Source organism: Lissotriton helveticus, chromosome 2_1, assembly GCF_964261635.1.
Source record: "Lissotriton helveticus chromosome 2_1, aLisHel1.1, whole genome shotgun sequence".
In the NCBI taxonomy this organism is placed as follows: domain Eukaryota; kingdom Metazoa; phylum Chordata; class Amphibia; order Caudata; family Salamandridae; genus Lissotriton; species Lissotriton helveticus.
Window position 1 is genome coordinate 1,451,096,138 of NC_136059.1, and position 144,179 is coordinate 1,451,240,316.

Below are 144,179 nucleotides of genomic sequence, written 5' to 3' on the forward strand. Positions count from 1 at the left end.
GGCCCTACTACTGGACGCCCCCTTCCGAGACTCCCTGCAGGCATGCGTGGAAGATTATTCTACTGACAACTCAGGCTCGGAGTCCTCCCCGCAGATCGAGTGGGACGCCTTCAAGGTGGTGGTGCGGGGTCACTGCTTGGGCACACAGGGCGGTATACAGAAACAATTAGAGACCGACCTGCGCCGGGTGGAGGCTGAATTGCTCTGCCGGGAACAGGAGGCGGTAGAAGGGACGGACACCGGGCTGGGTGAGGCCCGTGCGGAACATGTGGCGCTACTGGAACGATTGCATCACGTTAACTATGCGGCACACTCGGCGCGAACACACCACTACAGCGACAAACCTGGGAGACTGCTAGCCTGGCTAGTCAGACAGGAGAGCCGTACTGAGCCGATATCAGCCATCCGGACGACCATGGGAGAAGTAGTGCACACTCAGAGTAAAATACATCAGGCCTTTGAGCAGCATTACCAAGCCCTATACAGGTCACAGCTGAGGGTTTCGCCGGTGACCATAGCTGACTACCTAGAGAACATCCCACTACCGTCCCTTACAGAAGCGCAGCGGGGAGACTTGGGGGCGCCTTTCACACAGGAGGAGATGCGTGAGGCCATCTTCGCACTATCCAATGGCAAATCACCGGGCCCAGATGGCCTGCCTGCCGAATTCTTTAAAACCTGCTCAGATACACTGATCCCGGAACTGCTTAAAATTTATAATGCTGCGATAGAGGACTCGACGCTTCCTGCTACGCTAAATGAGGCAAACCTGGTTTCAATTCTGAAGCCAGGTAGGGACGGAACGAACATGGGCTCCTACAGGCCCTTGGCTATGTTGAACACCGACTATAAAATCTTCACCTCTTTGCTGGCTCGACGCCTAGCTACAGAGGTCCCTGCCCTGGTTCATACTGACCAAAATGGTTTCGTGCCAGCGAGGAGCACCTCGCGCAATATCCGCCGTCTCTTCCGTATACAGGAAGCAGCAGTGTCACACTGGCCGAGATCGGGTTGTCTGGTCCTAGACCTCGAGAAGGCCTTCGACTCGGTGGAGTGGCCCTATTTGGGGGCGGTGCAGGACAGATTTGACCTGGGAGACGCGTTCGAGGAGATGGTAGACCTCATCTATCAGCGGCCAAGTGTCAGAGTGCGAACGGGCAGGCTACTCTCAGAGGCGGTACGGGTGCGCAGAGGCACCCGACAGGGTTGCCCACTGTCGCCCCTACTCTTCTCTCTGGCAATTGAACCCCTGGCAGCGCTACTGCGATCACGAGGGGCGGGATGGGGAATCCCACTGGCTGATGGTACACATATAGTCTCGCTGTACGCGGACGATTTACTTCTATACGTACGAGACCTCACAGCAGTGCCAGATGAATTGTCGAATATTTTCCAGACATTCGAAACAGTATCGGGACTTAAGGTCAATTGGGCAAAGTCCGGAGTGTACTCATTCAGCCATGACACGCAGGAGTGTGATGTGAACCTTGGAGGTGTCAGGCTGACCTGGTATCCCACCTCCTTTAAGTATCTTGGAGTGCACATATATAGAGACTTGGAGAACATACTGGAGGGTAACCTGGGACGCGCCATGTCCTCTTTACGAGCTCAGATGGCTTCCTGGAAGACACTGCCACTAAATGTACCGAGCAGGATTGCTTTAACTAAAATGATAGCATTGCCCACACTGCTCTATCACTTTGCCAACACCCCGTCCTACGTCCCCGCAAAATTTTTCCGAGACCTAGAATCAATGGTCCGCAGCCTGATCTGGAATGGGGGGCGCCCCCGTGTGGCCCTGACGAAACTATACTCCCCAGCAACAGAGGGTGGACTGGCAGTTCCTAATATGGAGCTGTATTATCTGGCAGCGCAGCTGCAATGGGTGACGCACTGGCTGAGTGGTACGCACTTGGATGACACAGCCACCTCTACATATATATGGACACACACACAGATATGCACACTGTTCCATCCCTTGACTAAAGGACCGCGCCCGCTGCCTCTCCATGTAGCTGTGGCCCGCAAGTGTTTCCTCCACAGTTTGAAACTGACCTGGGAAGTCAGGCCATATGCCCCTGCGATTCCTCTGTTGGGCACACCCAGGAGAGGCGGAACAGTGACAGCGCGCATTCTAGAGAGTTGGACGACGGCTGGAGTGGAGACAATGGGCGACCTTTACGCGGACGGAGCTATGCTTCTATTTGAGGAGCTGGCAGAGGGCACGGGTCTGCCGGCGGGGCAGTTCCTGACCCATGCGTCTATACTAAGGGCATACACGGACTCCTGGGGAGATGTTCGGGAGGAGCCGCAGATGCACCATGCAATGCAGTACCTACATGTAATGGGCAACGGTACTCACATCATCCACTGGCTGGCACAGGCCCTCCTCCTACACACACAGCGGTCCACACAGCCAACACGGGATAAGTGGGCGACCCACCGACAGAGGGAATGGACGGATAAGGAGTGGTCCATGATCCTAGCCTGCCCTATGAACATCCCGCGCAACGCCCGCTTCCGAACCATCCAATTTTATATAATACATCAGGCGTACTTGTCACCAGATAGGATCAACAAATACTTCATGATCAACACCGCTGCCTGTCCCAGATGCGACCTGATAGGTCCGGACATTTTACACATGCTCTGGAATTGCCCCTCTCTGGACACATATTGGGGGGAGGTGACATCTCTCCTAACGCGCAGCGCTGGCCCAGGGCTACCGCACACCTGGGAGGCATGCATACTAGGATTATATAGAAGAAAGAAGCTAAACAAGACACACGCCAGGTTCTGGGATCTAGGCCTCATCACAGCCAAGCGGTTAATCACTAAACACTGGAAAAAGAGGGAGACGCCAATCCCTAAATACTGGTGTGCTTCCTTCACTAATTGGGCTAGAGCGGAAAGCGTGGCTTTACATCGGGAGGAGGTTGCGGGCTTGAGGCAGTTCCCCATTGCGCAGCTTTGGGACGGTTTCGTGAGATCCCTCCAGAAAGAAGGCGTGACCAGGGGATTCATATAGGGACCGCAATGAGCGAGATGACACGGACGGAATAGATGAAGGTACGCTAGATGTGCAGATAGTGCTTTCTCCCCCCCCCCCTAGCGACATACGCACACTAGGAGCACTGGTTGTGTGGCATTTCTAGATCAGTGGGGACTGCCACCTTCCCAGTTGCCCAGAAGGCTGACACCTGCACACACCACATGTCCGGTACGCTAACCGATGGACCAGATAGACGCTCACCTACAGGCGCAATGCCGAACAGACCTGTTACAATGTCTTGCTGACCGCCCTTCACGGCGTCACTCCCTTCGATGCACTCTCCCTCCCAACACCCCCCCCCTCCCATACAACCACCCCCGTTTAACTGTTCTGGACTCTTGCCTCCCATACGTAGTTTATCAGCCAGGACCACACAATGAAGAGATGAGATGTAAGGTTCTGCTGTCCCTCAGTAGGTGGAGCACATCGAAGCGAAGGTAGGCCGCACACGTATCTCACTTGCATCCACACTATTGACACGCAGCTAAGGTCTACGAGCGATCTTTCTGGGCTCGGAAACACAGTTGCTGGAATGTTCTTTGATGATACAGCCGACAGAATGGGACACACTGATGAGAAATGGCCAGTTTACAGAGTTGAAATGTTTTTCTTATATTTAATAAAACAAGACGTCCTTTATAGACACATTGTACATAGGAGCACCTATAACGCGAAGGTTACTGTTCAAGGAAGGCAAAGTTTGGTAGCCGATATGTGACTGCATACATGTTACTTGCGCTTCTTTGTACTATACATGCGTCCTCAAGTTGCGGCCGGCCCTAAGGGTTGTAGGCTAAGCTATATGTACTGCATTGTGGAAAATTAATAAACGTCTTTAAAAAAAATAAAAATAAAATAAAAAATAACTGCTGAATTTCACTGGTTTTGAGCAAGTGAAATATGAGCCTAAATATAACATACCTGTAACCTTTGTTTTTTTCTGTGAATTTCCAAGGCTTTTTATTTCTATTTTCTTCCTATAACCCTTGGTTTTTCCAGTACATTTTAAAGGTTTTTTAAATTCTATTCCCTAACTCTAACATCCCTGTAACCTTTGTTTTTTTCAGTGAACTTCTACGCCTTTTTAAATTTGATTTCTGACCTACGGGGCGTGGCCAAGATGGTGGCGGAGTAGCAGGGCTTTCCCAGAGCTCTGCTCCCCAAGGTCGAAAATCTGCATCCAATGGCATTCCCTGGAATCCAAACATGACTGAATTAGTCCCGTGCTCCAGGGGGGCACATAGAAAATGAGCAACGAGGTCTGGACATTGACGTTGACGTGACGGCGGCTCCTGGTATCGGCAAGCTGGGGGATGTGAGGAGGGGGAAGGAGAGTCCTTCCCTCAGACAACTGTCTGCGCTGGGGAGTGAGCCGCGACCACAGGCAAAGTGAAATACCCCTCAACGTGACGGAGGAGCTGTCAGAACGTGAACACCTGAGAGGGCCCAAGCCATCCAAGTGGAGGGAGGAACCTGTGGGACCAAGACCTGCACAGAAGCGGCAAATCGATGAGTGGCCTAAGAGACAGGCTAGGACAAAACCCGACCCCCAGAAGGAGCTGAGGCCCTGAGTAGTGGCTACTGGATCTCCCCCAAGCTGGGGAAGAGTATTGAGACCGGTTACTGGGCACGGGGGAGACACCACTGAGGTGAAAGCTGCAGGGCCAGCAGCACTGCTGGGGGTGACTGAAACGGGCCCAGCTAGGCCTAAAATATATGTGAAGTGAAAGCTGCAACCCAGACACAGGTGTAACCGGGAGCTCCCTGGAGCGCTCACCAGGGGCAGATAGAACACATTTGGCAGCCCTCGCAGAGTGGCAGGATTGGACCCCACCCCCAGGCATTGCTATAGCCTCAGAGAGCAGAGGGCCCAAGGGGGAAGATAAGGAGGTGAAGACCTCTCCCCCTGGGTTACTCTATTGTTTGCTGATAGCACCTACCCACAGGGGGACCGGAGAGCCGGGCGGGAAGGGCTACAACCCGTGGGTGCCTCTAACATTTGCTGATAGCTATTTGTGACAGGGGGAGACAACAGACTTACTCAAGCGTCCTAGAGCACGGCGCAGTGCATGGCCTGACGGCTGAGGCCCTAGCACTGAGCCGGGGAGAAGAAGGGGGCCTCACAGCGACCTTCAGCCCGGGGAAAAGTGACTGGTGGCTGGCTCCGAAGCAGGGGTGCATACCCATATACCAGCTAATGGACCCATTGGCATGGGTAGGGCACCGAGCTAGAGTTACCTGATTTCTGCATCACCTGCCAGACACCCACTGGGCCCCGGCAATAAGCTAATGGTAAGACAAGTAAACAGAGGGATCTGCAGACACACCAGGGGGTTTGAGAGCCTAAAGGAGGCTGGGTGGAACAAAAGCGTTGCCTGAGACTCGACACCCCATAGAGATTGTGACAAGTTGGCCTGATATGTGATGTCCACTATTCTAGTGGGCACCCTGTATCAGTCCAAACAACCCTTATGGTGATGGTTCTAAAGTCAACCTTTATAGACCAGCTATTATAGTATGTTTATCTAGGGACCTGTATCGATACTCCTATTTCTGACCCTTGTCCGGTTATATTTCACTAATATCCATACAACGGCACAGAAACCCGTTCCATAAATTAGTCATAGCGCATGCTGTCACATTAAGCAAGCACTATTCCTCCAGCCCTCTAGAAAGCACACCGAGTTCTCTAAACAAACCAAGCCTCCAGCAAACCTGGGAAATCCCCACGGCTATTGTTTTGATTTCGTCCGAGAACTCCTGTAAAGAATGTAAGAACGACCAGTTCTTAATGACATCTTTATTGACGTCTTATGTCCATCCTTACGTCAAACCCGGCACCTTTCAGGTATAAATATACCGACGCTGCCCTAAGCAAACACACGGTGGTGATGAGCTTGGAGCAGCGACTACTTGCCGGAGAGCCCAGCTGATGCAGAGAGCCCACGGGCGCTGCCCCTCCCTTTTGATGCGCTGAGGAAGACGCTGCCTTTTCTCTTGCCGAGAAATCCAGCTTCCTGCGTTTCCAGCTTGCCCTCGCGGGTGACTGGGATACGAGTCCTGAGAAAGAGATACCAGCCCTCCAGCCTTCTAAATCCCAGGTACTGAACTGACTAACCCCTCACAGAGAATTCTTGAGTCAGATTCTTGGCAAAGCAAACTTAACTTAAACTGCTACTCACTTACTCCCTCCCATGTATTAGGCTTAGGTCAGGTACACCGGGGTAGGCGTAGTTAGAAGCACCAGTTGAGTACGATTAGTCAATGTATATATGTATGTATATCTTTTATCCATTTTAAAGTATCATATGGCTAAGAAACCATATCCATGCTTTTACAGTATTATTTTATAATCTGCTTTTACTATATGCATTCTACTTAACCTTAAGTATTGCAATTGTAGCGATTCATTTCTCTTGTATGAGAAAAGAGACTGATCAATAAATAACACCTTTTATTGAACACGCCCGTCTCTTCTTTTCTCTACAATCTGGTGAAACTAAGTATGCACGTACTGACTGAGTAAAATAGCTGTCTTTTGTTTTCACACGACTCTAGAGATATACTCTTGATCAGGGAGAGCAAAGTTGTCATGTTCTATGGTTGTCAGAAACTAAATCCCTTCTTGTCTATCCAGGGAGATTAAACTCCTCCTCGCCTATTCGATAAAGTTTCTAGTGAACTCTGAGCTAGCTGGCACACAAAACTTAACTCTAATATCGTCAGTAGAAGACCTAGTTAACCTCTGTCCTACGTCTATACTATTGAAGATATTATTCCAATGCGCAGAGCCTATTGGGATAATAGGAACTACACTACATGGCGCCTAACGTTTGGTAAGGCGATAAATCTAACGCAAGGCATTAGAGTAACTCAGTCGTGCTTTTTCACACAGACCCTTTCTCCCGTAAATACTCCAAAGACGTCTGGAGTGGGTCAAAGGTTAAAATCCGCCAAACTTAGTAGGAGGAGACTCCTATGTATGGTTTTTGGTTTATTCAACGTTGAAGGATACAGTGTTCCAAAATATTGTGCATCTAATCTTTGTTTCCTTGGAAACCTGATCTGCAAACAAAAAACCTTCCTGTCAGTAAAATGTCAGACAACGAGGAAGAAAGGGAGGCAGCTAGACTAGCAGCTCAACTCCTAATGGAAGACACAAGTCTCACACAAAATGACCCGGAGGCAATCATCATCCCGGTCAACATAAGAAAAACTATAACTTTAAAACTTATAGAAAATGGACTGACATCGAGAGGTGGTACAGTCATATTCGTAATTGAGGCACATGAATATCGGCAGACAGAGGTATTCTATTCATGGATAAACTTTCCAGCAGCAAACGCTGTAACAAAGGAATTCCACTATTACAAAATAGAGGAACCTCCGAATGAGTACACCCCTTTCGAGGAGGTGGAAATACCACTAAAATACCAAGAGCATCTCCTCTGGTTTAAAGGCACCCTAAAACATAATCATCACATCACCAGGCTCGGTCCACTATGTAGACCAGGAGCAACATGGCCGGTTCTAGCCAGCTACACACCACATCCAGACATTGAAAAAATGTCTGTACCAGAACTTTTAACACAGCTTAAAATACTGATTAAAATACATAGACAACTAGTCCAATATGTAATGCGGACTTCAACAGTCCAACCAGCTATTAACATTCCACAGCTGACTCCTTATCAGGGGAACACAAATAAAATCACACCACAGAACATACAGTCCTGTCTAGGTAAAGTACCCCTAAAACGGGAACAAATTCCATTCTGGTTAGCACAAAAAATAACTCAAATAGAGGCAGTATTTCCGGATACCACCCCTGTTGAGAAACACAGAATTCTGACTAGCTGTCTTCCAATGGGGATCGCACCACATGTGGAGGACTGTGACACTTGGGGTACAGTCTTTGCTTCCATTTACACAAAAACACATGGTGTTCCGTCTATGGCGGTAATACCAGATGTGCTAAAACAGATTCAAAATGAATACGGTCCAGAACCAGCTTTAACTCTGGGTATGAAATTACTGAAAGAATTCAAGCAGGTCTCAGCTTTATTGTTATCTAACATAAAAGGAGAAGCAGCATCTGTGGCGATCCGCCAGAAATTGAAAGAAACAGATATAGCAGAACAGCCATTTGAACTTGCCAGAATCATAGAAAAATCCTATGAAGAACTAGGAAGAGATAGTTTGGGTGGGAAACCAGTGAAACCCCAACTAACTGAAAATCCTGAAAAGGTATTTATTAAAAATAATCTGAACACTCCAAAAAAGAGCTGGGATGGAAACAAACAATCCACTCCCAAAGAAAAAAGATTCCAGTCCAGAGGAAGGTCTCCTTGGCGGAGAGAAAGATCTCCGGACCAAGGACACAAGTATCCCCAGAGGGAGCCCTCTGAGAAAAGATACAACCTTAGAAATAGGGATAATTTGAAGAAACCTGATAGATATCAAGATATTGATACACGTCCATCTCGATCTTTTCAGACTTCCTCGCAGAAATCGGAAAGAAGAGGATGGTCAGAACACAGAGAAGAGCACGTCAAGTCCAAAGACAAAGAACCTGCTCATCAAAATAAAAAGTTACAATTTCCAAAGAAGAAGGTAGCCAGTATTAAAGTAATCAAACATGCCGAGTATACTGAGGACACAGCTGAAAAACGGAGAGTGGGCTCAGACAATGCTAGACAGCGCAGAAGAAGTGAGCATAGCTCGCAAGATCCTGATTAATCATCTGGAGACAGTGGACACGAATGAATACATTCAGGTGGAAACTGCAGATACCAGAGTTAGAAAACCTCATAAAATATATGAAATAACATTACGTATAGAGGGAGATAAGACTAGGAAAATAAGGGGTCTATTTTGGGATAATCTCTCCAAAGGCTATGACATCCTTTTAGCTGAAAAAGATTGGCCACCGGAGTTTGTCAGGGAGTGCCCTCATGGCGAAGAATTGATTATGCCTGCCTTCTCAAATCATATTCCAATTCATAAAAAAGATACACTTGCAAGAAAGTGGGCAGTAGCCCAAGCTCCTGCATTATATAAAAACCATGTGGGATGGGATGAGGACTCTCCTCCTCACAAAATCCAGTTAAAATCACAACCAACTGCACAAAGGCAGTACCCAATTAAGCAAGGAGCTAAAAAACAGGTCAGGGAGATCTTAGATCAACTTGAATACCAGGAGGTGATTGAAACTTGCACCTCACAAATGAACAATCCTTTGTTTCCTGTCTCCAAGCCAGACGATTCGTATCGTCTAGTTTTGGACTACAGACACCTAAACTCATGTTGCAAAACTTTTGCAGTACAAAACTCACACAGTGCAGCACTAATGAATAGCATAGTGCGCAAAAAATACAAAACAACATTAGACATCTCTAATGGATTCTTTTGTCAAAATATAGCACCTGAAAGCAGATATTTGACCGCGTTCTCAATAAATGGCTCGCAGAAACATTTCTGTCGTTTGCCACAGGGGTTCAAGAACAGCCCAGGATTATTCTCAGCGAGAGTAACAGAGTTACTACAAATATATGATGATGAGGCATTATCTTATGTCGATGACATCTATCTAACAGATGATGACTTGGATACTCACTTGAAAAGAGTGAACACCATAATACTTGGGTTCACAGCAGAGGGTTACAAATTCAACTTCAAAAAGTCAAGAATTGCCCATCTAACTGTCCTGTTTTTAGGATATGAATTATCAAGTGAAGGCAAAAGCCTGGCAGACAATTTCCTAGAGAAATGTGCTGTAATCCAAGCACCAAGAATGCTGAAAAACTTACAATCAATTCTAGGTTTCCTGAATTTTGGAAGAACTTACATTATAAATTATGCAGAGAGGGTTAAACCTCTCTATGACTTAATAGGACCAGATTTTAAAAGAATCAATTGGACTCAAAAACACACAGAAATTTTGAGATCATTACAAACAGACATGTTAGTAAAAACAAAACTTCAAACACGCGATAACACACGCAACCTTGTAATCCGAGTCATCCCAGGAAGATGCGGATTCACATACCTAACCTCTAATGAGGGAGAAACGGTACCAATAGCATACAAATCACATTTGTACACAAAAGCTGTAATGAAATTTAGCCCAACGGAAAAAATTCTAACCGCGGTACAGACTGCTGTAGCGAAAGAAAGAGCCCTAGCACAAGGTAAACGAATAATCATCGTGACACCAATACCAGCCCTGGAGGCGGTAACAAAGGCAAGCATTCCAAATGATAAAGCACTACATCCGAGATGGATACAGTGGGCTAATTCTCTTGCTGCAACAGACGTGGTATACGAATTTGATCCTAAATTAAAAACACAAGAATTTCTCCAATATGAATTTGAATGTCCTCTGCCGACCAAAATCCTGCCGCTTGAACATTACGGCTGTATAATATATACGGACGGATCAGCACAACCCGCAGTTGGGGGTAAACAAGCTTACAGTGCTGCGTGCGCGATTGTTAAAGGTCGCTGGCACGGAAAAAAATGTATACCAATGGTCACTAAGACGCAATCTCTAGGAGATTGTACAGCTCAGCGAGCTGAACTACTAGCATTTAAGATGGCGCTTGAAAATACCGATCGCGAATTCCCCACACTCATAGTGTGCGATTCATATTATTGTGTTCAGTCTTACAATGAATACTTTCAGATCTGGGTACAGAACGGTTTTAAAGATGCAAAAGGAGGCACAATCAAGCATAAAACGATTTGGGAACAAGTAGTTCTTTTACAAAAGGAACTACAAAAGACTCACGTGATACATACACTGAGTCAGCAACGTGATGGTGTTCACGTTGCAGGGAATTCATTGGCTGATGAAGCAGCAAAGGCAGCTGTCCAAACGGCTTCCGTAGCCGCCATCACCCGGTCAAAAACAAAAATAGACAGCGAAATATTACAGGCTGTCAGCGCTACAGTAAAAGATGAGATAAAATCACTCCCGAAAGGCTTTCCAGTAAAGTACTCATACATAACTGACGCGAATAACGTTCCATTTGCTCGAATCCCTGGAGTGGGGGATAGGGCAATTCCAAACATGGAATATAGGTTAGGACTCATTATAGCGGCACACGAAGGGCTTGCTTCTGTACATGCTGGCATTTCAGCCACAGTATCGTTATTAAAACAGAGATACTGGTGGCCACAAATGAGAAGACAAACCAGGAACTATGTTCTAGAATGTGAAATATGTCAAAGAATGAAAGTATCAACCGTGAAACGACCAGCACAGACGCCCCTTCTAATCTCAGATAATCCATTAGCATGTGTTTACCTGGACCACTGCGGTCCCTTACAAAGGGATGGCAACTATAAATATATCATGGTCGCAGTGGATTCCTGCACGAGATTCATTTGGATGTGGCCCCAGCGCTCGGCTGACGCCAGAACTGTTATAAAAGATTTGCGAGTCTTTATCGGCACATACGCAATCGGCATGCTACCTTCTGATCAGGGTCCTGCTTTCAGCTCTCGAGCTTATAGGGAGGCCATGACCAGCATGGGCATTGCATTGCGGTACCCTTGTCCCTTTCATCCTGAGGGAAACGAAATTGTGGAAAGAAAAAACCGTGACATAAAGCAATCTATAACGGCAAAGGTATTAGGTTCGGGAGCTGGGTGGGTCAAACATTTAAAAAGTGTCCAACGTAGTCTTAATAATCTGCCAAGAAATTCTCTGAGAGGTCTCAGTCCGTACGAACTATTGTTTGGGACTAGAATGTTAATCAAGGACCTCGATAGCCAAACTTCAGTGGTGAAAGAAAAATGCTTTGATATCAAAGATTGTTTGGCTATTTTACAGGACTTAAACGAAAAAAGAAAAGACCTGAGCAACATAAAGTTGAAACATCAGCCAACAGCCACTGAAGATAAACCACCTGTCCCAGCAAGGCCTGTCTGGATTCCAAAAATCGGGGATCTGGTCAGAGAGAAGATCGCGGTTAAGAAGGAATTTGGGCCTTCTTACAGGAAAGCAGTACTTGTCTTGGCTATCAACGGGACAAGATCAGTTGTATTACCGCCCCTTGCTGGTAAAAAGGAGAACCGAGTTGTATCCATCGACCTGGTTAAACCACAATCATGTGGCCGATAATAAGTAGTAGGCCAAGTGGACTCCCAAGAAGTAGTAGAACACCAAAGTTTGCTACAAACACAGAGGTTCAAACTGAGAGACTAATCACATTTGATAAACCTACAGTGAATCAACAAGGACTATGCAACAAAGCCATGGAACTTAAACCTCTTGAAACCCAAATCACAATAATGCATCAAGAAACACCAATCTACAATGATGTAACCACAGACTATGCTAATGAAACAAAGCAAATTCCAAAAGCAAAAAGGAATCCAGAAGCAATTGAAACAATTGACAGAACAGCATCAGGCTACTTCATCAATTTCGATGATTTTTCTGAGGATCCAAGCGAACCTGAGGAACAGCCAACAACATCACAGACCTTTAAAGACAAAGCAAAAGAACTCCTTCATCAACTACAAGAAACCTATCTGATTTCTCCATGGATTGAATTTTGGGTGGCACAAGGTGTATTTGTCCTGATACCTTGGCTCATCATGGTACTATGCTTGGGACATTTTATTGAGGGAAAATATGTTACAATGGACACAGCAAGTCAGAAAATCAACTTGGTCCTGAAACCACACAAGTCTTCACACATCGAGAAAAGAGAACTTTCTTCAGTAAACTTCACAGCCAATCCTATACCCGGTGGGGTAGCATGGGACAAAACTGATTACGAAATCTATGGCCCGGTTGAGCTCCTGAAGTATCCTCATCAATTCAAGATTTCATTAAGTGACTTTGTAAAACCGAGCACATTCGCTGATGATTGGGACTTTGAAAGTATTAATGATATGATGTCAGATCTAGTGATGTCAGCTAAATTTACAGAACATGATTATTTACAAGGTTCATCTAATTATGACCAGATGTATTGTTACAACCACTATGGTAACCATTATCTGCATAAATCTGCTCAACCTAGAAATGTTTTAAGTTATAACCAATGGGAACATTGTGCAACTCCACCAAAAGGAAGCTCAAAAACATTTTATGAAAAATGTTCATATTTTTCAGGGTTTAACACAAGTGATGCAGAAACATTTTATTTCAAATTGTTAAATAAGACAGGAATGAAACCCATGCTTACAAACACAAAATTGATATATTCAGAATCTTTTTTTGAAAAAATGAATACATTCGGTTTTAATTTCTGGAACAATAACATTGAAACGAAAACAATCTGGGGTACAAAAGATTGGCAAGTGCAAGTTATAGAATCATTATTTAGAGCCTGCATGATCCCAGAACAAATTATGTTTTTGAATGACACAATTCAACAGACTACCTGTCTTGGTCTAGCCAAAATTAAAGACTTAAACAAACCGTCTATTCCAAAGCCAACACATGAGAGTAATATCACTACAGATGTTGAGATAGACGTCTCCCATATTCTAAACCAAAACAGAACTCATCCTGATTGAAAAAAATGGTTGATCTGGCCCACAGACACAAATAACTGTCAAGATAGATTCCTGAACAAAATACAGGGGTTCACATTGACCAGGCCAGACCCTAGATACTCCCAGAGACAACATCCAGGGATTGTAACTACTTACAGTGTAGGGAAACTGTGCCTCGAATGGCTACATACATCCACACTGGCAGAAATTAAGCAACACTTGACTTTACTTAAAGAAGGTGCTGACTTGCGTGATTTCATTATGGGACCACGCAAACAGCATCAAAAACGTTTCATAGCGGCCTCTATATATGCAGCTTACAACGAAGCTTGGAAAGAAACTCAAATTGAGACAGCAGAGAAAATACAGGAAATTGACCGTGTTACTTTGGAAAAATCACTTTCTGTTGTGGACAATGGGTTAATGACTCTGTCTTCCAGAATATATTCACTGGACAGTATTGTATCATCGGCAATCGATATAATAGAGCAAGACTTACTGATGTTACAACATGGTCAGTCACAACTGCGTTCTATTGTACAGCTTGGCTGGACGTTACAAAATCTGCGTTCAGGCTACGTGCCTTGGCGTTTAATCAACACAACGTCATTATTCACTATCTTTAACCTTACTGATACACAAATCAGCTTGGCACAAAAGGGTGCAGAGTATACAATTCTGAGCATTGAAAAACTTGAGAGAGTACCATTAACAATGTCAGAACGACCTGTCATTGAATGGATAATACATGGGATAATAACTTTTCCGATAAGGACTTTCCAATTTCGATACTGCCTAAAGTATATACAGGCAGGCCAGTATGAAAGGTTGGGTAAAGGATACATTAAGTCAACATGGAACTTACCTTATACACATACATGTTATAGTAATAAGGGACAGAGTGTATTCCTTAGTGGTAATAATTGTGAAAAATCACTAAGTGGTATACTTCTGTGTCAGGGTATAAGTTTGCTTGGCGAACCTGCAACGCAAATAGAACCATTCTTTAGATGGCTTTCTAGCGGGAGCTACATTCTAATTGTAAATCACAGATGTTGTGGCTTGCTGCCAGGAAAACCTTATCTAGTAAGCGTGAGCTCCATGGTCACTTGCTGTGAGAGAGTATTGTTTCCGAATGACACTCCAGACAGGGAGGGAAAAATTTGGCCCAGTTTGAATATCTCTTCTATTCGAATTGATACTTTAAGCAGAATGAAGACTGTGCTCCTACAGACGCCAGTTCACTTGACGTCATCAAAAGAAACGTATGATCTCCAAGTTGCAAGGACAACTGCAGAGATACACACATTATTATCAACAAATTGCCCCCTACACTTCGCAGAAATGCTAAACGACATTTTAAACATTTCTGATACGAATGGTATCGCGAGTGTATTAAAGACAGCTTTTTCGGGACTACTAACCCCATTCAAAGCAATCCTGGGAATATTTCCCAATTTTGTCCATTCTGTCTTTGGCGGACTTCCACTCCTGTTGGGACTCGTAGCAGGCATCCTATTTTTGCTACTCCTGCTTCGTTATGGCAAGCCATGTCACAGACAAGACTGCAGCAACAATGGAAGAAACGATCCTAGCACTACGCTATCGGGACCGCATAACTAAAGTCCTTGGATTAGCCCGGCTAAGAGATCTGAATATGACCTGGTTTCTTTCGTTCAGACCCATATGGCAGAATTGTGTCTTACCTGTATTGCGGTGCATGCTATGCAGCGAAGAATGCGTGTTGGACACCTGTCTTACACTACAATCAGAAGTACCATTGGACGCAGATACTTTGTTGGGTCCAGTAAAGACTCATGCATTGTGCTGTCCCCAGCGGGCTACCTATCCTGATGACGGCATTCGTGGAGACTTCACCACTACGATTGAAGGGTAGTGAAGTACAAGATGAGAGCAGCAGCAATCAGGTATGGCCTTCTGTAAGCAATGCTGATCGAAACATCACTGAAAGCGAACATGCGCACGACTGCATGGTAGCGACATTTTCCAACTTGGTCGAACTTTCACCTGAAGCAGTAGACTGTTTTTTTTTTTAAGTCTGTCTGAAATGATGTTTTCACCCGAACAGAGAGAATAACTTTAAGCGCACGAACACAAAGCGTTCCCTGAAATCTGAATTTGGCCTTCAGCTTTGAAAAACAAAGCCACTGAGAACTATTTTTCTTTCTTCCCCTGAAAACGAATACTTTTTTCCAAATCCAAAATATTTACCTAAATGGCACTTATCTTCTGCTTGAAGTAGAGACTATTCTTAGGGAACAGAGCTTCTATTTTTAGGAACTCTAGAGACAATACGTTACCTCTACCTCTTGCGTATTTACAAGTAACTGTATTTATATGTGATGAAGTGGTCTCGAATTTTTTTCTGTATTAAGAGCCATTTCATGTGTTATTTTCGCAAATCATTCATGCTGATATAAAATGTGCATCCTTTTTTAATGATTACACTGCTTGAATGCATACAGTACCTATACTCATTTTCGTGTATTTCACATATGCCATTTTTCAAATGCAAAAAATGTATTTTGGGGTGGTTCGGTATACACATGCACTATTAGTTATGTTTACTATTGCTTAGGTTAGTAAATATGGACATAAATGCGTGGAGTGGGTGTAGTATGTTTATCTAGGGACCTGTATCGATACTCCTATTTCTGACCCTTGTCCGGTTATATTTCACTAATATCCATACAACGGCACAGAAACCCGTTCCATAAATTAGTCATAGCGCATGCTGTCACATTAAGCAAGCACTATTCCTCCAGCCCCTTAGAAAGCACACCGAGTTCTCTAAACAAACCAAGCCTCCAGCAAACCTGGGAAATCCCCACGGCTATTGTTTTGATTTCGTCCGAGAACTCCTGTAAAGAATGTAAGAACGACCAGTTCTTAATGACATCTTTATTGACGTCTTATGTCCATCCTTACGTCAAACCCGGCACCTTTCAGGTATAAATATACCGACGCTGCCCTAAGTAAACACACGGTGGTGATGAGCTTAGAGCAGCGACTACTTGCCGGAGAGCCCAGCTGATGCAGAGAGACCACGGACGCTGCCCCTCCCCTTTGACGCGCTGAGGAAGACGCTGCCTTTTCTCTTGCCGAGAAATCCAGCTTCCTGCGTTTCCAGCTTGCCCTCGCGGGTGACTGGGATACCGAGTCCTGAGAAAGAGATACCAGCCCTCCAGCCTTCTAAATCCCAGGTACTGAACTGACTAACCCCTCACAGAGAATTCTTGAGTCAGATTCTTGGCAAAGCAAACTTAACTTAAACTGCTACTCACTTACTCCCTCCCATGTATTAGGCTTAGGTCAGGTACACCGGGGTAGGCGTAGTTAGAAGCACCAGTTGAGTACGATTAGTCAATGTATATATGTATGTATATCTTTTATCCATTTTAAAGTATCATATGGCTAAGAAACCATATCCATGCTTTTACAGTATTATTTTATAATCCTGCTTTTACTATATGCATTCTACTTAACCTTAAGTATTGCAATTGTAGCGATTGATCAATAAATAACACCTTTTATTGAACACGCCCGTCTCTTCTTTTCTCTACAATCTGGTGAAACTAAGTATGCACGTACTGACTGAGTAAAATAGCTGTCTATTGTTTTCACACGACTCTAGAGATATACTCTTGATCAGGGAGAGCAAAGTTGTCATGTTCTATGGTTGTCAGAAACTAAATCCCTTCTTGTCTATCCAGGGAGGTTAAACTCCTCCTCGCCTATTCGAGAAAGTTTCTAGTGAACTCTGAGCTAGCTGGCACACAAAACTTAAGTCTAATATCGTCAGTAGAAGACCTAGTTAACCTCTGTCCTACGTCTATACTATTGAAGATATTATTCCAATGCGCAGAGCCTATTGGGATAATAGGAACTACACTACACTATCCTAGTGGTAGCATGGACAAAGCAGTCTTAGGCTAAATTCAAGAGGTCATGTAAAGCCAGCTGTTTTACCATATGTAACCCCTTTAATGCCAAGTGAATGGACACCACACAGGTTATATATAAAAATATATATGTATTTATTACTAACACAATCCTCTGAACTCTTTATGAGGTCAGAGGCATAAGCACATAACAAGATACTCAATTATCATACATTAAGTTTCACAAAATATAGTAGAGCCCTAGGGGCACGTAAAACCATATACTAAAATAGTGGTATAAGGACCACGTCACGAACAAAGGAAAGGTCTAGGGCCTAGGGAATCGCTGGGGCTACGCTGTAGTTAGGAATCAGGAGACCCACGGGAGGCGTGTACAGTGTCTTAACACACACGCGAGTTACCATAGAGTTAGACTGGGAACGAAAGAAATGGAAACTAGTTCTTTTAGGACACTTCCGGAAGGACTAGGAGAAAGATACTTGAAACTTAGACACTAGGATAGTCAATACCCACTGGAGTACCAAAATACTCGCGTTACCTCACCCACAGGAAGCGGGTGCATAGGTTTCAAAGTGTGTCGGGTTTCGTAGCTGAATCCTATGGAGCCGTGAAGAAAGATGCTGCAGGCGACCAGGAGAAAAGTGTCCGGGTGGATCAAAGGGCGGATCGAGGATGAATAGTACCTGAAAGCAGAGGGGATAGAGTCTGGGTCACTAGCCAGTGACCAGGATGGAACCAGGAAGGTACCAGGCGATGTCGCGAAGCAATCAGGTGATGTTGTGAAGCTTGACTCTGCAGCCACGTGAACCAGGAGGCGTCAACGACAATCAGTAGCTGGATATGGACTGTCCTACAAAGGATCTCGCTGTTGGCGGCGTCGGCTTCCGGAGTCAACAGGCCTTGGCAAATGCAACCCATGCAGGAATCAAATATTCGCTTCGGGATAGACCAGCAAGGTCTATGGGGCATCTCCTTTGCAGGGAAGCAGGGGCCCACCTGGAGCAACTAGGCAGGTGGTATAGATTCAAAGATTCATCGTCACAGAGGTCACTAGCCAACAGGCAAGCGACCGGACAGACGCATCAAGCAGGAAAATGCAGAAGGGCCCCACGCAGAACTCGTGCAGTGTGGAGGGCTGAGCTTCGGTGCAGTTGATGCTTGGGGCTGGGGCTTCTTTATCCCCAATGCACAACTTCGAGGGTGCCTCAGAAGCTGCAGAAGTAGCAAGGAGCAGGCTTCACAAGATGGCCGGTCCCATGTCTCTCGTTGCCTCCACGGGTCTCAGCTTTGCACAGACTGTGGATCAGGGTCAGAGAAGTCTGGAAGTCTGGCTCTTGTTGGACTCTGTGCTCGGGCTCCGGCGGGAGCGTCGACAAAGTAAACTGCAGATAGCTGGATGGTGCCTGTAGGTACAGGGTGGTCACTCGTTGACCACAAGGGAGATTCTTCAGTCTTCTATCTTCAAGTAGAACGTCGAAGGTCCAGAGTTTCATTTCAAGTTTCAGTTCAGGATAAATCTAAAGTCTCTTGACTCAGCTACTACCTTTATACTAATCTGAGGGGCTGGTTTACCTGCTAGGTCCCTCCTATGGGTGGGACCAGGGAAGGGGGTGGTTACACCCCTTTCCCTTTGTCCAGTTTCGCGCCAGAGCTGGGGCTGGAGTGCCCCAGCACTGGTTTGAACCGGACTATGCATGGGACACCGTGTGTGCCCCAGGCAGTGTCTCATTTCATTCAGCCCTCCCTGCCCCAATACACTATGGCCTGTCTGGGGTGGTGCTAGCACCTCCCAAGACAGGACACCTATTTTCCAAGCCTCCCTCACTGAAAGGACTCTCAGCAGCAGGAGGTCAGACTTGTGCCTGTGGCAGCAGCATCCATTTTGTGATGCTGAGGTTCTGGTTAACTTTAACTGGGATTTCTAGGAACAACATGTCTTCTCCCTCTAGAAGGGTGGAATGCTACCCCCGTCGCCAGAACTGGTGAGGGGGTAGTATTCCAAAGCGTATGACACCTTACACAACATGTTTTGATAAAGTCAAAACAAAGTTAGCATTCAACTGCGAGGATTATAATGCACTTAAGAGTATTTGGTATGGTTATATCATAGAACAGCTATAAGGACATGGTTCCGAAAACTGCAGACAGGCTCAGCTCATGCTAGAGCCTCATCTCACATAAAACCAAGCACTCTGCCTTCAGGATTGCTAAGGCCTGTCATAGGAGTGACTTATAGGTCCATATGTGTCTATATATATAAGGGTAGGTATAGGAATACTATACCTAAGCAAGGGGTGATTACACGACCTTGTCCCAGCTGAGTGATCAGCCAGTTGTGTCAGTTTGGATGGCCAGCCAGGGGTGGCATAAGATATGCTGCAGCCCCTGGATAAGATATGCTGCAGCCCCTGGTAGGCCTTGGGTGCACCTATGCCCTGGGTACCTATGGTACACTGTACAGGGACTCATAAGAGTGACCCATTTCCCAATTGTTGATGTACCTAAAGTACATGGAGTCCATTTTACAGTGAGAGCAGATAGCCTGGGGCCCTAATTAGCAGGATCCCAGGCCAACTAAGTCGAAAAGCAGCTAAACACAAGGCAAAAAAATCTGGGGTAACCATAGTCAGGTATCTACCTTCCTACACAGATGTCCACACACCGAGCGAGAAAGGACCCGACTATCAAAGATCTCCTCCAGAAACCAAGTACCAAAAAGGCAGAGGAACGTGGGCCTGAGCAACAAGGGACTAAGCCCCAGGAGAAAGATATGGCCTCAGCAAGACAACACCCTGAGGAGGCAATCATCGCGGATTCCTTGAGCAACTGTTCGGGATGCTCATAGAAACTTCGCAGGTTTGAGGCAGGATGTTGCCTCCAATATTAAGCAGGTCAGAGCAGAGATCCAAGAAATTGGAGACTGAGTCAACTCCAGCAGGGAGGAGGAGATCACTGAACAGGCCCGTGAGTTGTTGGAGCTCAGGGAATGAAATGAGGAGCTCTACGTACGGCTAGAGGATTGAAAACTGTTCTAGGAGGTCTAAAATCCTTATTAAGGGCATTCGTCTCATGGTGAATAGGGGTAAGCTGGAGGACTGGGTGATTCCCTTCTTTCGGCATGCGGCACCAGTACTCGGAGACAAAGAAATCATCTTGGATCGCACACATCATGCCGGAGAGCCTGCCAAAGATCCAGGTCAACAACAAGATATCCTCACCTGTCTTCACTCCTTCTGGCAGAAGGAGATCATTATGTCTGCAACTAAAGATAAAGCGACCATTGCCTATGAGGGGCTTCAAGTTGGCATTTACCAGGACTTGTCGCTGCTCAAGACGTAAAGCCCTGAAACCGGCGACAGCCTACCTGCTCGACAAAGGATTCTGATATAGTTGGGGTCATCCATTTCAACAAAGAGCTACACTCAGTACTCTCCATAAAAGAGGCGCAAGAGGTTCTGGATCTTGACCTGGAGGGGGGCACATGTCCACGTGTCCAACAGAGGACACTTCCGCGCATGGACCCCTGAAGCTTGGGGGAAGACGAGGGCCAAGACAAGAGAAACCTTCTAAACACTCCATAATAGAAAGCCTGAAAGAAAGAGAGGCGCTTCTCCCACAGATACAGGACCGGGACGGATCTAGAGATACACTGACTGAGTGAGCATGCACGCAGCAGTTGCCCTCTACCCTCTACCCTCGGGCCAAAGACTCTGATAGATGGGTCTTGGAAAGAAGAAAGATGGTCTTGGTGGAGGGGGCTCATTCTCATCGATGAGAAGACCAGCCACCAACACATGGACCTATGCACAATAGCGCGATTTATGCCAAGTTGATGTATTTGTTAATTTACTTGATTTTTGTATTTCTTATCTTTTCTGCCTTAATTTCTTGGATAATGATACCACGGATGGGAAGGACTGGCTATTAAATGGTCTGGGAACACAAGGATCCATGCAAGGGGTTATGGCAGGAGTGGGAAGGGATTGTACCTTTGGGACAGGAAGGTACCCTCAGGCTGTGGGGTTCAATACTTAAATCCAAGAGCCATAATACCAGGTTTTACACACTGGGCAGAGGAGGGGCACAGCCACAAGGGGGGCTTCTTGGGGGGAAGAGCAGTGGGAAAGACGAAGGGCAAGGATTGCTCCTACCCCTTGGCCCATCAGCACATGGAGCTCGGCTCCATGGTGGGCAGAGGGGGGACTTCGATCTTCACACAGCTCGGGGAGCATCACGGCACATCTCCATAATTGCCCATATGTCAACATTTAAGGTCAAGATAATGAGCTTCAACGTCTGAGGGCTCAGCTCACCCATTAAACGGCATGCGGTCATCATGTTGCTTAGAGAGGCCAGCTGTGATATGGGCCTGCTTCAGAAGACTCATCTACTATGTGCTGACTGGAAATGCCTTCTGTCCCAATGGTATGATAGACAATACTTCTCCTGGACCGGTGGGTGCAAAAGTAGGGGTGGCCATCCTCATCTCTTCACAGTTCCTGGGAATGGTACCGGGGGTACATACCGAGGCGCCAGGCAGGATATTGGTGCTGAGAGTTCAATTAGGCCCGCACACATACACTATAGCTTCCATCTACAGCCCTAACGAGCACCAGGAAGTTTTCCTTCGAGATACACTAATAACCATCTTAGACTCGCAGGACAAGGACTTAGTAAATGGAGGGGACTTTAATATAGCACCTGACTCACAACTGGATAGGTCAGTAACATGAACGGGACACTCAGGCTCTCTTTCAGATTCCATGCTCCAGAGGCTTGGGAAGGTGGGGCTGACGGACTCCAGGAGGCATCGTTATCCCTCCGCCAGGGAATACACCTTTTCTCAGCGTCACATCAAACCTATGCAGGGATCAACTTACTCTGGACCTCTCCCCGGGTTACAGGATATAGCAAGATGTTATGAAAGGCACAGTGGCGCTGTCGGACCACTCCCCAATGTCACTGGTGCTATATTTGCACAGAGGGTCCCCCCGAAAGAAGTCGTGGAGACTAAACCACAAACTACTCACATACGACTCCAACATTACCGACATACGAGACGCGATACGAGACGACTTGGGACTTAATGACGGCTCGGTTCTGCTGCCCCAGTTATGGGATGCCCTGAAAGCTGTCATAAGAGACCATTTTTTGTCCATTATGGCAGGCCTGAATAAAGAAAGGAATGAAAAAAAGGAGCTACTTGATATGCAGGTAAGGGAACTTGAGGGGTTCACAGACGCACAGGCGCGGTCCAGACGAGACGACAACTTAATACTGCACAGAAGCAACTAAGGGCTTTGGACTGTGACCGTGCAAAATACACACTTCTGGGGACTAAACAGCGCTACTATGAAGAAGGAAATAAGGCCTGGAAACTCCTAGCACACTTACTGATGTCCCAGATGAACTCATGCCACATTCCAGGTATACGGACCCCCCAGGGATAGACTTTCCAGAGGGACATAGATATTGCAGCAAAGTTTGAAGCCTTCTACACTACACTGTACAAGGTGGAACACCCGGATTCTGCCGGGGCCTTGGACCATGTCCAGCAGGAACTAGTGGTTTCCTTCTGACCCATGAACGTGGAGGCTATGGATGCATATATCCACCCTCAGGAGGTTATGCGGGCCTACCTGAGACTCACAGTAGGGAAGGCGCCAGGATGGGATGGGTTTCCAGTAGATTTCTATAAAGCTTTCTCTCACTCCTGGTTCGCCTTTTTAATACATTGAGTGAAACAGGTGCCTTAACTCCCAATGTCTATAGCGGAGGTAGTGGTGATACCAAAACCCAGAAAGGACTCTCTGGAGTGCGCCTCATATCACTGATATCATTACTAAATGTCGATCTAAAGATCTTTACTAGCGCCTTAGCTACCCCTCTTTCCCCACACATACAGGGCCTTGTGGACTGAGACCAATCCGGCTTTATTCCCAAACACAATTGTAGTGACAGGACGAGGTGTCGTTGTCATTTAATAGATAAAACTCAACGCTACCAACAGCCTACGTTGCGTCTGTCGGTCGATGCCAAGAAGGCGTTCGACCGGGTACATTGGCCATATCTGAGACACGTCCTGGGCAGGTTTGGGATTGAGGAACTCTATCAGAGATGGGTACATTGCATTTACAAGGCCCTGGAAGCCCACATTAGGTTGAACTGTCTCATTTCCCGGAGGTGGTAGAGAGGGGCCTTGCTTTTTGCACTCTATATGGAGCCATGTGCTGATTTAAAATCAACATACAAAAGACACTAGCACTCAGTCTAACTCTTCCCAGAGAGGTACAGGAACAACTGAGACAGAAAATTCACATTCTCATGGGCCCAGGAGGGTGTCTCCTACTTAGGACTGCAGATATTGCCCACAATGGAAAAGACTGCTAAGGTTACCTACGTGTCCTTATTAGATGTGACCTGATGTGAGCTCCTCATGTGGAAGAAACATGCTATGTCTTGGCTAGGTAGACTGTTGGCCATTAGGATGACCCTTCTGATTCACATCTTGTGTGTAATGCAGTCGCTACCATTGCTCCCCCCACCCCGAATATTAGCACATATACAGACCCCTATTGGGAATTGTATATGGGAAGGGAAGAGGGCCCATATGGCACCACATCAAACATTTCTGAAGCAGGCTGATGGGGGAGTCGTGGTGCCATACTTAGAGAAATATTTTCAAGCAGCACTTCTAAGGTTCATGGTAGAATGGTATAAATTAGAGTCCGAGAAACATTGGTGCTTTATCAATTGCAGGTTTGCATATTTGGAAGTTCCTGGCTACCCAGATGGCCTATGCCTATCGGTGCATATGTCTCGCCAGTTTTGAGGGCTACCATTTGAGTGTGGGATAGAGTGCAGGAACCCCTTGGCCTCTCGACCCCCGTATCTCCATTGACCCCCTTCATTGGCAACCCAGACCTCCTCCCAACCATGGAAGGGAACAGGTATCTGAAATGGCAAGAAGCCAACTGTAAAAGAATTGGGGACATACTTGATGAGAAAGGAATTATGGACTTCCCCGGGTTGGTGTCGGGTTTTGGAATTCCCATGGACACATATTGGGCCCGATTCACAGAACTAACTTAAGACAAAATCCTAAACTTACTACCATTTTGTTATTCACAGAAGGCACTTACTCATTTTGGTATTCACAGAAGGCACCTTCTCATTTTGGTGTTCACAGAAGGCACTTACTCTTCAATGAGTAAGTGCCTTCGCAATCGCAAGATGGAAGCCCGGGAGAAGTGATTTGTGTTGGCACAACTATGAACAACTGGGCACACTCACTCATATTCTTTGGCATTGGCCAAAAATACGGGTGTACTGGGACCCAATGTTACAGGATATTGACTCTATACACCACACAGAAATGCCCAGATTTCCCAGTTACACTCTGCTAAGCCTTCCTAAACCCCTTACTTATCCTCTTAAATCATGTAGGGGACAGGCAATTACTCTAGCACTAGGCACCGCCAAACAGGCGTTGCTGGCCCATTGGGGAACTGAAGAGGTTCTGACCAAACTAGACCGGCTGTACAAGGTTTGACAAAACATGGGCCACCACCATTGAGTTCCAATCCTCCGAATTTATGGAAATCATCTGCCCAAGATACATCTGAGTACTGTGGCTGCAAACTGCCACCCTGGGGACCATCCCCAAGCTGAAAGATAACTCCCCCTGCTGGATATCTGTCAGCGCTACGGAACCAGAGTCTTCTTTACGCCTCATATTTCTCAAATCTTTCTTCTATACTTTCACTTCTCTCCTTTTCTCTTTGGGTTTCCGCATCAATTGCTCACCTCTTATTGCTCCCCATGGGATTTAGGTGGCTGCTATTGTCAATCCATGCATCTTAAAAATCTCATAAAAACGATTTAAACCATAAATTTCATTTCCAAACTGTAACCTGTAACCTTTAAAAATGAGTGTGAATGTGAGTGCAAGAGTTCCTCAGTAGGTGAGTGACTAAGTGCATGAATGTCTAAGTGGGTGTGTGTCTGCGTGTGCTTGTATCTGAATGGGCCTGGGACTACCTGCATAAGTGTCTCACCAGATATGTGAGTGGGAGTGTTTCCCAATTACAAGCAATTGACACTCTGCCCAGCACCACATGACGTCAGTCTTCTCTGCTGTTGTTACAAAGTAACACTGCAGACTGCGAGAGGTGCATGTAAAATGGCTGCATTCTAAATGCCCAGCACGCATGCATGGCAGCTCTCCAATCACTTACATGGGAAGTATAATGAAACACGCATGCACAGAGAATCATGTAACATCAGGCCCGGACTGGTCGTTGCAATCCCCCGGTGCGCCACATGGGTGAGGGCCGGTTTTGGGCCCCTAGCTGCAAAAACGGCCCTGTAACAAAATCGGCCCAAAACCGGCCCTGGCAAAGAGCGTGGTTGCACCCCCAACCCCCCCTCCCCCGGGGGAGGGGGCGGCCAAGTACTTTGCCAAGGCTGGTTTTTCGTTCCCAGTCCGGCCCTGTCTAACATGCATGCTTATCAATAGGAATGGAGACAGGGCATCTGACTGTCATAATCATCTTGTGGTCCTGCATCTCCACGGCTACCTGACGAACACCACAATGGAATTTCACAGTCTACAATCAACACATGCAGTGTAAACAATTGCCAAGTAAAGCAGTGATCAACAAATAACACATACCTTTTGGCTGACCGAACCTGCACTTAGAAGAAAATACTCAGGGCCAGATGTATGAAGACACCTTTTTGGGATTTCCTAATTGCGAATCCTTGCAATTCAAGATTTGGAAAGTGCAAAATGGCATCTATGAAAGTGTTTTGAACACTTTCTGTGATTCCCAGTGGGTCTCAAATGACATACCTCATGAATATTAATGAGTTTGGTCGCAATTTGCAACCCATTAGGAATCGCAAAAATCACAGGGATGGTAACTTGCTGAGGTCAGCAGACCACCATATTTGTGACTGCTTTAAAATAAAACTATTTCTTTAGTAAAGCAGCCCATTTTCCTTAAAGGACAAATTGTACGTTTTCTATTTATTTTTCAAGAGCAGGCAGTGGTCCATCGGACCACTGCCTGCACGAAAAAAAATGCTTTTGCAAAAATTCATAAAGGGTAAGGGGTCCCTTGGGGACTCCTTCCCTAATGGGTTACCACCTACTTGAAGTAGGTGGTTGAATGCAAAACATTCATACATACAGATGCGATTTGGTATTAGGAAGGGGCACCCTAAAAGCATCTCTCCCTAATACCCATCACAAACCCAAATTGTGAACACGGTTTAAAATTTTAGAAGCGGCGTACAAGGTTTGGCGAGCAGCTAGAGAAATGTTTGGTTTTGCGAAAATTTCTTATTACACACCGTTGGTAGCGCCAATATTTTTACCAGTCAATCTATGGGATAGAGTGGTGTATAATTGGAGGGGAGAGGAATAAGAGTGATGGGAGATTTGTATTCTGATGGTGCTCTTAAATCTTTCGAAAAGTTACGCATGCAATATCAACTCCCCAGAGAGCATTTTTCTAAATATCTTCAGATTAGGGCGTTTTTAGAGAAGACTGGCATTATCTTTCAACTAAATTCCTTGATCGAGGCTAATACAAGAAGAGCAAAGATAGGTATTTTATATAATCTGATGCTAAACACAAAACCCAATGATATTGAACAGCAGAATCTTAAATGGGGGACTAAATTAGAAAGACAAGATATTCAAATTGAAATCTCTTTGGAGATAGCAACAGATTTATTTTTATCTGCAAAGCTTTTTGCTCAACATTTCAAATCCCTCTTTAATTTATATTATACACCCGATAAGGTCTCGAAATGGTCTGGGGATGCTATAGGGAAATGTTTCAGATGTGGTCACATTTCTGCAAATGATGTACATATTTTTTTTATTTGTCCATCATTGGCTCCCCTTCTGTTACAGATAGAACGATTTTTATCGGGAATTGTAGGTTGTCAAATTCAACTATCTGCAACTAAGATTCTTTTGGGGGTAGAAATGGGATCAAAGGATACTGGAACTGCAAAGCAACATGCTAAATTAATATTTGTGGCGACTGCTGTTTATAGACTGTGTATAGCTTCGTATTGGCTACAACAGGAACCACCCTCATTTGTGGAATGGCGGTCCAGATTATTTGTCACTCATAATATGGAGCACAGCCTGTATGGGTTGAAGGGCGTACGCAAAAAGAAACTTGGCACACAAATATGGGGCAGAGTCACACAGTATGTGGAGTCATAGTATAGGGTTATATCTTTTTATGAGTGTCTGCCCACAGAATTAAACCAATGTCTTGATTTTTTTTTTCCTTCTCTTTTTTCATTTTATTTTCCTAATAGACTGTGTTAAGTGAATATCTAGATATAGTTTTTTCCTCTCTGTTTCCTCTTTGTTTCTCTATTCATCACTATCAATCCTCTTTTTGTGGATTGTTCATGACATGTGCTGTAACTTCTGCTTGATTTAAAAAGCGATGTTATTATTTGTATTATATGCTAATAAGCGATGATTTATGTGGTACTTATTTGTATTGATCGGAATGACTCATACCAACCGCTACATGTATCAAAAATAAGTTTTTAAAAAAAACAAACCCAAATTGTGATTCAGTCACAGGTTACCGAATCGTAATTTGGGTTTGATACATGTGAAGAGCCTTTTTTCCATTCGCAAATTGGCTGATTCTGCGAATCACCCATTTACAACCTTAAAAAAGCTTCATACATGTTATGTTATGTTACGTGGATTTGTACTGCGCACAGCTGCCCCAGCTAAGGGGCGTCCCGGCGCACGGCAAGGTACCACGCAACAACCACAGAGACACAACAGCTAAAGCAATCCAGACAGGTTTTTATTTAAAAAAGGAAAGTTTTAATCGCCCTACGAAAGGACAAAAGATCCTCCGACAGCCGAATCCCCACCGGAAGGGAATTCCACAGTTCGGCCGCTTTAACCCGGAAAGACCGGCCTCCAACCCGGCACAACTTGTATCTAGGGATAATGGTGAGAGCTTGACCCATAGATCTCAGGTGCCGAGTGGGGACGTACCAGGTCAGGAGGTCCAGTAGAGTTTGAGGGGCCGTTCCTTTTAAGATTTTAAAAGCTAAACAGAGTACCTTAAATTGGATTCTGGCTCTAACTGGCAGCCAGTGTAGAGCTTTCAAGGTACTAGAGACAGGGCAGGAACGGGGAAGACCCACAATAGCCCTTGCAGCGGCATTCTGCACCCGCTGAAGTCGGGTAAGTTCGGCCTGGTTAGCACCCACCAGAAGCGAACTGGCATAGTCCAAGCGTGATATAACAGTCGCCTGTATAACTAACTGTCGGGTGCAAGGATCGGAGGATTCCAAAACAGCACGCCGCCGTTTTCTTTCTGTGCCCCTCAAAACTGAGAGTGGGATCCATCCACACTCCCAGGTTCTTTAGTTCCGTCACCGGGAGGGGAGCCGGCCCAAGCTCCGGAGGCCACCACCTATCTCCCCAGAGGTCCGCCCGTCTGCCGACGATCATAACCTCGGTTTTCTTCGCGTTGAGCTGGAGGCAGTTGGTCTCCATCCAGCTTGCCACCGCCCTAAGACCACTCTGAAACTTGGGAGCATCCAGGTCCACATCCCCGCTGATCGTAACCGCTAGCTGAGTGTCATCGGCATATGACACCATGGTCATACCCCATTGCCTGACAACCTCAGCCAGCGGTCTCACGTAAAGGTTGAACAACGTGGGGCTCAGCGAGGATACCTGCGGTACTCCCTGCTTCAGTGGATGGAATTTGGACTGGAACGGTGGCACTGCAATGCTGAAGAAACGATCCTCGAGGAAAGACCGGAACCACTGGAGAGCAGACCCACACACTCCTATCTCCACCAGGCGCTGCAACAGGATTGGATGGGAGACAGTATCAAAGGCGGCGCTCAGATCGAGTAATACGAGCGCCGCCGTCTGTCCTCCATCTATCACTGTGCGAAGATGTTCAGCCATGGTGAGAAGGGCGGTTTCTGTGCTATGTCCAGCACGGAAACCGTTCTGGGTGGGATCTAAGATGTTCAGACGGGAGAGGTGGTCGGAAAGAGTCTTATTCACATGGGCCTCTAACACTTTGGTCGGCCAAGGGAGCAGGGAAATGGGCCGATAACTTTCCGGCTTTTCCGGGTCCAAAGAGGGATTCTTTAAAATGGGCGAAACCACAGCCCGCTTCCAGCTGGCGGGGACCATGCCTGAGGCTAGTGAGATGTTCAACAGAGAAAGGATCGAGGTACGACCCATGAAAAGCTGGTCTCTGAAAAGGGCAGGCTTAAGCGGATCAGCAGGCGACCCGGATTTCCCCCCCTGGGCCAGAGTGTCAAAGCCCTTAGTTGTTAACGGAGGCACCACAGACAGCATGGAGTCACCAGCCATATAATCTGGGGTACCTACCGGTGGCCTGACCTCAGGGAATGTTAGGTAGATGTTCTGAACCTTTTCCAGAAAGAACAGGGCAAGAGCCTCACAGTGTGCCGTAGAACTTGGAGTAATTGCCGAGGCTCGCTTCACAGCCAGGTCTTTTACCACCTTAAAGATGGTTTTAGCTGGATTAGGGCTGTTGCCAAATTCCGCAGCGTAGCGCTCAATGCTTTCTGCAGAGTTAGCCCCAATGAGCAGGGAAAAGTTTAACTAGAAACCGTCACTCCGCGATTATCCCCAAGTCCTTGCTTCACAGTCTATTCTCTCTGTCACATGCACTAAGAGATACCAGTGTGGTTCAGGGAGGCTCAAGACTGGCAAAAACTCCAACTTCTTACTCTAGTCCCAGTCAAAAGGAGATCAGGAAAAAAGGAAGTGCAATTGGTCACACTATTCCTATATGTCTATATGGTGGGTGGAACCTTTTGAAACTTCTAACTCTTTTTTTATGTCAGAGGTGAGATCACCTCGTAAGTAATTACTGTGAATAGAACATAGTACGTAGGTATAATATTGACTTGTACCATCTCACCTGAAGCAGTGTCTGCAAGTGCGTGTCAGCGGTCGCTGTCACACTGTGTGCTTTGAAGAGTCAGATTTGACTGTGCAAGCACCTCTCAGAGTTTGGCAGTGCCACATCAATGTATCTGAATAAAAAACCCAGGGCAGCAAAAGGAGGGTGAAGAAACAGTTTTAAAAAACATAAATGCATTGCTCTGATAAAAATGAAACTCATGCTAACTTAGAGAACATATGCAGTAGCCTCCATCTTGCTTGTGTCACTTGCCAATGTTTGGATCGCATAGGTAAACTCTATTTTCATGTCTCAATAAAAAAATGTTAAATATATCTTTCCGAGACAAGACAATGAGTTTCAGAGAAAAGTACATTTTTTTATGTAGAAATGTAACCTGATTTGTTCTAATACAGATCAAATTCATGGGAAGCTTTTTTTATAGAATTATGGGAGTCTTTTGTAATGTATTATCCTGCAACCATTTCACTATGCTTAATTCTGATTAATTCACACGATGGGAACCATTTATAACTGTGTTGAATGAATGAAATTCTTTGTTCAGAACCCTATAAAAGTGCAGTTATGGAGGTGCGAGGGGACTTTTCTTCCCAACCCTATGACTCGAATCCCTGCAGGTTTGCTCTCTCATTTTATACTTTGTATTTTGCTCTCCTGAACTTTACTAGTTTCTTTGATTTTGTATTCTGACTGATTTAAGCTTACTCTGTCATTTTTATGAGACCAATTGAGTTTCACATGTAAATTTTAACTGTCATTTAGAATACCATAAGAGAACCAGATTAAGTCTAGAGCACCAAAATCCAACAGCGAATAGCACTGCTCCTGGTCCATCTGTTGCTCAAATATAAGCAAGCAGAGAGCAGGACAACAAGGGCACAGGTCACTCACTCACCTAACCCAGAACCCAAAAGACCTCCACAGGGTTCTCAGTCTATAGTAAGTTGCTTCCCTCACCACACAGCTCCGCCTGGTACCTATTGCCTCCTGACCTTTCCAGATTCTCAATTAGAGGCCCTTCTCCTCCAACAGGCACCCGCCTGCACCTCATCCCTCGTGGTCCAGTGGGGAGCATCTCTGCTTTACTTCTGCTCTGGCCGCTGTATTCTGCTTTATGTCTTTTCTCCTCCTCTGCTCTTCATTTCACCTTCCTGTTTTCTATTTCTGCTTTCTAGTCACTTTCTCGCTTTTCTCATTATTTTCTCCTTTTTCCCTTTCTCTTGCCGCTGCTCGGCCTCCGTGGTCTCGACCCATTCCAGTGCCGTTTTCTTGCTTCCTACCTTACAACAGTCCATCCCTCCCCAAACACTATTTATTGGCAGCCGCTGCGGGACCAGCACTGCTAGTGCTTCAAAGGCAAGCCCGTCTGTGCCTGGATCGTACCCAGCACCACAGAAACTGGCCCTTGGTCCATCAACTGCTACAACTTCAGCTCCCTCCATGCCCTCAACACCAGATGTTCCACCGCCTGCCATAGCATGTCACCAAAGAACACCCAAGGCCCGCTCAACTGCTGCACCTGCAACTGCACCTCAGCATACCACTGACCACATGACCCACAGGAACCGGAACCGACCACCACGGATGCATCCTACTCACCAGCCACTCCCTCAAAAGACACGCCATGGAGATCTGGGAACTTCTCGACTCTATCTCCCCCAATGTTGGCTTCTTCACAGAAAATTGGATGAAATCCAACTCAGCTCCCGTCATTGCAATCGCCATCCCCGACAGTTACAATATTATCTACAAGTACCCTGTCAACAGGCCGGAAGGAGGCATCGCTATTGTATACAAAGACACCCTCTGCCTCACAACCAGCTCTCGCCACCACTCAACTGACATGGGGCACCTTCACTTCCAGATCCAGACCAACCAGATTGTCACCCACTGTGGCACCGTTGTATACAGACCTTCCCCCCCCTTCAGCAAAGCCATAACCTATTTCATTATTTACCACACGCTCACCTCAACGGACTACATCTTCCTTGGCTGCCTCTATTTCCACCTGGCCAACCTCAAAAATCACAACACCTCCTCCCTACTGGAGAACCTCGCCACCATCGGACTCAAACAACTGGTTACATTGCCACCCCACTCAGCAGGACACACGCTCAAACCCATCTTCTCCGCAAGCAACAACATTTTGATTAGGCACACCTCAGAGCCACACTGGACCAACCACCACTGCATCCACTTCTCCTTTACCGAACCCACTGTAAGCCACCATGCTCAAAACATTCCTCGCAGAAGCTGGACCAAGGTCACTGAAGACCATCTAGCCACCTCCCTCAGCAAGACCCCACCACCAACATCCACGGATGCCAACAACACAGTATGCAACCACCACCACTGGATCCCCAAATGCACCAACACACTTGCCCCCTCAGGAGACCCTCAGGCAAACAGAACTCCAAGAGAGCCAGCTAGTTCTCCCCCACCATCCAAGAGTCCAGGGGCATCTGCAAACAGCTCGAGGAAAGAAGGAGGAGCAGCAATATCCCTACAGACCGCGCTGCCTTCAAATCCCCCGTCACCGCACACCACCGCCTCATCAGAACAACAAAGAAAGCAGCCATCCAGAAACACATCAACACCAACATAAACAACAGCAAAGAACTATTTGCCGTGGTCAAAGAATTCACTAAACCCAGCACAGAGACAGCAGACATTCCCTTGTCTCAAGACCTCTGCGAAAACCTCGCCACCTTCTTCTATTGCAAGTTTAAAGAGATGTACAACAGCTTCACAACCCTAGACCCACACACCCCACCCTCAACAACCAAATCCATAGGCTCCAAACCCCAGCAGACCATGACGAACTAGGCGACCCTCACCTCTGATGAAACCATCAGAATCATGAACAGCATCCACTCCAGAGCCCCCTCAGATCCCTGCCCTCAACACATCTTCAACAGAGCCTGGACATCCATTGCACAAAAACTCAGCCTCACCATCAACTGCTCTATCAAATTTGCAACCTTCCCAGAAGACTGGAAGCACACAGAGATCAACCTCCTGCTGAAGAAACCCTATGCCGACCCGACGGACCTCAAAAACTACAGATCTAGCTCTTTGCTCCCATTCTCAGCCAAAGTCATTGAGAAAGCCATCAACGCCCAACTCTCCAAGTTCATGGAAATGAACAACAACCTGGACCTCTCCCAATCAGGCTTCAGAAGCAACCACAGCACCGAGCTGGGTCTCCTTGCTGCTTCAGACGACATGCGCATGCTCCTCGACTGAGGCGAGACTGCTGCCCTCATCCTCTTTGACCTCTCAGGTGCCTTCAACACCGTCTCCCACTGCACCCTCAGCGCAAGACTCCACAACACCGGCTTACGCAACAAAGTCCTAGAATGAATCCACTCCTTCCTCACCGGACGAATGCAGAGATTCAGACTTCCACTGTTCAACTCAGAGCCCATGGAGATCAGCTGCAGAGTGTCTAAGGGATCCTCCCTGAACCCTACCCCCTTCAACATCTATATGCCCTTGTTTGAGGCCATAGTTAGAAGCCAAGGACTCAACATCATCTCCTACGCTGATGACACCCAGCTGGTTCTCTCCCCTCACAGGTGAAGCCCCAGCCACCATGAGCAACTTCCATAACAGGATGAATCCAGTCGCCACCTGGATGAAGGACAGTTGCCTCAAGCTTAACTCAGACAAAACCAAACGACTTATCCTGGGCTCCTCTCCCTCCACCAGGGATGACTGTTGGTGGCCCGCAGTGCTTGGTACCTCCACCACACCCACGAACCACGCATGAAACCTCAGAATGATCCTGGACTCCTCCTTCTCAATGAACCACCAAATAAATGCTGTTTCATCCTCCTGCTTCCACACGCTCCACCTGCTTTGTAAGGTCTTTAAGTGAATCCCCACCGAGTCCAGGAAAACCGTCACCCATGCTCTCATCAGCAGCAGACTCAACTACGGCAATGCTCTCTATGCCGGCACCACCCAGAAACTTTTTTAAAACCTGCAGAACATCCAGAATTCCTCCGCTAGACTCATCCTGAACATCCCAAGCCACAACCACATCACCAACGCCATGAGGAGACCTACACTGGCTACCTGCCAACAAAATAATCACTTTCAAGCACCTCACTCACACCTACAAAGCCCTACACAATGCCCTCACCTTCAAGCTCATCACACACACCTACAAAGTCTTCCACAATGCCGCACCTGCATACCTCAACCACGGCCTTTCCTTCTAAACTCCCACCAGATATCTCTGCTCTGCCCAACTGGTACTGGCCACCCTCCCACGGATCCACAAGACCACGGCTGGAGGAAGATCCTTCTCCTACCTCGCTACGAAGACCTGGAACTCCCTGCCTCTGTACTTTAGGCAATCACCAACACTGCCACAATTCAGGAAGGATCTCAGGACCAGGCTCTTTGACTAAACCGCAGACCCACTCCCCTCACCCACTCAGTGCCTTGAGATCCTCACATGTGTACATTTGCGCTTCATAATATTACTGTGAGAAGTTGGCCTGGCATATGCTGTCCACTAGTTATGGTAGGCATCTTGCACCAGTCCAAACAACCCTTATTGATGATAGATTTAAGACAACATTTATTGAAAGCTATCCTAGTGGTAGCTATGGAGAGCAGACTTCAGGCTAAGTCTTTAAGGAGTGTAAAGCAGTTTGGTTTGCCAGATTATAGCCTCTTGAATGTCTAAATGAAAGGAGAACCACACAGAGTATATATATATATATATAATATATGTATTTATTACTAAATACTCTCTAGTAATCTCTTTATGAGATTACAGAGCAAAGTACATACTTTAAGCAAAATAGAACTTCAGTAAATAGCACAATCTACACTGGGCCCCAGGGGGGGAACAAACCATATATAAAGAAAGTGGTATAAGAACCAGGACTTGACTATACACAAGGCCTAGAGCCTGTAGAATTGCTGGGACCACCAGGAACCACCCAAGGTAGTGACACAGGGGTCCCAAGGGGGACGCGTGCAGTGTGAGAACACAGCCGCGAGACGCCATTAGCTTCTATGAGGAAAGTCGCAGTTGGAATTTTAAAGATTAAGGACACTTAGGAGAGGGATTGGAGCAAACCCCTTTAGACTTAAGGAGTTCTAGGACCAACACCCACTGCTGCGGTGGAGGAGAAAATTGTCCGGTGTGATCCAAGCCTGGATCAAAGATGTGAGGAACCTGAAAGCAGAGGGGACAGAGTCTAGGTCACTTGCCAGTGACCAGGGGCACGATAGACTAATGCCCACCGATGTCGGGTGCTTCAGGTGTGAAGAGGCGAAGCTTGACTCTGCAGCCACGAGGACCAGGAGGCGTCGACAATGACCAGGAGCTGGATTTGAGCTGTCCCACAAAGGATGTCGAGTGCTGCGGCATCAATGCCCAGATTGACCCAACAAGCCTTGGCAACAGCCACCCATGGAGAAAGAGAAAAGATGCTTTGGTGTGGACCAGCAAGGTCCAGGGGACTCCCCAAGTGGTGGAGAGTCGAATCAGGTCTGGAGCAACCAGGGAAGCCCAAGGAAAGTTTAAGTTGCTTTCTCAGGGACCCACCAGTCAATGGACCAGGGATCATGAAGGTACCACAAGCGAAAACACAAAGGGCCGGCTCACGGAACACTTGTGGAGTGTAGGCCAGCAATCTTCAATGGAAATGCTGCTTGGGGTCTGGGCTACAAGTGACCCAATGCACAGCCCCAAGGGTTGTCGAGAAGCAGATGCACTTGCAAATGTGCACAGTGTCCAGGGGTTCCGGTTCCACGTTACTCACGAGGGCTGTAGGTCTCAGCTTTGCTGGGGACTCAGGTCGGCCTCACAGAAGTCTGGAAATCTACCTACTGTGTTGCTATATTTTCAGAGTCCGGCAGGAGCTTCGGATATGCAAACCGGTCAGGTGCGTATTTGGTGCCTGCCAATCAGGGGAGTAACTCCTTTACTCCAAGGGAGATTCTTCAGTCATCCAGCATCGTGCAGATCGTTGAAATTCCAGAATTCAGTATCAGAGTTTCGTCCAGGTGTAATCTAAAGTCCTGTAGTCAGAGGTTCCTATCTTATACCCAAGGAAGGGGTTGGACAAAGTCTGGGGACCCTCTATGGGAGGGTTTGGAAAGAGGGGTGGCTACATCCATTTCCTTTGTCCAGTTTCGCACCAGAGTAGGGGCTGGTAGCCCCTGCAACCGGTTTGAATTGGCCTATGCTCAGGGACACCAAATGTGCCCCCAGTGCAGACTTCAAAGCACTCTTGGAGTGCACCCACCCAGCCCCAATACACTCAAGCCTGTCTGGGAGGTGGTGACACCTCCCTGTGACAGGAAACCTATTGTCCAGGCCTCCCCTGCCGAAGTTTCATCCAGCTGCAGGAGGCCATTTTGCCAGGGTTTTTTTTAAACTGGTACCAGGTATACCGGTGTGTGCATGTCTTTCCCACTAGAAGGGTGGAATCATACCCCTGTCGCCAGAACTGGCGGGGGGGGGTTTGATTCCAAGGTGTTTAACACCAAATACGACTTCTTTCCTTGCAGCCATTCCAAAGTTAGCATTTACCGCGAGGTTATAATGCGCTTAAGAGTATATGGTCTGGCTGCAACATAGAACAACCCAGGAGAATAGATTCCGAAGGCTGCAAAGGGGCCATGCTCATGCATGGGCACCCTCTCACACAAAAACCAGCACCCTACCTTCAGGATTGATAAGGCCTGCCATAGGGGTGACTGATAGGTTTATATGTGTAGTGATTTAAGGTAGGTATTAGGAACCTATATCTAAGTAAGGGGTGCACACACCACCTTACACAGGCTGCTGTGGCAGACCTGTGGTATCATTTTGGAAGGCTACCCAGGGGTGGTATAATACATGCTGCAGCCCCTGGTACCTAGGGAACCCTATACTAGGTTCTCATAAGGGTACACCAGTAGCCTAACTGGAGTGTAGCTAAGGTACATGGAATAATTTTAGAGAGGAAGCAGCTAGGCTGGGGTCCTTGATAGCAGGCCCTAGCCAGACTAAAGTAAAAAAACAGTAAAACATCAGCAAAAAGTGGGGGTAACTATAAGAAGCAGATACTACTCTCCTGCATAACTCCCCCCCAAACACAGGGACATTAAACTAACCTTGATCAGTTGAGTCTTCATGTTCTAAGTGGAAATATCTGGAGAGTCCATCTGCATTTGCATGGTTACTCCCAGGTCTATGTTCCACTGTATAGTCCATCCCCTGTAGGGGAATGGACCACCTCAAAAGTTTGGGGTTTTCACCCTTCATCTGTTTTAGCCATAAGAGGGGCTTATGGTCTGTCTGAACAGTGAAGTGAGTGGCAAACAAGTATGGCCTCAGCTTCTTCAGAGCCCAAACCACAGCAAAGGCATCCTTCTCAATTGCTGACCAACGTTTCTCTCTGGGGGGTCAGCCTTCTGCTAATAAAAGCTACTGGCTGGTCCTGACCTTCATCATTCAATTGTGATAACACAGCCCCTACCCCAAACTCAGATGCCTCTGTTTGGACAATGAATTCTTTGGAGTAGGTAGGACTTTGCAGAAAGGGAGCAGTGCACATGGCCGCCTTCAGGTCATCAAATGCCTTTTGACAGCTCAGTGTCCACTGAAATTTCTTTGGCATTCTTTTGGAAATTAAGTCATTTTTGGGGGCCACAATGGATCCATACCCCTAGACAAATCTTCTGTAGTACCTAGTCAGGTCCAGGAAAGCTCGGACCTGAGTCTGGGTGGTTGGAGCAACCCAGTCCATGATCGTCTGGATTTTGTTCTGCAATGGTTGAACCTGGCCTCCACCCACAAGATGGCCTAGGTACCCAACCTGACTCTGCCCTATGTGGCACTTAGTAGCCTTGATAATTAGGCCTGCTTCCTGCAGGGCCTCCAAAACATTTCTCAAGTAGACCAGGTGATCCTCCCAGGTGGAGCTAAAGACAGCAATATCATCTAGATATGCTGCACTATAGTCTTCCAGGTCTGTTTGGACTTTATTCACCAACCTTCAAAAAGTGGCAGCTTAATTTTTCAAACCAAAGGGAATCACCACAAATTGTTAATGCCCACTAGGGGTAGAAAATGCTGTCTTGGGCTTTGCATCACAAGCTAGTCTGATCTGCCAGTAGCCAGCTGTCAGATCAAATGTGTTCAGAAACTTGGCTGAGGCCAAAGTGTCTATAAGCTCATCTGCTCTAGGTATTGGATGTGTTAGAAACAACAAGGGACCCCAATTCAGTCAGCATAGGACCTCGGGGAGCATACTATTAAGAACAACAACGGTCCCATGCATACAAAATAGTGCGAAATAATGAATATAGACAGAATCAATTCTATATTTGGAGCGACATGTCCAGCCGGACAGAGGTCTTCAAGTTTACTCAATACGTAATAAATTTCAACCAGAAGGAATACCTTTAACATTCACCAGTGTGGGGCACAAGCCTGTACCCAGACACTCCTAGATCCCATACAGAAAGGAAAAAGGCTTTTTAAGGCAAAAGTAACGTTTTCTGTTTCAGAAATTCATATGTACAGAAAAATCAAGATGCACCATTTACAAATACATTACATATAAATCAAGTTATGTATAAGGTGCGAGGCAGGTCGACGGCGTTTCGGTCCCACTACTTAGATCATGGGGACCATCATCAGGACATTAATTAATGCCTTAACGTTTTTTAAGCCTCTAAATGCCTAGGAAGGGGAAGAAGAAAAGAAATGGCATATGTACATTTTCAAATTATAATCATAAAATTATCCAGTGACTTGAAGTGACCCTACTTATATACAGGCGCGGTGAAATCGTGTAGTTTCCTAGGTTCTATGCCGAGGGGCATGGATGCAGATAAGTGTCATATCCCGTTTTATCAGTGTCAGATAGAACAGTTCCTTGGGCCAATTCGAGAAAACTGGTTGGATAAAAGTGATCGACTGTGCGCTAAGGAAGGAGGTACCCGTGTGAAATACTTGCAGTGAAAATTTACCGTGGCGGGTAAAGTTAAGCCGTGCGCTCTGACGGAGTGTGGGATGAGGGGGGTGCTAACGGAGAAGTGCAACATGTGCGCTGGTGCGCTAAACTACTAAGGCAGATGGCCAGCTGTCTACATGCTAGGTGCTTCCAGGTTGTTAACGGAGCGTTTGCAAGGGGCCAAGCGGTTGGAATGGCTTACCTCGTTTATATTCAAAACCGATAGAGGCGGCAACGGGATAGTACCCGCTTAAGGACAGTGAGCCCTTTAAAATAAACAAGGGGGTTAAAACGACGTGCAATGCAGGAGCCAGCTGCATGGTGACAAGGTTGCCAGTCGAATCTTACCAGGGAATGGGTTTGATGATGTGGACCGCGTTACGATGATGTAATCAAGCGGTACCAGGAGTTTACCTGTGAATAAAAGGTGGGTCAGAAAGGGGGTTTGGCAAAGGGACAGGGAACAAATAATTACATGTCTCCAGGCGAAGTTGCAGTTTACCGGTTTAGTCGGAGGTTTGGTCTGTTTCCTGACTTCCTCGTGGGGAAGTAGGCGGTGATCTTAAAAAGGCTCTGGTTGGTCAGCGGACCGGGGAGGAGCAGGGCCATAGAAATAAAAGACGGACAAGCGGTAGGCGGCCATCTTAGGAGTGAAGGGAGTGTTCTACCTTATTAAAAGGTGCACAGTGAAAGTGAATACGGTGATTAAAAGCATGATATATCACATATCAACAGACAATTATTGAACACAAAAATTAGTAATTTTGCAAGGAAAGGTATAGCGTGACATCCAATGTCTGAGACAACCAGATCTGAGAGCTACATTTCATATGTGAACGAGTCACTAAATTAGGGAAGTCCAATCCTCTTGGAGGTTAAGCCCAGAGTTTAAGCTGTCCGTTTTAAGTATCCATTTGAGCTCTTCCTTGTTGAGCATTTTAGTCAAGTATCCGCCTCTTGGTGGAATGATGACTTGGCTGATCACAGTCCAGCGAATTTAATTCTCTGTATGCCCTTTGATAGAAAAATGTTCGACTAGGGGGGCATTGGGTGTCCCACAACGGATCCTGCTTTGGTGTTGGGATATCCGAAGTTTAATTTTCTGTTTGGTTTGGCCCACATATATCAAATTACATGGACAAAAAATTGCATATACGATGTTACAGCTGTTACAGTTGGTAAAGGTCCTTAGTTCACTCTTAACATCTTTATATACAAATTCCTTGCAATCTATTGTGAAATCACATACCACACATGACCCACACTTGGAATGGCCTCGCAGAGGTGGTAATTGCCAGAGGTCATTAAATGTGGTCTTCATGGGAGATGTGGAAGGTAAGGCAGCCCTGACCAGTTGATCCCTCAGATTTTGACTCTTGCGGAAAGCAAATAAAGGGATTTCCCATTCCAGTTGACCAGAGTTGAGTATGTGCCAATTCCTTTTTATACTTTGTTTTACACGATTAGAGATGGTGGAAAAGGTAGTGACACATACCAATTTGTCTGTGGTCGGTTTAGGTTTGGGTTCAAGAAGGGTCTCTCGAGGACAATACCATGCCCTTTTCATGGAGTTTTTTACCAGGCATCGTGGATAGCCCCTAGATCTAAGTTTAGCTGAGAGTATGTTGGCTTCACTAAAATAGTCTTCCTTCTTGAAACAATTCTTCCTAAGCCTGAGGAATTGTTGGGTATGGCAGACTGTCTCTCAGAGCCCTGGGATGGCAGCTGCCATAGCTAAGCAAAGTGTTTCTTTCAGTGGGCTTACGGTAAAGGGACGCGTAGAGTATCCCATCTTGGTGTTGGATAGTGAGATCCAGGAATGCAATATGATTTTTACTGTGAGTAAGAGTGAATGACAAGCCATTACAGTTATTGTTAAGCCAGTGCAGAAGACCCGGGAGTTTATCAAGGGACCCTCCCCAGATGAGGAAAATGTCGTTAATATAACGTTTCCATGTTATCAACCCTAGGTGGAATGGGTTGCTCTGGGTGAGAATAGTGTTACATTCTAACCAGTCCATGTACAGGATGGCCAGAGTTGGAGCAAAAATAGCCCCCATACTGGTACCACGTACCTGCTGGAAAAATTGTGAGTCATACATAAAGAAGTTCTGGGTGAGGCAGATCTCAAGAGTCGAACATTTTTCCATCAAAGGGCATACAGAGAATGAAATTCGCTGGACTGGGATCAGCCAAGTCATCATTCCACCAAGAGGCGGAGACTTGACTAAAATGCTCAACAAGGAAGAGCTCAAATGGATACTTAAAACGGACAGCTTAAACTCTGGGCTTAACCTCCAAGAGGATTGGACTTCCCTAATTTAGTGACTCGTTCACATATGAAATGTAGCTCTCAGATCTGGTTGTCCCAGACATTGGATGTCACGCTATACCTTTCCTTGCAAAATTACTAATTTTTGTGTTCAATAATTGTCTGTTGATATGTGATATATCATGCTTTTAATCACCGTATTCACTTTCACTGTGCACCTTTTAATAAGGTAGAACACTCCCTTCACTCCTAAGATGGCCGCCTACCGCTTGTCCGTCTTTTATTTCTATGGCCCTGCTCCTCCCCGGTCCGCTGACCAACCAGAGCCTTTTTAAGATCACCGCCTACTTCCCCACGAGGAAGCCAGGAAACAGACCAAACCTCCGACTAAACCGGTAAGCTGCAACTTCGCCTGGGGACATGTAATTATTTGTTCCCTGTCCCTTTGCCAAACCCCCTTTCTGACCCACCTTTTATTCACAGGTAACCTCCTGGTACCGCTTGATTACATCATCGTAACGCGGTCCACATCATCAAACCCATTCCCTGGTAAGATTCGACCGGCAACCTTGTCACCATGCAGCTGGCTCCTGCATTGCACGTCGTTTTAACCCCCTTGTTTATTTTACAGGGCTCACTGTCCTTAACCGGGTACTATCCCGTTGCCACCTCTATTGGTTTTGAATATAAACGCGGTAAGCCATTCCAACCGCTTGGCCCCTTGCAAACGCTCGGTTAACAACCTGGAAGCACCTAGCATGTAGACAGCTGGCCATCTGCCTTTAGTAGTTTAGCGCACCAGCGCACACGTTGCACTTTTTTTTTTTTTTACTTTTTATTCGTGACTGTATCAGATATCACATGGCACAATCATTCCTTTTACAGTATACCAGTCATTTCCTTTTTCGGTAACGTAACTGTGGCATAATAGTTATCATACACTTATTTTTCGTCTTATCTTACATTTTCCAAGTAGTTTGCTGTTACATCAGTTATCATTAGCATTCAAATTGCAATATCGCCTGTATGTGAACTACCCCTTAACTCCCTCCCTCTCCCACCCCGTCTCCCAGCTACTTCCTCCACACACACTGTAAGTTTGTATATATTGGCTTGTAGCTTTTCCAGAGAATATTACTGTCCACAGGCCTGGTTGACCATTGCAGTAGTCTAAATACCCATGTTTGTAGGCAATCCGTACATCTGGCCTACTATCTACAGGTACATCACTGCGTCATTTCTAGGTCTACATCGTCTAGGTCTAACAGTATCCGATCCCAGTCCTGCGCAACTGGATATTTGCGTAGGCTCTTCTCCTCTTCCCTTCGCAGCGCACCAGTTTCCGCCTTTCCCCATTTCAGCAGATCTGATCGCCATGTTACTGCGTTCGGGGATCTGGGCGATTTCCACCTCATGGTGATTACTCTGATGGCTAACAAGAGGGCTAAATCCTGAAATTTCAGTTGCGCCTTACAATTCTTAGGCCTCTTCCTGTGTCCTATCAGGCAGGGTAGTGCCCCTGCAGGGATCTGCAGGGCTGTTACAGTGTACAATATGTGTCTGATCGTCTCCCAGTAGTTGCGTATTCTCGGGCATGTCCACAGCATGTGGAGAATGTTTGCTTCGTCTCCCTGACATCTAGGGCAAGTGTGGGGGGTGGCAGGGAACATCCTGTGGAGCCTTTGGGGGGTGAGGTACGCCCTATGTAGAACCATGGCTTGTATAAATTTGAATTTAACATTTCTGGACACCCTCCTGTGATGACCCAGGATGATCTTCCAATCCCCGTCTGTGATGGTCTCCCCTGTGTCCGTAGCCCAAGTTTCCCTAAGTGCGGTGAGGGGCAAGGCCGCATGTTCCCTGATGCCCACGTAGAGCCACTTTACTAGATGTCCGTCCGTCCCCATGTAATGAAGGAGATTAACTAATTTGTGCTGTTCAGGCTTGGTGCGTTGTGGGGCCCAGGTGCGTCTGACATATTGGGTCACCGAGGCGTGCAGGAGATATAAGCGTTGTGGGGCGCCTGTGGGGGGGAAAGAGGCATGATCAAGCAGAATGTCGTCCCCAAACAGGTCTCCCACTCTGTCTACCCCGGCCGTCAACCAGGGTTGTAATCTGCGTCGCGTGAGGGTCCCTTGTGGCGTCGGGAGTCCCAGGAGAGGGATGTTGTCTGCGTAAGGAGTGGTTCCCGCCGTATACGACAACGCCTTTTGCCAGCATTTCAAGGCTACATGCAGTAGGGGGTGGCAGTCTCTGGGGATCTTAGCATTGGGCAATAAAAGGGAGTGAATATTTCCACGTGCCAGTTGATCTGCCGTGAGAGCAATCTCGTGTATATTCCTGGCTGCCACCCACCGTGACAGCCATTGAAGTTGGCTTGCGTAGTAGTAGCTTTGTAGGTCTGGTACCCCCAGGCCTCCCTGTCTGGTGTTTAGTTGTAATTTCCTGAGGCTTATCCGCCGCCTACCCGATCCCCATATAAGGTTTATTAATAGTGTGTTCAGTGTGGCAAAAATACTTCGCAGGATTAATACTGGTAAGTTTACGAAGTAATACAGAATCCTAGGAAGTAGAACCATTTTTGATATCGTCACTCGGCCCATTACAGAAAGGGGCAGGGATGTCCAAAAGTTCACGCTGCCTCGAAGGCCATTGATTGCTTTCCGTATATTACCATCTATCTGGTCCTCCGGGCTTCGAAATACGTTAATACCGAGGTATTTAAACGTGGTCGGTGCTACCTGGATCTCGTGCGTTCCAAACTGTATTTGGGTGGGCCGCTGCCCGTTCCGAAAAAAGAAACCCAGTGATTTTCTCGGATTTATGGCCAGGCCAGATATTTTCTCGAATCGGTCAAAGATGGCCGCCAGTTGTGAGTGGTCATCCTGCAAACTACGGAGGAACACCAGGATATCGTCAGCGTATATGGAGAGCAGGTTATTATTGTCCCCAACTACTATTCCAGACCCCGCCGCCCTGTATCGGAGTGCAATCGCCAGGGGTTCCAGTGTAAGCACAAACAACAGTGGCGACAGCGGGCATCCCTGTCGGGTGCCCCTGTGAACATCATAGCTATCCGAGGTGTATCTGCCCGTGCGTGCCCTGGCCGTTGGGTTCGTGTATAGTAGACGAATCCATTTGATCAGGGCATCCGGGAAACCGAAACGTCGCAGAACTTCAAACATAAAATCCCAGGCCAGGGAGTCAAACGCCTGCCTGAGATCTAGGGCTATGCAGCCAGCGTGCGGCAGGTCTTGTGGGGTGGCCGACATGAGAGCGTGGAGTCTCCACGTATTCTGGGAAGTGCTTCTCTCCGGGAGGAACCCACATTGATCAGTATGAATCAGGCCAGGGAGATGGGCCTGTATACACAACGCGATGAGTTTACTGAGGATTTTATACTCCGAGGAGAGCATGGAGAGGGGTCTATAATTGCCCACATCCAAGGTGTCTCTGCCGGGTTTCGGAATGGATATTACCAATGCCTGCATAGTCGTGTCTGGTAGGTGGCCGGTTTCATAAGCGGTTTTATAAATTTTTTCCAACACGGGTGTCAGTGTCTCGGAGTAGACGCGGTAAAACTCCCCAGGCAGTCCGTCCATACCTGGAGTCTTTCCCCGATTAAGTGAGTGGATAGCTATTTTTATTTCCTGTTGTGTTATGGGTCCGGCTAGGGCCTTCTGGGTCTCTGGGGTCAGGGTTGGGATCGGAAAGTCTGTCAAGAAGTCAGTCACTTCATCTCTGTCCGTTTCAGGGGGGGAGCATATAGTTCCTCTAGATGGGACTTGAACACATTATTGATTTCTAGTTGTGTGTGGACTTGTCTGCCTGTCGCATCCCGGACGCATGTAATTACTGGGGTTTCTGGGGCATCTCGGATCAGCCTGGCGAGCAATGCGCCGGATCTATCCGCTTCCGCTTGCTGTCGTCTCAGGTATTCCCCATAATCAATAACCCTTAAGGTCTCTAGTATTTCTGCATGTTCTATGTTACTTAGCTGCAGGTCGCCTTTGCGCTCTGGATCCCGTCCCACCTCATTCTCAAGCTCCTTCAGGCGATTCTCCACGTCGCAGAGTTTCCCATGAATTTCTTGTCTGGCTCCTACCAGTCTACCAATCGCAGCCCCCCGTATCACGGCCTTCATTGCATCCCACACCACTAAGTTCGAGGACGCAGAGTCCCAGTTTTCCCTGAAATAATTGGATAATGTATCGTCAAGGTGTGAGCGGAACGGGCCATCGTCGAGCAGGGAGGGATTGGTGAGGGTACCCTACCCCAATGTAGGTCTAGTGTTTGTGGTCTTTGGTCTGAGAAGGTTTTGGCAAGGTAGTCTGAAGATATGCACTTAGTCAGTATGGGGGTGGTGCAGATGAATCTATCTAGTCTGGTATGCAGGTTATGCAATGGGGAGTAGTATGAGTATTCCTTGTGTGCTGGGTGTAGCGAGCGGCATACATCCGCTATTCCCCATCCCTGTAGCCATGTCCTAAAGGAGTCAGACAGTTTGTGTACCCCCGTCGTTTGGAGGGGAGGGTGTGACCTGTCCAGGTCTACATCTAATACCATGTTTCAGTCACCCCCCAAAATCCAGGGAATGTCTACCCAGTCTGCCAAGGCCCGACCGACGATTGTGAGGAACCTGTCCTGGTCGAAGTTCGGGGCGTAGATACTGCCCAACACCACCATTATACCATCTAGTGTGCCCTTTATCAGTACGTACCGCCCCTGTTCGTCCACCCTCCTTTCCAGTTCCACAAAAGGGGTACCATACCTCACCCATATCGTGGCTCCTCTGGAGAAGGCAGAGTATGTAGTGGAGAAAATGGTGCCTCTCCACTTTTTCCGTAATGTGTGTGTTTCAGCCTGTGTCAGGTGTGACTCCTGTAAGAACACAATGTGTGCTTGCTGTCGAATCAGAAAGGCATGAACTCTATGTCTCTTCTGTATCGCCCCTAACCCTCTCACATTCCAGGTAACCAGCCTGTATTTACCTTTCGCATCAGCCATATCCAGAGTCAGGTATTAGCGGGAATATTAGTTCACATTTCAGTGTGTACATCTTCATTACTAGCCAGGAGACGTTTCCCTCCCCTTCCCAACTACAAACTCTGCAGGCGCAGCCTCGTAATCTTGCTGTGCCGAACATGGAACAGTAAAACATAACTAAACATTCTGTGTTGCATACGCTTTTGGGGGGTCGGCTAAGCTTGGGCCGTGTCCCAAGAGCCATACTCGTCTGTGCCGCCGGCTCAACAGTGCCACCGGGAGAGGAACAGTCAATCTCTTATTACTGGTAGCAATGTTTTTGGAGGGGGGGGGGCTGGTGTCCTGTCTATGCAGTGCTATATTCTTGTGTGATATAGGGGTGCTGGGAGCATGAGGTCCTTGTTTCAGAGATAATAATTAGAGAGCTCGACTCTGTCACCACCGGAGTCAGCATATCACCATGCAATCCCAATCCTGTACCCTGCCCATGAGTCCCCTCACCCACCAAGGTTCGGCAGTACCTTCAGGTTATGCTAAATAAAGGATACCAGTTTGACTCGGGGTTCCGCGTCCCATCCATGTCAGGAGTCATTCTTGGGCATTGTCCAAAAGATCATCCGCCGCTCTGGGTGTAACAGTCGGAAATAGAACCATACTGTTTTCTGAGTCCGAATGAATCGTGCTGTCTTCAGTGTCCGTGGGTATTGTTTCATGTTCCTCCCTGAAGGAACCCAACACTGCTATAGCATCTTCCTGTCCCTGTTTCTGTTGTTGGGCCGTAGGTTTTCGTCGCCTCGGTTCTGCGCTCCGCGCGCCTGGATTGTCCTCCGCGTGATTTAGTCCCTCCTTGGAGCCGCCGGCCGTCGAGTCTTGGGTCGGGCCCTGGGTCTCCTCAATGTCCATCACTTCCAACCACTCTTCCACGTCCGTGGGACTTTCAAAGAAATGCGTTTTGTTGTCGTGGATCACCTTGAGACGTGCAGGGAACAACAGGGCATAGCGAAGTTTGGCTCTCTGGAGTCTCTTTTTCACCTCGTAGTAGCAGGACCTCTGTTTCTGCACCAGGTTGGTATAATCCGGGTATAGTGAGATACGTTTATTTTCGTATTCTATGACGGATTTCATCCAGGCCTGTCTAAGCAACGTGTCCCTGTCTCTGTAGTTGAGGATCTTTACGATCAGTGGCCGTGGTAGCTGTCCTGGTCTCGGTCGGCCTGTGGGTATCCTGTGTGCTCTCTCCACGCAGAAGTACGGCGACAGCCCCTCAGCAGCCACATGATCGCAGAACCACTGCTCCATGAATTCCGTCGCGTGGGGCCCCTCACAGCGTTCCGGAAGTCCAATGACGCGTATGTTATTGCGCCGATTGCGGCCTTCTGCGTCTTCCACACGATCCGTAAGAGTTTTCATCTGTTGTTGGATTTGGTGGATTGACACAGTGTGTTCCGCCACCGTCGGGGTGAGTTCCGTTAACGTCAGCCTCTGGTCTTTAACTTTGTCCGCCAGTTTATCGTGGTCGGCTTTAAGCAAGGAGAGGTTAGTGGTGAGAGTGCCCATTTGCGCCTCCATCGCGGTTCTAGAGTCTCTGATTTCTTTTAGGATTAGGTCTAGTTTGTCCCCCTGTTGGTCTTCTGAGAGGGTAGAGGTCAATGTGAGTGGTGTGGAACCTCCTAGGCCCGCGACCTGAGTAGGCCCCGCAGATGCTCCGTCCTTGCCATCCGTGGTCTTCGACCCTTTTTTCCCCATGATTGCAGGTCACTGTCGCCTTCTTTCAGTTCTAAGGGGCGTCGGGGACCAGCACGTAGAATGGGTGCCAGCTTCCGCCGTGTCCCGGGGGCTAGGCCAGGCAAGTGTGTGTTCTCCCCTTACGTCAGCAATGGCGTCTAACTTCGCGCCTCTCGTCGGTCCTCAGGCCGTTCCCGCGTCGTCGCTGGGTTGTGGCCTCTTGTCCAGGTCCTCACCCTTCCAGCGCGATGCCGACCCAGATCAGTGATCTCACCCTCGGTCACCACCTCCTCCTCACCTCGGGTAGTCCCGGTGGCTCTTCCTGCAGTTCCAGCACAGGTCCGGTCGCCAGCACTCGCCGTGTCCCGCGTTCGCGCTCCCCCGGCGGCAGCAATGGCAGCGAGGGGGAGGGGGGGAGGAGATAGGTAGCAGGGAACGGCAAAGAGGCTCAGTGCATCACTATCCTTGGTGTCCCGTGTGGCCCCCCGCTCAGCGCTAGTCCTACCAGGCTCCGGTTCCAGGCGGCAGCGTGGTGCGATCCCGGGACTCCAGCAGTCAGGAGGTAGGGCCCGTGTCCATGCGGCAGTCTCCCTCGCCAGGCAGACATCCCCAGTCTTCTCGGCACTCACGTCAGTGGTAGTGGGGGGGAAGGGAGGTGGTTCTAGCTTGGACCTCCCGGGCTCCTCCGTACGCCAGGCGCCACACCAGACAACCGCTGCAGGGCAGCCTCCGCCGCCGCGGCAGGTAGCGCACCGCGTCCAGGGCTCAGCCCGCACTCGAGGTCCCGGCTTTCAGAGGGGAGCATGGCCGCAGATTCGTGCCCTCGGTCCGCCGGACACCCGAAGCACCCAGAGCCTCCAAACCACCGTCGATTCCAGCGGGGCACTTTGGGAGCAGATTTCCACCGTCGGATGCGCAGGACGGCCCTCCGTCACGGCGCTCAGGATTTACTTTGCCCCGGTGGCACCGGAGCTCTAGCAGACTCCGACCGCCATGCTGGCTTGCTAGCCACGCCCCCTCCAGCGCACACGTTGCACTTCTCCGTTAGCACCCCCCTCATCCCACACTCCGTCAGAGCGCACGGGTTAACTTTACCCGCCACTGTAAATTTTCACTACAAGTATTTCACACGGATACCTCCTTCCTTAGCGCACAGTCGATCACTTTTATCCAACCAGTTTTCTCGAATTGGCCCAAGGAACTGTTCTATCTGACACTGATAAAACGGGATATGACACTTATCTGCATCCATGCCCCTCGGCATAGAACCTAGGAAACTTCACGATTTCACCACGCCTGTATATAAGTAGGTTCACTTCAAGTCGCTGGATAATTTTATGATTATAATTTGAAAATGTACATATGCCATTTCTTTTCTTCTTCCCCTTCCTAGGCATTTAGAGTCTTAAAAAACGTTAAGGCATTAATTAATGTCCTGATGATGGTCCCCATGATCTAAGTAGTGGGACCGAAACGCCGTCGACCTGCCTCGCACCTTATACATAACTTGATTTATATGTAATGTATTTGTAAATGGTGCATCTTGATTTTTCTGTACATATGAATTTCTGAAACAGAAAACATTACTTTTGCCTTAAAAAGCCTTTTTCCTTTCTATATGGGATCTAGGAGTGTCTAGGTATTGGATGGGCATCAGTCCTAGTGACTGCATTGAGACCCCTGTAGTCTACACAAAAAAAATCTCTTTCTTACCACCCTGGGTGTGAGATCTGGGCACCAAGACTACTGGATTTGACCAAGGGCTATCTGAGGGTTCAATAACTCCCAAATCCAACATCTTCTGGACTTCAGTCCTGATACAGTCCCTGCCATGGTCTTTTTTTTAACAGGCAGACTGTCCCCAGTGTCCACTTCATGAGTGCACCAGGTAGTCTGACTTGGAGTCAAAGAAAACATATGTCTATACTGATTGAGCACCTGTCTGCATTCAGCTTGCTGGTGGGTAGTGATGCTGCCTGCCAAGGCTACACCATTCACTGACCCATCATCAGGGTTCTATGAGTGCAGGTCAGGGAGTGGATCACTCTCTTCCTCCTGTCCCTCATCAGTAGCCATGAGCAAGCCCATGTCTGCCCTGTCAACATATGGTTTCAGTCTGTTGACATGGAGCACCCCGTGGGAGCTTCTGGGAGTTCCAAGGTCTACCAGGTAGGTAACCTCTCCCTTCTCTTCAACAATTGTATGGGGGCACTCCATTTGTACTGGAGGGCTGCTGGGGCCACAGGCTCCAACACCCACACCTTCTGATATGGCTGGTAAACAGTCAGCACATCCTTTTGGTCATGCCAAGCCTTTTGCAATTCCTGGCTAACCTCAAACTTTTTGGTGGCCTTCTTCATACACTTTGCCATCTTGGGCGGAGACCAAGTATATAGTCCACAAAATCCTGTTTGAGAGGTAACTCCCATCCCTCCTTCACTAGACACAATGGACCCATAACAGGATGTCCAAACAGAAGTTCAAAAGGGCTGTAACCAACCCCCTTCTGAGGAACCTCCCTGTAGGAAAATAGAAGGCAGGACAAAAGGATGTCCCATTAAGCTTTTCTGGGAGACCTATGATCATGCCATTAAGTTTTTGTTGAATCTTTCAACTAAACCATTGCATTGTGGGTGATAGGGTGTGGTGAATTTGTAATTCACTTCACACTCCTTCCACATAGCAGTCAAGTAACTAGACATAAAGTTTGCACCCCTGTCTGATACTACCTCCTTAGGGAAACCCACACTGGAAAATACTCACAGGAGGGTTCTTGCCACCACAGGAGCTGTTGTGGTCCTATTTGGATTGGCTTCTGTGTACCTAGTGGCATGGTCCACTACCACCAGGATAAATCTGTACCCAGAGGCGGTCTGAGGATCCATGGAACCAACTATGACAATCCCTACTCTTTCAAAGGTAACTCCCACCACAGGTTGTGGTTTCAGGTGAGCTTTGTTTGGTACCACCTGCCTCGCCACTGGCTTGACAGGTTACACCGAAGTGACAGAACTCCTTGGTGTCTTCAGATATATGGGGCCAATGAAAGTGAGGGACAATCCTGTCCCAAGTCTTGTTTTGGCCGAGGTGACCTGGGCTAATGTTAATAGGAAGCCCCTAAACTTCAGAGGTATAACCAACCTCCTGGCTGCACCAGGCTTGGGGTCTCTACTCTCTGAGTAGAGGAGTCCATCATCCCAATAGATCCTTTGGGTTCCACTAACATTCCCACCAGCCTCAGCAGCAGCCTGCTGTCTGAGGGGTTCAAGAGAGGGGCAGCTCAGCTGCTCCTGGCTCAGATCTGCCCTGGAAGGGTGCCCTGTCCCCAAGAACTCAACCTGATCAGGATCAAGCTCATCTGGGACAGTTGCTTCTTCTGGACTAAGATTATCTCCCTCAAGAGACTGATCTGTTCTCACAGTGAGTAGTGCGCTTTACAAATTATATGACTGATTGATTGATTGATTGATTGATTGATTGAGTCGGTGGGGAGGCACTGCATTAACCCTACTGCTCCTCCTCTTGAAAGGCACCTAGTCCATTCTTCCTGAATCCAGGGCCTGTTCAGTTTTAGACATGTTGGCCTGTGACCTGGTCACAGCAAACACATGTGCAGGGACTCCTAACATTTCTGCATGGGTCCTGAGCTTCACTTCAGCCCAAGCTGTAGTCTCTAAATCGTTGCCAAGCAAGCATTCAACAGGGAGGCCTGCACTTAACACAACCTTCTTGAGGCCTGTTACCCCTCCCCAGAAAAAATTAACAACTGCCAAGGAATGGTCAGTCCTAACATTGCTTGCATTGGTCACTTGGTACATTTCACCAAGTATGATCTGCTCAGGAGCCACAAGGTCTTGTGTCACCATTGTGACACTTGCTCCTGTGTCCCTGAATGCCAACGCCTCTTTTCCATTCATCGAAGGCTGCTGTCTGTATTTTCCCAGATTACTGGGACTGACATCACAGAGTAGTACAGCCTGAGTTGGAACTTTGACTAGGCCAGAGTCCATCTCAGAACCCAGGGTTAACCCTACTACACCCTTATTCTGAGTACCATCACTTGGAGCTGAACGAGGGGGAACAGTTGAATTAGGGGCAATGGTGGCTGGAGTTGAGTATTTGGACTTTGTACAATCACTAGTCCAATGGGTTTTCTGTTTACAGATTTTACACCATGGTTTCTTTTGGCCTTTTCCTTTGTTAGATTGGGACTCCCCACCAGATGCAGATTTTTGGGGACCTTGAGAAGACTTCTGGTCTTTACCCTTTTCCCCACCCTTGACAGAGTTCTTAGAATCTTGCTTCTTAGAGGCACCCTGGTTCTGACCCACTTGTCTGCCTTCTGACCCAATTCTTGGGGAGAGGTCAGATCAGAGTCCACCAGGTACTGATACAACAGCTGATTTTGACAATTACTAAGGATCTGCTCCCTCATAATTAAGTTGTACAAACCTTTAAAATCACACACCTTACTGCCAAGTAAACATCCCTCCAGAGCCTTAGTGGCACAATCTACAAAGTCAACCCAGTCTTGAATCTGTGCCTTTTGGGTATCTCTGAACGTAATCCTATATTGTTCAGTGGTTAAGCCAAACCCTTCAATCAGAGCACTCTTCAAAACTTTGTAATTATCAGCATCAACTTCTCTTACAGTGGGGAGCTTGTCTCTACCTTTGTTTGCCAAGGAGAGCCACAAGATTGAAGCCCACTGCTCCTGAGGGACCCTCTGTACTTTACAGGCTTTCTCAAGTACAGTTATCCATTTGTGGATGTCATCCCCACTCTGGTAGGGAGGGACAATCTTGTTCAGGTTCCTATGGTAATGAGTATGTTCTCTAACTCTACGGACACTGATGCTGCCACCATGGGACTCTAGTCCCGTCTTTTTAGAAGCTCTCTGGAGCTCCAGGGCTTCTCTGTCTAAATTTAACTGTGCTCTTCTGATTCTGAGTTTTTAATTCTCAAACGCAAGCAGTCTTCTATTTCTCTCAGTGGAGGACTCTCTCCTGTAGGAGGCTGTGGTCCTTTGAGAGATAGAGGTCTCTACAGATGCACCAGAGTGATTAGACTTCACTTAGAGAGCTCTAGACCTCCTAGGTACACTGTCAATTCCACCTGAAGGGGTGAAGAGGGGACCACTGGGGCTCCCTTCCTCATCCTCAGGAAGAATTTGGTTATCCAGGTTAGAATCATCCTGATTCCCCTGGTCAGCTTCAGAGTCCAGCTCCTGGAGGTTTTCACCTCCTAGACTTTCCTCTTCAGCTGCCCCACTCAATTTACCTATCTCATCAGACCTAGGGGTCTTTCTGAGATCATCTTTAAGCAATAACCCTATGAGGCGTTGAGTATCTGGGTGTCTCCCTGTCTTCAATTTCCAAGCTGTACTCAATTCTGGAAATGGGACATGGTCATACTTAGCTAATCTGGAGACACTGGCTTCAGCCTTTGAATATATACTAGTGTGGTGGGGTGTCTGCACCTACCTACTCTAGTGGGACTACTAAAATCTCTCTTGAGTTGTAGAAAGGGTGCGCTAGACCCTTGACACACAACTCTAAGTTCAGTAGAACTTACTTTATTCTAAACTTGATTTATATGTACCAATGTAAGTATAGTGGTTTTCAGTTAGTCACTAAAAGAGATTATTTGGTAAAGCAATAGCAAGCTTGAATCCAACCGCTCCACACCAATGTGAGAAGTTAGTCTGGCATATGCTGTCCTCTAGTTATAGTGGGCACCTTGCACCAGTCAAAATAACCCTTATTGATGATAGGTTTAAGACAACCTTTATTGAAATCTACCCTAGAGGTAGCTATGGAGAGCAGCCTTCAGGCTAAGTCTTGAAGGAGTGTAAAGCAGCTTGGTTTACCAGATTATAACCTCTTGAATGTCTAAATGAAAGGAGAACCACACAAGGTATATATATATAAAATATATGTATTTATTACTAAACACTCTCTAGTAATCTCTTTATGAGATTACAGAGCAAAGTACACACTTTAAGCAAAATAGAACTTCAGTAAATAGCACAATATACACTGGGCCCAAGGGGGGGACCAAACCATATATTAGGAAAGTGGTATAAGAACCACGACTTGACTAGATACAAGGCTTAGAGCCTGTAGAATCGCTGGGACCACCAGGAACCACCCAAGGTAGTGACATAGGGGACCCAAGGGGGAAGCGCGCAATGTGAGAACACAGCCACGAGAAGCCGTTAGGTTCTAAGGAGAAAGTCGTGGTTGGAATTTTAAAGATTAAGGACACTTAGGAGAGGACTTTGAGCAAACCCCTTTACACTTAAGGAGTTCTAGGGCCAACACACCCGGGAGCACTAGAGTACTCAAGTTACCTCACCAGGAAAAGTGCATAGGTGTCAAATGGTGTCGGGAATCGTCGTTGATTTCAATGGTGATCTGCTGCAAAGTGCTGCTGTGGTGGAGGAGAAAAGTGCCCGATGTGATCCAAGCCTGGATAGAAGATGTGAGGAACCTGAAAGCAGAGGGGACAAAGTCTGGGTCACTTGCCAGTGACCAGGGGCACGATAGACGAACGACCACCGATGTCGGGGGCTTCGGGTGCAAAAAGGTGAAGCTTGACTCTGTAGCCACGAGGACCAGGAGGCGTCGACAACAACCAGGAGCTGGATTCGAACTGTCCCATAAAGGATGTTGAGTGCTGCGTTGTCAGTGTGTGGATTGGACCCAACAATCCTTGGCAACAGCCACCCTCACAGAGGAGAAAAGATGCTTCAGTGTGGCCGAGCAAGGTCCAGGGGACTCCCCAAGTGGTGGAGAGTCAGGGCATGTCTGGAACAACCAGATAAGCCCAAGGAAAGTCAAAGTTGCCTTCTCACAGACCCACCAGTCAAACAGAATCAAGGATTGCGAAGGTACTTCGAGCGAAAACACAAAGGGCCAGCTCACAGAACACTTGTGGAGTGTATGCCAGCAATCTTCAGGTGGAAATGCTGCTCGGGGTCTGGGCTACAAGTAACCCAATACACAGCCTCAAGGGTTGTTGAGAAGCAGATGCACTTGCAAATGTGCGCGGTGTCCGGGGGTTCCGGTTCCATGGTACTCATGAGGGCTGCAGGTCCCAGCTTTGCTGGGGACTCGGGTCGGCCTCGGAGAAGTCTGGAAATCCATCTCCTGTGTTGCAATTTCTTCGGAGTGCGGCGGGAGCTTCGGAAATGTAAACCGGTGAGATGCGTCTTTGGTGCCTGCCAAGCAGGTGAGTAACTCCTTTTCTCCAAGGGAGATTTTTCAGTCATCCAGCGTTGTGCAGATCATCGAAGTTCCAGGATTCAGTATCAGAGTTTCGTACAGATGTAATCTAAAGTCCTATAGTCAGGGGTTCCTATCTTATACCCAAGGAAAGGGTTGGGCAAGCTCTGGGGACAAACCCATGGGAGGGTTTGGAAAGAGGGGTGGATACACCCATTTCCTTTGTCCAGTTTCACGCCAAAGCAGGTGCTGGTAGCCCCTGCAACCAGTTTGATCTGGGATATGCACAGGGACACCAAATGGGCCCCAGTGCAGACGTAAAAGCACTGTTTTGGGTGCACCCACCCAGCCCCAATACACTAAAGCATGTCTGGGATGTGGTGACACCTCCCTGTGACAGGAAACCTATTGTCCAGGCCTCCCCTGACAGAGTTTCGTCAAACAGCAGGAGGCCAGACTCGTTTCTGTGGCTGTGGCATCCATTTTGTGATCCCATGGTTCTTTTAAACTGGTGCATGTTGTTCCGGTGTGTACATGTCTTTCCCTCTAGAAGGGTGGAATCATACCCCCGCCACCAGAACTGGCGGGGGGTATGATTCCAAAGTGTTTGAGATCAAACACAACATATTTCTTTGCTGCCATTCCAAAGTTAGCATTTACTGTGAGGTTGCAGGGGGGCCCTGCTCATGCATGGGCACCCTCTCACACAAAACCCAGCACCCTGCCTTCAGGATTGATAAGGCCTGCCATAGGGGGGACTGATAGGTTTATATGTGTAGTGATTTAAGGTAGATATAGGAAACCTATATCTAAGCAAGGGGTGCACACACCATCTTACACAGGCTGCTGTAGCAGACCTGTGGTGTCATTTTGGAAGGCTGGCCAGGTGTGGCATAATACATGCTGCAGCCCATGGTAGGCCTCTGGGGTACCTATGCCCTTGGTACCTAGGGTACCATATACTAGGGCACAGTTTTCCCAACTGTGTGGTGTGACACGTTACTGTGTCGCGACCCACACGTCGGTGTGTCGCGTGACGCGATGACGTCTGCCGGCTGGCCGATATTAGGCCGGGGAATGCGACTCGAGCCCCCTCACTCAAGGATTGCGACGTGCACACGACAAGGCGGAAGGCGGAGCAGCTGCGGAGCGGAGCGTCGTGATCAGGAGCTTGATCCCGGACTCAGTGGGTGTGGTGTTGCAGTGAGTTCTGTTTCCCACAGTGGGGGCATTGTCGGAGTCTCAGCGGCGGTGTGCAGGCCTATATAGCAGGTAAGCTCCTTATAGTCCGCCTGAAAGTAGTGCAATAGGAGCTCCCATTGTTTACTAAAATCTTTTGTTTTCCCCTAGCTCCCTTAAAAAGCTTTTCCATCCCAAGAAGCCACCACAGCCTCTCGATCCATTGTGCTTCCGTCTACAGTGAGTGAGAGTGAAAGATACTGTGCCTAGAATAGCATGCGCTGCTCTACACACGGTGGACTGTGGTTATAGGTCACCATCTTTCTTAGGTGGGCTACAGTAACACGTTTCCTGACCCTGAACCAAACTTATATTTCCCAAAATAGACACAGTGCCTTAGGTTTTACTGCACACGCTTAACCTGAAAAACACATGCGTGCATGAAACAGAAACATTTCACAAGCCAGACGCAGTGTAAAGTACATCATCAAAAGCTGAAGTTGTTTTCCAGTTTTGTTAATGTTTTACTCATACAGCATCTCCAAGAACGTGCGCAGGAGCTTTATGTACGTCTGGAAAACAGCAAAGTTGAAGGATGGAATGTAACTTTCATGATATAGAAACACATCTTGTAATGCAGTGTGGTGCTAAAGGATGTATGACGTTACGACGCATACTTTAACAACGCATACCGTTACAACGCAATTTTTACAACGCAGGATCCTTTACAACGAATGCCTTCACAACGCATGACATTACATCGCAGATGCTATTACAACGCATGCCATTACAACGTAAGTATAGGTAAGTATATAATTTTATTTAAAAATGTAATTAATAATAATTTAATTTAATTTAAAAAAATTATTTATTATTATTAATACCCCTGTACCCCAAAACCCAAACCTACCCCTGAACCCTAAAAATACCCCTGTACTCCAAAACCCAAACCTACCCCTGAACCCTAAAAATACCCCTGTACCCCAAAACCCAAACCTACCCCTGAACCCTAAAAATACCCCTGTACCCCAAAACCCAAACCTACCCCTGAACCCTAAAAATACCCCTGTACCCCAAAACCCAAACCTACCCCTGAACCCTAAAAATACCCCTGTACCCCAAAACCCAAACCTACCCTTTAACCCTAAAAATACCCCTGTAGTATATTTTTATATATTACATATTAATATAAAATTATAGTATTAATATTATTAATATTACAATAAAAAAATTAAATTTAAACTAATATTTTTTATTAAAAAAATAAATAAAGAAAAATAATACTTACGATGTAAAGGTACTTGCGTTGTAAAAACATGCGTTGTAAAAACATGCGTTGTAAATACACTAGCATTGTAAAAGTTTCGTTGCAATGGTAGTGCGTTGTAAAAGTTGTGTTGTAACGGTTGTTTCCCGGTGCTAAATATTAGTCCCATAAAAATATATGTTATTTAAAAGATGCATTTATCTATTGTTCTTTCAGAAAATGATATTACTGGGGTGTGTGTGTGTGGGTGTGTGTGTGTGTGTGTGTGTGTGTGTGGGGTGTGTGAGTGGGGTGTGTGTGTGTGGCGGGGTTGTGTGTGTGTGTGGGGTTGTGTGTGTGGGGGGGGGTTGTGTGGGGGGGTTGTGTGTGTGGGGTTGTGTGCGTGTGGGGCTGTGTGTGTGGGTTGTGTGTGGGGGGTTGTGTGTGTGGGGTTGTGTGTGGGGTGTGTGTGTGTGTTGGTTGTGTGTGTGGGGGGTTGTATGTATGGGGGGGTTCTGTGTGTGGGGTTGAGTGTGGGGGGTTGTGTGTGGGGGGTTGTGTGTGGGGGGATTGTGTGTGTTTGGGGGTTGTGTGTGTATTTGTGGGGTTGTGTGTGTGTAAGGGGGTTGTGTGTGTTTGGGGGTTGTGTGTGTGGGAGGCTTGTGTGTGTGAGGGGTTGTATGTGGGTGGGGGTTGTGTGTGTGTGTGGGGTGGGTGTGTGTGGGGTGTGTGTGAGTTGTGAGTGTGGGGAGGTATGGGGTTGTGTGTGTGGGTGTGTGTGGGGTTGTGTGTGTGTGTGGGATTGTGTGTGTGGGGGATTGTGTGTGTGACAGTAATACTAAAGGCATCTCTGGGTCAGGCTAGGCCTAAAAACAGAAGTGAGGGGATTAACCAAGTTAGGCAGTATGCAAGTGACATCATGGTGCATGACATCGCATGAAGTAACATCACAGCTTGTGACATCACAGGTGGCATTACAGGAAGTGGCATCACAACTCATGAGCTTACAGGAAGTCAGATCAGAGATTAAGACCTCACATATGTTAAGCAGGTCTATCATGAGTACATTAATTTTGCATTGGGGTTGTGCCAAATAATTGACGCAACCCAGACACAAAATCTGGACCTCAATTTACACAGTTAGGGGCCTATTTACATGCCCTTGTGCCGCCGGTGCATCAATTTAACCATGCGAAAAAGTAACATACCGATGGTGCAAGGTGCTTGTGCATGAGCACTTTATTTTTTTTAACCCTACCACAAAGAAATTGGCAATAAGGAGAAATCAGGCAGTAATCTGTTCTTCTTAATAATAGAACTGCATACCACAGCACGTGCTAGGGTTGTATTTGGGCTCCAACGTGGTTACACGACTGAGGCAATGCAGTGGACCTAAGTACAATTCACAATGCATGCCCTAGTCCTCAGGGCAGGTCAGGGGGAGAGAGGATGAGAGAGAGAGGGCGAGAGAGAGAGGGCAAGAGAGAGATGGGGAGAGGGAGAGGGGGAGAGAGGGAGAGGCTGTGAAGTAGTGTGGCTCACTGGTTAGAGGCGGCAGACCCGAGAGCAGAGGACGGCCCGGGACCAGGGTTCGATTCCCGGCGAGGCAGGTTTCTGGACCAGGGTCAACGGACTCGATAATTCTCTCGCCTCGGTGCCCACTCTGATCAGCGTTCACACTCGGCAACTCTGGGCATTAGCTTGCCTCATCTTCACTAACGGCCCCACCAGACCGCCGGGGATGCCTGGTCTCACCCTGGAGATACCCATTAAGGGACCATCTCTCAGGGAAGCCAGGAAGGGTTTCGCAGCGGTCGAAGCGCCTTGGGACCCTACGGGTAAGTAGTGCGCTATATAAATGCCTATACATACATACAGAGGGAGAGAGGGAGAGAGAGAGAAGGAGAGAGAGAGGGGGAGAGAAAGAGAAAGAGAATGTGCGTGTGTATGTGTGTGGGGGGGTGAGAGAGAGAACTACACAGAGAGAATGAAAGCTCAGAAGAGTGAGAGCCACTGACAGGCAGAGGTGCACATCTGCAGTCGCCTCTAAAGTCTTGCCCCATTTTAGTTCAGATAGCATGCCTAAGCACTTCTCTTGCCGGTGCAAAGCATGAACTTGTGGATCAGTGGTAGCATGATAGCTATGCACTTCTTGATCCATGAAAGACAAATGTGTGACACAGCACTGGCGCAGGACCAATATATAAATTATGGACCAGGACTGAACTGTCTGTACAGCAAAACTGGAATAACTTGGTAACTTTGTAATGAGATTCCACAAGACAGGTTCATCCCTAGTTAAAAGAGGCATATTATACTAAATGAGACCCCACTCTGATTGGCATTCTAAACTGAGATGCAATTAATTGACACAATGAGCACCTAGTTGTAACTACATCTCCGAGATTGACGCCATACTAGTTAACTAACCTAGCACCATGGGATACAAACAACACCTCTGAGATTGGCGGCAATTTAATTGTATGCCAACAGCGTTAATGTATTGGCCTCTGTATGTGTGTTTGTTTCTTTAGTATCAGCTGCTATTTGCAATTTAAAGGACATGTTTAACTATGAATTAGGGAGGATAAAGATGAGAGGAGAGGTGTCGCCCTTTATATGTCTGTGCATATTGTGCAAGGCGTGCTTTAGTCGCTAAACTGGCAGAAATCAAAAGCCAGTGTGGGTGTACCCCTTCACTCATGCCCTGCTTAGCACACACAGCAGAGCAGTGCCTTGACGCCCATGTTTTTCTTTGCTATGCCCAAGGTCAGTTTTCATGTCCACCCCTGCCAAAGGCCTTTCATGCTTACAGTTGCACTGGCCGCAGCTTGATCCTTTCTTTTGCTTGTTTTTAGTGAGCATATTGAATACCATTTGAGCTCTGATTTCACATGATTATCTACAACTCAAATCCTGAAATGTTACTGGAGGGAATCAAGACAGTAAGCGAGGCGTAAGATTTTTAAACTTGGTATCTCATGTTCTTCCTATCTCTAGATTTCCACATTTCATTTTCCCGGAAGGCAAACAGAAACTCAAAATGGATACGTTTATAATTTGGAAGCGAAAATCTGGTGCCGATGACGTTTGCGAAGAACAAAATGTTGCAGCTATTGAGCAGAGTACCCAATAATCAACTGAAGTCTTTCTCAGTACGTAAAAAGTGTAAAGGGAAAATCGTCAATCCCCATTTATAAAATAAAGCTTATATGGAACTGGGGTTCACATTTTCTGGTAATTAAAACCATCCTTGTCCCCAGTGTTTAGTTTGCGGGGAAATACTGGCAAATGAAAGTATGGAGCCAAATAAATTAAAACGACATTTTACCACAAAATACAGCCATTTGTCAGAAAAACCAGTAGAATACTTTATTGGGCTTGCAAAATCTATAAGGAAGCAGTCTGCATCATTCACAAAGAGAATGAAGACATCAGAGAAAGCTCAAAAGGCAAGTTACTTGGTTGCTCAAATAATTGCCAAAAGCAAGGAACCACACACTGTTGCCGAAACCACCATAAGGCAATCTTGCTGTGCTATTGTTCGAACAATGTTTGGGCCAGAATTTGAGATTGAAGTTAATAAAATCCCTTTTGCAGACAACACAATTGGAAGACGGATTCAAGATATGTCTGCTAACATTAAGCTGCAAATGAAGGATATTTTTCAAGACGACAATATGATCTTTACATTGCAACTAGATGAATCAACAGATGTCAGAGGGTTAGCTCAATTACTGTTTTTTATACGTTTCATTCATACTGACAAAATTATTGAGCAATTCCTGTGTTGCCTAGAACTTCCATTGCGAACTAGAGGTGAGGAAATATTTCAAACTTTAGATAGCTTCATGAAGGAAAATAATTTGCGCTGGTTAAATTGTGTTGGGATAAGCACGGATGGCGCAAAGTCAATGGTTGGCCCAACAAAAGGTTTTATAGCTTTAGCAAAGAAAGAAAATGAAACTATCATATTTACTCATTGCTTTTTACATCGTGAGGCACTAGTCGCGCAAACCATTGGGAATGAATTAAGGGAAGTTATGGACAAAGTGATTCAAATGGTGAATTACATTAAAAGTCGACCTCTTAAATCAAGAATATTTGCTCATATTTGTGAACAAATGGGGGCAAGGTTTAAAAAGCTCCTACTGCACACAGACGTTCATTGGCTCTCAAGAGGTCGAGTGCTTTGTCGTGTATTTGCATTGTGTGACATGATGCTTAAACTTTTTGAGGACAATAAGCAGCACAATTTCTGCGGTCTAATTCAAAACAAACTTTGGTGCACAAAATTGGCATATCTTGCTGACATATTTGAACATTTGAATAAAATTAACACCAGTATGCAAGGAAAAGGAGAAAATATCTTAACAGTAGTAGATAAAATGTGTGGTTTGAGAGACTAAATAAAAATGTGGGATTTGAAAGTGAAAGAAGGCAGTTTTGAAATGTTTTCCAAAACAGATGAGTGCCAGATGAAATGCGATATCAGCCCGCTGATTGTTGACCATTTAACATAGCTCGGAGAGAACGTTTCTCATTACTTTCCAAATATTGCAATCCAAGACTATGATTGGATCAGAAATCCCATTTTTTCAGCTGCACCTGGAAACTTCTCTCTTACTGAAGAAGAAGAATTAGCTAAAATAAAAAATTATCGAAGTATGCTCATGATGCATTCAGAGGGTGATTTAGACAGCTTTTAGGTTCGAGTTACACAAATGCATCCAAACCTAGGTAAAAAAGCGTTAAAAATTCTCTTGCAGTTTTCTACTACATACATTTGGGAAGTATCCTTTTCAACAATGACAAACTTAAAGGCACTGAAACGTGGATGCTTGAAAATGCTTGATGATGAAATGCGAGTGTCTTTATCAAATATTCAACCAAATATTGACCAATTGTGTTCGTCCTATCAGCCTCTTATATATCTCATTGAAAAAGTAAGACCAGTGCTGTTGTTTTTATTCACATTTTGTAATTCTTGTACTATGAGACACTTTCCAAATGCTGAAATCCAAGACTATGATTGCATCAGTGTCTTTATCTAATATTCCACCAAATATTGACCAGCTGTTTTAATCTTATCCACCTCATTCATCTCAATAAAATAGTAAGTGCTGTTGTTTTTATTCAAAGTTTTTCATTCTTGCACATATTTACATATTGTTATTCATAAAGGACATCATGTTTTGGAAATGTATGTGTGTTATATTACAAATCATACATTTTTTTAATCAATGTACGGTTTTCGTGCGATATGTTGGGTCCCCATACATTTTGATATTTACAATTTCTATGACATATATGTATGTGTCCTTCTCTCTTATATGCAATTAATTTTAGCTCCAAGTGCTGAATGGAAAACATATGACTCGTCTTATTTTCTGTTGCCTTTTGGCGCGCTGTGCGAAGGAAAGCGGTCCCACCTGAGTTCAATGCGCAGAGACCGGTTGATAAGTTGCATGATTGTTTTATCACTCACAATTCCCCCTTCCTGAACGGATTTTTGTATAACTCATATTCAGCAAGGCAGCAGGTGGACTTTGTGCGTGGTTGAAAGGGTTGGCAGGGCGTGCACCTGCCCTTTTTTTGCCGTAAATCGCTGGGGCATGTGTCAATGTGTGCATGATTATATTCTTGTTTCATGCACAAACCTAACCTTGCTTACACTCAGTTTTGCCAGTCACTGGCTTTGTTAGACCATATTAACAATTGCTTTATTAACCTTCCTGCTTTCTCAAATTTGCTTGGAAATGCACCATTTGCCCACTACTTTTTCAAAAATTTCACGGGGGGAGAATCCCCCCGAACCCCCTTTAAGTGATTCGTGTTCGCTCACTGCGCTTGCTCGCGTTACCGTGTCCCTGAAAGTTTTTTCACAAAAAGGTGTGTCACCAACATGGAAAGTATGGAAAGCTGTGTACTAGGGACTCATAAGGGTACCCCAGTAACCAAACTGGAGTGTACCTAAAGTACATGGAATCATTTTAGAGAGGAAGCAGCTAGGCTGGGGTCCTGGATAGAAGGGCCCCATCCAGACTAAAGTAAAAAGAACTGTGAAACATCAGCAAAAAGTGGGGGTAACTATAAGAAGCAGATCATACTCTCCCACAATTACTGATTGATTATGTTCACTCCTCACTCCTGAGACCACCAGTGTGTAATGTCTGACTGCTCTAAAATGTAGAAAAGATGAGCAGGTGCGAGCGCAAACAACAATGGGAGTAGGGCTTAAGTCAGGGGTACGTGCAGGTAGAAGGGTGAAAGCTGCTCAACCTGCCAAAAAGTTGGGCCCCGCTAAACTATGCTGTATTAATCCCAGTGTAGGTTTCAGACACCGGTACACTTTCAGCAGTGCCTGCACTGTGTCTGCTTTCATTCAGCGCAGCAATGTGAGTTCGAGAGGAGGCTTTCAGATTTTAAATCCAACTGGGCCCAAAACAAAGGTTGTAGTTAATGGGTTTCAGGCCTCCTTTTGTTTGAGTATCTTGGATTGGAGCTGTCTAGTGCCTCACACCTAAATGCAATGGAGGGGAAACAACGGCACACAGCTTATCACTTCACATGTACTTAAGAGAGGCATACTTTTGACTTTGTTCAGTTCCTGTACATAGGTGATGTACATGCAGTGTAAGACATTTCAGATGTTTTGGTCTGTGCCAGTATTTATACAAATAGCAATTTAAATATCACTGATTTGTGTAATTTCTTTTATAGCACTACTCAAAACAATGCAGAGTGTCAGAGTGCTTTACATCACACATAAACAATATACATTGACAATAAATAATGTGTGGAAATCAATGCACAAGATGTGTTACTTAATTGAGTGAGGGTTACAAGATGCAGGAGCCACAAGCACTGCATAGCTCACTGTGATATATTAGAGGGATTACATTTTATGAACAAAAGTAACAAAAGTATCTTTGTGTAAAAAGCAGGAACCCACTTACCTAGCTACATAAAATAAAAATATGTCATCTATGTGTTGCTTGATGTGCTTTGCAGGAGACACGTTAAGCCTCTATGGTACTTTCATTCAAAACTGGGGCTAGACATAACATTGATCTCTCCAGAAAATTTGTTAAACTCCATTTATCTTACCATTATTAATATGTCCTGAAATTAACCAGACACACAAAGATCTCTGCCGCAAGTGCCTTAACCCTATAAGATATGTTAAAATGTAGACTTTTCAACTCATTATTTAGAACAGAGTTACTGCCAGGTTTCTCCTTGTTGCCGATGTGTTTTTACAATTAAATGTATAAGTTGAGGCCCAGATTTTGTGTCAGGTTGCGTCACTTTTTTTAAACACAACCAAGACCCAAAAGCTCACTTGTTAAATCTTGTAATGTGCTCAAATGTACCCGTGATAGAACTAAACATATTACTGAGGTTTGAAGATCTGATGTCACTTCCTACGAGGTCATAGGGTGTGATGACACTTTCTATGATGTTATTTCCTGTGATGTCATGTGCGATGTTACATGTTGTGATGTCTTATCTCATGATGTCTGTCACTAGCATAGTGCCTGACTTGGTTAGTCCCCACACTTCTGTTTTTTAGGACTTGTACCCTGAATGGGAGAGTTTCTAATTACTCTTACAAAAGGTATCTTACCACACTATAATCAACTATAAAGTGATGATCTAGTCCTATTGCTCCTATGGAATTATTGTTTTTTTTTTTATTGAACCCTCACACCCTATTGGTGTCATGCTTAATGAAGGGTCCATAATAAAGATATTTAATAATTCCATAGCAGCTTCCCTATTAGATTGTTTCCTGTCAACAAAAACATCAAGAGGATACCCTACAAGGCCAAAAATATCAGAATGGTACACAACTAGATTACATCAGCAAAAAAGGGACCTTAATAAAACTACACGGGCCATCCTCAGGCAACCGAATTATGGCCTAAATTTCTTGCAATAGTGCAGTTTAAAACTCCTGAGAAGGAAAACAAAAATGAAATATGGAAAACCAAACATACATTATATGAGGGAATATGGGCTAAATTGCATTTCGCCAGTAAAACAAATAATCCGAAAATGTTTTGGGGACTAATAAACAACCTTGAAAATAGTAGTAGAAAAGCCAACAGGCAGCGCCAATATTTTATGCCCAACGCTGGGCAGACCTTATGCACAGTTTAAATGGGGCCCCTACAGGCAAAGCCCTGAGCAATATCACCAACTATCCCATGTCAAGTCCATTAAGCAACGGTAATAGCAGAGCTATCATAAGTGACCGACAAGTCAACGAAGCCAAAACGTTAGGTATGGAAACACGGAAGGTACATAAAGTCGAAATTGCAATAAACTGGATTAGATCAAATGGTGCGCAAGGGCCCAATGGGATTCCGAATTCGGCTTTCAAGGCTAAGACAGACCCCTGGTCAGAAATCCTAACACCACTGTTTAATGATGTTGTAAAATTCAAGACGGTCCCAGATTCATGGCAGGGAAGTATAATCCAGCCAATTAACAAAAGTGGCCCACCATGACGATCCGGCTAACTATAGGCTGATTGCCCTAACAGACGTGGAGGCAAACATTTTCTCAGGCTTGAAGAATAGTCCGCTAAAGAAGAAATCATTCCAATATTCCAAACTGGTTTTCGAAGGGGCGAATCAACAATTAAAAATTTGCAAACATTCATGACAAGAATTTTCAATTCTATTAAGGACACGGAGGCGAGGATTATGCTTTCTCGATTTCTTTACTACAAACAGCAGCCAATAGGAATACAGTAAAGAAACGAAAAACTACAACTCCCATGAGCACCTACATAACCATAGGGAGCATATTCCTATATAAAGGACCATAGAGGGTAAGACTTCCTCTTTCTTTGTCCAGGAAAATAAACAAGTCAATGAAAGTCAATTCACGTGAAACCGAAGAACAGCCTGAAGGAAACATCCGAAGGCGACAGAAGAACGACCAGTAATGGACAATCCAGGAAAACCAAGGAACAGAAGATTGGAGCAGGTATGACTCTACAGGTCCAGCAGTCGAAGACCGACATCAGGGCAGAAGAAGACTGGAAGAGCTCACTTCTGGTCAGAGCCTGAAAGAAAAACATAGCCGTAATATGCCATGCCAGTACCATAAGTCAATATACAAAGGGTAGGGAAAAAAGTGCTAGAAAAACAAGTCACAAAGCCATAGCAATGAGAAATACATGATACATGCAGTAAAATACATTTGGGTGGGATAATCCTCGCCTCCGTGTCCTTAATAGAATTGAAAATTCTTGTCACGAATGTTTGCAAATTTTTAATTCTATGGCAGGACAGGAGGCTCAGATTATGCTTGTTCAAAGCTGGTTCACCACCACAGAAGCAATATCTACAATAGGTTTGAAATAATACGTTTTAAACATAGTATCGGAAGACCAATCAGCGGCCTTCACAATGTCTGTCAAACTTACACCAACAGTAAAAGCCTTAGAGGCCATGGCACCCCGAGCGGAATGAGCTCCGAAAATGGAGACATCAATTCCAGCTTCAGACATAAGCCAACGTACCCAACGAGCTAGGGTAGCTGGCGCCACAGGCTTAAAAGGCTTTTGCAAAGCAATCAGCAACTGTCCAGACAAATCTTGTCGAAAAGGAGCAGTACTCACCTCATAATCCTTTATGCATTGCACCACACATAACTGTGGGTTTTGAGGAAAAGCCGGATATGACACAGAAGACATATTACTCTTGGTACGTCGGGAAATTGTAAAAGTGACCCCGTCTGGGGAAAACGAACGCCCCGCGAGGTCTAATGCTCGCACATCCGAAATGCGTTTACAAGAGACCAAACAGAGGAGCATCGTCAATTTCGCAGAAAGTTGCTTACGAGATAAAGATGGGTTCGGAGGCCAAACCTCCAGAAAACACAAGACAATGGAGACATCCCAAAGTGCTACATATTTCGGGCAAGGCGGTTTAATCAGCCTAATGCCCCGAAGCAATTTTGAAATCAAGGGGTGTTCCCCAATAGGCTTCCCGTCGACCAAGTCGTGGCCTGCAGAAACAGCGGAACGAAAGGAATTAACTGTCCTGTAAGCAGAACCAGAGGAAGCAACGGAGGCAAGAAAATTAACTACTAAAGCAACATCCGCTGAAGCGGGATCCAAGTCCCATTCAGAACACCAACCACTCCATCGACGCCAAGCTGATGCGTAACGCTTGTGCGTGTTGGGGGCCCAAGCTTCCCCGATAAATCTTTTAGCGTCTCCAGATAAGCCAGGGACTTCCCAGCGTTCCCCGAAATGCGCCACGCAACCAGCCGGAGCTGACCTGACAGGACCAGAGGATGCGGGTGGAGTAGAGGATCTAACAATAAGTTCCACTTCTGTGGAAGGAGAAATGGCGTTGAGCAACTCATCTCCAGAAGATTCGGAAACCATGCCTGAGCCCTCCAAAGAGGAGCTATCAGAATGACCTCCGACTGGAAGTGCTTTGTTCGAGCCAGGACTCGCGGAACCATCGCGAAAGGGGGAAATGCATAACATAGATGAGGGGGCCAAGTCTGGAGAAAGGCATCCGTGGCCAGAGCCTCCGGATCCGGACGCCAGCTGTAAAACCTGGGCAACTGGGTATTGAGGTGAGAGGCGAAAAGATCGATCCAAGGCCGACCCCAGAGGCGAGACAGATGACGAAACACCCGGGGATGAATCCGCCAATCGCTGAAATCCAGCAGATGGCGAGAGTTCCAATCGGCCTCCTGATTCTGGCGATCCGGGAGATACTCTGCAATAAGAGTGATCTTCCTCTGCAGGCAGAAATGCCAGAAGTCCTTCGCAATCTCGGCCAAGATCTTCGACCTCGTACCCCCTAGTTTGTTCACATACCTCACTGCGGAGATGTTGTCCATACGGAGCAGAATGCAACAGCTGGAGGCCTGAGTAGCAAGGCTGCGGATCGCAAACGAGCCCGCTAGGAGCTCCAGGCAGTTGATGTGGAGATTCAGTTCGTCGTGAGACCACCTGCCGCCCGTCGTCGCAGGCCCGCACCGGGCTCCCCAACCCCAAAGACTCGCATCCGATTCCAGTACCACATCTGGAGTCGAGCCGAACAGGGCTTTCCCGTTCCAAGCCTCCATGTGTTCGAGCCACCACACCATTTCCGACTTCGCGTCCGGTGAGAGAGGAACAAGATCGGAATACCGAAGGCCTTTCTGCAAATGCCTGATCTTGAGGCGTTGCAGAGCCCGATAATGCAAGGGACCCGGAAAGATCGCCTGGATGGACGAAGCCAACAGTCCGACAATCCGAGCGACCGACCGTAATGACACACTCTGTTCGGACAACAGTAAGGTCAATTCCCTCTTGATAGACCTGATTTTCTGGGAAGGCAAAAGCAGTTGACAAGAGACCGAGTCGACCAGGAAGCCCAGGAACTCGATCGTCTGAGAGGGATGTAACAGAGATTTCTGAGGATTCACGAGAAATCCCAGAGACTGCAAAAGCTCAACCGTCCACGTTAAGTGGGTGTGCAATTGGACAGGACATTGAGCCATCAACAAGATGTCGTCGAGATACACAATGAGACGCACCCCGCGCGCCCTCAAAGATTCCATGACTGGTCTCAGAAGCTTCGTGAAGCACCACGGAGCGGAAGAAAGACCAAACGGGAGAACCGTGTACTCGAACCACGTTCCCATCCACTGGAATTGGAGGAAACGACGATGAGGGGGAAAGATGGGAACGGACAAGTAAGCGTCCTTCAGATCCAGGCGAACCATCCAATCGCCTCGTCGAAGGAGATCCCTGAGAAGATGGATGCCTTCCATCTTGAAGTGGCGATAAACCACTCCGTTGTTGAATTCTTTGAGGTTGAGCACAAGGCGGGCACCTCCCCCCTTCTTCTGCACTAAGAAGACATTGCTGACGAACCCCTGAGGATGCAGGGAAGTCCGTACAATCGCTCCCTTGAGCAGAAGGGATTCGACCTCTGCGGATATCACGGCCTGATCTAGTTGGGAAAAAACAAGGGGAGAAGGGACGCGAGATTGAAGGGGAGGATGATAAAACTCGATGTGATAGCCTTGCACCGTCTGCAAAATCCATGCATCGCTGGAGATTGCGCGCCAATTGTGAAGGAAAAACTGCACCCTGCCCCCCAGAACCACACTGTCGTAAGGAATTAGGCTCACCTGCAGAGGAGAAATCCTGGCGACCTCCTTGGTTTCCACCATAGCCTCCTTTGTTGCCTTGACCTCGACCATTTTTGGAGGGGTAGAAGGTAGATTTGTTTCCGGAATAGGAAGACTGCTGATGTCCACCTCCCTGCTGGGACTGCTGGCCACGTTGTTGGCCAGAACCACGGCCGAACGAACGTCCCCTGGAACGTCCGGCCCTGGCAAAAAACGGGCGAAATGCCCTGCGTAGTGAGGATTGCGCCTTTTCCAGGCCGCTGAAGGTGGCCACAAACTGCGTCAGCTCCTTTAGAAAAGGCTGACCAAAAAGGAGACCCTGAGCGAGGGGCCCCGATTCTGAAGACGCCAATTCAGTCAAACGTGGGTCCATTTTCAACAGAATTGAACGCCTACGCTCCGTTGAAAGAGCACAATTTGCATTCCCCAACATGCAAACGGCCCGCTGGGCCCAACCAATAAGCTCGTCTGGATCGATACCTGAAGCAGAGCCCTGCGCTTGGTAACCCAAATCAAGGATTTTGGTAAGCGGGCCAAGAAGATCTAACAACTTATCCTGGCACAGACGCCAGGATCTATCAATGCCCTTCTTGGGATCCTTTGTGAACTTTTTAAGGTAAGTCAAGATAGTGGGGTCCACCTCTGGGGTCTCAAAGAGTTTGTCCGCCAACTCCGGGCGTGGACATTCAGAACGGAGGCGTGAACGCACCTCCTGATCAAATGGGTCACGAATGTGGGCTTGAATATACTCAGCGACCTCAGGAGCCGGGAGCCAGGATTTCGAGTTGGGATGGACAATGTTTGTCGGGTCAAAGGTAAGAACTGGGGGATGAGAAGGCGCATCCACATAATGCTCCTTCCTAGACTTTTTCGCGGGAGGAGCAGAAGGACCAGAAGAACTGGACGAGGAAGAGGAGTCGTCAGTATCCGGAGTAGAGGGAGCAGCCCTCTTGGAACCAGTAGACAAGGACTTAGCCAACTTGACAAAATCGGACTTGTGAGGATTTTTTGGAGACTTGGAGGAGCGTTTAGCAGAAGAAGGTACCCAACCTTGCTGCTGCGCATAATCAGCTAGATGACGCTTAAGTGGACCAATGGCCTTGACCAGCGCGGTATTGACCGAATGCTGCACCCCCTGGTCAAGAGCATCCACCAAGTCATATTCAAAGGATTCAACAGGCTCTTCGCCGTAATAATAGTCATCATCTTCCTCATAGCCAGCCATGACTGAAGCAGAAGGCTGAAACCAGGATAAAGTTATATAGCCCACAGGAAGAAGCAGCAGGACACAGGAGTGACCCAGTCAAGGGGGAGTGACAACCCCACAGCAAGCCAACTTGAAGAGCTACACGCCCCTCAAAATAATACTGAAATTAAACGTGGAGGGACAGGCTTGCTACCAATGCACTCTAGGCAATGCCTCTAATAAATTTTACAACCCCAACCCTATACAGGAAAGGGCGTCAATTGGGGACTCACCGGCAGGCCGTGGGCAAGGCTGAAGGAAAAACGCTGCCTCAAGCGTGTCAGGAGACCGCGAAACACGGAAGGTAAACAAAGGGCAGTCGCGCATGCGCAGACGCCCGCCTGCAGTACCCGGATGAGGAGCGGTGCGCGACAGCAGCGCGCGACCGCTCGAGTCCCCGTCCCACTCCACAATAATGCCACAGCACCAGAGAGGCGACCCGCGCTCTCAACACCCGGCCACAGAGGGGCCGAGGTACAACACAGCGCGCGCAAGGGCCGGCGCGAAGGCACACAAGCGGAACAACCGGCAACACGCCGAGAACAGGAATATCAGAGAAAACGCTGCGAGCAGCGTCGGAAACCAACAAAAGTCAAATACAAGTAAGCAAGTCAAATCACATTAAGCAATACCAAATCAATAGCATGAAAAGTAGAAATGACTTAACTGGCTGCGAAGCAGCAAAGAAAGAGGAAGTCTTACCCTCTATGGTCCTTTATATAGGAATATGCTCTCTATGGTTATGTAGGTGCTCATGGGAGTTGTAGTTTTTCGTTTCTTTACTGTATTCCTATTGGCTGCTGTTTGTAGTAAAGAAATCGAGAAAGCATAATCTGAGCCTCCTGTCCTGCCATAGAATTACGAACGTGACCTTATTGACTTTATTATCTGAAAAAGCAAAGTATAAAAAGCAAAAGTTATATATTTTTTCCGCTGATCTTAAGGCCGCTTTTGATTCTGTCCCCTGCAGGTTACTTTGGGCGAAGCTATCTGCATGGGGCATCCCGAACCAATTGTTAGATGTGATTATATTGTTATATTCCAACGTGTGGGTCAAGGTTAAGGTGGGGGATGGTAGCTGTACAACAAATGTTTAGTGCTCTTAAACAAGGTTGTGCCTTAGCACCTTGTCTTTTTAATCTTTTTATGGCCTATCTACATTCCCATGTTAAAAATGTTAATGCTCATTCACCTAACCTATACTCTCCTCGCGAAATAACTTCTCGCTCCCCTCCCCCACGTTCAAGTGGCTTTTCTTTGATTGTAGTGTTTCTAATTATACAGCCTCAAAAGAGAGCCCTTCCTATTGTCATGGTCGCTAGTGAAGCGCAGTCTAGAGTAGAACAATAGTCGTCTTCAGGCACGTTGTATTAAACTGTAAGCCATGCCTCAATAAAGAATTAAAAACCGTGCAGCAATTGCGCTGCGACGCAATTAGAGCCAACCGAGCTAATGAAACCGAAAAATTGGGAAGGTCTTCACGTCCGGCTCCCAGGTGCACTAAACGTGACCTCTTTTTTAAACAAGTATTTCCTGCACATTTTTTTGCATATTAAGATTAATAGTACGCTTCTAGCAGAGCTTGTTAAAATGGAAAATAGTGGTTTCTGCTGAGTTCAGCAAACTGATATTTGAGATTGGTGTCGCAGCGCCCCCTTTAGGACACCGAGAGCATCGGCCGTGATGTCGCTTTTCCTTAGTAAGAGGACAGGATTAATGAGATAAGTACTTGAACGTCAATGAAGATATCTCTAAAGCGTATTGCATAGTAACCCGCGTATTTCGGACATTTGCAAAGTAAATGTTGTATTCCAAACTTCAAATTGGTAGGACATTGAGCCAACTCTGTGTTAATATGTGTCTATAGTCACACAAAATTAACATACAATAAAAATAGCCAACCAATGAAACATTACAATTATTTAACTAAGAAGCTTTGTTAAAATGAGACACGCCTGGCTGTCTGCAGCCGTCGACAACCCAACCCCTCCCCCTCTTTTTGTATTGCAATGCTAAATATACTGACATGATTTTCAATGCATGAATAACAACGTGCCGCCTTGCCTAATGTATGACTTTTGTTGCTTCTTAAATGGCCATAGCAGTCGCATCCCCTGGGACAAAATTAGATGACAGATGCTGTGAAGGCAGATTTGACAAAGGCTCGCTCGTATACATGCTAATGCTGAAAGAGAACTAGTTTTTTTTTTGTAAAAATACACTGCAGAGAATGGGTGCAACCAAAACTCAAGCACAAAGAGCAATAATAGGGAAATTATACTCCACGAGCTATAAGATTTTTTTCCAGTGCAACACTCGAAAAATTTGGAAATGTAAAAATGATGTAACTGAGGTCTGGGGACAGGTTTATATACTGTAAACAATTTAAAATAATTTCATATTTCAATTTGGAATGTAAGTCTGCGGATTCTTTTTTTTTAAGGTGTCAGCCCAAATAAATAATAGTAAACCAATGTGGAAGTTGTAGCGCGCGGTAGAGCCCAACAAATGGGATTTCGGTGTGCGTGAAAGGGACGATACGGAAGAAAATACTTACAAGGTAGAAAATGTTTGGATATGAATACGATATACATATAATGTTTGGATATGAATACGATATACATATAATGTGTGGTCACCTAAATAATTTCTAAAGCAAAAAGCAAAACATCTGGTCATTTTCTTTAAAGTGAGGGACAATTATGTTACAGTGGAGAAGACGGGAAATGGAAATAAGGCGCGCGGGTTCAGAAAGACGGCAAATATTATGGATCAATTTTTCCCGTTCCTGTAGCACTGAACCAAGATAGTTTTAAATTGGAACGGTTTAAACAGAGAAGGAAGATAATAATACCTAACAAAGAATATTTTTCGTAATGCATCAGTCGTCTGATGAAAAACAGACTTCCAGTGGTCATTTTATTCAACATTCCAGCGCTGATTAGTTTATTACGACTTGCCACGTTTATTTTTAAAGCTTATTAATACAGCCAAGTGACCTTTGCTTTGTTTTGTCATTTTTGTATTAAGTGAGATGGGAAACAAACGACGATCGGACGGCTCGGTACAACATTCTAAGTTAAGATTAGGAGCCAAAGAGGAAGACCAGTTGCAGGGCACTTTCCTCATTTGCGGCACCGGAGTACAGCAGGGCCAGATTTACTACGACTTTGTTCTGTCGCAGAGTGAAGCAAAGTGGCACATTAATTAGTATTTACTTTCCAGTGTAAAAAGTATATTACATTGAAAGGCGCCCCCTTTTCTCATTGCAAAAAGCGCTTTGCGCTAGATTGCTCAAAAAGAGGTTGTAATTGTTGCATTAATTGGGTTGACGGATCAGCACGAATACCCACTGAATGTGACACAAATTCAGATCTACTAAATTAGCCAGACGAGCTTTGCATCAAACATCATTTTTAAAAAAAGAACATGCATTGAATGTGTGCTGAAGTGCGTAGCACTCATTCAATGTGTGTGTGTTAGAAAGTGGGTTATTAGTAGTGGTAAATATGCATCTACAACAGGTAGTAAGGCCACTTACACAGTCTAGGTCTCAGTATAGGTCTCAATGAATTAGTCCCACGCTCAACCCTTGGTAGCTTGGCTGCGTACAGGCAGGCTTAACCTAGGAAACAGGTATGTAAAGTATTCAATAAAAAAAATCAGCAAATAATTAAGCTACAACACACAGTAAAAATCCCACACTAATTTATAAAAATAGAAAATATATTATGTTATGTTAAATTTACTTGTAGCGCGCACGTGTACCGATTGGTTTCTTGGCACTTAATCTAGGATGTGCTGGGGCCTTGTTGATCTATCATAAGATTGGAATTAGTTGTGGGCTTGGGTAAATATGGAACCAAATAAGGGGATAGATTACTACCACCAAAGTAGGAATGATAGACAGATACACGCACAGTGCTAGAAAAAGAGCCCTCAGGCACCAAAAGACGATTGGTTACCAGTTGTCATCATTTGGCTCTTGTTGAAAAAAAGAAAAGGAATTATATCCAACAATAGTGAACAAGTGAATTAAAAGAAGTTCTGGCTACTCCCCAGTGAAGAAAAATTATTTATTACAGAGGTAGCTCGGACTTCATTAAAAACATAGTGCAAGACGGACATAAACCCGGTTGTGTGAATTTGAACCAGGGAAGTCCTATACAAAGTTAGGGGTCAACATGCTTCTGCTACGAAAGAGCCACAGGTCGGCTTAGCATTCATCAGGACCAAGAGAAAGTAAAAGTCGCCTTTGTGGGTGACGCACTCTAAGGCGCCGAACCCAACTAGGGCGAAAAAGAAAACAAAAAGGTTACAAACTTGAAAGTAAACCAAGCACAGGGACTTTCTCGTGCGTACCCTCCAAAGCGTGAGGGCTGAGATATCTGCAAATGATAAAAAACAGACACTATAATGTTATATAAGTCTCACTGAATCACATCTACTTTTAAATTTAAACCCCCACTATAATTAGTGGGTTTTGCATATAGCAATTATTGCTGCGACAAATTTATAAAGCGCAATAAAGATGTCTTAGCCCAAAGGAATATCAACCTCAACATAAGCACACTCCGTTTTTTAAAAAGAAGTGAGCAGGGAGGGATTTCCGAAAAGTGAGAAGGAAAAATAGTGTCCGTTATCAAAGGTCATAAATAAATAAGTAAGGTTAAAATACGCATTCATATATGGGAGACTCCAGGTAATTAATTACACTCACTCTAAGGTATCATGAATGATACTCCTTAGGCTGGTGACGGGGGGAAAATCTTCACGCCCGGACTATCTGTTAAAATGTAAAAGGAAAACATCCCGATCACACTCCAATCCAAGTTAGGTTTGCAAAAGTGAAAGAAAGAAGGACGGCACGCTCGTTGTTTAAATTCAAAAGTAGACGTGATTCAGTGAGACTTATATAACATTATAGTGTCTCCATTCCGCACTACTCTTCTGGTGAGCTCAGCCTCATGCACTTTTGCTGATAACAACTGTAGATTTCATATTGAATGATTTACTAGGAAATGTTGTAATAGCTTACCTTGTTGTTGGACAGGCCCCACGAAGGGCTCGCTCCCTCCCCGCATGACAGGGCCCAGACACCGGCTCTCCGGGGCCTACCCGCAGAAGCAACCCACAACCCGTCCCCTCCGGGACGCCTGCTCCCGGATATCTCTGTGTCACGGGCCCGGGCCCCCGGCAGCCCCATTGCCCGGCCCATCTTGGACACTGCACCACGCGGCGGCGTGGCCTCAGCTCGACCCCAACCCTGGGCCCGGCCAGGCCCCGCCATCCCGGCACCACCATCCATCCAGGAGGTGAACGGACCACTTGGCAGGCTAATGGGAGAAAGCAGTGTCGATGGCTCTCCCCCGCCAGGTGCCGATCGCCCCCAGCCTCCCCGGGTGCTGGCTCCACCCCCCTGCTGGGTGTCTGGACTCCCTCATCCCGGACCTCCCGACCTCCCAGTGCGAGGGTCCGGACATCAAAGGGCGCCAGACCTATAACCGAGGAGCCCCAGAGCAGGAAGGCAGTTGTATCCTGGAGTCGAGAGACACCGAGAAGAACTCATCCTTGACGGACTGCTGGCGCTGCCGCAGCCCTGCCTTGTGAACTATTGTCCTGCCTGCTGGCGCCGCCGCGGCCTTCTGCAACCTTCATCCTCGTGGGACCTGCTGGCGCTGCCGCGGCCCGTTGTGACCTTCATCCTCGTGGGACCTGCTGGCGCTGCCGCGGCCCGTTGTAACCGTCATCCTCGTTGGGACCTGCTGGCGCTGCCGCGGCCCGTTGCCACCTACGACCTCTTCGGGACCTGCTGGCGCTGCCGCGGTCTGACCCGTCCGAACGCCGAGCTCGAGGATTGTGAGCTACCACCGTTTCACCTCAGTGCCTGTAGGTACCAAGACTGTCCCGCTACCCCCTTTCCCAACTAGAGACTCAAATTGAGAGGATCATCGTGTCCTAATCTCCTTGTATCGTACCACCTTACTCAAAGAATTGCCTATAAAAGGTGTTAAGCTGACCTTCGTGTGGTGTCCATCTGTGGGGGGGAAGTTACTTGTCTGTACGATCGCTGGAGACGGCCCTCACTGGAGGCCTCTCCCCTTGTGCTCGGCCGACCCTCCAGGTCCCCGTCTAACATTGGTGGCCAGCGGCGCGATCCGAACCAACGCGTAACCGTACAGAGAGTAACTCACCCTACGACTAATCCACAATGACGACCAGAGAGAGCGGATCTGAAGAGAAATTCCAGATGGAAAAACTGGAAGAGTACAACCACCGAGAGCTAAAACAATTTTGCATAGAACTAGGCATTGCTACCACCGGTCTGAGCACGAAAGAGGACTTCAAACACGCCCTAGAATCCTGGGCAGAGACGAATACCGCCGAAGCCCCGGAACCAAACACCACTCTGACAGAAGAAAGGAGAACGGATCTCTCCCGGGAAGAGATCAGAGAACGAGAGAAAAATAGACTTCACGAGTTAGAGCTGGTACGGCTCAAATTAGACGGAGAATTGAAACTGGCAGAAAAAAAAATGAACTTAGAACACTTACGGCTCCAAGAAGAGCGAGAGGAGAAGCAGAGACAGAGAGAACTCAAAGAAAAAAGACTGGCATACGAACACGAGTGCAAGCTAGCGGAGATAGAGATGCGCAAACAGAACAAAGACCTAGGGGTGCCCGAACAACCGCGCCCCCCAGGTACTACCGAACAGAAGGTCCACATCCCCAAAGATGTGGTCCGGGAATATTTTCGGAACGACGACATACAGCAGTGGTTCAAGGCCTACGAGATCGCCATGACTGCCCACCGGATCGCTCGAAGTGACTGGGGAGCCGGTCTATGGGGGAGGTTCGTCAATGAAGGCCGTGATGCCCTGCTGCAGCTTCCGGACCATCAAATGACGTCCTATGACCACATGAAGGCCGCCCTCCTCAGTCGATATGGGCTGACGCCCGAGATGTACCGCCAGAGGTTCCGCAACTGCACCCGCATCCCGGGTACAACCTGGATAGAATATGTGAACTATTTCAGCCGAGCCTTCGAGGGATGGATCAAGGGTAGCAACGTAACAACCTACGAACAGCTCTTTAACCTCATTGTGTGGGAGCACCTCTCCAACAACTGCTTCGTCGAGCTCAGGCAGCACCTCCTCGACAGTAAATTGACCGACCCCCGGCAGCTCGCCGCCGAGGCTGACCGATGGGAGAGCACCCGAGTGGCCCGAAGTGGGCCCAACGAGCAGAACAGAACCAACCAAGGTCATCATCGTCCCCGAGGAGGAGGAGGAGGCCCGGGCCGGGGGAGAGACGCCGTCCCAGCCGCTCCCGCAAACTACACCCCGCCCCCGGCCGGCCGGGGCAACACCCGATGCGCCCGGGGTTCCGAGCCAACGTTACGTGTCATCGATGCCAGCGAGTCGGCCACTATGCCAGTGACCCGACCTGCCCAAAGAACCAGACCCCCGGGCCCCGCCAGGTGGCTGCCGCCGCCCTAGGAGAAGAGCAAGTCTCCGAAGGATCTGAAGAGTACGAGCAGGAGCAGCCCGAGTGGGAACCTGCCGCCATAACCCTGGCCTGCCTAGGGGGGAGAGACCTGATCCCGCGGGCTCCCCTACCAGCCAACACCAGGAAGTACAGCCAGTGGGTGAACATAAATGGGCGTAAGGCCGAAGCCCTGCGTGACACAGGGGCCAGTGTGACGGCCGTCCGTTGTCACCTGGTGACCCCAGAACAAATCCTGCCAAATGTTCTTTGCCCCGTCCGATCGGCCGACAATTCGGAGAGCCTGTGTCGGATGGCCTGCGTCCCCTTCGAATGGGGAGGAGTGTCCGGGATGCTAAAAGTGACTGTCCGCGACGATGCCCCCGTGGACTGCCTCCTGGGGAACGATCTCGAGAGTTCCCCGTGGGCAGCCGTTGAAAGAAGAGAGCACCTGGGGATGTTAGGCCTCCCGGGCTGGGCGTGCGTAACAACCCGGTCCATGGCCGCCGACACCATCCCTAGATCTGAAGAACCCGCATGGCCAGCACCTCCTCCCCCGATCGCTCCGGAGGGAGACTCCATCCCTACCGACAACCCGGAACAATCCCAAGAAGAGCCCGCTCAGCCCCAAGACCTTCCGGACCTGGCTCAGTGGCGGCAGGAAGGGGGGCCCACCCAAGAACAATTCCGGCAAGAGCAAAAGACATGTCCCTCCCTCGAGGGACTGCGACAGCAAGCGCTCGCCCAGAGCGCAGGAGACACCGCAGGGGCCCACTGGATCTATTGGGACAATGACCTACTGTACAGCGAACAAAGAATAGCGGAGCTGGGGGCCAGTCGAGTGCTGGTGGTGCCCCTCCGTTTCAGAGACTTCCTTCTGAACTTGGCCCATGATGTCCCCCTGGCTGGACACTTGGGGCAAGACAAAACATACAACCGCCTGGTGACTCACTTTTACTGGCCGAAAATGAGAAATGACGTCTCCACCCACTGCCGGTCCTGCCCGACCTGCCAGGCCAGCGGGAAGAGCGGCCGCAAACTCAAGGCACCTCTGCAACCATTCCCCGTTGTGACCACCCCGTTCGAAAGGGTGGGAATAGACATTGTGGGGCCCCTGGACCCCCGAACAGCACAAGGGCATCGATTCATCCTGGTCCTGGTGGACCACGCCACCCGCTATCCTGAGGCGGTTCCCCTTCGAACTGTAACAGCACCAGTGGTAGGTCGAGCCTTAATGGGGATCTTCTCTCGAGTGGGCTTCCCCAGGGAGGTCGTCAGTGACAGGGGCACGAACTTTATTTCAAAATATATGAAATCCCTATGGCAACAGTGCGGAGTCACCTACCAATTCACGACCCCCTATCACCCGCAAGGAAACGGACTGGTCGAGCGATTCAACCGCACTCTCAAGGGGATGATCATGGGGCTGGAAGAACCCCTACGCCGCCAGTGGGACGTGCTACTACCGTGCCTCCTCTTCGCCTACCGAGAAGTCCCCCAGAAGTCCCTCGGCTTCAGCCCTTTCGAACTCCTGTACGGACACCCTGTTCGCGGGCCTCTCAGCCTCGTTAAAGAAGAGTGGGAAATGGCCCCCCTGAAGACCCCTCCAGACGTCTACAAGTACCTCCTGACCCTCCGTAATCAGACCCGGCGATTCAGAGAGCTCGCCAAAGCCAATCTTGAAGCCAGTCAGGAGGACATGAAGAAGTGGTACGATCAACATGCCTCCTCCATCGAATTCGAGCCTGGCCAGCAGGTATGGGTGATGTCCCCCATCGAACCTTGTGCCTTACAGGACAAATGGACGGGGCCCTTCAAGGTGATCGAGCGTAAGAGCCCCGTCACCTACCTCATCGACATGGAATCCCCCCGGAACCCCCTCCAGGTCCTCCACGCCAACAGACTCAAACCCCACTTCATGCGTTCGGAGCTCAGCCTGCTGATGGCTACAGACAGTGGGGCGGAAGAGGACTCCGAGCCCCTCCCTGACCTACTGGGGGCCGGGGAAAAAGATGGTTCAGTGGACGGGGTCCAACTCTCCGAGGCTCTGACCCCGGAGCAGCGCCAAGACTGTCGGGCCCTCCTTCTGCAATTTGCACGCCTATTCTCCCTCACACCCGGGGTCACCCCCTGGTGCCTGCACGACGTGGACACTGGCGACAGTCCTCCTATCCGACACCGGCCGTACCGGGTACCAGATCGGGTACGCACCTGCATCCAAGAAGAAGTCTCCAAGATGCTCGCCCTCGGAGTCATCGAACCCTCGGACAGCCCCTGGGCCAGCCCGGTTGTACTGGTCCCCAAAGCTGCGGCCCCGGGCACCACACCCGAGCTCCGGTTCTGCGTCGACTATCGGGGTCTGAACGCTGTCACCCGAACCGACGCTCACCCCATCCCCCGAGCCGACGAACTAGTTGACCGCATGGGGGCGGCCCGCTACCTAAGCATCTTCGACCTGACGGCGGGCTACTGGCAGATCGGCCTCACCCCCAGGGCACAAGAACGATCCGCTTTCTCCACCCCGGATGGACACTACCATTTCAGAGTGATGCCATTCGGCATGAAAAACGCTCCAGCCACGTTTCAACGACTTGTGAACCAGGTATTGGCGGGCCTCGAAGAGTTCAGCGCCGCATACCTGGACGACATCGCGGTGTATAGCCGCCACTGGTCAGACCACCTCCGCCACCTCCGAGGGGTCCTGCAGGCCCTCCAACGGGCCGGCCTCACAATCAAGGCCAGCAAGTGCCAAATCGGCCAGGGGTCCGTGACCTACCTCGGACACCAAGTGGGGAGCGGTCTGGTGGCCCCCCTCCAGCTCAAGATCGCTGCCATCCAGTCCTGGCGCCCCCCCGTAACCCAAACCGAGGTCCGAGCCTTCTTGGGGCTCACCGGATACTATCGGCAGTTCGTAAAGGACTATGGCAGCATTGTGGGGCCCCTCACGGAACTCACATCCAAGACCAACCCAAAAGCAGTCAACTGGACTCCCGACTGTCAAGCGGCCTTCGAGAGGCTGAAGGCCGTCATGTGCACCGCTCCTGTGCTCCAGGCCCCCGACTACAGCCGTGAGTTCATCGTCCAGACTGATGCCTCAGACCATGGCATCGGGGCCGTCCTCTCCCAACTGAACCCCGAGGGAGTCGACCAACCAGTGGCCTTCATCAGCAGACGCCTCCTGCCCCGAGAACAGCGCTGGAGCACCATTGAGCGAGAGGCCTTCGCAGTAGTATGGGCCCTCAAGAAGCTCCGGCCTTACCTCTTCGGAACCCACTTCCGGGTACAAACAGATCATCGGCCCCTGCAATGGCTAATGCAAATGCGGGGGGAGAACCCCAAACTGTTGCGATGGTCCATCTCCCTGCAGGGGATGGACTTCACTGTGGAGCATCGCCCTGGCCAAGACCACGCCAACGCGGATGGCCTGTCCCGCTTTTTCCGCCTCGACGAGGAGAGTCCCCAAGAGGATGGGTGACTCTCCCCGCCTTCAGCTGGGGGGGACGCATGTTGGACAGGCCCCACGAAGGGCTCGCTCCCTCCCCGCATGACAGGGCCCAGACACCGGCTCTCCGGGGCCTACCCGCAGAAGCAACCCACAACCCGTCCCCTCCGGGACGCCTGCTCCCGGATATCTCTGTGTCACGGGCCCGGGCCCCCGGCAGCCCCATTGCCCGGCCCAGCCGCCATCTTGGACATTGCACCACGCGGCCGCGTGGCCTCAGCTCGACCCCAACCCTGGGCCCGGCCAGGCCCCGCCATCCCGGCACCACCATCCATCCAGGAGGTGAACGGACCACTTGGCAGGCTAATGGGAGAAAGAAGTGTCGATGGCTCTCCCCCGCCAGGTGCCGATCGCCCCCAGCCTCCCCGGGTGCTGGCTCCACCCCCCTGCTGGGTGTCTGGACTCCCTCATCCCGGACCTCCCGACCTCCCAGTGCGAGGGTCCGGACATCAAAGGGCGCCAGACCTATAACCGAGGAGCCCCAGAGCAGGAAGGCAGTTGTATCCTGGAGTCGAGAGACACCGAGAAGAACTCATCCTTGACGGACTGCTGGCGCTGCCGCAGCCCTGCCTTGTGAACTATTGTCCTGCCTGCTGGCGCCGCCGCGGCCTTCTGCAACCTTCATCCTCGTGGGACCTGCTGGCGCTGCCGCGGCCCGTTGTGACCTTCATCCTCGTGGGACCTGCTGGCGCTGCCGCGGCCCGTTGTAACCGTCATCCTCGTTGGGACCTGCTGGCGCTGCCGCGGCCCGTTGCCACCTACAACCTCTTCGGGGCCTGCTGGCGCTGCCGCGGTCTGACCCGTCCGAACGCCGAGCTCGAGGATTGTGAGCTACCACCGTTTCACCTCAGTGCCTGTAGGTACCAAGACTGTCCCGCTACCCCCTTTCCCAACTAGAGACTCGAATTGAGAGGATCATCGTGTCCTAATCTCCTTGTATCGTACCACCTTACTCAAAGAATTGCCTATAAAAGGTGTTAAGCTGACCTTCGTGTGGTGTCCATCTGTGGGGGGGAAGTTACTTGTCTGTACGATCGCTGGAGACGGCCCTCACTGGAGGCCTCTCCCCTTGTGCTCGGCCGACCCTCCAGGTCCCCGTCTAACACTTGTTTTTCCTGTTTTCCTGTTTTTTATCATTTGCAGATATCTCAGCCCTCACGCTTTGGAGGGTACGCACGAGAAAGTCCCTGTGCTTGGTTTAGTTTCAAGTTTGTAACCTTTTTGTTTTCTTTTTCACCCTAGTTGAGTTCGGCGCCTTAGAATGCGTCACCCACAAAGGCGACTTTTACTTTCTCTTGGTCCTGATGAATGCTAAGCCGACCTGTGGCTCTTTCGTAGCAGAAACATGTTGACCCCTAACTTTGTATAGGACTTCCCTGGTTCAAATTCACACAGCCGTGTTTATGTCCGTCTTGCACTATGTTTTTAATGAAGTCAGAGCTACCTCTGTAATAAATAATTTTTCTTCACTGGGGAGTAGCCAGAACTTCTTTTAATTCACTTGTTCAATATTGTTGGATATAATTCCTTTTCTTTTTTTCAACAAGAGCCCAATGACGACAACTGGCAACCAATCGTCTTTTGGTGCCTGAGGGCTCTTCTTCTAGCACTGTGCGTGTATCTGTCTATCATTCCTACTTTGGTGGTAGTAATCTATCCCCTTATTTGGTTCGCCCAATTTTTCCTTTCTTTTCTGTCACTCTTCTGTTGATTTGTACTGATAGTCTTATAAGGGTTTTAAGAGTGGCCTTTTTTGACCCTTTCTCTCCTGTTGATGAAATAGGCTTGGGTAAATAGCCAGGTCTTAGGAAGTCTTCTGAATCTCATCAGGTACGTGCATGCTCTAAGGTTTGGTGGAAGGGAATTCCAAAATCCAGGTGTCAGCACTGCAAATCTGCAGCCACCTTGTCTCTTCAGTTTGAAAGAAGGTGTGATAAGAAGGTTCATATAAGATGAACGCAGGTTGCGCACAAGAATGTGCCTTTGAATAAGGTTGGAGATGAATTCTGTGTTATAAGAAAAACAATGGCTCCTGTGGAATAGATACTTATTAATATGATCAAGGCAAGGTGAACATTCGCATGTGTAGACAGGGTTAAGGTGAGATGTCAAATAGAAAAACCAGGCCAAAAACACAGATTAGCGTTTTACAAAAGAAACTGTATTTAAATTTAAATATACATAGAAAGTAAATATTACACTAAATATCAAAGCTTATTTACAGTTGTGTAATGTGTCCCAAGTGAAATTATGAACCCAAAAAAACCCATAGAAATGGCGTTTGAGACACAGTATGTGACAAGTTTTCAAAATAAAGATTTTTTGTATCCAAAAAAGCGACCACTCTCATTTTTCACAATACATAACATCTATGTAATTATAGAATGTCAGTTTCAGTAGTTCACTTTTCTTAGTTGTCGACGGCGTTTCGACCCTAGTATGGGTGTAGGGTCTCTTCAGGACCTACAATTTAGTGTGACATCTAAAAAAATGAAAATTGTGTGTTTAGTTTCGCCAGTCCAATTATTGAGTCGGCAATGGATAATAATAATTATTCAGGTGAGCTGGAAGAGATACCTGGTTGTCGAATTGCTAGAGTATTTGTGTTGTGAGTGAAGAACCATGTGCCGGTGAATATAAAATATGTTTATGTAGGAAGGTGGATACCTGACTATGGTTACCCCAGATTTTTTGCCTTGTGTTTAGCTGGTTTTCGACTTAGTTGGCCTGGGATCCTGCTAAAGAGGGCCCCAGGCTATCTGCTCTCACTGTAAAATGCACTCCATGTACTTTAGGTACACCTCCAATTGGATATTGGGTCACCTTATAAGCCCCTGTATAGTGTACCATAGGTACCCAGGGCATAGGTGCATCCAAGGCCTACCAGAGGCTTCAGCATATCTTATGCCACCCCTGGCTGGCCATCCAAACTGACATAACTGACTGATCACTCAGCTGGGGCAAGGGCGTGTAATCACCCCTTGCTTAGGTATAGCATTCCTATACCTACCATTATATATAGACACATATGCACCTATAAGTCACTCCTATGGCAGGCCTTAACAATCCTGAAGGCAGAGTGCTTGGTTTTATGTGAGATGAGGATCTAGCATGAGCTGAGCCTGTCTGCAGCTTTCGGAACCATGTCCTTATAGCTGTTCTATGATATAGGCATTCCGTATACTCTTAAGTGCATTATAATCCCCGCGGTTGAATGCTAACTTTGGTTTGGCTTTATCAAAACATGTCTTGTAAGGTGTCATACGCTTTGGAATACTACCCCCTCGCCAGTCCTGGCGACGGGGGTTGCATTCCACCCTTCTAGAGGGAGAAGACATGTTGTTCCTACTAATCCCAGTTAAAGTTAACCAGAGCCTCAGCATCACAAAATGGATGCTGCTGCCACAGACAAAAGTTCGACCTCCTGCTGCTGCGAGTCCTTCCAGCGAGAGAGGCTTGGAACAATAGGTTTCCTGTCTTGGGAGGTACTAGCACCACCCCAGACAGTCCATAGTGTATTGGGGCAGGGAGGGCTGAATGAAATGAGACACTGCCTGGGGCACACAAGGTGTCCCATGCATAGTCCGGTTCAAACCGGTGCTGGGACACTCCAGCCCCAGCTCTGGTGCGAAACTGGACAAAGGGAAAGGGGTGTAACCACCCCCTTCCCTGGTCCCACCCATAGGAGGGACCTAGCAGGTAATCCAGCCCCTAAATTGGGTTTATAGGTAGGATCTGAGTCCCAAGACTTTAGATTTATCCTGACTGAAACTTGAAACAAAACTCTGGACCTTCGACATTCTACCTGAAGATAGAAGACTGAAGAATCTCCCTTGTGGTCAAGGAGTGACCACATTGTGCAAGCAGGCACCATCAAGCGATCAACGGTTTGCTTTGTCGACGCTCTTGCCAGAGCCCGAGCACAGAGCCTGACAAGACCCAGACTTCCAGTTTTCCAACAGCCCGATCCACAGTCACAGCAGAGCTGAGACTCGTGGAGGCTACGAGAGACGTGGTACCGGCCATCTTGGAAAGCCAGCAAATTGCTTCCCGTGCAACTTCTGAGGCACCCTCGAAGTTGTGCATTGGGGATTTAGAAGCCCCAGCCCCGAGCACCAACTGCACCGAAGATCAGCCCTCCACACTCCAGGAGTTCTGCGTGGGGCCCTTCTGCATTTCCCTGCTTGACGCGTCTGTCCGGTCACTTGCCCGTTGGCTAGTGGCCTCTGTGACGATGAACCTTTTGATTTACACTGCTGGTCTGGTTGCTCTAGACTGGCCCCTGCTTTCCTGAAAAGGAGAAGCCCATCAGACCTTGCTGGTCTGATCCGTAAGCCATCTTTGATTCCTGCGTGGGTTGCCTTTGGCAAGGCTTGTTGACTCCAATCCGGAAGCCGACACCGCCGACAGCGAGAACCTTCGGGGGACAGTCCATATCCAGCTCCTGGTTGTCATCGACACCTCCTGGTCCACGTGGCTGCAGAGACAAGCTTCACGACATCACCTGATTGCTTCGCGACTTCGCCTGGTTCCTTCCTGGTTCCATCCTGGTCACTGGCTAGTGACCCAGACTATGTCCCCTCTGCTTTCAGGTACTCTTCATCCTCGATCCGCCCTTAGATCCAGCTGGACACTTCCCTCCTGGTCGCCTGCAGCATCTTTCTCCAAGGCTCCATAGGATTCAGCGACGAAACCCGAAACACTTTGACACCTATGCACCCGCTTCCTGTGGGTGAGGTAACGCTAGTACTTCGGTGCTCCTGTGGGTATTTACTATCCTAGTGTCTAACTTTCAAGTAGCTTTCTCCTTGTCCATCCGGAAGTGACCTAAAAGAACTAGTTTCCATTTCTTTCGTTCCCATTCTAACTCTATGGCAGAGTTCTTCAAACTGTGGGGCGCGCCCCCCCCCCCCCGGGTCGCGACACAATCCCAGGGGGGGCACGCACTCGACCCTAACATCTGCTTTTGTTGTCCTCCACTGTTCCCCGCATCGCAATCTTTACCCATTTCAAATGGGAATTTCTTTTCATTGGCAAACTCCGGTGACAGAGGGTTGGAGGGGGGAGGGAGGGGAAATCACTGGGCGCGCCGTGCCATGCTTTTGTCTGCTAAGTGATAAGAGTCCCAGGAGGGGGTTAATTGGTGGAGCTGAATGCTTCTGCTGCAGTGGGAGGCAGGAAGTCTACTTTGCTAAAAACGAAAGCAAACAAAGAGACAGTCCTGTTCCTTCGTGTTCGATTTCAAAGCAGAGGAGACTCCATGCCTCCCACTGCAGCTGAAATGACTGTTCCATAGCTGCCACGGTTTCAGATTGCTATGTGTTACACTTTTATAATTTCAGTGTAATTATGAGTGACATTTCAACCACTGAGTGACACTTTTCTCATGAGCAAAATCAAGCAGTAATGACTAGGGAAATTTATATAAACATTAGAAATGACACACATGACAGGGGGAGCAAGATGGCGGCGGTGTGCTAGACCACTGTGAGATGTCTCCCTGACCAGTGCCGGTAGTAAGGAGAGTGAAGGACGAAAGCTGCCCTACGAACCTGAAGTAATGCCGGATTAAACAGTTTGCGCCTCAACTCATGTTTGACAAGTGAAAGGAATAGCAATAACTTAAGAAGTAAAATAACCAGAGAAGGGGAGATGGACATGGAAGCAACAAGTACTTGTAAATCTACTGTGGCGACAAGCGAGAGGAGGATTGTACTGCAGACTCAGCTCTCCCTTTTTTCCTCCCTAATTGGTGTTGCGGTGTTACGGTTACTAAGTGGCTTGTTGTCAGCTAAGCACTCTCGAAACAACAACCAATCAACAATTACCTGTCTGACTGGTCGATCCGACACTGAAGGTATGGCTCCAAAGAATCCTGCTGCAGTGGCCGCCGCAGCAGTGTAGACGAGGGCAGCAAGGCAAGCGCTTCGTGATCGGGAGTTGGTTGCGAAGCGAGGCGGTGTTGCGGCTGCTGTTGGAGCCGAAGCGGGAGTCCCTGATGTGGAGCATACGCCGAGGTCAGCGAGGTTAGCAGGGCGGGCTGAGACTACACCTGGACCCTCGGTGGTGGAGCTGCTCCGTAGAGCCTCGGGCGTGTCCGCAGTGAAAACTCCCCTGAAGCCTCCTGCGGCCGGTGGTGAGAAGTTGCAGCCGGCAGTGAATCTGTTAAGCAACCTGGACAAGGCGGCATCTGGAGGCAACGTGCCGGAGCGGAATGGAGAGATGGAAGGCGTTGTAACATCTGAGTCTGCCTCCACGGAACCCCCGGCACTCGAAAATGCATCAGATGGTCCAGAAGAAATCACTCATGCACCTCAGAAGGATACACATGCCAAAGGTATGACCCCCCCAAATAATACTAACTGGTTCCTCCGAGACTCGTTTGCCACATACATACATACATACATACATACATACACATTTAAAGGGTTTAGGCTGTATGTCAGCCACCTCTGCCACATCCTCTGAGTTGGGGGTACAGGCTGTAACACAGACCATAACATCTTCTGTGGGGGTCACACCTGCCGTCTTGGGGGCACAGACAGTAATAGAAAAAACATTGTGGGCTTGCAGCTTTGGTGATTCTGGGGAGGCCTTAGTAGTGATTCAGGAAATGACTGAGAATGTTGAAACTTATGAGGGAAGCTTAGATGGAAAAGAAACATGTACAAAAAGCATAACAGTTTCTGAGATGCTTGAAACTGATAAGGATCCTACTGACTTTTTCTCATTTTCTGAGGATGCTGATTGTTCGAAGGATACTGAGGAGGGGCTCAGGGGTGACACCGAGTCCAACGTTACCACTGACAGTGATCAGATCCTGAAAACTAACGACCCAATGGGGAATTGGAAAGCTGTCTTAAAAAAGAAAAAGAGTCACCACGGTGCATCAGACTTGACTTGGGATTATTCTCCGTTAATCCAATCCGTAAATCAAAACCAAGCACCTCAGACTTCCCGTTCACTACCGCTGGACCACCCAGATCAATCAGGGGATACCCTGACCACAGTTATGGATACGGTACTTCAGGCTATCGCCTCTCATCGTGAAGAAACATAGAAAGATGGGCGCAAGGCACAGGTAGCCATTCATAAAGTTCAGGGTGTGGTACACAAACTAACTAAAACAGTGGGCACATTGAATGAACGTATGACCGAAATGGAGACTCGTATACTCTCTAATGAAACAGAAGCTGCTGCAACCCGAGAACGAGTTGACTCCCATGAGGCCGAATTAGAGGACGTCAGGTGGAAGTTAGAAGATTGTGAAAATCGCCTACGTCGAAATATTCTGCACGTTCTTGGTATTCTGGAAAAAATTGAAGGCGATGATATCCGTGCCTTTATTATACAACTTTTCCGTGATACACTCCCTGAGCTATCCACCTGGAACTGGGACCTGGAAGTCCAACGCGCCCATAGAGTACCATTGACTCTGAAACCTTCAGCAAAACATGGGGGGTACCCCCGTGCGGTTTTAGTATACTTTGGGAATTTTCTTCTAAGACAGGCTATCGCTGATAAAGCTAGGCCGGAAGCACGACGCAATAGAGAATCTATTTCATACTTTGTATGACCAGACTTCTGCCACGTAACTGTGGAAAGGAGTTGGCGTTTACGACAACTAATTAAGCCATTTTTGGAGAAGAAGGTGCAGGCGTACCTCAACAATCCAGCTAAATTGAAAATAATATTCGGAGGACAAACAAGATTTTTTACATCGGAGATTAAGGCGAAAGAGTATCTGGATAGCCTGAATTAACTAATTATAGTACTTGGAGAATGGCTGGGGCAGGAGGAGGATAGCGTTATTATTGTATTTTTCCAACTTATTATTGGTTGGATGGGTATTTAGATTCATCTATACAGATTATATCTGATAAAATAATAAAGTTACCCTTACCATTATTTAAAATGGAAAAGTCTTATGGGTAGACTAACGGTATAGGTATATGGGATACTATGCTATACGATTACTTGTTATGTATATATAGAATGATTAGAGATCTGCTCTATTATATCGTATTATGTGATTATAGGAATATCTGACTATATGACACGGTATTATAGGACATGGTCTCAAAGACCAATGTATAAAGAGTATGTACCTCTATTATCTTCTAATTTTTTTCCGCTTTATCCATCCTCCCTGCCCTCCCTGTCTCTTTTTCTTTCTCACTTTTGCCTTCCTTGTTTTTTTTTTGGATTGTTGTTCTTTGTTCCTTCTCGTTTCCGCACTGTAATGTTTTCTTTCGGATGTTATTTTTTTCATCATTTAACACTGCTGCGCACTGGTTAGGGAACATTTCTCCATCACCACAGACTCTACCGAGAGTCTTATTGCCTTTTTTTGTGGGTTGAGGGGGGTTGAGGTAGGGGGGTGGGAGGGAGGAGTGCAAAAAAAAAAAAAAAGAGCAAGCTCAAATACTTAAGAGACATAATAAAGTTTGTAACAAATAATGTCCTATTAGTGGTAAGAAATTTGAAATTTAAATTGTGGGTATGTTTACTTAGGCGATTAATGTTCTATAGTGGTACTGCTGGTATGAGCGCTGAATCTGTACGATAGGGAAGTTAAAACTTTGTTGTTGGAACATCGCAGGTCTGAATGATAGGGCTAAAAGGGTAAAATTTTATCAGACAATTCGTCAAGACTCATATGATGTCCTGTGCTTGCAGGAGACCCACATTTCGGTGGGAGATAAAGAACTGCTAAAGATACCTGGCTATAATATTCTTGCAACAACAACGCAAACATCCAAAACACGTGGGGTTGCTATTCTAGCCAAAACATTCTTGGGCCAACCTAGGCGCAGACTGGTCGATCCCCACGGTAGATGGGTTATAGTACAACTTGACCTAGGTACCACCATCTGCTCGGTCTATGGGTCAAATGTAGATGACCCCCAGATATTTCAAGACCTTGAGTTAGAATTGGCATCTTGGACAGGCTCATTAATTATTTGCGGAGATTTTAATGTAGTGTTGGGTGCTACATTGAATAGTCAATCATGTCAGAATTACAAAGGGCGTAAACCTAAAGTTTATAGAGCAGTAAGGCAACTTATGGATAGCCATAATTTAATTGATGTTTGGGATTTGAAGAACGAGAATGACCCTGGTTATACATACTTTTCCTTTCCCCACAATAAGTATGTCAGGATTGACTACATTATGGTATCTATGGAAAACGCCACTATGTCAACGATAGCTAAGTCTTTCAAAACACTATCAGACCACAATGCGCTTATTTTTACTTTTGATATTACCAACTATAAGAGACCCTACTATCAGTGGTCATTTGATCGATAGCTCCTGGTGAACACGGAATATATAACTCATATAACACTCTGGGCTCAGGAATTTTTCGATTATATTCAGTAAAGCGCCCCTAGATTTGTGGTCTGGGACTGCTTTAAAGCAGCTTTAAGGGGAGAGACCATTGCCTTTGTTGCTAAACGCAAAAAGAACCAGGATAACGTAAATCAACATCTTAATTCGGAGTTAGCAAGCTTAGAGGCACAACACGCGACCCAGATACATCGTGGGGAAGAAAGTCAGAGTACCTTGCGGAAAATATTAGTCATTAAGACAGAGATTAACAGTGCCCTAACACAAAAAGCAGCTGAGACTTTCCAGGTAAATCAAAGAAACATCTATGAGAGTGGGGAAAATGTTGGGAAACAACTTGCTCTTCGAACACGACAGAAACTATCTCATAACACTATACAAACTATTGAGTCTGAGGGGCAGAAATATACCTCATCTGCGGATATTGCAGGGGCCTTCCAACGTTACTATCAAAAACTTTATTTAAATGAGGATCAACAGCTGGTAGCAGATACGAAAAATTTTCTAACTGACTGGCTATTACATTCGGAGTTAACTAGGACAATTGATGATTTAGTTAAAGAAGATCTTGATAAGGAAATCTCAATTACCGAAGTTGAACTGGCACTTTTAGAGTTAGCTAATGGAAAAGCTGCCGGCCCAGACAAAATTCCGTTGGACCTTTATAAAATACTTGGGAAGCAGATACTGCCCTATTTATTGGATCTGTTTCTTGGAGTCCAATATCATGGCATACCACCTGCATCATGGAAAAGCACAAATATAGCTATTTTCCCCCAAAAAGGTAAGCCTCCTGAGCTTCCATCCTCATACCGCCCTATATCACTTATAAACTCTGATTCGAAACTTTATGCCAAGATTCTCACTAACCGGCTCAGCAGGGTCATTGAACATCTGGTCTCCCCGTGGCAACACGGCTTTATTCCCGGTAAGGGTACGACAGATCACACCCGGAGAGCCATTTCCCTTTTTGACATCATGGGAGCCACGGGGGGCACGATGTCGATGATCCTGCTTGACACCGAGAAGGCATTTGATTGAGTGTCTTGGCAGTTCCTGTGGGGTGTTTTGGAATTAAATAACTTTGGAGAGGGTCTTATTAAATCTATCAAAGCACTCTATATAGATCCTAAGGCCAAACTCACCATAGGCGGTATCGAATCAGAGTTTATTAATATCCAACGGGGCACAAGACAGGGGTGCCCGTGCTCCCCAATACTGTTCGCCCTCTACATTAACCCTTTAATATTAAAACTACTTACCTCCACACTAATAGAACTAGTGAAAGTGGGTAAATTTAACACTAAAATGTTAGCCTATGCCGACGACGTGGCGGTATTAACATCTAACCCCGCTGAGGCAATTCAGGAGATCGAGCAAACCACCCAGATTTTTGGCTCTTATTCAGGGTATTCCCTGAATAGGGATAAAACTATGGTGATATGTACAGGAAATACCTTATTTGAGAGCCCTTATAGAGTCAAACAGGCTACATACCTAGGGGTGTGTATATCACCTGAGGTTAAAGAAATCAATCAACTTAATTATGACCCGCTGGTTAAGAGAACTAAAAAGGATCTCATCAGAGTAAATAACCTGCAGTTGTCAATAATAGGTAAGGGGAATTATCTTAAAATGAATATATTCCCAAAAATTCTATATTTATTTCGAGCGATCCCGCTAATCGTTGAGGACAATATTATTAAAGTTTTAGATTCCTCCATGTGTAAATTTATATGGAACTATGGCAAGATCAGGAGAGCATTGCCATTTCTGTAATTACCACAACATAGGGGAGGGTTAGCCATTCCAAATTTGACATTATATTTATGGGCAACTCTCCTTCAGCAAATGGCTCCCTTATTTAACACCAAACCTACTATTGGTCCCATAATAGATCAATTTTGGAAAAGGGGGTGGTGATGAACAGAGTTTCTGAATGATGCAGAATACTCTTACCAAGTCAAGAGATCATGGTTTTAATCCATCACCTGTTTTTTAGCTCACTGCACCATCCCAGCTCAGAACCTGGCTATATGCAAATTAGTCTGTTCCTGTCCCAGTGCATGATGGGAACAGGGCAAACCAAACTGCCAAGCCAATTCTTATACTGGGAAGGAAACAAGCTTCTGGGGACCGGTTTCTGGCATCACAGCCTTCATCGGCCCGGCTTGCTTGAATCCTGATGGTGCAATGAGCAAGGGACTCACGTCTGAGTATACCCTCCCACACATAGTGTGGATAAAATCGATTTTGGAAAAGGGGGTGGTGATGAACAGAGTTTCTGAATGATGCAGAATACTCTTACCAAGTCAAGAGAACATGGTTTTAATCCATCACCTGTTTTTTAGCTCACTGCACCATCCCAGCTCAGAACCTGGCTATATGCAAATTAGTCTGTTCCTGTCCCAGTGCATGATGGGAACAGGGCAAACCAAACTGCCAAGCCAATTCTTATACTGGGAAGGAAACAAGCTTCTGGGGACCGGCTTCTGGCATCACAGCCTTCATCGGCCCGGATTGCTTGAATCCTGATGGTGCAATGAGCAAGGGACTCACGTCTGAGTATACCCTCCCACACATAGTGTGGATAAAATCGATTTTAGAAAAGGGGGTGGTGATGAACAGAGTTTCTGAATTGTGCAGAATACTCTTACCAAGTCAAGAGATCATGGTTTTAATCCATCACCTGTTTTTTAGCTCACTGCACCATCCCAGCTCAGAACCTGGCTATATGCAAATTAGTCTGTTCCTGTCCCAGTGCATGATGGGAACAGGGCAAACCAAACTGCCAAGCCAATTCTTATACTGGGAAGGAAACAAGCTTCTGGGGACCGGTTTCAGGCATCACAGCCTTTATCGGCCCGGCTTGCTTGAATCCTGATGGTGCAATGAGCAAGGGACTTACGTCTGAGTATACCCTCCCACACATAGTGTGGATAAAATCGATTTTGGAAAAGGGGGTGGTGATGAACAGAGTTTCTGAATGATGCAGAATACTCTTACCAAGTCAAGAGATCATGGTTTTAATCCATCACCTGTTTTTTAGCTCACTGCACCATCCCAGCTCAGAACCTGGCTATATGCAAATTAGTGTGTTCCTGTCCCAGTGCATGATGGGAACAGGGCAAACCAAGCTGCCAAGCCAATTCTTATACCTTATACCTATATCTTCGTATACCCTCCCACACTATGTGTGGGAGGGTATACTCAGACGTGAGTCCCTTGCTCATTGCACCATCAGGATTCAGGCAAGCCGGGCCGAAGAAGGCTGTGATGCCAGAAACCGGTCCCCGGAAGCTTGTTTCCTTCCCAGTATAAGAATTGGCTTGGTAGTTTGGTTTGCCCTGTTCCCATCAAGCACTGGGACAGGAACAGACTAATTTGCATATAGCCAGGTTCTGAGCTGGGATGGTGCAGTGAGCTAACAAGCATTGGAAATGCAATAGGTCTCTGATTTATTTGAGTTAGAGCTAATGGCATTGTAAATGGCAATGTCTTTTAGCCATGTGTTGTGGAGTGTATGCATGTGGTGTGTAATGGAATTATGTGGTTTGGATTGGAATTGTTCACCCTGCACGCTCACACACTGTTCACCCTGTACGCTCACACACTGTTCACCCTGCACGCTCACACACTCACTACTCTGCACTCACTACTCTGCACTCACTACTCTGCACTCACTACTCTGCACTCACTACTCTGCACTCACTACTCTGCACTCACTACTCTGCACTCACTACTCTGCACTCTGCACTCACTACTCTGCACTCACTACTCTGCACTCTACACTCACTACTCTGCACTCACTACTCACTACTCAGCACTCACTACTCAGCACTCACTACTCACTACTCACTACTCTGCACTCACTACTCTGCACTCACTACTCTGCACTCACTACTCTGCACTCACTACTCACTACTCTGCACTCACTACTCACTACTCTGCACTCACTACTCACTACTCTGCACTCACTACTCACTACTCAGCACTCACTACTCAGAACTCACTACTCACTATTCACTACTCTGCACTCACTACTCTGCACTCACTACTCTGCACTCACTACTCTGCACTCACTACTCACTACTCTGCACTCACTACTCACTACTCTGCACTCACTACTATGCACTCACTACTCACTACTCTGCACTCACTACTCTGCACTCACTACTCACTACTCTGCACTCACTACTCTGCACACACTACTCAATACTCTGCACTCACTACTCAATACTCTGCACTCACTACTCAATACTCTGCACTCACTACTCTGCACTCACTACTCTGTACTCACTACTCTGCACTCACTACTCTGCACTCACTACTCTGCACTCACTACTCTGCACTCACTACTCACTACTCTGCACTCAATACTCACTACTCTGCACTCACTACTCAGCACTCACTACTCTGCACTCACTACTCTGCACTCACTACTCTGCACTCACTACTCTGCACTCACTACTCTGCACTCACTACTCACTACTCTGCACTCACTACTCACTACTCTGCACTCACTACTCACTACTCTGCACTCACTACTCACTACTCTGCATTCACTACTCACTACTCTGCACTCACTACTCTGCACTCACTACTCACTACTCTGCACTCACTACTCTGCACTCACTACTCACTACTCTGCACTCACTACTCAATACTCTGCACTCACTACTCAATACTCTGCACTCACTACTCTGCACTCACTACTCTGCACTCACTACTCTGCACTCACTACTCTGCACTCACTACTCTGCACTCACTACTCTGCACTCACTACTCACTACTCTGCACTCACTACTCACTACTCTGCACTCACTACTCACTACTCTGCGCTCACTACTCTGCACTCACTACTCACTACTCTGCACTCACTACTCACTACTCTGCACTCACTACTCTGCACTCACTACTCTGCACTCACTACTCTGCACTCACTACTCTGCACTCACTACTCTCTACTCACTACTCTGCACTCACTACTCTGCACTCACTACTCTGCACTCACTACTCTGCACTCACTACTCTGCACTCACTACTCTGCACTCACTAATCTGCACTCACTACTCTGCACTCACTACTCACTACTCTGCACTCACTACTCACTACTCTGCACTCACTACTCACTACTCTGCACTCACTACTCTGCACTCTGCACTCACTACTCTGCACTCACTACTCTGCACTCACTACTCTGCACTCACTACTCACTACTCTGCACTCACTACTCACTACTCTGCACTCACTACTCTGCACTCACTACTCTGCACTCACTACTCACTACTCTGCACTCACTACTCACTACTCTGCACTCACTACTCACTACTCTGCACTCACTACTCTGCACTCACTACTCACTACTCTGCACTCACTACTCACTACTCTGCACTCACTACTCTGCACTCACTACTCTGCACTCACTACTCTGCACTCACTACTCTGCACTCACTACTCTGCACTACTCACTACTCTGCACTCACTACTCTGCACTCACTACTCTGCACTCACTACTCACTACTCTGCACTCACTACTCACTACTCTGCACTCACTACTCTGCACTCACTACTCTGCACTCACTACTCTGCACTCACTACTCTGCACTCACTAATCTGCACTCACTACTCTGCACTCACTACTCACTACTCTGCACTCACTACTCACTACTCTGCACTCACTACTCACTACTCTGCACTCACTACTCTGCACTCACTACTCTGCACTCACTACTCTGCACTCACTACTCACTACTCTGCACTCACTACTCTGCACTCACTACTCTGCACTCAGTACTCACTACTCTGCACTCACTACTCACTACTCAGCACTCACTACTCTGCACTCACTACTCTGCACTCACTACTCTGCACTCACTACTCTGCACTCACTACTCACTACTCTGCACTCACTACTCTGCACTCACTACTCACTACTCTGCACTCACTACTCTGCACTCACTACTGTGCACTCACTACTCACTACTCTGCACTCACTACTCTGCACTCACTACTCTGCACTCACTACTCACTACTCTGCACTCACTACTCTGCACTCAATACTCACTACTCTGCACTCACTACTCAATAATCTGCACTCACTACTCTGCACTCACTACTCTGCACTCACTACTCACTAATCTGCACTCACTACTCACTACTCTGCACTCACTACTCACTACTCTGCACTCACTACTCTGCACTCACTACTCTGCACTCACTACTCTGCACTCACTACTCTGCACTCACTACTCACTACTCTGCACTCAATACTCACTACTCTGCACTCAATACTCACTACTCTGCACTCACTACTCTGCACTCACTACTCTGCACTCACTACTCACTACTCTGCACTCACTACTCTGCACTCACTACTCACTACTCTGCACTCACTACTCTGCACTCACTACTCACTACTCTGCACTCACTACTCATTACCCTGCACTCACTACTATGCACTCACTACACTCACTACTCATTACCCTGCACTCACGTCTCTGCACTCACTACTCACTACTCTGCACTCACTACTCACTACTCTGCACTCACTACTCACTACTCTGCACTCACTACTCTGCACTCACTACTCACTACTCTGCACTCACTACTCTGCAATCACTACTCACTACTCTGCACTCACTACTCACTACTCTGCACTCACTACTCTGCACTCACTACTCTGCACTCACTACTCACTACTCTGCACTCACTACTCTGCACTCACTACTCTGCACTCACTACTCACTACTCTGCACTCACTACTCTGCACTCACTACTCTGCACTCACTACTCACTACTTTGCACTCACTACTCTGCACTCACTACTCTGCACTCACTACTCTGCACTCACTACTCACTACTCTGCACTCACTACTCTGCACTCACTACTCACTACTCTGCACTCACTACTCACTACTCTGCACTTACTACTCACTACTCTGCACTCACTACTCTGCACTCACTACTCTGCACTCACTACTCTGCACTCACTACTCACTACTCTGCACTCACTACTCTGCACTCACTACTCTGCACTCACTACTCTGCACTCACTACTCTGCACTCACTACTCTGCACTCACTACTCTGCACTCACTACTCTGCACTCACTACTCACTATTCTGCACTCACTACTCACTACTCTGCACTCACTACTCACTACTCTGCACTCACTACTCATTACCCTGCACTCATTACTCTGCACTCACTACTCTGCACTCACTACTCACTACTCTGCACTCACTACTCACTACTCTGCACTCACTACTCTGCACTCACTACTCTGCACTCACTACTCACTACTCTGCACTCACTACTCTGCACTCACTACTCTGCACTCACTACTCACTACTCTGCACTCACTACTCACTACTCTGCACTCACTACTCATTACCCTGCACTCACTAATCACTACTCTGCACTCACTACTCACTACTCACTACTCTGCACTCACTACTCTGCACTCACTACTCTGCACTCACTACTCACTACTCGGCACTCACTACTCACAACTCTGCACTCACTACTCACTACTCTGCACTCACTACTCACTACTCACTACTCTGCACTTGCTACTCTGCACTCGCTACTCTGCACTCGCTACTCTGCACTCGCTACTCACTACTCACTACTCTGCACTCGCTACTCACTACTCTGCACTCACTACTCTGCACTCACTACTCTGCACTCACTACTCACTACTCTGCACTCACTACTCACTACTCTGCACTCACTACTCTGCACTCACTACTCTGCACTCACTACTCACTACTCTGCACTCACTACTCACTACTCTGCACTCACTACTCTGCACTCACTACTCTGCACTCACTACTCTGCACTCACTACTCACTACTCTGCACTCACTACTCACTACTCTGCACTCACTACTCACTACTCTGCACTCACTACTCACTACTCTGCACTCACTACTCACTACTCTGCACTCACTACTCACTACTCTGCACTCACTACTCTGCACTCACTACTCACTACTCTGCACTCACTACTCTGCACTCACTACTCTGCACTCACTACTCACTACTCTGCACTCACTACTCTGCACTCACTACTCTGCACTCACTACTCTGCACTCACTACTCTGCACTCACTACTCTGCACTCACTACTCTGCACTCACTACTCACTACTCTGCACTCACTACTCACTACTCTGCACTCACTACTCTGCACTCACTACTCTGCACTCACTACTCTGCACTCACTACTCTGCACTCACTACTCACTACTCTGCACTCACTACTCTGCACTCACTACTCACTACTCTGCACTCACTACTCACTACTCTGCACTCACTACTCTGCACTCACTACTCTGCACTCACTACTCTGCACTCACTACTCTGCACTCACTACTCACTACTCTGCACTCACTACTCACTACTCTGCACTCACTACTCACTACTCTGCACTCACTACTCTGCACTCACTACTCTGCACTCACTACTCTGCACTCACTACTCTGCACTCACTACTCTTCACTCACTACTCACTACTCTGCACTCACTACTCTGCACTCACTACTCTGCGCTCACTACTCACTACTCTGCACTCACTACTCACTACTCTGCACTCACTACTCTGCACTCACTACTATGCACTCACTACTCTGCACTCATTACTCACTACTCTGCACTCGCTACTCACTACTCGGCACTCACTACTCTGCACTCACTACTCACTACTCTGCACTCACTACTCTGCACTCACTACTCACTACTCTGCACTCACTACTCTGCACTCACTACTCTGCACTCACTACTCTGCACTCACTACCCACTACTCTGCACTCACTACTCACTACTCTGCACTCACTACTCTGCACTCACTACTCTGCACTCACTACTCTGCACTCACTACTCTGCACTCACTACTCACTACTCTGCACTCACTACTCACTACTCTGCACTCACTACTCTGCACTCACTACTCACTGCTCTGCACTCACTACTCACTACTCTGCACTCACTACTCTGCACTCACTACTCTGCACTCACTACTCACTACTCTGCACTCACTACTCACTACTCTGCACTCACTACTCTGCACTCACTACTCACTGCTCTGCACTCACTACTCACTACTCTGCACTCACTACTCTGCACTCACTACTCTGCACTCACTACTCACTACTCTGCACTCACTAATCTGCACTCACTACTCACTACTCTGCACTCACTACTCTGCACTCACTACTCTGCACTCACTACTCTGCACTCACTACTCACTACTCTGCACTCAATACTCACTACTCTGCACTCACTACTCTGCACTCACTACTCTGCACTCACTATTCTGCACTCACTACTCACTACTCTGCACTCACTACTCTGCACTCACTACTCACTACTCTGCACTCACTACTCGGCACTCACTACTCACTACTCTGCACTCACTACTCTGCACTCACTACTCATTACCCTGCACTCACTACTCTGCACTCACTACACTCACTACTCATTACCCTGCACTCACTACTCTGCACTCACTACTCACTACTCTGCACTCACTACTCATTACCCTGCACTCACTACTCTGCACTCACTACACTCACTACTCATTACCCTGCACTCACTACTCTGCACTCACTACTCACTACTCTGCACTCACTACTCACTACTCTGCACTCACTACTCACTACTCTGCACTCACTACTCACTACTCTGCACTCACTACTCACTACTCTGCACTCACTACTCTGCACTCACTACTCTGCACTCACTACTCTGCACTCACTACTCTGCACTCACTACTCTGTACTCACTACTCTGCACTCACTACTCTGCACTCACTACTCACTACTCTGCACTCACTACTCACTACTCTGCACTCACTACTCTGCACTCACTACTCACTACTCTGCACTCACTACTCTGCACTCACTACTCACTACTCTGCACTCACTACTCACTACTCTGCACTCACTACTCTGCACTCACTACTCTGCACTCACTACTCTGCACTCACTACTCACTACTCTGCACTCACTACTCACTACTCTGCACTCACTACTCTGCACTCACTACTCTGCACTCACTACTCTGCACTCACTACTCTGCACTCACTACTCACTACTCTGCACTCACTACTCTGCACTCACTACTCTGCACTCACTACTCACTACTCTGCACTCACTCCTCACTACTCTGCACTCACTCCTCACTACTCTGCACTCACTACTCATTACCCTGCACTCACTACTCTGCACTCACTACTCACTACTCTGCACTCACTACTCACTACTCTGCACTCACTACTCTGCACTCACTACTCTGCACTCACTACTCTGCACTCACTACTCTGCACTCACTACTCACTACTCTGCACTCACTACTCACTACTCTGCACTCACTACTCATTACCCTGCACTCACTACTCTGCACTCACTACTCACTACTCTGCACTCGCTACTCGCTACTCTGCACTCACTACTCTGCACTCGCTACTCACTACTCTGCACTCGCTACTCACTACTCACTACTCTGCACTCACTACTCACTACTCTGCACTCACTACTCACTACTCTGCACTCACTACTCACTACTAACTACTCTACACTCACTACTCACTACTCTGCACTCACTACTCTGCACTCACTACTCTGCACTCACTACTCTGCACTCACTACTCACTACTCTGCACTCACTACTCACTACTCTGCACTCACTACTCTGCACTCACTACTCTGCACTCACTACTCACTACTCACTACTCTGCACTCGCTACTCACTACTCTGCACTCACTACTCTGCACTCACTACTCACTACTCACTACTCTGCACTCACTACTCTGCACTCACTACTCTGCACTCACTACTCACTACTCTGCACTCGCTACTCACTACTCTGCACTCACTAATCTGCACTCGCTACTCTGCACTCGCTACTCACTACTCTGCACTCGCTACTCACTACTCTGCACTCGCTACTCACTACTCTGCACTCGCTACTCACTACTCTGCACTCGCTACTCACTACTCACTACTCTGCACTCACTACTCACTACTCTGCACTCACTACTCACTACTCTGCACTCACTACTCACTACTCTGCACTCCCTACTCACTACTCACTACTCTGCACTCACTACTCACTACTCTGCACTCACTACTCTGAACTCACTACTCTGAACTCACTACTCTGCACTCACTACTCTGCACTCACTACTCACTACTCTGCACTCACTACTCACTACTCTGCACTCACTACTCTGCACTCACTACTCTGCACTCACTACTCTGCACTCACTACTCTGCACTCGCTACTCACTACTCTGCACTCACTACTCTGCACTCACTACTCACTACTCTGCACTCACTACTCTGTAATCACTACTCTGCACTCACTACTCACTACTCTGCACTCGCTACTCACTACTCTGCACTCACTACTCTGCACTCTCTACTCTGCACTCGCTACTCACTACTCCGCACTCGCTACTCACTACTCTGCACTCGCTACTCACTACTCTGCACTCGCTACTCACTACTCTGCACTCACTACTCACTACTCTGCACTCACTACTCTGCACTCACTACTCACTACTCTGCACTCACTACTCTGCACTCACTCCTCACTACTCTGCACTCACTACTCACTACTCTGCACTCACTACTCATTACCCTGCACTCACTACTCTGCACTCAATACTCACTACTCTGCACTCACTACTCACTACTCTGCACTCACTACTCTGCACTCACTACTCTGCACTCACTACTCTGCACTCACTACTCACTACTTTGCACTCACTACTCACTACTCTGCACTCACTACTCATTACCCTGCAGTCACTACTCTGCACTCACTACTCACTACTCTGCACTCGCTACTCGCTACTCTGCACTCACTACTCTGCACTCGCTACTCACTACTCTGCACTCGCTACTCACTACTCACTATTCTGCACTCACTACTCACTACTCTGCACTCACTACTCACTACTCTGCACTCACTACTCACTACTCTGCACTCACTACTCACTACTCTGCACTCACTACTCACTACTCTGCACTCACTACTCACTACTCTGCACTCACTACTCTGCACTCACTACTCTGCACTCACTACTCTGCACTCACTACTCTGCACTCACTACTCTGCACTCACTACTCACTACTCTGCACTCACTACTCTGCACTCACTACTCTGCACTCACTACTCACTACTCACTACTCTGCACTCGCTACTCACTACTCTGCACTCACTACTCTGCACTCACTACTTACTACTCACTACTCTGCACTCACTACTCTGCACTCACTACTCTGCACTCACTACTCACTACTCTGCACTCGCTACTCACTACTCTGCACTCACTACTCTGCACTCGCTACTCTGCACTCGCTACTCACTACTCTGCACTCGCTACTCACTACTCTGCACTCACTACTCACTACTCTGCACTCCCTACTCACTACTCACTACTCTGCACTCACTACTCACTACTCTGCACTCACTACTCTGCACTCACTACTCTGCACTCACTACTCTGCACTCACTACTCACTACTCTGCACTCACTACTCACTACTCTGCACTCACTACTCTGCACTCACTACTCTGCACTCACTACTCACTACTCACTACTCTGCACTCGCTACTCACTACTCTGCACTCACTACTCTGCACTCACTACTCACTACTCACTACTCTGCACTCACTACTCTGTAATCACTACTCTGCACTCACTACTCACTACTCTGCACTCGCTACTCACTACTCTGCACTCACTACTCTGCACTCTCTACTCTGCACTCGCTACTCACTACTCCGCACTCGCTACTCACTACTCTGCACTCGCTACTCACTACTCTGCACTCGCTACTCACTACTCTGCACTCACTACTCACTACTCTGCACTCACTACTCTGCACTCACTACTCACTACTCTGCACTCACTACTCTGCACTCACTCCTCACTACTCTGCACTCACTACTCACTACTCTGCACTCACTACTCATTACCCTGCACTCACTACTCTGCACTCACTACTCACTACTCTGCACTCACTACTCACTACTCTGCACTCACTACTCTGCACTCACTACTCTGCACTCACTACTCTGCACTCACTTCTCACTACTTTGCACTCACTACTCACTACTCTGCACTCACTACTCATTACCCTGCAGTCACTACTCTGCACTCACTACTCACTACTCTGCACTCGCTACTCGCTACTCTGCACTCACTACTCTGCACTCGCTACTCACTACTCTGCACTCGCTACTCACTACTCACTATTCTGCACTCACTACTCACTACTCTGCACTCACTACTCACTACTCTGCACTCACTACTCACTACTCTGCACTCACTACTCACTACTCACTACTCTGCACTCACTACTCACTACTCTGCACTCACTACTCTGCACTCACTACTCTGCACTCACTACTCTGCACTCACTACTCACTACTCTGCACTCACTACTCACTACTCTGCACTCACTACTCTGCACTCACTACTCTGCACTCACTACTCACTACTCACTACTCTGCACTCGCTACTCACTACTCTGCACTCACTACTCTGCACTCACTACTCACTACTCACTACTCTGCACTCACTACTCTGCACTCACTACTCTGCACTCACTACTCACTACTCTGCACTCGCTACTCACTACTCTGCACTCACTACTCTGCACTCGCTACTCTGCACTCGCTACTCACTACTCTGCACTCGCTACTCACTACTCTGCACTCGCTACTCACTACTCTGCACTCGCTACTCACTACTCTGCACTCACTACTCACTACTCTGCACTCGCTGCTCACTACTCTACACTCACTACTCTGCACTCGCTACTCACTACTCTACACTCACTACTCTGCACTCGCTACTCACTACTCTACACTCACCACTCTGCACTCACCACTCACTACTCTGCACTCACTACTCTGCACTCACTACTCTGCACTCACTACTCACTACTCTGCACTCGCTACTCACTACTCTGCACTCGCTACTCTGCACTCACTACTCACTACTCTGCACTTGCTACTCACTACTCTGCACTCGCTACTCACTACTCTGCACTCGCTACTCACTACTCTGCACTCGCTACTCACTACTCTACACTCACTACTCTGCACTCGCTACTCACTACTCTACACTCACTACTCTGCACTCGCTACCCACTACTCTACACTCGCTTCTCACTACTCTACACTCACCACTCACTACTCTGCACTCACCACTCACTACTCTGCACTCACTACTCTGCACTCACTACTCTGCACTCACTACTCACTACTCTGCACTCACTACTCACTACTCTGCACACACTACTCACTACTCTGCACTCACTACTCTACACTCACTACTCTGCACTCACTACTCTGCACTCACTATTCACTACTCTGCACTCACTACTCTGCACTCACTACTCACTACTCTGCACTCACTACTCTGCACTCACTACTCTGCACTCACTACTCACTACTCTGCACTCACTACTCTGCACTCACTACTCAGTACTCTGCACTCACTACTCACTACTCTGCACTCACTATTCACTACTCTGCACTCATTGCTCACTACTCTGCACTCATTGCTCACTACTCTGCACTCGCTACTCTGCACTCGCTACTCTGCACTCGCTACTCTGCACTCACTACTCTGCACTCGCTACTCTGCACTCGCTACTCTGCACTCGCTACTCACTACTCTGCACTCACTACTCACTACTCTGCACTCACTACTCACTACTCTGCACTCACTACTCTGCACTCACTACTCACTACTCTGCACTCACTACTCTGCACTCACTACTCTGCACTCACTACTCTGCACTCACTACTCTGCACTCACTACTCTGCACTCACTACTCACTACTCTGCACTCACTACTCTGCATTCACTACTCTGCACTCACTACTCTGCACTCACTACTCTGCACTCACTACTCTGCACTCACTACTCACTACTCTACACTCACTACTCTGCACTCGCTACTCACTACTCTACACTCACTACTCTGCACTCACTACTCTGCACTCACTACTCTGCACTCACTACTCACTACTCTGCACTCACTACTCACTACTCTGCACTCACTACTCACTACTCTGCACTCACTACTCTGCACTCACTGCTCACTACTCTGCACTCACTGCTCACTACTCTGCACTCACTACTCTGCACTCACTACTCTGCACTCACTACTTTGCACTCACTACTCTGCACTCACTACTCTGCACTCACTACTCACTACTCTGCACTCACTACTCACTACTCTGCACTCACTACTCTGCACTCACTACTCTGCACTCACTACTCACTACTCTGCACTCACTACTCACTACTCTACACTCACTACTCTGCACTCACTACTATGCACTCACTACTCACTACTCTGCACTCACTACTCACAACTCTGCACTCACTACTCACTACTCTGCACTCACTACTCACTACTCACTACTCTGCACTCACTACTCACTACTCTGCACTCGCTACTCTGCACTCGCTACTCACTACTCTGCACTCGCTACTCACTACTCTGCACTCACTACTCTGCACTCACTACTCTGCACTCACTACTCACTACTCTGCACTCACTACTCACTACTCTGCACTCACTACTCTGCACTCACTACTCTGCACTCACTACTCACTACTCTGCACTCACTACTCACTACTCTGCACTCACTACTCACTACTCTGCACTCACTACTCTGCACTCACTACTCTGCACTCACTACTCACTACTCTGCACTCACTACTCTGCACTCACTACTCTGCACTCACTACTCACTACTCTGCACTCACTACTCACTACTCTGCACTCACTACTCTGCACTCACTACTCTGCACTCACTACTCACTACTCTGCACTCACTACTCTGCACTCACTACTCTGCACTCACTACTCTGCACTCACTACTCTGCACTCACTACTCACTACTCTGCACTCACTACTCACTACACTGCACTCACTACTCACTACTCTGCACTCACTACTCTGCACTCACTACTCTGCACTCACTACTCTGCACTCACTACTCTGCACTCACTACTCACTACTCTGCACTCACTACTCTGCACTCACTACTCTGCACTCACTACTCACTACTCTGCACTCACTACTTTGCACTCACTACTCTGCGCTCACTACTCTGCGCTCACTACTCACTACTCTGCACTCACTACTCTGCACTCACTACTCTGCACTCACTACTCTGCACTCACTACTCTGCACTCACTACTCTGCACTCACTACTCACTACTCTGCACTCACTACTCTGCACTCACTACTCTGCACTCACTACTCTGCACTCACTACTCTGCACTCACTACTCTGCACTCACTACTCTGCACTCACTACTCACTACTCTGCACTCACTACTCTGCACTCACTACTCACTGCTCTGCACTCACTACTCAATACTCTGCACTCACTACTCTGCACTCACTACTCTGCACTCACTACTCTGCACTCACTACTCACTACTCAGCACTCACTACTCAGCACTCACTACTCTGCACTCACTACTCTGCACTCACTACTCTGCACTCACTACTCACTACTCTGCACTCAATACTCACTACTCTGCACTCACTACTCTGCACTCACTACTCTGCGCTCACTACTCCGCACTCACTATTCTGCACTCACTACTCACTACTCTGCACTTACTACTCTGCACTCACTACTCACTACTCTGCACTCACTACTCTGCACTCACTACTCACTACTCTGCACTCACTACTCTGCACTCACTACTCATTACCCTGCACTCACTACTCTGCACTCACTACACTCACTACTCATTACCCTGCACTCACTACTCTGCACTCACTACTCACTACTCTGCACTCACTACTCACTACTCTGCACTCACTACTCTGCACTCACTACTCACTACTCTGCACTCACTACTCTGCACTCACTACTCACTACTCTGCACTCACTACTCACTACTCTGCACTCACTACTCTGCACTCACTACTCTGCTCTCACTACTCTGCACTCACTACTCTGCACTCACTACTCTGCACTCACTACTCACTACTCTGCACTCACTACTCACTACTCTGCACTCACTACTCACTACTCTGCACTCACTACTCACTACTCTGCACTCACTACTCTGCACTCACTACTCTGCACTCACTACTCTGCACTCACTACTCACTACTCTGCACTCACTACTCTGCACTCACTACTCTGCGCTCACTACTCACTACTCTGTACTCACTACTCACTACTCTGCACTCACTACTCTGCACTCACTACTCTGCACTCAGTACTCTGCACTCACTACTCTGCACTCACTACTCTGCACTCACTACTCACTACTCTGCACTCACTACTCACTACTCTGCACTCACTACTCTGCACTCACTACTCTGCACTCACTACTCTGCACTCACTACTCACTACTCTGCACTCACTACTCTGCCCTCACTACACTACACTCAATACTCACTACTCTGCACTCACTACTCTGCACTCACTACTCACTGCTCTGCACTCACTACTCAATACTCTGCACTCACTACTCTGCACTCACTACTCTGCACTCACTACTCTGCACTCACTACTCTGCACTCACTACTCTGCACTCACTAATCTGCACTCACTACTCACTACTCTGCGCTCACTACTCACTACTCTGCACTCACTACTCTGCACTCACTACTCTGCACTCACTACTCACTACTCTGCTCTCAATACTCACTACTCTGCACTCACTACTCTGCACTCACTACTCTGCACTCACCACTCTGCACTCACTATTCTGCACTCACTATTCACTACTCTGCACTCACTACTCTGCACTCACTACCCACTACTCTGCACTCACTACTCTGCACTCACTACTCTGCACTCACTACTCTGCACTCACTACTCACTACTCTGCACTCACTACTCACTACTCTGCACTCACTACTCTGTACTCACTACTCTGCACTCACTACTCACTACTCTGCACTCACTACTCACTACTCTGCACTCACTACTCTGCACTCACTACTCTGCACTCACTACTCTGCACTCACTACTCACAACTCTGCACTCACTACTCACTACTCTGCACTCACTACTCACTACTCACTACTCTGCACTCACTACTCACTACTCTGCACTCGCTACTCTGCACTCGCTACTCACTACTCTGTACTCGCTACTCACTACTCTGCACTCACTACTCTGCACTCACTACTCTGCACTCACTACTCACTACTCTGCACTCACTACTCACTACTCTGCACTCACTACTCTGCACTCACTACTCTGCACTCACTACTCACTACTCTGCACTCACTACTCACTACTCTGCACTCACTACTCTGCACTCACTACTCTGCACTCACTACTCTGCACTCACTACTCACTACTCTGCACTCACTACTCTGCACTCACTACTCTGCACTCACTACTCACTACTCTGCACTCACTACTCACTACTCTGCACTCACTACTCTGCACTCACTACTCTGCACTCACTACTCTGCACTCACTACTCACTACTCTGCACTCACTACTCACTACTCACTACTCTGCACTCACTACTCTGCACTCACTACTCTGCACTCACCACTCTGCACTCACTACTCACTACTCTGCACTCACTACTCACTACACTGCACTCACTACTCACTACTCTGCACTCACTACTCTGCACTCACTACTCTGCACTCACTACTCTGCACTCACTACTCTGCACTCACTACTCTGCACTCACTACTCACTACTCTGCACTCACTACTCTGCACTCACTACTCTGCACTCACTACTCACTACTCTGCACTCACTACTCTGCACTCACTACTCTGCGCTCACTACTCTGCGCTCACTACTCACTACTCTGCACTCACTACTCTGCACTCACTACTCTGCACTCACTACTCTGCACTCACTGCTCTGCACTCACTACTCACTACTCTGCACTCACTACTCTGCACTCACTACTCTGCACTCACTACTCTACACTCACTACTCTGCACTCACTACTCTGCACTCACTACTCACTACTCTGCACTCACTACTCTGCACTCACTACTCACTGCTCTGCACTCACTACTCAATACTCTGCACTCACTACTCTGCACTCACTACTCTGCACTCACTACTCTGCACTCACTACTCACTACTCAGCACTCACTACTCTGCACTCACTACTCTGCACTCACTACTCACTACTCTGCACTCAATACTCTGCACTCGCTACTCACTACTCTACACTCACTACTCTGCACTCACTACTCTGCACTCACTACTCTGCACTCACTACTCACTACTCTGCACTCACTACTCACTACTCTGCACTCACTACTCACTACTCTGCACTCACTACTCTGCACTCACTGCTCACTACTCTGCACTCACTGCTCACTACTCTGCACTCACTACTCTGCACTCACTACTCTGCACTCACTACTTTGCACTCACTACTCACTACTCTGCACTCACTAATCTGCACTCACTACTCACTACTCTGCACTCACTACTCACTACTCTGCACTCACTACTCTGCACTCACTACTCTGCACTCAATACTCACTACTCTGCACTCACTACTCACTACTCTGCACTCACTACTCACTACTCTGCACTCACTACTCACTACTCTGCACTCGCTACTCTGCACTCGCTACTCACTACTCTGCACTCGCTACTCACTACTCTGCACTCACTACTCTGCACTCACTACTCTGCACTCACTACTCACTACTCTGCACTCACTACTCACTACTCTGCACTCACTACTCTGCACTCACTACTCTGCACTCACTACTCACTACTCTGCACTCACTACTCACTACTCTGCACTCACTACTCACTACTCTGCACTCACTACTCTGCACTCACTACTCTGCACTCACTACTCACTACTCTGCACTCACTACTCTGCACTCACTACTCTGCACTCACTACTCACTACTCTGCACTCACTACTCTGCACTCACTACTCTGCACTCACTACTCTGCACTCACTACTCTGCACTCACTACTCACTACTCTGCACTCACTACTCACTACACTGCACTCACTACTCACTACTCTGCACTCACTACTCTGCACTCACTACTCTGCACTCACTACTCTGCACTCACTACTCACTACTCTGCACTCACTACTCTGCACTCACTACTCTGCACTCACTACTCACTACTCTGCACTCACTACTTTGCACTCACTACTCTGCGCTCACTACTCTGCGCTCACTACTCACTACTCTGCACTCACTACTCTGCACTCACTACTCTGCACTCACTACTCTGCACTCACTACTCTGCACTCACTACTCTGCACTCACTACTCTGCACTCACTACTCTGCACTCACTACTCACTACTCTGCACTCACTACTCTGCACTCACTACTCACTGCTCTGCACTCACTACTCAATACTCTGCACTCACTACTCTGCACTCACTACTCTGCACTCACTACTCTGCACTCACTACTCACTACTCAGCACTCACTACTCAGCACTCACTACTCTGCACTCACTACTCTGCACTCACTACTCTGCACTCACTACTCACTACTCTGCACTCAATACTCACTACTCTGCACTCACTACTCTGCACTCACTACTCTGCGCTCACTACTCCGCACTCACTATTCTGCACTCACTACTCACTACTCTGCACTTACTACTCTGCACTCACTACTCACTACTCTGCACTCACTACTCTGCACTCACTACTCACTACTCTGCACTCACTACTCTGCACTCACTACTCATTACCCTGCACTCACTACTCTGCACTCACTACACTCACTACTCATTACCCTGCACTCACTACTCTGCACTCACTACTCACTACTCTGCACTCACTACTCACTACTCTGCACTCACTACTCTGCACTCACTACTCACTACTCTGCACTCACTACTCTGCACTCACTACTCACTACTCTGCACTCACTACTCACTACTCTGCACTCACTACTCTGCACTCACTACTCTGCTCTCACTACTCTGCACTCACTACTCTGCACTCACTACTCTGCACTCACTACTCACTACTCTGCACTCACTACTCACTACTCTGCACTCACTACTCACTACTCTGCACTCACTACTCACTACTCTGCACTCACTACTCTGCACTCACTACTCTGCACTCACTACTCTGCACTCACTACTCACTACTCTGCACTCACTACTCTGCACTCACTACTCTGCGCTCACTACTCACTACTCTGTACTCACTACTCACTACTCTGCACTCACTACTCTGCACTCACTACTCTGCACTCAGTACTCTGCACTCACTACTCTGCACTCACTACTCTGCACTCACTACTCACTACTCTGCACTCACTACTCACTACTCTGCACTCACTACTCTGCACTCACTACTCTGCACTCACTACTCTGCACTCACTACTCACTACTCTGCACTCACTACTCTGCCCTCACTACACTACACTCAATACTCACTACTCTGCACTCACTACTCTGCACTCACTACTCACTGCTCTGCACTCACTACTCAATACTCTGCACTCACTACTCTGCACTCACTACTCTGCACTCACTACTCTGCACTCACTACTCTGCACTCACTACTCTGCACTCACTAATCTGCACTCACTACTCACTACTCTGCGCTCACTACTCACTACTCTGCACTCACTACTCTGCACTCACTACTCTGCACTCACTACTCACTACTCTGCACTCAATACTCACTACTCTGCACTCACTACTCTGCACTCACTACTCTGCACTCACTACTCTGCACTCACTATTCTGCACTCACTATTCACTACTCTGGACTCACTACTCTGCACTCACTACCCACTACTCTGCACTCACTACTCTGCACTCACTACTCTGCACTCACTACTCTGCACTCACTACTCACTACTCTGCACTCACTACTCACTACTCTGCACTCACTACTCTGCACTCACTACTCTGCACTCACTACTCACTACTCTGCACTCACTACTCACTACTCTGCACTCACTACTCTGCACTCACTACTCTGCACTCACTACTCACTACTCTGCACTCACTACTCACAACTCTGCACTCACTACTCACTACTCTGCACTCACTACTCACTACTCACTACTCTGCACTCACTACTCACTACTCTGCACTCGCTACTCTGCACTCGCTACTCACTACTCTGTACTCGCTACTCACTACTCTGCACTCACTACTCTGCACTCACTACTCTGCACTCACTACTCACTACTCTGCACTCACTACTCACTACTCTGCACTCACTACTCTGCACTCACTACTCTGCACTCACTACTCACTACTCTGCACTCACTACTCACTACTCTGCACTCACTACTCTGCACTCACTACTCTGCACTCACTACTCTGCACTCACTACTCACTACTCTGCACTCACTACTCTGCACTCACTACTCTGCACTCACTACTCACTACTCTGCACTCACTACTCACTACTCTGCACTCACTACTCTGCACTCACTACTCTGCACTCACTACTCTGCACTCACTACTCACTACTCTGCACTCACTACTCACTACTCACTACTCTGCACTCACTACTCTGCACTCACTACTCTGCACTCACCACTCTGCACTCACTACTCACTACTCTGCACTCACTACTCACTACACTGCACTCACTACTCACTACTCTGCACTCACTACTCTGCACTCACTACTCTGCACTCACTACTCTGCACTCACTACTCTGCACTCACTACTCACTACTCTGCACTCACTACTCTGCACTCACTACTCTGCACTCACTACTCACTACTCTGCACTCACTACTCTGCACTCACTACTCTGCGCTCACTACTCTGCGCTCACTACTCACTACTCTGCACTCACTACTCTGCACTCACTACTCTGCACTCACTACTCTGCACTCACTGCTCTGCACTCACTACTCACTACTCTGCACTCACTACTCTGCACTCACTACTCTGCACTCACTACTCTGCACTCACTACTCTGCACTCACTACTCTGCACTCACTACTCACTACTCTGCACTCACTACTCTGCACTCACTACTCACTGCTCTGCACTCACTACTCAATACTCTGCACTCACTACTCTGCACTCACTACTCTGCACTCACTACTCTGCACTCACTACTCACTACTCAGCACTCACTACTCTGCACTCACTACTCTGCACTCACTACTCACTACTCTGCACTCAATACTCACTACTCTGCACTCACTACTCTGCACTCACTACTCTGCACTCACTACTCTGCACTCACTATTCTGCACTCACTACTCACTACTCTGCACTTACTACTCTGCACTCACTACTCACTACTCTGCACTCACTACTCTTCACTCACTACTCTGCACTCACTACTCTGCACTCACTATTCTGCACTCACTATTCACTACTCTGCACTCACTACTCTGCACTCACTACCCACTACTCTGCACTCACTACTCTGCACTCACTACTCTGCACTCACTACTCTGCACTCACTACTCACTACTCTGCACTCACTACTCACTACTCTGCACTCACTACTCTGCACTCACTACTCTGCACTCACTACTCACTACTCTGCACTCACTACTCACTACTCTGCACTCACTACTCTGCACTCACTACTCTGCACTCACTACTCACTACTCTGCACTCACTACTCACAACTCTGCACTCACTACTCACTACTCTGCACTCACTACTCACTACTCACTACTCTGCACTCACTACTCACTACTCTGCACTCGCTACTCTGCACTCGCTACTCACTACTCTGCACTCGCTACTCACTACTCTGCACTCACTACTCTGCACTCACTACTCTGCACTCACTACTCACTACTCTGCACTCACTACTCACTACTCTGCACTCACTACTCTGCACTCACTACTCTGCACTCACTACTCACTACTCTGCACTCACTACTCACTACTCTGCACTCACTACTCTGCACTCACTACTCACTACTCTGCACTCACTACTCTGCACTCACTACTCTGCACTCACTACTCACTACTCTGCACTCACTACTCACCACTCTGCACTCACTACTCTGCACTCACTACTCTGCACTCACTACTCTGCACTCACTACTCACTACTCTGCACTCACTACTCACTACTCACTACTCTGCACTCACTACTCTGCACTCACTACTCTGCACTCACTACTCTGCACTCACTACTCACTACTCTGCACTCACTACTCACTACACTGCACTCACTACTCACTACTCTGCACTCACTACTCTGCACTCACTACTCTGCACTCACTACTCTGCACTCACTACTCTGCACTCACTACTCACTACTCTGCACTCACTACTCTGCACTCACTACTCTGCACTCACTACTCACTACTCTGCACTCACTACTCTGCACTCACTACTCTGCGCTCACTACTCTGCGCTCACTACTCACTACTCTGCACTCACTACTCTGCACTCACTACTCTGCACTCACTACTCTGCACTCACTGCTCTGCACTCACTACTCACTACTCTGCACTCACTACTCTGCACTAACTACTCTGCACTCACTACTCTGCACTCACTACTCTGCACTCACTACTCTGCACTCACTACTCACTACTCTGCACTCACTACTCTGCACTCACTACTCACTGCTCTGCACTCACTACTCAATACTCTGCACTCACTACTCTGCACTCACTACTCTGCACTCACTACTCTGCACTCACTACTCACTACTCAGCACTCACTACTCTGCACTCACTACTCTGCACTCACTACTCTGCACTCAATACTCACTACTCTGCACTCACTACTCTGCACTCACTACTCTGCACTCACTATTCTGCACTCACTACTCACTACTCTGCACTTACTACTCTGCACTCACTACTCACTACTCTGCACTCACTACTCTGCACTCACTACTCACTACTCTGCACTCACTACTCTGCACTCACTACTCATTACCCTGCACTCACTACTCTGCACTCACTACACTCACTACTCATTACCCTGCACTCACTACTCTGCACTCACTACTCACTACTCTGCACTCACTACTCACTACTCTGCACTCACTACTCACTACTCTGCACTCACTACTCTGCACTCACTACTCACTACTCTGCACTCACTACTCTGCACTCACCACTCTGCACTCACTACTCACTACTCTGCACTCACTACTCACTACACTGCACTCACTACTCACTACTCTGCACTCACTACTCTGCACTCACTACTCTGCACTCACTACTCTGCACTCACTACTCTGCACTCACTACTCTGCACTCACTACTCACTACTCTGCACTCACTACTCTGCACTCACTACTCTGCACTCACTACTCACTACTCTGCACTCACTACTCTGCACTCACTACTCTGCGCTCACTACTCTGCGCTCACTACTCACTACTCTGCACTCACTACTCTGCACTCACTACTCTGCACTCACTGCTCTGCACTCACTACTCACTACTCTGCACTCACTACTCTGCACTCACTACTCTGCACTCACTACTCTGCACTCACTACTCTGCACTCACTACTCTGCACTCACTACTCACTACTCTGCACTCACTACTCTGCACTCACTACTCACTGCTCTGCACTCACTACTCAATACTCTGCACTCACTACTCTGCACTCACTACTCTGCACTCACTACTCTGCACTCACTACTCACTACTCAGCACTCACTACTCTGCACTCACTACTCTGCACTCACTACTCACTACTCTGCACTCAATACTCACTACTCTGCACTCACTACTCTGCACTCACTACTCTGCACTCACTACTCTGCACTCACTATTCTGCACTCACTACTCACTACTCTGCACTTACTACTCTGCACTCACTACTCACTACTCTGCACTCACTACTCTTCACTCACTACTCTGCACTCACTACTCTGCACTCACTATTCTGCACTCACTATTCACTACTCTGCACTCACTACTCTGCACTCACTACCCACTACTCTGCACTCACTACTCTGCACTCACTACTCTGCACTCACTACTCTGCACTCACTACTCACTACTCTGCACTCACTACTCACTACTCTGCACTCACTACTCTGCACTCACTACTCTGCACTCACTACTCACTACTCTGCACTCACTACTCACTACTCTGCACTCACTACTCTGCACTCACTACTCTGCACTCACTACTCACTACTCTGCACTCACTACTCACAACTCTGCACTCACTACTCACTACTCTGCACTCACTACTCACTACTCACTACTCTGCACTCACTACTCACTACTCTGCACTCGCTACTCTGCACTCGCTACTCACTACTCTGCACTCGCTACTCACTACTCTGCACTCACTACTCTGCACTCACTACTCTGCACTCACTACTCACTACTCTGCACTCACTACTCACTACTCTGCACTCACTACTCTGCACTCACTACTCTGCACTCACTACTCACTACTCTGCACTCACTACTCACTACTCTGCACTCACTACTCTGCACTCACTACTCTGCACTCACTACTCACTACTCTGCACTCACTACTCACCACTCTGCACTCACTACTCTGCACTCACTACTCTGCACTCACTACTCTGCACTCACTACTCACTACTCTGCACTCACTACTCACTACTCACTACTCTGCACTCACTACTCTGCACTCACTACTCTGCACTCACTACTCTGCACTCACTACTCACTACTCTGCACTCACTACTCACTACACTGCACTCACTACTCACTACTCTGCACTCACTACTCTGCACTCACTACTCTGCACTCACTACTCTGCACTCACTACTCTGCACTCACTACTCACTACTCTGCACTCACTACTCTGCACTCACTACTCTGCACTCACTACTCACTACTCTGCACTCACTACTCTGCACTCACTACTCTGCGCTCACTACTCTGCGCTCACTACTCACTACTCTGCACTCACTACTCTGCACTCACTACTCTGCACTCACTACTCTGCACTCACTGCTCTGCACTCACTACTCACTACTCTGCACTCACTACTCTGCACTAACTACTCTGCACTCACTACTCTGCACTCACTACTCTGCACTCACTACTCTGCACTCACTACTCACTACTCTGCACTCACTACTCTGCACTCACTACTCACTGCTCTGCACTCACTACTCAATACTCTGCACTCACTACTCTGCACTCACTACTCTGCACTCACTACTCTGCACTCACTACTCACTACTCAGCACTCACTACTCTGCACTCACTACTCTGCACTCACTACTCTGCACTCAATACTCACTACTCTGCACTCACTACTCTGCACTCACTACTCTGCACTCACTATTCTGCACTCACTACTCACTACTCTGCACTTACTACTCTGCACTCACTACTCACTACTCTGCACTCACTACTCTGCACTCACTACTCACTACTCTGCACTCACTACTCTGCACTCACTACTCATTACCCTGCACTCACTACTCTGCACTCACTACACTCACTACTCATTACCCTGCACTCACTACTCTGCACTCACTACTCACTACTCTGCACTCACTACTCACTACTCTGCACTCACTACTCACTACTCTGCACTCACTACTCTGCACTCACTACTCACTACTCTGCACTCACTACTCTGCACTCACTACTCTGCACTCACTACTCACTACTCTGCACTCACTACTCTGCACTCACTACTCTGCACTCACTACTCACTACTCTGCACTCACTACTCTGCACTCAATACTCACTACTCTGCACTCACTACTCAATAATCTGCACTCACTACTCTGCACTCACTACTCTGCACTCACTACTCACTAATCTGCACTCACTACTCACTACTCTGCACTCACTACTCACTACTCTGCACTCACTACTCTGCACTCACTACTCTGCACTCACTACTCTGCACTCACTACTCTGCACTCACTACTCACTACTCTGCACTCACTACTCACTACTCTGCACTCACTACTCACTACTCTGCACTCACTACTCTGCACTCACTACTCTGCACTCACTACTCTGCACTCACTACTCACTACTCTGCACTCACTACTCTGCACTCACTACTCTGCACTCAGTACTCACTACTCTGCACTCACTACTCACTACTCAGCACTCACTACTCTGCACTCACTACTCTGCACTCACTACTCTGCACTCACTACTCTGCACTCACTACTCACTACTCTGCACTCACTACTCTGCACTCACTACTCACTACTCTGCACTCACTACTCTGCACTCACTACTGTGCACTCACTACTCACTACTCTGCACTCACTACTCTGCACTCACTACTCTGCACTCACTACTCACTACTCTGCACTCACTACTCTGCACTCAATACTCACTACTCTGCACTCACTACTCAATAATCTGCACTCACTACTCTGCACTCACTACTCTGCACTCACTACTCACTAATCTGCACTCACTACTCACTACTCTGCACTCACTACTCACTACTCTGCACTCACTACTCTGCACTCACTACTCTGCACTCACTACTCTGCACTCACTACTCTGCACTCACTACTCACTACTCTGCACTCAATACTCACTACTCTGCACTCACTACTCTGCACTCACTACTCTGCACTCACTACTCACTACTCTGCACTCACTACTCTGCACTCACTACTCACTACTCTGCACTCACTACTCTGCACTCACTACTCACTACTCTGCACTCACTACTCATTACCCTGCACTCACTACTATGCACTCACTACACTCACTACTCATTACCCTGCACTCACGTCTCTGCACTCACTACTCACTACTCTGCACTCACTACTCACTACTCTGCACTCACTACTCACTACTCTGCACTCACTACTCTGCACTCACTACTCACTACTCTGCACTCACTACTCTGCAATCACTACTCACTACTCTGCACTCACTACTCACTACTCTGCACTCACTACTCTGCACTCACTACTCTGCACTCACTACTCACTACTCTGCACTCACTACTCTGCACTCACTACTCTGCACTCACTACTCACTACTCTGCACTCACTACTCTGCACTCACTACTCTGCACTCACTACTCACTACTTTGCACTCACTACTCTGCACTCACTACTCTGCACTCACTACTCTGCACTCACTACTCACTACTCTGCACTCACTACTCTGCACTCACTACTCACTACTCTGCACTCACTACTCACTACTCTGCACTTACTACTCACTACTCTGCACTCACTACTCTGCACTCACTACTCTGCACTCACTACTCTGCACTCACTACTCACTACTCTGCACTCACTACTCTGCACTCACTACTCTGCACTCACTACTCTGCACTCACTACTCTGCACTCACTACTCTGCACTCACTACTCTGCACTCACTACTCTGCACTCACTACTCACTATTCTGCACTCACTACTCACTACTCTGCACTCACTACTCACTACTCTGCACTCACTACTCATTACCCTGCACTCATTACTCTGCACTCACTACTCTGCACTCACTACTCACTACTCTGCACTCACTACTCACTACTCTGCACTCACTACTCTGCACTCACTACTCTGCACTCACTACTCACTACTCTGCACTCACTACTCTGCACTCACTACTCTGCACTCACTACTCACTACTCTGCACTCACTACTCACTACTCTGCACTCACTACTCATTACCCTGCACTCACTAATCACTACTCTGCACTCACTACTCACTACTCACTACTCTGCACTCACTACTCTGCACTCACTACTCTGCACTCACTACTCACTACTCGGCACTCACTACTCACAACTCTGCACTCACTACTCACTACTCTGCACTCACTACTCACTACTCACTACTCTGCACTTGCTACTCTGCACTCGCTACTCTGCACTCGCTACTCTGCACTCGCTACTCACTACTCACTACTCTGCACTCGCTACTCACTACTCTGCACTCACTACTCTGCACTCACTACTCTGCACTCACTACTCACTACTCTGCACTCACTACTCACTACTCTGCACTCACTACTCTGCACTCACTACTCTGCACTCACTACTCACTACTCTGCACTCACTACTCACTACTCTGCACTCACTACTCTGCACTCACTACTCTGCACTCACTACTCTGCACTCACTACTCACTACTCTGCACTCACTACTCACTACTCTGCACTCACTACTCACTACTCTGCACTCACTACTCTGCACTCACTACTCACTACTCTGCACTCACTACTCACTACTCTGCACTCACTACTCTGCACTCACTACTCACTACTCTGCACTCACTACTCTGCACTCACTACTCTGCACTCACTACTCACTACTCTGCACTCACTACTCTGCACTCACTACTCTGCACTCACTACTCTGCACTCACTACTCTGCACTCACTACTCTGCACTCACTACTCACTACTCTGCACTCACTACTCACTACTCTGCACTCACTACTCTGCACTCACTACTCTGCACTCACTACTCTGCACTCACTACTCTGCACTCACTACTCACTACTCTGCACTCACTACTCTGCACTCACTACTCACTACTCTGCACTCACTACTCACTACTCTGCACTCACTACTCTGCACTCACTACTCTGCACTCACTACTCTGCACTCACTACTCTGCACTCACTACTCACTACTCTGCACTCACTACTCACTACTCTGCACTCACTACTCACTACTCTGCACTCACTACTCTGCACTCACTACTCTGCACTCACTACTCTGCACTCACTACTCTGCACTCACTACTCTTCACTCACTACTCACTACTCTGCACTCACTACTCTGCACTCACTACTCTGCGCTCACTACTCACTACTCTGCACTCACTACTCACTACTCTGCACTCACTACTCTGCACTCACTACTATGCACTCACTACTCTGCACTCATTACTCACTACTCTGCACTCGCTACTCACTACTCGGCACTCACTACTCTGCACTCACTACTCACTACTCTGCACTCACTACTCTGCACTCACTACTCACTACTCTGCACTCACTACTCTGCACTCACTACTCTGCACTCACTACTCTGCACTCACTACCCACTACTCTGCACTCACTACTCACTACTCTGCACTCACTACTCTGCACTCACTACTCTGCACTCACTACTCTGCACTCACTACTCTGCACTCACTACTCACTACTCTGCACTCACTACTCACTACTCTGCACTCACTACTCTGCACTCACTACTCACTGCTCTGCACTCACTACTCACTACTCTGCACTCACTACTCTGCACTCACTACTCTGCACTCACTACTCACTACTCTGCACTCACTACTCACTACTCTGCACTCACTACTCTGCACTCACTACTCACTGCTCTGCACTCACTACTCACTACTCTGCACTCACTACTCTGCACTCACTACTCTGCACTCACTACTCACTACTCTGCACTCACTAATCTGCACTCACTACTCACTACTCTGCACTCACTACTCTGCACTCACTACTCTGCACTCACTACTCTGCACTCACTACTCACTACTCTGCACTCAATACTCACTACTCTGCACTCACTACTCTGCACTCACTACTCTGCACTCACTATTCTGCACTCACTACTCACTACTCTGCACTCACTACTCTGCACTCACTACTCACTACTCTGCACTCACTACTCGGCACTCACTACTCACTACTCTGCACTCACTACTCTGCACTCACTACTCATTACCCTGCACTCACTACTCTGCACTCACTACACTCACTACTCATTACCCTGCACTCACTACTCTGCACTCACTACTCACTACTCTGCACTCACTACTCATTACCCTGCACTCACTACTCTGCACTCACTACACTCACTACTCATTACCCTGCACTCACTACTCTGCACTCACTACTCACTACTCTGCACTCACTACTCACTACTCTGCACTCACTACTCACTACTCTGCACTCACTACTCACTACTCTGCACTCACTACTCACTACTCTGCACTCACTACTCTGCACTCACTACTCTGCACTCACTACTCTGCACTCACTACTCTGCACTCACTACTCTGTACTCACTACTCTGCACTCACTACTCTGCACTCACTACTCACTACTCTGCACTCACTACTCACTACTCTGCACTCACTACTCTGCACTCACTACTCACTACTCTGCACTCACTACTCTGCACTCACTACTCACTACTCTGCACTCACTACTCACTACTCTGCACTCACTACTCTGCACTCACTACTCTGCACTCACTACTCTGCACTCACTACTCACTACTCTGCACTCACTACTCACTACTCTGCACTCACTACTCTGCACTCACTACTCTGCACTCACTACTCTGCACTCACTACTCTGCACTCACTACTCACTACTCTGCACTCACTACTCTGCACTCACTACTCTGCACTCACTACTCACTACTCTGCACTCACTCCTCACTACTCTGCACTCACTCCTCACTACTCTGCACTCACTACTCATTACCCTGCACTCACTACTCTGCACTCACTACTCACTACTCTGCACTCACTACTCACTACTCTGCACTCACTACTCTGCACTCACTACTCTGCACTCACTACTCTGCACTCACTACTCTGCACTCACTACTCACTACTCTGCACTCACTACTCACTACTCTGCACTCACTACTCATTACCCTGCACTCACTACTCTGCACTCACTACTCACTACTCTGCACTCGCTACTCGCTACTCTGCACTCACTACTCTGCACTCGCTACTCACTACTCTGCACTCGCTACTCACTACTCACTACTCTGCACTCACTACTCACTACTCTGCACTCACTACTCACTACTCTGCACTCACTACTCACTACTAACTACTCTACACTCACTACTCACTACTCTGCACTCACTACTCTGCACTCACTACTCTGCACTCACTACTCTGCACTCACTACTCACTACTCTGCACTCACTACTCACTACTCTGCACTCACTACTCTGCACTCACTACTCTGCACTCACTACTCACTACTCACTACTCTGCACTCGCTACTCACTACTCTGCACTCACTACTCTGCACTCACTACTCACTACTCACTACTCTGCACTCACTACTCTGCACTCACTACTCTGCACTCACTACTCTGCACTCGCTACTCACTACTCTGCACTCACTAATCTGCACTCGCTACTCTGCACTCGCTACTCACTACTCTGCACTCGCTACTCACTACTCTGCACTCGCTACTCACTACTCTGCACTCGCTACTCACTACTCTGCACTCGCTACTCACTACTCACTACTCTGCACTCACTACTCACTACTCTGCACTCACTACTCACTACTCTGCACTCACTACTCACTACTCTGCACTCCCTACTCACTACTCACTACTCTGCACTCACTACTCACTACTCTGCACTCACTACTCTGAACTCACTACTCTGCACTCACTACTCTGCACTCACTACTCTGCACTCACTACTCACTACTCTGCACTCACTACTCACTACTCTGCACTCACTACTCTGCACTCACTACTCTGCACTCACTACTCTGCACTCACTACTCTGCACTCGCTACTCACTACTCTGCACTCACTACTCTGCACTCACTACTCACTACTCTGCACTCACTACTCTGTAATCACTACTCTGCACTCACTACTCACTACTCTGCACTCGCTACTCACTACTCTGCACTCACTACTCTGCACTCTCTACTCTGCACTCGCTACTCACTACTCCGCACTCGCTACTCACTACTCTGCACTCGCTACTCACTACTCTGCACTCGCTACTCACTACTCTGCACTCACTACTCACTACTCTGCACTCACTACTCTGCACTCACTACTCACTACTCTGCACTCACTACTCTGCACTCACTCCTCACTACTCTGCACTCACTACTCACTACTCTGCACTCACTACTCATTACCCTGCACTCACTACTCTGCACTCACTACTCACTACTCTGCACTCACTACTCACTACTCTGCACTCACTACTCTGCACTCACTACTCTGCACTCACTACTCTGCACTCACTACTCACTACTTTGCACTCACTACTCACTACTCTGCACTCACTACTCATTACCCTGCAGTCACTACTCTGCACTCACTACTCACTACTCTGCACTCGCTACTCGCTACTCTGCACTCACTACTCTGCACTCGCTACTCACTACTCTGCACTCGCTACTCACTACTCACTATTCTGCACTCACTACTCACTACTCTGCACTCACTACTCACTACTCTGCACTCACTACTCACTACTCTGCACTCACTACTCACTACTCTGCACTCACTACTCACTACTCTGCACTCACTACTCACTACTCTGCACTCACTACTCTGCACTCACTACTCTGCACTCACTACTCTGCACTCACTACTCTGCACTCACTACTCTGCACTCACTACTCACTACTCTGCACTCACTACTCTGCACTCACTACTCTGCACTCACTACTCACTACTCACTACTCTGCACTCGCTACTCACTACTCTGCACTCACTACTCTGCACTCACTACTTACTACTCACTACTCTGCACTCACTACTCTGCACTCACTACTCTGCACTCACTACTCACTACTCTGCACTCGCTACTCACTACTCTGCACTCACTACTCTGCACTCGCTACTCTGCACTCGCTACTCACTACTCTGCACTCGCTACTCACTACTCTGCACTCACTACTCACTACTCTGCACTCCCTACTCACTACTCACTACTCTGCACTCACTACTCACTACTCTGCACTCACTACTCTGCACTCACTACTCTGCACTCACTACTCTGCACTCACTACTCACTACTCTGCACTCACTACTCACTACTCTGCACTCACTACTCTGCACTCACTACTCTGCACTCACTACTCACTACTCACTACTCTGCACTCGCTACTCACTACTCTGCACTCACTACTCTGCACTCACTACTCACTACTCACTACTCTGCACTCACTACTCTGTAATCACTACTCTGCACTCACTACTCACTACTCTGCACTCGCTACTCACTACTCTGCACTCACTACTCTGCACTCTCTACTCTGCACTCGCTACTCACTACTCCGCACTCGCTACTCACTACTCTGCACTCGCTACTCACTACTCTGCACTCGCTACTCACTACTCTGCACTCACTACTCACTACTCTGCACTCACTACTCTGCACTCACTACTCACTACTCTGCACTCACTACTCTGCACTCACTCCTCACTACTCTGCACTCACTACTCACTACTCTGCACTCACTACTCATTACCCTGCACTCACTACTCTGCACTCACTACTCACTACTCTGCACTCACTACTCACTACTCTGCACTCACTACTCTGCACTCACTACTCTGCACTCACTACTCTGCACTCACTTCTCACTACTTTGCACTCACTACTCACTACTCTGCACTCACTACTCATTACCCTGCAGTCACTACTCTGCACTCACTACTCACTACTCTGCACTCGCTACTCGCTACTCTGCACTCACTACTCTGCACTCGCTACTCACTACTCTGCACTCGCTACTCACTACTCACTATTCTGCACTCACTACTCACTACTCTGCACTCACTACTCACTACTCTGCACTCACTACTCACTACTCTGCACTCACTACTCACTACTCACTACTCTGCACTCACTACTCACTACTCTGCACTCACTACTCTGCACTCACTACTCTGCACTCACTACTCTGCACTCACTACTCACTACTCTGCACTCACTACTCACTACTCTGCACTCACTACTCTGCACTCACTACTCTGCACTCACTACTCACTACTCACTACTCTGCACTCGCTACTCACTACTCTGCACTCACTACTCTGCACTCACTACTCACTACTCACTACTCTGCACTCACTACTCTGCACTCACTACTCTGCACTCACTACTCACTACTCTGCACTCGCTACTCACTACTCTGCACTCACTACTCTGCACTCGCTACTCTGCACTCGCTACTCACTACTCTGCACTCGCTACTCACTACTCTGCACTCGCTACTCACTACTCTGCACTCGCTACTCACTACTCTGCACTCACTACTCACTACTCTGCACTCGCTGCTCACTACTCTACACTCACTACTCTGCACTCGCTACTCACTACTCTACACTCACTACTCTGCACTCGCTACTCACTACTCTACACTCACCACTCTGCACTCACCACTCACTACTCTGCACTCACTACTCTGCACTCACTACTCTGCACTCACTACTCACTACTCTGCACTCGCTACTCACTACTCTGCACTCGCTACTCTGCACTCACTACTCACTACTCTGCACTTGCTACTCACTACTCTGCACTCGCTACTCACTACTCTGCACTCGCTACTCACTACTCTGCACTCGCTACTCACTACTCTACACTCACTACTCTGCACTCGCTACTCACTACTCTACACTCACTACTCTGCACTCGCTACCCACTACTCTACACTCGCTTCTCACTACTCTACACTCACCACTCACTACTCTGCACTCACCACTCACTACTCTGCACTCACTACTCTGCACTCACTACTCTGCACTCACTACTCACTACTCTGCACTCACTACTCACTACTCTGCACACACTACTCACTACTCTGCACTCACTACTCTACACTCACTACTCTGCACTCACTACTCTGCACTCACTATTCACTACTCTGCACTCACTACTCTGCACTCACTACTCACTACTCTGCACTCACTACTCTGCACTCACTACTCTGCACTCACTACTCACTACTCTGCACTCACTACTCTGCACTCACTACTCAGTACTCTGCACTCACTACTCACTACTCTGCACTCACTATTCACTACTCTGCACTCATTGCTCACTACTCTGCACTCATTGCTCACTACTCTGCACTCGCTACTCTGCACTCGCTACTCTGCACTCGCTACTCTGCACTCACTACTCTGCACTCGCTACTCTGCACTCGCTACTCTGCACTCGCTACTCACTACTCTGCACTCACTACTCACTACTCTGCACTCACTACTCACTACTCTGCACTCACTACTCTGCACTCACTACTCACTACTCTGCACTCACTACTCTGCACTCACTACTCTGCACTCACTACTCTGCACTCACTACTCTGCACTCACTACTCTGCACTCACTACTCACTACTCTGCACTCACTACTCTGCATTCACTACTCTGCACTCACTACTCTGCACTCACTACTCTGCACTCACTACTCTGCACTCACTACTCACTACTCTACACTCACTACTCTGCACTCGCTACTCACTACTCTACACTCACTACTCTGCACTCACTACTCTGCACTCACTACTCTGCACTCACTACTCACTACTCTGCACTCACTACTCACTACTCTGCACTCACTACTCACTACTCTGCACTCACTACTCTGCACTCACTGCTCACTACTCTGCACTCACTGCTCACTACTCTGCACTCACTACTCTGCACTCACTACTCTGCACTCACTACTTTGCACTCACTACTCTGCACTCACTACTCTGCACTCACTACTCACTACTCTGCACTCACTACTCACTACTCTGCACTCACTACTCTGCACTCACTACTCTGCACTCACTACTCACTACTCTGCACTCACTACTCACTACTCTACACTCACTACTCTGCACTCACTACTATGCACTCACTACTCACTACTCTGCACTCACTACTCACAACTCTGCACTCACTACTCACTACTCTGCACTCACTACTCACTACTCACTACTCTGCACTCACTACTCACTACTCTGCACTCGCTACTCTGCACTCGCTACTCACTACTCTGCACTCGCTACTCACTACTCTGCACTCACTACTCTGCACTCACTACTCTGCACTCACTACTCACTACTCTGCACTCACTACTCACTACTCTGCACTCACTACTCTGCACTCACTACTCTGCACTCACTACTCACTACTCTGCACTCACTACTCACTACTCTGCACTCACTACTCACTACTCTGCACTCACTACTCTGCACTCACTACTCTGCACTCACTACTCACTACTCTGCACTCACTACTCTGCACTCACTACTCTGCACTCACTACTCACTACTCTGCACTCACTACTCACTACTCTGCACTCACTACTCTGCACTCACTACTCTGCACTCACTACTCACTACTCTGCACTCACTACTCTGCACTCACTACTCTGCACTCACTACTCTGCACTCACTACTCTGCACTCACTACTCACTACTCTGCACTCACTACTCACTACACTGCACTCACTACTCACTACTCTGCACTCACTACTCTGCACTCACTACTCTGCACTCACTACTCTGCACTCACTACTCTGCACTCACTACTCACTACTCTGCACTCACTACTCTGCACTCACTACTCTGCACTCACTACTCACTACTCTGCACTCACTACTTTGCACTCACTACTCTGCGCTCACTACTCTGCGCTCACTACTCACTACTCTGCACTCACTACTCTGCACTCACTACTCTGCACTCACTACTCTGCACTCACTACTCTGCACTCACTACTCTGCACTCACTACTCACTACTCTGCACTCACTACTCTGCACTCACTACTCTGCACTCACTACTCTGCACTCACTACTCTGCACTCACTACTCTGCACTCACTACTCTGCACTCACTACTCACTACTCTGCACTCACTACTCTGCACTCACTACTCACTGCTCTGCACTCACTACTCAATACTCTGCACTCACTACTCTGCACTCACTACTCTGCACTCACTACTCTGCACTCACTACTCACTACTCAGCACTCACTACTCAGCACTCACTACTCTGCACTCACTACTCTGCACTCACTACTCTGCACTCACTACTCACTACTCTGCACTCAATACTCACTACTCTGCACTCACTACTCTGCACTCACTACTCTGCGCTCACTACTCCGCACTCACTATTCTGCACTCACTACTCACTACTCTGCACTTACTACTCTGCACTCACTACTCACTACTCTGCACTCACTACTCTGCACTCACTACTCACTACTCTGCACTCACTACTCTGCACTCACTACTCATTACCCTGCACTCACTACTCTGCACTCACTACACTCACTACTCATTACCCTGCACTCACTACTCTGCACTCACTACTCACTACTCTGCACTCACTACTCACTACTCTGCACTCACTACTCTGCACTCACTACTCACTACTCTGCACTCACTACTCTGCACTCACTACTCACTACTCTGCACTCACTACTCACTACTCTGCACTCACTACTCTGCACTCACTACTCTGCTCTCACTACTCTGCACTCACTACTCTGCACTCACTACTCTGCACTCACTACTCACTACTCTGCACTCACTACTCACTACTCTGCACTCACTACTCACTACTCTGCACTCACTACTCACTACTCTGCACTCACTACTCTGCACTCACTACTCTGCACTCACTACTCTGCACTCACTACTCACTACTCTGCACTCACTACTCTGCACTCACTACTCTGCGCTCACTACTCACTACTCTGTACTCACTACTCACTACTCTGCACTCACTACTCTGCACTCACTACTCTGCACTCAGTACTCTGCACTCACTACTCTGCACTCACTACTCTGCACTCACTACTCACTACTCTGCACTCACTACTCACTACTCTGCACTCACTACTCTGCACTCACTACTCTGCACTCACTACTCTGCACTCACTACTCACTACTCTGCACTCACTACTCTGCCCTCACTACACTACACTCAATACTCACTACTCTGCACTCACTACTCTGCACTCACTACTCACTGCTCTGCACTCACTACTCAATACTCTGCACTCACTACTCTGCACTCACTACTCTGCACTCACTACTCTGCACTCACTACTCTGCACTCACTACTCTGCACTCACTAATCTGCACTCACTACTCACTACTCTGCGCTCACTACTCACTACTCTGCACTCACTACTCTGCACTCACTACTCTGCACTCACTACTCACTACTCTGCTCTCAATACTCACTACTCTGCACTCACTACTCTGCACTCACTACTCTGCACTCACTACTCTGCACTCACTATTCTGCACTCACTATTCACTACTCTGCACTCACTACTCTGCACTCACTACCCACTACTCTGCACTCACTACTCTGCACTCACTACTCTGCACTCACTACTCTGCACTCACTACTCACTACTCTGCACTCACTACTCACTACTCTGCACTCACTACTCTGTACTCACTACTCTGCACTCACTACTCACTACTCTGCACTCACTACTCACTACTCTGCACTCACTACTCTGCACTCACTACTCTGCACTCACTACTCTGCACTCACTACTCACAACTCTGCACTCACTACTCACTACTCTGCACTCACTACTCACTACTCACTACTCTGCACTCACTACTCACTACTCTGCACTCGCTACTCTGCACTCGCTACTCACTACTCTGTACTCGCTACTCACTACTCTGCACTCACTACTCTGCACTCACTACTCTGCACTCACTACTCACTACTCTGCACTCACTACTCACTACTCTGCACTCACTACTCTGCACTCACTACTCTGCACTCACTACTCACTACTCTGCACTCACTACTCACTACTCTGCACTCACTACTCTGCACTCACTACTCTGCACTCACTACTCTGCACTCACTACTCACTACTCTGCACTCACTACTCTGCACTCACTACTCTGCACTCACTACTCACTACTCTGCACTCACTACTCACTACTCTGCACTCACTACTCTGCACTCACTACTCTGCACTCACTACTCTGCACTCACTACTCACTACTCTGCACTCACTACTCACTACTCACTACTCTGCACTCACTACTCTGCACTCACTACTCTGCACTCACCACTCTGCACTCACTACTCACTACTCTGCACTCACTACTCACTACACTGCACTCACTACTCACTACTCTGCACTCACTACTCTGCACTCACTACTCTGCACTCACTACTCTGCACTCACTACTCTGCACTCACTACTCTGCACTCACTACTCACTACTCTGCACTCACTACTCTGCACTCACTACTCTGCACTCACTACTCACTACTCTGCACTCACTACTCTGCACTCACTACTCTGCGCTCACTACTCTGCGCTCACTACTCACTACTCTGCACTCACTACTCTGCACTCACTACTCTGCACTCACTACTCTGCACTCACTGCTCTGCACTCACTACTCACTACTCTGCACTCACTACTCTGCACTCACTACTCTGCACTCACTACTCTACACTCACTACTCTGCACTCACTACTCTGCACTCACTACTCACTACTCTGCACTCACTACTCTGCACTCACTACTCACTGCTCTGCACTCACTACTCAATACTCTGCACTCACTACTCTGCACTCACTACTCTGCACTCACTACTCTGCACTCACTACTCACTACTCAGCACTCACTACTCTGCACTCACTACTCTGCACTCACTACTCACTACTCTGCACTCAATACTCTGCACTCGCTACTCACTACTCTACACTCACTACTCTGCACTCACTACTCTGCACTCACTACTCTGCACTCACTACTCACTACTCTGCACTCACTACTCACTACTCTGCACTCACTACTCACTACTCTGCACTCACTACTCTGCACTCACTGCTCACTACTCTGCACTCACTGCTCACTACTCTGCACTCACTACTCTGCACTCACTACTCTGCACTCACTACTTTGCACTCACTACTCACTACTCTGCACTCACTAATCTGCACTCACTACTCACTACTCTGCACTCACTACTCACTACTCTGCACTCACTACTCTGCACTCACTACTCTGCACTCAATACTCACTACTCTGCACTCACTACTCACTACTCTGCACTCACTACTCACTACTCACTACTCTGCACTCACTACTCACTACTCTGCACTCGCTACTCTGCACTCGCTACTCACTACTCTGCACTCGCTACTCACTACTCTGCACTCACTACTCTGCACTCACTACTCTGCACTCACTACTCACTACTCTGCACTCACTACTCACTACTCTGCACTCACTACTCTGCACTCACTACTCTGCACTCACTACTCACTACTCTGCACTCACTACTCACTACTCTGCACTCACTACTCACTACTCTGCACTCACTACTCTGCACTCACTACTCTGCACTCACTACTCACTACTCTGCACTCACTACTCTGCACTCACTACTCTGCACTCACTACTCACTACTCTGCACTCACTACTCTGCACTCACTACTCTGCACTCACTACTCTGCACTCACTACTCTGCACTCACTACTCACTACTCTGCACTCACTACTCACTACACTGCACTCACTACTCACTACTCTGCACTCACTACTCTGCACTCACTACTCTGCACTCACTACTCTGCACTCACTACTCTGCACTCACTACTCACTACTCTGCACTCACTACTCTGCACTCACTACTCTGCACTCACTACTCACTACTCTGCACTCACTACTTTGCACTCACTACTCTGCGCTCACTACTCTGCGCTCACTACTCACTACTCTGCACTCACTACTCTGCACTCACTACTCTGCACTCACTACTCTGCACTCACTACTCTGCACTCACTACTCTGCACTCACTACTCTGCACTCACTACTCTGCACTCACTACTCACTACTCTGCACTCACTACTCTGCACTCACTACTCACTGCTCTGCACTCACTACTCAATACTCTGCACTCACTACTCTGCACTCACTACTCTGCACTCACTACTCTGCACTCACTACTCACTACTCAGCACTCACTACTCAGCACTCACTACTCTGCACTCACTACTCTGCACTCACTACTCTGCACTCACTACTCACTACTCTGCACTCAATACTCACTACTCTGCACTCACTACTCTGCACTCACTACTCTGCGCTCACTACTCCGCACTCACTATTCTGCACTCACTACTCACTACTCTGCACTTACTACTCTGCACTCACTACTCATTACCCTGCACTCACTACTCTGCACTCACTACACTCACTACTCATTACCCTGCACTCACTACTCTGCACTCACTACTCACTACTCTGCACTCACTACTCACTACTCTGCACTCACTACTCTGCACTCACTACTCACTACTCTGCACTCACTACTCTGCACTCACTACTCACTACTCTGCACTCACTACTCACTACTCTGCACTCACTACTCTGCACTCACTACTCTGTTCTCACTACTCTGCACTCACTACTCTGCACTCACTACTCTGCACTCACTACTCACTACTCTGCACTCACTACTCACTACTCTGCACTCACTACTCACTACTCTGCACTCACTACTCACTACTCTGCACTCACTACTCTGCACTCACTACTCTGCACTCACTACTCTGCACTCACTACTCACTACTCTGCACTCACTACTCTGCACTCACTACTCTGCGCTCACTACTCACTACTCTGTACTCACTACTCACTACTCTGCACTCACTACTCTGCACTCACTACTCTGCACTCAGTACTCTGCACTCACTACTCTGCACTCACTACTCTGCACTCACTACTCACTACTCTGCACTCACTACTCACTACTCTGCACTCACTACTCTGCACTCACTACTCTGCACTCACTACTCTGCACTCACTACTCACTACTCTGCACTCACTACTCTGCCCTCACTACACTACACTCAATACTCACTACTCTGCACTCACTACTCTGCACTCACTACTCACTGCTCTGCACTCACTACTCAATACTCTGCACTCACTACTCTGCACTCACTACTCTGCACTCACTACTCTGCACTCACTACTCTGCACTCACTACTCTGCACTCACTAATCTGCACTCACTACTCACTACTCTGCGCTCACTACTCACTACTCTGCACTCACTACTCTGCACTCACTACTCTGCACTCACTACTCACTACTCTGCACTCAATACTCACTACTCTGCACTCACTACTCTGCACTCACTACTCTGCACTCACTACTCTGCACTCACTATTCTGCACTCACTATTCACTACTCTGCACTCACTACTCTGCACTCACTACCCACTACTCTGCACTCACTACTCTGCACTCACTACTCTGCACTCACTACTCTGCACTCACTACTCACTACTCTGCACTCACTACTCACTACTCTGCACTCACTACTCTGCACTCACTACTCTGCACTCACTACTCACTACTCTGCACTCACTACTCACTACTCTGCACTCACTACTCTGCACTCACTACTCTGCACTCACTACTCACTACTCTGCACTCACTACTCACAACTCTGCACTCACTACTCACTACTCTGCACTCACTACTCACTACTCACTACTCTGCACTCACTACTCACTACTCTGCACTCGCTACTCTGCACTCGCTACTCACTACTCTGTACTCGCTACTCACTACTCTGCACTCACTACTCTGCACTCACTACTCTGCACTCACTACTCACTACTCTGCACTCACTACTCACTACTCTGCACTCACTACTCTGCACTCACTACTCTGCACTCACTACTCACTACTCTGCACTCACTACTCACTACTCTGCACTCACTACTCTGCACTCACTACTCTGCACTCACTACTCTGCACTCACTACTCACTACTCTGCACTCACTACTCTGCACTCACTACTCTGCACTCACTACTCACTACTCTGCACTCACTACTCACTACTCTGCACTCACTACTCTGCACTCACTACTCTGCACTCACTACTCTGCACTCACTACTCACTACTCTGCACTCACTACTCACTACTCACTACTCTGCACTCACTACTCTGCACTCACTACTCTGCACTCACCACTCTGCACTCACTACTCACTACTCTGCACTCACTACTCACTACACTGCACTCACTACTCACTACTCTGCACTCACTACTCTGCACTCACTACTCTGCACTCACTACTCTGCACTCACTACTCTGCACTCACTACTCACTACTCTGCACTCACTACTCTGCACTCACTACTCTGCACTCACTACTCACTACTCTGCACTCACTACTCTGCACTCACTACTCTGCACTCACTACTCTGCGCTCACTACTCACTACTCTGCACTCACTACTCTGCACTCACTACTCTGCACTCACTGCTCTGCACTCACTACTCACTACTCTGCACTCACTACTCTGCACTCACTACTCTGCACTCACTACTCTGCACTCACTACTCTGCACTCACTACTCTGCACTCACTACTCACTACTCTGCACTCACTACTCTGCACTCACTACTCACTGCTCTGCACTCACTACTCAATACTCTGCACTCACTACTCTGCACTCACTACTCTGCACTCACTACTCTGCACTCACTACTCACTACTCAGCACTCACTACTCTGCACTCACTACTCTGCACTCACTACTCACTACTCTGCACTCAATACTCACTACTCTGCACTCACTACTCTGCACTCACTACTCTGCACTCACTACTCTGCACTCACTATTCTGCACTCACTACTCACTACTCTGCACTTACTACTCTGCACTCACTACTCACTACTCTGCACTCACTACTCTTCACTCACTACTCTGCACTCACTACTCTGCACTCACTATTCTGCACTCACTATTCACTACTCTGCACTCACTACTCTGCACTCACTACCCACTACTCTGCACTCACTACTCTGCACTCACTACTCTGCACTCACTACTCTGCACTCACTACTCACTACTCTGCACTCACTACTCACTACTCTGCACTCACTACTCTGCACTCACTACTCTGCACTCACTACTCACTACTCTGCACTCACTACTCACTACTCTGCACTCACTACTCTGCACTCACTACTCTGCACTCACTACTCACTACTCTGCACTCACTACTCACAACTCTGCACTCACTACTCACTACTCTGCACTCACTACTCACTACTCACTACTCTGCACTCACTACTCACTACTCTGCACTCGCTACTCTGCACTCGCTACTCACTACTCTGCACTCGCTACTCACTACTCTGCACTCACTACTCTGCACTCACTACTCTGCACTCACTACTCACTACTCTGCACTCACTACTCTGCACTCACTACTCTGCACTCACTACTCACTACTCTGCACTCACTACTCACTACTCTGCACTCACTACTCTGCACTCACTACTCACTACTCTGCACTCACTACTCTGCACTCACTACTCTGCACTCACTACTCACTACTCTGCACTCACTACTCACCACTCTGCACTCACTACTCTGCACTCACTACTCTGCACTCACTACTCTGCACTCACTACTCTGCACTCACTACTCACTACTCTGCACTCACTACTCACTACTCACTACTCTGCACTCACTACTCTGCACTCACTACTCTGCACTCACTACTCTGCACTCACTACTCACTACTCTGCACTCACTACTCACTACACTGCACTCACTACTCACTACTCTGCACTCACTACTCTGCACTCACTACTCTGCACTCACTACTCTGCACTCACTACTCTGCACTCACTACTCACTACTCTGCACTCACTACTCTGCACTCACTACTCTGCACTCACTACTCACTACTCTGCACTCACTACTCTGCACTCACTACTCTGCGCTCACTACTCTGCGCTCACTACTCACTACTCTGCACTCACTACTCTGCACTCACTACTCTGCACTCACTACTCTGCACTCACTGCTCTGCACTCACTACTCACTACTCTGCACTCACTACTCTGCACTAACTACTCTGCACTCACTACTCTGCACTCACTACTCTGCACTCACTACTCTGCACTCACTACTCACTACTCTGCACTCACTACTCTGCACTCACTACTCACTGCTCTGCACTCACTACTCAATACTCTGCACTCACTACTCTGCACTCACTACTCTGCACTCACTACTCTGCACTCACTACTCACTACTCAGCACTCACTACTCTGCACTCACTACTCTGCACTCACTACTCTGCACTCAATACTCACTACTCTGCACTCACTACTCTGCACTCACTACTCTGCACTCACTATTCTGCACTCACTACTCACTACTCTGCACTTACTACTCTGCACTCACTACTCACTACTCTGCACTCACTACTCTGCACTCACTACTCACTACTCTGCACTCACTACTCTGCACTCACTACTCATTACCCTGCACTCACTACTCTGCACTCACTACACTCACTACTCATTACCCTGCACTCACTACTCTGCACTCACTACTCACTACTCTGCACTCACTACTCACTACTCTGCACTCACTACTCACTACTCTGCACTCACTACTCTGCACTCACTACTCACTACTCTGCACTCACTACTCTGCACTCACCACTCTGCACTCACTACTCACTACTCTGCACTCACTACTCACTACACTGCACTCACTACTCACTACTCTGCACTCACTACTCTGCACTCACTACTCTGCACTCACTACTCTGCACTCACTACTCTGCACTCACTACTCTGCACTCACTACTCACTACTCTGCACTCACTACTCTGCACTCACTACTCTGCACTCACTACTCACTACTCTGCACTCACTACTCTGCACTCACTACTCTGCGCTCACTACTCTGCGCTCACTACTCACTACTCTGCACTCACTACTCTGCACTCACTACTCTGCACTCACTGCTCTGCACTCACTACTCACTACTCTGCACTCACTACTCTGCACTCACTACTCTGCACTCACTACTCTGCACTCACTACTCTGCACTCACTACTCTGCACTCACTACTCACTACTCTGCACTCACTACTCTGCACTCACTACTCACTGCTCTGCACTCACTACTCAATACTCTGCACTCACTACTCTGCACTCACTACTCTGCACTCACTACTCTGCACTCACTACTCACTACTCAGCACTCACTACTCTGCACTCACTACTCTGCACTCACTACTCACTACTCTGCACTCAATACTCACTACTCTGCACTCACTACTCTGCACTCACTACTCTGCACTCACTATTCTGCACTCACTACTCACTACTCTGCACTTACTACTCTGCACTCACTACTCACTACTCTGCACTCACTACTCTTCACTCACTACTCTGCACTCACTACTCTGCACTCACTATTCTGCACTCACTATTCACTACTCTGCACTCACTACTCTGCACTCACTACCCACTACTCTGCACTCACTACTCTGCACTCACTACTCTGCACTCACTACTCTGCACTCACTACTCACTACTCTGCACTCACTACTCACTACTCTGCACTCACTACTCTGCACTCACTACTCTGCACTCACTACTCACTACTCTGCACTCACTACTCACTACTCTGCACTCACTACTCTGCACTCACTACTCTGCACTCACTACTCACTACTCTGCACTCACTACTCACAACTCTGCACTCACTACTCACTACTCTGCACTCACTACTCACTACTCACTACTCTGCACTCACTACTCACTACTCTGCACTCGCTACTCTGCACTCGCTACTCACTACTCTGCACTCGCTACTCACTACTCTGCACTCACTACTCTGCACTCACTACTCTGCACTCACTACTCACTACTCTGCACTCACTACTCACTACTCTGCACTCACTACTCTGCACTCACTACTCTGCACTCACTACTCACTACTCTGCACTCACTACTCACTACTCTGCACTCACTACTCTGCACTCACTACTCTGCACTCACTACTCACTACTCTGCACTCACTACTCACCACTCTGCACTCACTACTCTGCACTCACTACTCTGCACTCACTACTCTGCACTCACTACTCACTACTCTGCACTCACTACTCACTACTCACTACTCTGCACTCACTACTCTGCACTCACTACTCTGCACTCACTACTCTGCACTCACTACTCACTACTCTGCACTCACTACTCACTACACTGCACTCACTACTCACTACTCTGCACTCACTACTCTGCACTCACTACTCTGCACTCACTACTCTGCACTCACTACTCTGCACTCACTACTCACTACTCTGCACTCACTACTCTGCACTCACTACTCTGCACTCACTACTCACTACTCTGCACTCACTACTCTGCACTCACTACTCTGCGCTCACTACTCTGCGCTCACTACTCACTACTCTGCACTCACTACTCTGCACTCACTACTCTGCACTCACTACTCTGCACTCACTGCTCTGCACTCACTACTCACTACTCTGCACTCACTACTCTGCACTAACTACTCTGCACTCACTACTCTGCACTCACTACTCTGCACTCACTACTCTGCACTCACTACTCACTACTCTGCACTCACTACTCTGCACTCACTACTCACTGCTCTGCACTCACTACTCAATACTCTGCACTCACTACTCTGCACTCACTACTCTGCACTCACTACTCTGCACTCACTACTCACTACTCAGCACTCACTACTCTGCACTCACTACTCTGCACTCACTACTCTGCACTCAATACTCACTACTCTGCACTCACTACTCTGCACTCACTACTCTGCACTCACTATTCTGCACTCACTACTCACTACTCTGCACTTACTACTCTGCACTCACTACTCACTACTCTGCACTCACTACTCTGCACTCACTACTCACTACTCTGCACTCACTACTCTGCACTCACTACTCATTACCCTGCACTCACTACTCTGCACTCACTACACTCACTACTCATTACCCTGCACTCACTACTCTGCACTCACTACTCACTACTCTGCACTCACTACTCACTACTCTGCACTCACTACTCACTACTCTGCACTCACTACTCTGCACTCACTACTCACTACTCTGCACTCACTACTCTGCACTCACTACTCTGCACTCACTACTCACTACTCACTACTCTGCACTCACTACTCACTACTCTGCACTCACTACTCACTACTCTGCACTCACTACTCTGCACTCACTACTCTGCACTCACTACTCTGCACTCACTACTCTGCACTCACTACTCACTACTCTGCACTCACTACTCTGCACTCACTACTCTGCACTCACTACTCACTACTCTGCACTCACTACTCTGCACTCACTACTCACTACTCTGCACTCACTTGCTGTTTTTTTTTCTTCTGGACGCCACGCCACTTACTTTGGGCTCTCGTCATCCAGCCTGCTGAGCCGCTGCTGCTCGCCGGACCCGCTGCGCGGGTCCCGCTTCGCGGCTTCGGCGGCTGTTGACTTGCTGTAAGGGGCATCACCTGGTGACCGGCGGGGCTGCGAGGGAATAGCGGGTGGACTCCACGGACCAGGAGTACCCGCGCGCCCGTTTCCAGCTGGGCTCCTCTCCCTGCCGGCACCGCCCCCATCACTGTTGTTGAAAAGGCTCCCTGCCCTCTCATCGGCGGATTTGCTGTTTTTTTTCCTTCTGGACGCCACACCACTTACTTTGGGCTCTCGTCATCCAGCCTGCTGAGCCGCTGCTGCTCACCGGACCCGCTGCGCGGGTCCCACTTCGCGGCTTCGGCGGCTGTTGACTTGCTGTAAGGGGCATCACCTGGTGACCGGCGGGGCTGCGAGCGAATAGCGGGTGGACTCCACGGACCAGGAGTACCCGCGCGCCCGTTCCCAGCTGGGCTCCTCTCCCTGCCGGCACCGCCCCCATCACTGTTGTTGAAAAGGCTCCCTGCCCTCTCATCGGCGGATTTGCTGTTTTTTTTTCTTCTGGACGCCACGCCACTTACTTTGGGCTCTCGTCATCCAGCCTGCTGAGCCGCTGCTGCTCGCCGGACCCGCTGCGCGGGTCCCGCTTCGCGGCTTCGGCGGCTGTTGACTTGCTGTAAGGGGCATCACCTGGTGACCGGCGGGGCTGCGAGGGAATAGCGGGTGGACTCCACGGACCAGGAGTACCCGCGCGCCCGTTCCCAGCTGGGCTCCTCTCCCTGCCGGCAACGCCCCCTTGGTGTATCAAGCCTATCTACAAAGAGGAGTGGACATACCCGCAGCGCGGGAGCGCGCGGGAGGGCGCCGGGAGAAGCCCGGGACAAGGGCGGGACCGTCTGTGGCCGTCCGAGGCCGAAGGAGGCCGGGCTGGGCCACCCCCCTTATCGCCGACCCATAGTACCTTCTTCAGTAAGTGACATTTTGGTTTAGATAGACGATGACTATGGTAATGTCCACATCGACAATTTCTGCTACTAGTCACTTGATAACTCCCCCGGTTGAGTCTGGTCCACCAGCAATTGGCCCCTTAGACAAATTCTTTTTTAGTCGTTCATTGTCAATTGACAGGGAGTTATCCCTGGCAGAGAGGCGCGCAGAGCGCAGATTGTCTATAGAATTACTTAAGAATTCTGTGGATAAGCTCCCAACTCTAGCGTATCCCACCCTGGTGACCCCTTTGTCATCATTGAACCTCCCTGTTGCAACCGAATATTTCGAGGGTCAAGCTCAAATAACAAACAAGGACGTTGTACCAGAATTGAATAATCCTTGTGGGAGTAATATCCAATCTACATTGCTCACTGATTCTGGCGCTCAGGTTATATCGGCCCAACCTAAGCTTGGGTCTAAAAGGAAAAGACCAGCCCCAGCAAGAAAATGTAAAATGGTGGCCAAACCCCCTCAAAAGCACAGGAAGCTACACAAATCCGTGAACGTTCGAGAGGTTGTAACTGAAGAAACTCAAAGTACAGAAAGTGTTCCATACATCAATCTTGCCCTTTCGGACAGCCAAGACACAGAAGATAACTCTTGTACTGACTCCACTGTACCAAATAATGAAAATGTGTTATCACTTGTAAATGTGCTCCCTGAGTTGGAAAAATTACTTAGATCCTTGCTTAACCCTATTGAGGATAGAATTGACAAGCTTATAGATAGGCTAAATCATTTCGAGCAGTCAACATTAGACAATTTCTATTCCACAAAATCGCTGATTAAAGCGAATACTGGGGTGGATGCAAGTATAAAGTCTCAGGTCCTTAGTAACCCTGCTACCCAGGATAAGGGAAGAAGGCCCCAAAATAACTCTCCCTTACCCCCCAAGCAAAGCAAATCCGCAGCCAAAGCAACTGTAAAACCCGCAGATAGATCTGGCAGATCGAAAGTCGGCTCTGTTCTAACTCAGCCGACCACTATGCACCCTACACAGTCCACAATTCAGCAGATACTAAATCCCCCGATTACCAAGAGTGCTGAGGCTACAGCTTGTCCCCAAGTGGACAAAGCACTAACAATCGCAGAAGCAACTAATAACATACAGGTAGCCACAAACATTCCGGCGGGAGGGAACAGGGCTAATGTTCGTCCTGTGGTAGATAAAACCCTAGTACCGATCCAAACAAATAACAAACAACAGGCATTGAAGCCTGCCTCCCAACCCGTCCCTCAAGCTCCTAAATCAATCCCACCACCCTTGGTAAAGCCACCTTACAGAAAACCCCCGATTAATCTCACTCCAGATTCCTTCCCCTATGTAGCAGTTCTTATAAATGTACCACCATTACCCTCAGGACAGAGAGAAACTTTCCAGACACTTAAAAACAAGATCATGCACTGGTTAAAGGAAAATCGTCCTCTGCCTGGTGACATCGACGGGTTAATCATAGGGGTAAGGAGAATAGACTGG